Source organism: Narcine bancroftii, chromosome 1 (assembly GCF_036971445.1).
Source record: "Narcine bancroftii isolate sNarBan1 chromosome 1, sNarBan1.hap1, whole genome shotgun sequence".
Classification (NCBI taxonomy): Eukaryota; Metazoa; Chordata; class Chondrichthyes; order Torpediniformes; family Narcinidae; genus Narcine; species Narcine bancroftii.
Genome location: NC_091469.1, coordinates 376,571,513 through 376,693,408, shown reverse-complemented (window position 1 = coordinate 376,693,408; position 121,896 = coordinate 376,571,513). Strand labels below are relative to the sequence as shown.

At 41.9% G+C, this 121,896-nt stretch overlaps 1 protein-coding gene and 2 long non-coding RNA genes across 5 annotated transcripts; 2 read left to right on the top strand and 1 right to left on the bottom strand.

The window, feature by feature from the left end:
* The first annotated feature begins 11,092 nt into the window (after window positions 1-11,092).
* On the top strand, window positions 11,093-53,085 carry LOC138751286 (uncharacterized). The gene is made up of 4 exons (XR_011349801.1): window positions 11,093-11,279; window positions 12,632-12,739; window positions 39,888-40,045; window positions 51,969-53,085. It is a non-coding gene; the product is annotated as an uncharacterized lncRNA (long non-coding RNA).
* On the top strand, window positions 13,255-30,529 carry LOC138751288 (uncharacterized). Its single transcript, XR_011349802.1, has 2 exons — window positions 13,255-13,317; window positions 30,247-30,529. It is a non-coding gene; the product is annotated as an uncharacterized lncRNA (long non-coding RNA).
* nedd9 (neural precursor cell expressed, developmentally down-regulated 9) lies at window positions 19,780-105,341 on the bottom strand. Of its 3 annotated transcripts, XM_069913392.1 has the most exons (8): window positions 105,162-105,341; window positions 78,556-78,659; window positions 62,458-62,916; window positions 35,708-35,806; window positions 30,226-30,342; window positions 24,067-25,317; window positions 23,023-23,112; window positions 19,780-22,003 (listed from the first exon to the last, which is right to left on the bottom strand). In XM_069913392.1, the coding sequence occupies exons 3-8, from the start codon at window positions 62,908-62,910 to the stop codon at window positions 21,497-21,499; spliced, it is 2,517 nt and encodes an 838-aa protein (XP_069769493.1). In that variant the 5' UTR covers window positions 62,911-62,916; window positions 78,556-78,659; window positions 105,162-105,341; the 3' UTR covers window positions 19,780-21,496. The 3 variants fall into 3 exon arrangements, with proteins under 3 accessions (XP_069769493.1, XP_069769492.1, XP_069769494.1); XM_069913391.1 differs by lacking the exon at window positions 78,556-78,659; XM_069913393.1 differs by lacking the exon at window positions 78,556-78,659 and having other exon boundaries at window positions 30,226-30,315.
* Between the last annotated feature and the right edge of the window lie 16,555 nt (window positions 105,342-121,896).

Here is a 121,896-nt window from a genome sequence, read left to right as displayed (position 1 = left end):
CATGTGATCTCTTCATCTAGAACTTGATGGGATTGTGGAGAGTCATATGACCTCTCTTGGAACCTATGGGAATGTGGATTGCGGAGGGTCATGTGGTCTCACTCTCCGGAACCTAGTTAGAAATTCCCTCACCTATTAATCAAAGTCAAGCCCTGCCTATAGGTCAGTGCACACCTGGTCACTGGCTCCTTTAATTGCCTTATCAATACCTGGGGTGGACTCTCCAGCTGATGACACTATAAACATAAAAACATAGAAAAATAGGTGCAGGAGTAGGCCATTTGGCCCTTCAAGCCTACACTGCCATTCAATATGATCATTGCTGATCTGTATCCGGTTCCTGCCTTCTCCCCATATGCCTTGATCCCCTTAGCCATAAAGGCCAAATCTAACCTACTCTTAACTATTGACAAGGAACCGGCCTCAACTACTTCCCGGGGCAAAGAATTCCACAGATCTACCACCCTCTGAGAGAAGAAATTTTTCCTCATCTCAATCCTAAAAATCTTCCCCCTTAGCCTTAAACTGTGACCCCCCTGGTTGTGGTTTTTCCCAGCATTGGAAACAGCCTTCCTGCTTCTAGTCTGTCTAAACCCTTAAGAATTTTATATGTTTCTATAAGATCCCCCCTCAATCTTCTAAATTCCAGAGAATACAAACCTAGTCTATCCAACCTTTATTCATATGCAAGTCCTTCCATCCTTGGTATCAGTCTAGTGAATCTTCTCTGCATCCCCTCCATGACGAAGATGTCCTTCCTCAGATAAGGAGACCAAAACTGCGTGCAGTACTCCAGGTGTGGTCTCACCAAGGCCCTTTACAGCTGTAGCAGGATCTCTGTATTTATGTACTCAAATCCTCTCGCTATGAACGCTAACATACCATTCGCCCTCCTCACCGCCTGCTGCACCTGCACGCCCACTTTCAACGACTAATGCACAGCAACACCCAAGTCTCGCTGCATCTCCCCTTTGCGTAAACAGATACCATTTAGATAATAGTCCTCTTCCCTGTTCTTACCTCCAAAGTGGATAACCTCGCATTTATCCACATTATATTGCATCTGCCACGTCTTGGCCCACTTGCCTAACTTGCCTAAATCACTCCGCACCCTCCTACCATCCTCCACACAGCCAATCCCGTTACCCAACTTTGTGTTTGCAAATTTTGAGATATTGCTATCTATTACCACAACTAAGTCATTGATATATATTGTAAACAACTGTGGCCCCAGCACGGAGCCCTGCGGTACCCCACTAGTCAATGGCTGCCATTCCGAAATGAACCAATTTATATCTACTCTGCTTCCTGTCCATCAACCAATTTTCTATTCACCTTATTATGACTGAAATGTGGTAGCGTTCTCGTGTTGGAGGTAGCGCAGAGGAGGCTTACGAGGTTAATTCCAGAGATGAGGGAGTTAGCTGGAATTCAGAAGAGTAAGAGGGGATTTTGTAGAAACATAAAATGATGAAAGGGATAGATAAGAGAGGGGCAGGAGAATTGTTTCTGCTAGTAGTGAGACTAGAACAAAGAGACATAACCTCAAGATTCAATGGAGTTGCGGCACATTCTGTCATTTAAGAGAAGGTTGGATGTGTACATGGAGGAGAGGGGGTTGGAGGGTTATTGGTGGAGAGCAGGAGGTTTGAGCTAGTGGAGTTGTTCTAGTGAACCGGTGCGGACTCGAAAGGCCAACATGGCCTGTTTCCGCTCCATAAATGGTTATATGCCTCTTATACCATGCTTTTTAAGTTTGCATGCTCGTCTTCTGTGTGGAACCTTATCAAATGCCTTACTAAAGTCCAGATATACCACATCCACTGATTCCCCCCTATGCACTCTACTAATTACATCCTCAAAAAACTCTATTAGATTCATTAGACATGATTTTCCTTTCACAAAACCATGCTGACTCTGTCCGATGATACCACTACTGCGATTGCATCTTTAATAACTGATTCTAGCACTTTCCCTACAACTGATGTCAGGCTAACTGATCTGTATTTTCCTGGTTTCTCTCTCCCTCCCTTCTTAAAGAGTGGAGTTGCGTTGGCCATCCTCCAATCCTCAGGAACTAATCCAGTATCTAAGGAGGTTTGAAAAGCCCACCATGTATGAGCCATATGCCTCTTTTCTTCTGGGATGAACCCTAGCTCCACTCCAGGTTGGGAACCATGGGAATGCTGGAGAATCGTTGGTAAGATGTTCGCAGCCAAAGGGTTGGGAGCTGTGGTATTGAATGTCCATAAATCACTGTCCCTGGCTTAGTATACTTCAGAGCCTTGCCTGCTAGAAATATCAAGGGATGGTAGGTTTCGTACCTTGTATCTTGATTGTGAAGCTTTCTATCTGCGAGTGGTTGTGAGTTTGCTGTTTAACCCTGCGAGTGTGTGCATGCGTGTATCTTTTATCCCTGTTGCGAATCCCCTAAGTGTGCAAATAAAAAAAACACTGTTCATCAAGCCTGTGTTCAGATTTGTTGCCCTTGGGACCTGTCAAATCAGTTTTACACACATAACACATAGACACTACCTTACTTTGTCTTTTTTTCTTGCACTATTTATTTTTTAAGTGGTTTATACAAATGTTTGGACTGTGATGATGCTACAAAACAATGAATTTCATGATGTGTTCATGACAATAACTTCTGATTATGATTCTGCATGGAATGGAAATCAGTTCAACAGCTCTGGGGGAAAAAAACCCCAATACATTTTGAATGAGAATGAGCATTGGTACTTTATTGATGATATCAATGCACTGATGGTGGTTTCAACCCAGGATATATTTTGAAATATTCCTCTCACAAAAGATATCCTCTGAGGGCGTCAGGTTGGGCAGAGGAATGGACTGTTTAACTGTCTCTTAAATGAATAGCAAATATCTGAATCTTTGATGTATATATTTTAGAAGAAAGCAAAAAAAAAGTGTATTTTCTATGTTCTGTATATAAAAACACAAAAGTGACGATGCCAAGGGGGAGCATTTGTGGACATGGCTCCTCCTTGCGAGGTTCTGTGGCCACATTTGCTCATGTGGCGTGGCCCCCCCCCCCCGCGAGGTGTTGTTCACCAAAATACGCGCGGCCATTGCTTGTGATCAGACTGCCCCCATCCGCGTCACTAGTGTGCAGTGTGTCAAGCGTCACTAGCACCCAGCTTGACCCTCCATGCAATAAAAGCAGTGCTTTTGGCTGCTACGTCAGAGGGATGGAGGAGGTTCACGTCTGCTTGGCAGGCACGCCACCACCAGCGCACCCCCCCATTCCAAGCGAGCTTACGACTGCTGAATTGTGCCCCCCTGGCTGGTAGGCCTACAGCAGAACCCCTCATCGCTGAGTGAATTTCCATCTATCGGTCTGTGCCTCACCCTGTTACCCTAATGTCCTCCTCTAACACACATTCTGGCACTGATCCTGCTCCAAAACAGTCTTGAGGCTTTCTTTCCATTAACCATTATTCTATTTCTTATTTTAGTCATTCAGTGAAAATATTAAATTTGCTTTTCAGCCGCCTACTATTGATAGAGATTTAAGACACAGTGAAACCCGACCACCCACAAGCTATTTGATCTGTTGGGTTCTGTGGGCAATTTTTATCAAGTAAATCAGCTTCCAGGACAATTAGTCAGAGTTGTGTGAATAGGATGCCTTCATATCGGGCTGGCTAATTTTATTGGATTTGATGTCTACATCCACAGGAATTCAGGGTCAGTTCAAACAGTGGCTCTGATGTTCAGAGAATGTGATAATACAAACTGAATTCCGCCTGGGTTAGTAAACAGTGAAGTCAGCATTTCAGATGAAAGACCCATGTTGTGAATGGATTATGAAAGTGAATGGTTCACTATTACCAGAAATGGGAGGCGTGAAGGCACAACGCCTAGTGCTGCTGCCTCAGCTCCAGAGAACTGATCTCCCCTTGATGCATGGGTTCCCCCAGGTTGGTAGGTTAATCAGCCACTGCAAATTTTCCTCAATAGGTGAGTGACAACAGAATAAGGATGCCACTTGATGGCCATTTTCCCTTTGCACTAACTGCAACTATGAATATTTATTTTACCATGACGTTGCATTTCAAGTCAAATTTATTGCCATCAGATTGCATAAGTACAACCCAACAAACTAGAGTTCTCTGTCGTCTGTGCAAAACACACATGAAGGGCTCAAACCCGAAACGTCGGTTATGTATTTTTACCTTTGCTACATAAAGGACATTATTTGACTTGCTGAGCTTCTCTGGTTTTCTGTGTTTTTACTTAAACCATGGTGCCTACAGATTTTCGAGATTTACTTGGGCTCCTGTAGAAGGTTGACGTGATGGTGGCCGGTAGCCTTGCTCACTTCTCAGGAAGTGCAATCACTGTGGCGCTTTCCTGACAAGTGAGGAGATGTTGTGTGTGGGCTCTTGTAGAAGGTTGATGTGATGGTGGCCGGTAGCCTTGCTCACTTCTCAGGAAGTGCAATCGCTGTTGCGCCTTCTTGACAAGTGAGGAGATGTTGTGTGTGGGCTCCTGTAGAAGGTTGACATGATGGTGGCCGGTAGCCTTGCTCACTTCTCAGGAAGTGCAATCGCTGTTGCGCCTTCTTGACAAGTGAGGAGATGTTGTGTGTGGGCTCCTGTAGCAGGTTGACATAATGGTGGCCGGTAGCCTTGCTCACTTCTCAGGAAGTGCAATCGTTGTTGCGCCTTCCTGACAAATGAGGAGATGTGTGCCCACAATAGGTCACTGGTTAAGTGAACTCCAAGGAACTTGGTGCTCTCCACCCTCTTCACTACAAAGCTGTTGATGTGTAGTGAAGGGTGGTCGTTCCTGGTCCTCCTGAAAACCACAGTCATCTCCTTCTCTTATCTAAATCGAGACTCAGATTGATACTCTCCTCGCACCACGAGATTTTCCACCTCTTCTCTGAAGTACAACTCATCATTGATGCTGATGAGGGCAATTACTGTTGTGTCATTTGCAAACTTGATGAGACTGTTAGAACTGGATCTGATGATGCAGTCAAGGGTCAGTAGTGTGAACAGGAGCTGGCTGAGCACACAGCCCTGAAGTGTGCCATTGTTCAGTGTGATGGTGTTCAACATTTTGCTACCGACCCGGACAGACTGTGGACTTTCCATTAAGAAATCCAAATTCCAGTTACAGAGAGGGTGTTGAGTCCCAGCAAGGCCAGCTTCTCCACCAACCTTTGTACTAAACACCGAGTTGAAGTTGATGAGCAGCAGCCATGCATATGAGACGTCGTTCTCCGGATCGGAACAGAAGAAGTGACGAAGCTATAGCACTGTCTGTGGAACGGTTTCTTCTGCAGGCAAATTGAAATGGGTCCAGCATCTCTAGGAGGTGTGCTTTAATGCATTCCATCATAGAAGCTCGAAGCATTTCATAATGGTGAAGGTCTGTGCCATAGGGTGGTAGTCATTAAAGCCTGTTATTGTTGCCCTCTTGGGTACAGGCATGATGATGGCTGTCTTAAACCCTGCAGGAATGATGGTCTGTTGCAGTGAGGTGTTGAAGATATCTGTGAAGACCTTGTCAAATGGTCTGTGCAGTCCTTCAGTACCCGATCAGATATGACGTCTGGTCCCGCCATCTTGTGTGGGTTCACCTTGGATAGAGTTTTCCTCACCTCGGCCACGTCTATGCATGGGGTTTGTTCTTCAGGGTCACATGGAGCTTTCTTTGGTGTCATCTGAAGAAAAAAACTTAATATCTTGTTTCTCTTTCATGGAGCATTATAGTAATTTAATTAATAATATTGTAGTTGGTGTACCTTATGCTCCAGCATGCAAGAATTTTGCTTCATCTGCACATTGAAAATGACAATACTCTCTCTTTCTCCTTTTTCTCCTTCTCCTTCTCTGTTCCTTCTCTCTTTTCTCCCTCTTCCATCTCTCTCTCTTACTCACACACTCGGCACGAGGTTAAGGCTGACTATTGAGACAAAGAGACAAATTAGTAACACGTTCATGTTGTCCCTAATAAAGTTTCTACCTGACCCAAAAGAGCCATCCATTGTTTGTAGCCAGAAATAAGATGGGGCCAAACTAGTCAAGTGAAACCAATCGTTCTCCAGGCCCTTATGAGTGCCAGTAATTCAATACTACCAGTTACATGTCAGGCTCCAGTGGAAATTTCTTGGCTCTGATCCCAGGTGGCGTAGTGGTTAGTGGAACGTCTTTACAACACTAGCAATCTGGGGTTGAATCCCATGCAGTCTGGCGGAAGCTTGTACATTCTCCCCATGTTTATGTGGATTTTCCCCAGGAGCTCCGGTTTCCTCCCACCATTGAAAAATATACCGTGGTGTAGGTCAATTAAGTGGCATGGGCTTGTGGGTTGAAATGGCTTATTACTGTGCTGTATGACTAAACTTTTTATAATTTTAAATGTGCCTGCATAACCTGTACAAACTTAGACCCAGGACTGCATTTGCTTGTGAACTCATCATAAGGAATGGTAAGAATAAGACATAACATTTAAATTTATTGCATACTCCTGATGTTTTTAGCACATTCAAAGTGTTTTCAGAGGGCTGGAGCATAGGGATGGAGGGTTGGAGAGTGGGGATGGTTCGGGAGGGGTGGAGTGTAGGAATGGGGAGGGAGAACTGGAACATGAGACCGGTGGGGCTGAGAGTGTAGCAGAAGAGAGGGTTGATGGGTTGATGCAAAGGAAAGTACACTCAGAAGTATTCAATAATATGGGTGGCTTTGATAGTCAACAAAGCTGGAGACGAGGTTCTGCTGGCGCAGAGCTTGTTCTATTCATCCACAGCACTACATTGTAAAAACCCTACAGTTGCAACGACCCTCAGCAGCTGGTATCCAGTCATATGCTGCAGCAAAATTGCGTTGTCTGATCTACGAAGGTTGTGGGAGACTATATGCACCTCACCAGAAAATGAGGGAGGCTTCCCACACTCAGCAAGTTCGAGGCCATTTGTGCAGACCTTCATTTCTGAAAGGATAATCTTTGCATCGTATCTCTATAAGGACACAAGCAACACACAGGTATTTGTCATCTTCCAGCTAATGGAATTAAAAGTGTATTATTATCTTTAAAGTTGTGTCACATCACAGTGAGCCATTGAAAGACAAGTGATTTATTAACTGAGGTCAGTTATTACTGTTAATGTGGCTTAATATTATTCAAATATTCAATTAAGTAAGAGGAAATAAATATTAAAGAATTAAGCACACAATGCCTACGATTTTGCATTATTTTATTTAAAGCAAGGGAAGCAAGAAGGAAGCCTCTTTGGTTGTATTTGCAAATCTCTGTAAATCTTGTCCATTGATTTGCTCACTTTGCTGAAAGATTTTTCAAATACACTATAAAATATGTGTATGAGAGTTTATTGTCCTAGGTACAATGTTCAGGTGAACTGAAATTCTTACTTGCTGCAACCACAGAGGTATGTAAGATACAACAACTATAATAGTTGCCACAACATTCCATAAGATAGAAGAGATAATAAATATAAAAGTTTAATGATAAATAAGGTCAATCAACCTTGGATTAGGTATCTGTACAGTATTGTATTTCTCCCTGACTGATTAAAATTATCCACCATCTGTAAACTGACCTTCAGTCTCCTTTAATGCCATGTTACGTATCATGTGGGCAAGTTACCAGCCTTTGCTTTAAGTCCACTGCAGCCAGTAAATGCAAACATGGCTCATGATCTGGGAATCTTGCACCAGTGGAATTCATGGAATTGTTTCAACAAAGGTCAAAGTGAAGTGATTCAGCATAAAAAAAGTATGTGGTTGGAATGTTGGACTGGGTGAGGTTTGAGTGCGGGGCTGGTTGGAGTGTGGAAATGTGGTGTTGGATGGAGGTAGATGGTTGCATTCCAGGAATGGAGGGGAAGTGGTGGAGGTTGCAGATGGAGAGCGCCAGTTGGCATGTGGGAATGAAAGAGTTGAGACACACGAGACAGTAGATGTGCAATCACAAGACTGCCGGTGCTGAATTGAGCCTCAACTGACTGCACTCGTCACCTTCCCTTTCTTAGCACATTCCATCATCTGTATTCCTCGTTGTCTCCACATCACCTCGTGACCGCCATTATTATCTCCAGCCTTCCTTCCCCTACCTGGTTCCATTGACCTGTCAACCTCTCCTCACCTGGACCCATCCTTGCCAGCTCCTGAGTTATGTTCCTCCAGCAGCTTATCTTTTGAAGGAAAAGTGTTATTGCATTGGGTAGAAAAAGAGGGTTGGTATGATTAAAAGGCACCCACTTAGAAGAGAGATATGGAGGAATTTCTTTCACAAGAGGGTGATAAATCTGTGGAATTTGTTGCCACAGACAGTTGTGAAAACCATGTCATTGGCTGTATTTAAGATAGAGACTGACAAGTTCTTGATTAGCTAGGGCATCAAAGGTTATGAGGAAAAGGCCATGGAGTTTGGCTGAATGGGAGAATGAATCAGCTTATGATTGAATGGCAGGGCAGACTTGATGGGCTAAATAACCTATTTATGGTCCCATGTCTTATGGTCTCGTGGATATGTTGAGATTATTACTGTAATAAAAACAGTTTCAAAAAATATTGTTGAATCTACGTATGTGGAAGAGTTTCTCCATCTATAATTAAGAATAACTAAAGATTTATTTCTTGGTTTGGTTCAATAAGTTGAACGAGGGTGTAGATTCTGATCTTGATGATGCTATTTTAAAAAAAATGTTCAGCTTCATGATTTATCAGTGGAAATGATCTTACTAATGGAGGAAAAAACAATTCTCACAGAACATTACAGAGAGATGAAAATTGAGTGATTTTTTTTTTTCTGCATGTGAAGTTCTTTCTTCAGCCAGGTGGATATAAGGTGATGTTAGTCAACTAGCCTTTGCTGGAGGATATGTGCAGGTTGTCATTTGGTTTTCCATTCTCTCATGAAAAGTATCTCCTGGAACACTGTATACCATAGGTATTCCACACAGTAAATAATCAAAACAAAAAGTATTCATATTCTAAAACTCACTGATTTCAGATATATGTTCTGCTCAAACAGTGAAGCTGAGTTCTAAAATTAGTTGCAGTGAATTTAAAATGAGAAGCTGTGAGTTGAAAACAAGTAAAAACACATAAAACAAAATCCAAGTCTATAAAGTCAATTTTTGGCAGTGAAACATACTCAACTGCACTGAACACATTGAGCAGATTAGAATAGTGGTTATGTTATTGGACGAGTACTGCCACTACCAAGAAGTATAAAATCTGACTGTCACTTGACTTTGAACTATCAACAGCTTCAGTCACGTCAAAGGCACACTCAATCCAGTTGAACTTGCAAAGTCCTTCTCATGGACATCTGGGTGAGAAATCTAAATTGGCAGAACCATCCCATAGGTGAGTTGAACTTTAGCCTGATATCAAGAGAAATGCTAGAATAGTTGGTTGTAATGAGAGTCATTCCACTTGAAGTGTTAACCCTGTTTTTCTCTCTCTGCAAGTGCTGCTTGATCAACTGAGTATTTCCAGCATCATCCATGTTTGTCACGCCTTGATTCAGCAACACTCGTAGAATCTGCCAATATCCAGATTCTCCCAGTGTTCATCATATTCCTGCTGCAAGGCAGATGCACTCAAGGTGCCTACAAAGTGATATATTGATGGGAGAGAGTGCTCCCAGGTTTTGATCATCACCACCTGCTGCCCTACCCCTGTGACCACATGAAGTGCTCCACTTGCGCCCACACCTCCTTCCTCAGGGTCCAAACAGTCCCTCCAAGTGAAGCATCACTTCATCCGTGTACCTGCAGGGGTCATCTACTGCATCCGGTGCTCCCATTGTGGTCTCCTCTACATTAGAGAGAATGGATGAAGGCAGAGAGATTGCTTTGTTGAGATTGCTTCATCGAGCATCTCGGCTCTGTCCACTGCAATAGTGACTTGTCAGGGAGGCGTTTCAGTGACTACACTTCCTGAGAAGACTGAAGTGGGCAAGGCTACTGTCAACCTTCTACAAGAGCTCTATCAAGAGTGTCCTGGCTGGCTTGCATCACAGTGTGGTAATGTTGCTGCAGATAAATGGATCAGAGAACAATCCACAGGACCATAATTGTGGGAGAGAGTATCATTGGAGCCTACCATCAATATGATCTACTGGGATTGTTGTCTAAAGAGGGTACACAGAATCACACAGTATCTTTCCTCTGGTCCTATTGGGAAAGAGATACAGGAGCATCAGGCTGAGGAGCAGCTTCTTCCCATGGGCAGTGAGAATGTTGACCAACCAAAGGAACTGCTCTCTCTATCCATCCGAGACTCTCATATTCATGAACCAATATTTATTTGTATGTGTGAATTCTTGTCCTGCATATGTATTGTTTGTCTGTATGTGTTATATTGGGTTGTGTTTGTGTTTTGGACCAAAGACTGGAGAACGCTGTTTCATCGGGTTGAACTTATGCAATCAGATGACAATAAACTTGACTTGACTTGACAACCCATTTCAAATCCCCACCCCATTCTCATGCTGACATGTCTGTCCATTGTCTCATGCACTGCCACACTGAGACCACCAGGAAACTGGAAGAATAGCACCTCATATTCCATCCAGGCACCCTCCAACCAGATGGCATTAAGATCGAGTTCTCTGGTTTCTGTTAGTCCCTTTCACTTTTATTCCTATTTCTCTTTTCTTCTAGCTCTGTCTCCTCTCTCCTTTTTCCTCTGTCTTCTTTCCTCTAGCTCTGCATTCGCAGATCAATTCTCACCTTGCCTCCTGTCCATAACCAGTTATTACCTTTTGTCTGTGCTCCTCCCCCTGCCCTTTCTTTCCTTCTCTCCAGCCTTTTAATTGAGATGCCTGCTTGGTCTTTACTCATACCTTGATGAAAGGCTCAGGCCTGAAACATGTATATTCACCTCCTATTGATACTGTGAGACCTGCTGAGTTTCTTCAACATTTCTGTGTTTTTACGACAATCACAGCATCTGCAGACTTGCGTATTTCACACCACCTACTGTCCTCCCATGGCTGAAAAATCAGCATTTCGCCATAGTGCCACAGTGAACATTATTCAGAAGGAGCACTGAAGTAAATAACTGTAATGTATTCCAGATGGGCAGCTTCATTGTCCAGCATTGGAATTGGCTTGAAAGCACCAACATGGAGTGTGGAGGAGTAGCTTCACAACATGGACCACAGCTGATCAAGAAGGGTGTTCTTCATTACCACCTTAAAGATAATCGTATCTTCTGAGTCTGATCAGATAGATCCAAGGACACTGTGGGAAGCTAGAGAGGAAATTGCAGGTACCTTGGCTGAAATTTATGAGTTGTCATTAAATAAACGTGATGTGCCAGATGACCAGAGGGTGGTAAATATTGCGCTTCTGCTCAAGAAGGGCTGCAGGGAAAAGCTTGGGAACTACAGGGCACTGAGTCTGACATGTTTTACGAAAGAGTATTTTGAGGGAGAAGATATTCAGGGACCTCCATAATGTTTGGGACAAAGATACTTTTTTTTCCCTTTATTTGTCCCTGTGCTCCACAATTTTAAATTAGTAATCAAACAATTCACGTGTAACTAAAGTGCACATTCCAGATTTTATTCAAGGTTATTTGTATACATTTTGGTTGGATCATGTAGAAATTGCAGCACTTTTTATATATAGTCCCCTTATTTCAGGGCACCATAATGTTTGGGTCATTTGGTTTCACAGGTGTTTGTGAGTACTCAGGTGTGTTTAATTGCTTCATCGGTGCAGATATAACAGCTAAGCTTGCTTCTAAACTTTTGATCCCCCTTGGAGTCTATAGTTGCCATTTTTCAACACGAGGACCTGAGTTGAGCCAATGAAAGTCAAAGAAGCCATTATGAGGCTGAAAAACAAGAATAAAGCATCACCCAAACTTTAGGATTATCAAAATCAACTGTATGGAACATAATTAAGAAGAAAGAGCGTACTAATGAGTTCAGTAATCACAAAGGAACTGGTAGGCCAAGGAAGACTCCACTGGTGGTGACAGAAGAATACTCATCATCCTGAAGAAAAATCCCCAAATGCCTATCCACCAGATCAGAAACATTCTTCAGAAGGCAGGTGTTGATATGTGAATTTCTACTGTCTTCAGAAGACTTCATGAACAGTAATACAGAGGCTACACTACAAGATGCAAACCATGGCAAAAGTGGTATGCGTTTAATCTTGGGCAGTTTCTTTATGCCTCCACACTTTGCTCTCACCATCACTCTGATTCAGGTTAGTCTCCGGTCTCATCTGTCAAAAAGACATTTCCAAGATTCTGCAGGCTCTTTTAAACTTGGAAAACTGTAATCTGGCCGTCTTTTCTGTGGCTGACCAGTGTAAAAGCATCCGTATTTCTTTTCATGAAGTTGTCTGCGGACAGTAGTCATTGACATATCCACATTTGCCTCCTGAAGAGTGTTTCTGATCTGTTGGACATATGTTGGGCATTTTTCTTCATAATAATGAGAATTCATCTGTCATTAGCCTGGAGGTTTTCCTTGGAATACCAGTCCCTTTGCTCACTTTACTGAGCTCACCAGTATACTCTTTCTTCCTAATGATGTTACAAACAGTTGATTTTGGTAATCCTAAGGTTCGGACGATGTCTCTTACTGTTTTATTCTTGTTTTACAGCCTCATGATGGCATCTTTGACTTTCATTGGTATAACTCTGGTCCTCATGTAGAAAAATGGCAACTTACAGACTCCAGGATGTTTCCAGAACCTGAAGATGTGGCAGAGGTAGGCACTACTGTAACATTTAAACAAGATTTGGATGGATACATGGTCAGCATTGACAGGTTGGGCCGAAGGGCCTGTTTTCACACTGCATGACTCCATGACCTCTCAAGAGTGGTTGGGGATGAGCTTTATATTATTATCTTGCCAACAAGAGCCACATTTTTAAAAATTAAATCTGCAAAATAAATTGCAAGTGACTTTGGAATTGCTTTAATGGACTTTGGAATTGCTAAATGTTAACTTCCCAAATCTTGGCTGTTTGATTTAATGGAGTATTAAAGGAAATATGTAACTGTAATGAAGTTTTCTGTACTATAGACGTCAATGTACACGTCGTGGAATTGCTGTATATGTTGTTGAGTTGATGTATACACGGGGAAACCAATGTACATGCTGTGGAGTCTAGTGCAAGACTGACACCTCCAGGCTTGCATGGTGGGCTTATATACATCACTGCTTCTGTCATATGGGCAGGAAGTGATGTCATCAGCCCAGATTAAAAACCTATGTTAGATGCAGGTCAGTTTCCAGCATTTTCCACAGCATGTTTTCCAGTTTGGGAGCCGGTTCGCTAGCTGGTAAGTGAGTCGCCACATGAATGTTTAAAAAAAAAATAGGGCTGGAGCAATTAATTTAGTAATCTACATTCCACAGTACAAAAAGAGATGATCCATTGAAACCGTACAAGTGCTAGTGTCATTGTCTATATTCCATAGCTTGTGAATACAGGTACTCCCCGACTTATGACCATAATTGGGACTGAAGGATTGGCTGTATCTTGAAATGGAAGTCAGTCAGAATTTTGTCTGCACGTGTGGAGTACCAAAGCCTTAAATCAAAATTTTAATCAAATCTTTTTTTCATTGTAGATTTGATGATAACAAACTTAAAGCTTCCTGAATTTGTCAATCAATCTTGGTGAATCTTTCCAGATTTTGGTACCTGCTTACCTTGTTAGTTGGCGTCCTAGGATTCTAGGCTGGGTGCGGCCATCTTGATTCCTGTGCACATGCGTGATGGGTTTGCATATTGGATTTAGGTTGGTGCATGCACAAGAGTTAAGGGCACAAATTCAATATTGTCAGGGCACTTAATTCTCGCGCATGCACCTACTGAATTCCAGTACGTGAACCCACAGTACATGCATCATCCGAAGACTCACGCATGTGCATAGGAATCAAGATGGCTGCGCCCAGCCTAAGGACCATGGGACGCCAACTAACAACATAAGTATGCACATTTTGGCTCTTACATGCCCTGTGTCCCTGTTATAGTTTGTCAAATACAACATAAACTTGATATTTTTTCTTATATATCATAAAAACTTTTGGTCATATATGCAGATGGACGTAAGTCATATAGGTCGCAAGTTGGAGAGTACCTGTAATTCCTGCTGAAAGCTAAAACTGCACACCGGTTAGCCTAATATCAGTATTGGGGATAAAGTTGAATCATTTGATGGCAAGGTACTTGAAAAATATTAACAATTGACAAATTCAACATGAATTTCTCCAAGGGAAATTTTGTTTGACAAACTTACTGGAACTTTTTGAGGATGTAATATGTAGACTGGCATAGGTAATAGGTAGAATGTGGAAAGGCATGGACAGAGTAGATGTAGAAAGTTTGTTTCCCGTGATGTGAGAGTATTGGACAAGAGGGCACAACTTCAGGATTGAAGGGTGTCCACTTAGTACAGAGATGTGGAGGAATTTTTGTTTTAGCCAGAGGGTGGTGAATCTGTGGAACTTGTTGCCACAGGCAGTTGGGGAGTTATTTGGTGCATTTATGACAGATTGATAGGTTCTTGATTAGCCAGAGCATCAAAGGTTATGGGGAGAATGCTGGGGAATGGGACTGAGTAGGAGAATGGATCAGCTCATAATTGAATGGCGGGTCAGACTTGAAAGGCTGAATAACCTATTTCTGTTCCTCTGACTTATTGTCTTATGGCCTAAAAGATGATCATTAGATGTGAGGTATTTGGATTTTCTGAAGGTCTATGATAATGTCCCACATAAAGAGGCTGGTGTGCAAAATGGAAACACCTGGATTGCGATTAACTTGTTGCATAGACTGAATTGGCAGATAGTAAACAGAGAGTCGCTCTTTTTATTCTATTTTCTGGGTAGCAGGCATAGGCTGGTGGGGTGATATGAAGATCAGTGGTTGAATCACTGCTATTCATAATGTGAATCAGTTATCTTGATAAGGAAATCAAATTAACTATTACTACATTTGTATGTGTTATATTGGGTTGTGTTTGTGTTTTGGACCAAAGACTGGAGAACGCTGTTTCATCGGGTTGTACTTATGCAATGTAGGCAAGGTGGTGGTGATATAGTGGGTTCAGGGTGATACAGACACACTGTGTGCATGGGCAGATGCAGAATGATTTTGATAAAGGTGGAGATATCCACTTTTGGTATGTTGGCTTTCATTGCAAGAAATTTTAGTATGGGAGCCAAGACATCTTCTGATTATATACAGCCTTGATGAGATGACCCCTGGAGTACTGCACACAGTTTTGGTCACAGAGGGTGTAGCTTGATCAATGACCACACACAGACACAAAGCACATGGCCAAAGGCTTTAATATCTTGAAACCTCCAGCATACGACTACATGCTTCTGGTCCAGATGCCAGGGCGGAATTGAGGGAGGAGACTAGGGCTCTCGGCCTTCATTGGGAAACTATGGTGAAAAGTTACCAGGACGGAGGCAGGCCACCCTGATCAGTCCACTGAGGTCCCCCACCTGCTCCACCACACTATGAAAGTTCATCACACTGATTCCTGGGATGATGGATAGTTCAGGATTGAGACAAGGAAAAATTCCTACACTTTAACCTGGGAAATTCACTACAAAATGCTGTGGATGTCAAGTCCCTGATTATGATCAGGAAATATATAGGTTTCTAGATACAAATAGCAACAAGTGTAATAGGGAAGAGAAAGGGGATGTGGAATTCTGATTGTGTGGCAGCCAAGATCATACTGAATCTCCACAGGGATTACTCCCGCTCCTGTTCTCTTCTACGTATCCAAGAACATATCCAAGAACATTTGTTAAAAATACAAATTTCCCATGAACAACTTCTCAGCATTTGTCTTTCTGATAAGTGGTTTCATGCACTTACATTGATGCACACTCTATCTGATTTCCCAGCTTCCCTGAACTTTGTTGCTGGGAGTACATACTCTATCTCCTTGTGGTCAAAACAGGATATTCATATACTTTGCATGTGTCCTTACTTCCACTCTTTTTGAAGAAAAACTTCCACTGGCCCTTTCATGCAGTTAAAAAGCCCGAGTGTAAGGGCAGAGATTCTCTGCCCTTGCATCGGGAGACTTACCTCCATGAATGCTCCGTGGCTGGCTCCAAGACACTGACTGCAATCCCTCTCGGGGTAATAATCAGCGGCAGAGCACTGCGCTTTGCCACCTAGCATGAATGTAATGCAGCTGGATAGGGGCGGGGTGATGATGTCACACGACATCATCAGCCTGAGACGCAGGAGCAGGATCTTTAAAACACCGACAGCTTGGTGTTTATGAATGAAGTCGATTCGGCGGGCAGCGCTAAGGCACCAGTCACCCCACTTTCATCGGCTCTGGAAGGTGCTTTGAGGTGCCGTTCAACATGAATGCAACGCAAGAGCAGCCTTTTAGGGCTGCTCCATGAAAGATAAGTTTATATTTTTCCCTCCGCACTTATAGCTGGCCTCCAGGCTGAGTCTTGGCGTGAAAGGCCTATAGACGAGTTATGACCTGACTCAGTAAATCCGTTATACAATTTGGCTACAAAGAGCAACAATAAAAGGAACTGTGTAATTTCCCCAACTTCACACCTGAATCATTGTTAATTTAGTCAAGATATCTTATTTCCCTCATTCTGCTTTTGAGAATTGTGCTGAATACAAAAAAAATCTGCTTTCCACACCTTATTGTTTATAAATTATATACTTGACAAGGTGAATTATTTTACTGATGATAGATTATAATACACAGTTGATTATGTGCACATGTGTGGAACAATACATGTAATAGTATATAACAATTGTATGGATTGAGTACAGGTTATACTGTATATTTAGTGTACTTCCTAATCCACAATCACATTCTACGATTCACCCTGTGCTATAACTTACAAATGTCCAATACGATGAATATTTCAGGTATTGGTCACTATATAATTCATGGATTAGCGACAGTAAAATAACATGATAAAGAACTGAGTGGGATTGGGTGTTGTAGCTTGGATTCATGTAAATTCTGGTACAGAATATGGAGCATTTCATCTCACAATATAGTTTAAGGTAAAATATTTTACAATTGAATAATCCAGTCAGGTTTATACCTGAATGGAATGTATCTGAGATTTTGTGAGGTTTTCATAATACATAATAATGTAAATTAAAACATGTATTATAAAAAATAGTGTGGTTAAAATCCATAAAATGAAATTATCACAGTTAAAAGCATTTAATTTTGCTCAGTTTATTATAGTATTGTAACAAATTATAGTACTATAAATAAAATATTTAATCATGTTTTCCTTAGAAGTTGTAGGAGGTTGTGAATGTGGTCTGTAAAGTCATAAGGGGCTTTGATAGTGTGAATAAGGATAGTCAATTTCCTCAAGTGGGAGAATCGAAGACAAGAGGTAGAACCGTGAGGTGAGAGGGGACAGTTTGTTGCTCAGAGCATGGTGGGCATGTAGAATGAGCTGCCAGTTACAGACTAGTGGAGACAAATTCATTAGGTTTCTTTAAAAAAAAAAAATTGGATAGCTACATGGATAGGAGCTGATTGGAAAGCACGGGACTAATGCAGGCAAATGGGATAAAAGCAAGAAGTCGTTTGGTGAGGATGAGTTGGGCCTGTGAGCCTGTCTCAATGCTGTGGGACTCTGACTATGATGCTATTAACAGATTTAGAGACAGACACAGGTCTATAGACATAGAGGACTTCTTTTTTTCTGTTCTCAGTGACATGGATACATGTTAGCTGCACCACAATTTTTCCCAGCACTCACAGAAAAATAGCTCCCAATAAGCCTTCCCGAATGAAGGAGTTTTGATACTAGGCCCTGCATTCATTCACCTCATGGGCTAAATTGCAAAACAACTGTTGATTATGCATGAAAGGTCAACTGCTTTTAGGAAAAAAAGTAATTTCATCATTAGGCCACAGTAATAACAAAAGTACGACACTTGATCTCAGCCAAAAGGCAGAGAAGCGATAGTAATAACATGTGTGCATTTAGAAATGTGTCCTGAATGTAGTACTATGCACCAAATTATATAAAAATATTTATCATCAATTCTCTGATTGATAATGAGCTGCAAAAATAGGTACTGAGGCGCATTACATGAGCAAAATAATACATTTTGGGGAGCTTTTTAATTGAAGAATAAAGGCTAGAGGGACCAAAGGAGGCAGTTCCAGAGCTTGGGACCAAGACCCTTGAAAAGTACAGCCCTGAAGGTGGAACAATTAGAAAATTGAATGAATGGGATACTGAAACTGAGAGATTGCTTTGGGTTTTAGGAATTGACTCCATCAATAACTCCTGTTGCCTCAGAAAAGCAGCCAACCAATTAAAGAACATCATCCCCGGCAATGCTCTCTTCTCTGAACTGGGTGTGTAAAGATTAAGGGGAAACATCATTTGAAAGCTAGGACAAGATTGTTAAAAATCAGATTTGTGAACCACATCAGGTTGGAAAGCTCAGGGAGTGATGGTGAGCAAGATTTGTTGCGAATTAATGTGCAGGTGACATTTTGGTTGGTCATATCAACATAGGAAGATAGGAGACATCCAGGGGTGTTTTAGAAAAGTTTATGACTTCAAAGTCGTTGTTAGTGCAACACTATTATTAGTGCCAGAGACCCAGGTTCGAATCCAGCACCTTCTGCCAGGGGTTTGTGTGTTCTCCTCATGACTGCATGGGTTTTGTTCAGGTGCTCGGATTTCTTCCCACATTTGAAAGATATACAATGTGAATAGGTTAATAGGTGGTGCGACCTCATGGGCTGTATCACTAAATTAATTAAAATTAATAGTTCCACATCATGGAGGAGTTAATCATTCTCCGAGTGAAACCTATTGTTAATCATCAAGCTCATCATCAGAAGTGCATCGTTCCCTGAAGGTAGAAACTCATGTGAATAGGGTGGTGAAGAAGGCTTTTAGTATGCTGGCCTTTATCAATCATTGCATGGAATATAGGAGTTGGGAAGTGATGTTGAGATTGTATAAGGCGTTGGTGCGGCCTAATTTGGAGTTCTGTGTTCAGTTCTGGTCGCCTAATTATAGGAAGGATATAAACAGAGTGGAGAGAGTGCAGAGAAGATTTACCAGAATGTTACCTGGGTTTAAGCATCTAGAGTACAGGGAGAGATTGGGCAGATTAGGTCTTTATTCTTTGGAGCGTAGAAGGTCGAGAGGGGATTTGATAGAGGTATTTAAGATTATGAAAGGGATAGACAGAGTGGATGTGGATAGACTATTTCCGTTAAGAGTAGGAGAGATTGAAACAAGAGGACGAGTTAAGAGTTAAGGGGCAGAGGTTTAGAGGTAACATGAGGGGGAACTTCTTTACTCAGAGAGTGGTAGCGGTGTGGAATGAGCTTCCGGGAGAAATAGTGGCGTCAGAGTCAATTTTATTATTTAAGAAAAAGCTGGACAGGTATATGGATGAGAAGAAGGTGGAGGGTTATGGTTATGTGCAGGTAGGTGGGACTAGAGAGGAGTGTTTGGTTCGGTGCGGACTAGAAGGGCCTAATGGCCTGATTCCGTGCTGTAATTGTTATGTTATCTTATTTTATGTTATGTTAGAAAAGGGCTCCCTAAAAAGTACTTGCTGCATTTTACATAAGAAATTTGGAATTTAATAATGAAAATGTAACATTTCCAAAAATAGTTTTGGTCTGATGGTACATCATATCTGGATAAAAGCAAACTCAATTTCTTAAAACAGTTCTCAATATATTTAAATCAGGATTACATATAACAGAATCATATGACACAAAGCTCTGCAGATCAGTCAGAACAATTTAATTGAATTTCCAGTTCTGCAATATTAGGCACAGACTACAAAAACTCTGAATTTTACTGATTTTTCCTGCAACCACATAGTATAAGGCATATTTGAAATATAAATCAGGCAACAATGCAATCGGATATGAATTATTCATGGTTCTACAAATCTTTAATGAGGGCTCTAAATATGTAGTTATGGCGTGACAGTTTTTAATATCTAATCTTCTACCCAAATATCCTGCACATTATGCAATACAACATGATTCATTGACAAAACAGATGATAAACATTAGGTTCACTGCCATTCCTGTTATTGGTGGGGTCAAAATCCTGTAATCCATTATCCAATAGCACGATGGAGTGAACAAGGTGAATGCAATATTAGCGTTCATATCTAGACAAATAGGGTATAAGGCTTCATAAGACGCTGGTGAGGCCTTACCTGGAGCACTTGTTGAAGAAAGGATGTGCTGGCATTGGAGAGGGTTCAGAGAAGATTCACAAGAAGGATTCCTGAAATGAAGGGATAAGCATACGAGGAACATTTGAATGCTCTTGGACTATTCTCCTTGGAGTTCAGAAGAATAGGGTGGGGTGGGGGGTGGGGGGAAGGGACGTCATAAAATCATTTTGAATGTTGAAAGGCCTGGAAGAGTACATGTAGTAAAGTTGTTTCCCATGGTGGGAAAGTCGATGACAAGAGAGCATAGAATGGAGAACCTCTGGAATTTGCTACCTCGGGCAGCAGTAGAGGCCAAATCATTGGGTGTATTCAAGGCAGAGCTTGATAGATATCTAAATAGTCAGAGTATCAAGGGTTGTAGAGAGAAGGCAGGAGAATGGATCAGTTCATGATGGAATTGCGGAGCAGACTCAGTGGGTCGAGTGATCTACTTCTGGTCTTTTATTTTATGGTTGGCTGTCATGTGGATGGTGATGGTTTAATGAATTTGGGACAACTATAATTGACAAAATTTTTCAGTCCACAGTGAAGGATTGATAACAATTAATGATCATCTGGGGATAAGTAGAATAGATTGATGTTGTGGACACAATAATTAATTGATATTTAGATAGTGGATTCATCTGCTGTATAATTGTTGCTATTCAATTTAAGATATCTTCTCAGTCTTTTGAGGCTGACTAGCTTTTCACATGCACCATGGATGTTCTTCATTATATAATTATGTTCTTGTTTCATTTACAACACATTAGAAGCCAGTTCCAGCCATTGGACCCGTGCCGCCCAATTGCATCTAATTAACCCTGTACGTTTTAGAGCCTACCAAGTTTAGATGTGACGTTTCAGGATAAACCACCAAGTAATATGGAATGATAAAAATGCAAAGTGGCTGAAAATGGTGACTTATAATGTACCATGCCAAATGTATTGCAGCAGTATCAAATGCAAAATAGAACAACACAAGTTTATGCCTGACAATGTGATTATCCTAGGTGCAGAGTACAATTCAGAGTAATTTAGGTAACATTAAAATCTAGATAATTTAATATCAATATGCATGAAACTAGCATATAAAGAATGAAATATATTTTCAGTGAAACTTTGAGCATGTAAATATAGTAAAAATACACTGGTATAAAAACTGCACAAGAACGAAATGCACTGTGAACACATTCTTATATATATATTCTTTTTTTTAAAGAATAGCTTCTGTTATTCAGAATTTGGCTGCATAAAAACTATGTCCCTTCATAAAGATGACAAATGCAGTAGCAGGACTTTAAACTGGTGAGAGTGAAAGGATAGTTCCGTGACCTTGTCCACCATTTCCTGCACTGCTGCTGTGCTGGGATATTGCAAGGCAGCCGTCTTGGTTGCCATGACAATCCTCTTAAGAAGTTCACAAAGCAGGTTACTATAGTTTAAAACTTTATTCCGAACATCCTGGGCCATTGCCTGTCTTGATAACGTGTCTCCTATAAAGACGAGTTTGTGGGCACTGAGGATGATGAACTTGCTGTGAGCCACGAAGATTCTGGGTGGCTGCCCGCCACTGATAGAGCTGAAGAAGGCATCGATGGCATTCAAAAGTGTTACAAAATGAGTCTCACACTGTTCAGAGTAGAAGAAAAGCAGCTGTTTGTCTTGAGAGCTGAGACTGCTGTTCTGGGGAATGTGATGTGGTGCTTTCCATTTAGAGAGGTCATTCTCTACTGGTTTTGAGACTTCTTTCTCCAGTTCCTGGAACTGGTTTAACTAAAACAGAATAATAAAACAATTATATTAGAATATACATACAAGTGCATATTTGTGTATATATACACATATAAACAGAGAGAGAGATAAATTGGAAGAGGTGCATAGGAGACTCACCAGCTCTTGCCAGGGCCAGAGGGCTTGAGATATTGGGAAAGGTGAGACTGGCTGGGTTTTTGTATCCTAAAACGTAAGAGGCTGGCGTAGGGGGTGACCTTAGAGAAGTTTATAAAGTCTGAGGGGGATGGATAAAATTAACAGTCACAGTCTTTTACCCAAGATTAAGCGGGTACAAATAGAATGTTCAAAAGACATTCAGGCAAATTTATGAATGGTAAAGGCTTGAAGGATATAGATCAAATGAAGACAAATGGATGGCATGGACAAATTGGGCTGGTGTGTGCATGCCTGCCCTGTGCCTCAAGCTCTTACATTAGAATTTAATTGGTAAAATTTATTCAGATTGAGCCTCTCTCAAACCAAAACAACACTGAAATTTAAAGGAAAGCATAGAGATTCAAGATTGAATCAGATTTACAACCCCAATATTTGAGTTAAAAACAATCTGTTGAATGAACTCATTTGGTCGAGCAGCGTCAGTGGGATAAAAGTGGTCGCAGTTTCAGGTTGGAACCCTTCATTCAGAAGGATGCTGTTCAACCCACTGAGTTCCTTCAACAGACTGTTTCAAGCTGCAGATTCTAGCATCTGCAATCTCTTGTGTGTCTCCAACTTTTGAACAATGTTTGGTTGGGGTGGTGCGAGGAGGAGAGTGTATTTTACCTGGGGTAGGAATCCCTTCCTAAATAACTTGTGTATTTAAATTAATGTAGAACAAACAATAGAAAGCTAAAGTTTGGATGCCCAGTATTACTTGACCAGAAGTTTATATATTTGGCATTTTAACCATCCAACATATACATAGTTCAAACTTAAAATGGCAGAGTAATTGTTACAAATGTGATCAACTTCACAACTCTTGTTGAGCCCATCTTCTGGATTACTGACAGAAAACATACCTGATGTTGTTCCAGATGCACTTTATTCTGTTTAATTATATTTTCTTTCTCCAGAAGCTCTCTTTGCTGACGTTCAAATTCATCTTTTCCCTTTAATATTTAAAAATAAAAATACAAACGTATTTGACATGAAAAAATTGCAAGTGTTTTTATGAAACTACTCCTCCCCTCAAAAATATCTTCTTGGAACTTGTGAAACATGTGGTATAGAAGTGGTCCAGAGAAAACTAACAATCAGCAATTTTTCATCTACTGAAGGTGGAAATTCTGCATCAAGTCTCCTGATTCAATAAGATATTCCCATTATACTGCAACTCAAAGGAAAGTGTTCATTGTACTGGCACATCTGTCAGAGCTTCTGCCTCACATCACCAGTGACCCAGGTTCCATCCTGACCACAGATGCTGCCTGAATAGAGTTGACAAGCTTTCCCTCTGGGTCCTCCAGTCTCCTCTCATGTTCCAAAGACATCCAAGTTGGTAGGTTAATTGGCCACTGTTAATTATCTCTTGAGCGAGGGTAAGTGGTAGAATCTGAAAAGAGTTGATGGGAATATGGGGAGGCTGATTGAAATGGAATTAAATGTAGGGTTAGTTTGAGTGTATGCTTGATGGCTGGCATGGACTCTATGAAGGATCGGACCCGTTTGTAGGCTTGAGGATTCAGTCACATTTCTGTTAAAGCCATACCAGCCTCTCAAAGCATTACAATAAATATACACTAACATTCAATTAAAAAAGAACATATGCAGATGCTAGGGTCAAGTGCAATACCCAAATGCGCTGGAGAAACTCAGCAGGCCCGGGGCAGATATGCTGGTTCCCTTTACTTCCTATGTATGCTATGTGATCTACTGAGTTTTTCCTGCACGTTTCTGTATTATATACATTAATAATACACTGCCAGAAAATGCTTGCTTCTAACTTTGCATAGAATTTTGCCATTGATAATTTTCAGCATGCTTATGAGATTCAAATTCCTTAACATATTTCAAACAAAAGGGAAAGGGGAAGTTGAGTTCAAAAGCTAAAATTTATTGCAAACCTGTAAATGGACATAATCATAATCTTCCATCCAACTTTTATCAAATAGCTCTTTATTTTTCAAGTGGTCTTGGGGATCCAACTGCGGAGGGCTGTGCAGTGACCTTATCTGAATCAATGTCTTCTCTGTTTGTGAATGGGGCTGCCCACAATTTGTCGTAGCTTTGTCATCAGTCCCTTGGCTTACTTCGTGAACAGTCTCAAGGTTGGTAATACCAACCCCCGGCTTGAATAAGAATTCTGCATTTGTGCTGATTGAGGATGCTAACTGCTTGACATCATCTGGGACCATCTGTGTCACCATGATGAAACGGTCCAAGTCATCACATTTGTTGTGAGACCTGTTCACCACCAGGATGTTCAAGGACCAGTTGTTATTATCCAACGTCTGGCTGGTCTGGACTAGGATCTGGTAGGAATCATCCAAACGCTGCAGTTGCCTTTTCAACTTGTGGTGAAGACTGGTATCTGATAAACGTGATGCATTTGCAATGGCACTTTGGGCAAATCCAAGAAAGCCAAGAAGTGAGTGTTTGACTTTGTCAACGCTGGCATGGATCTCATTGAGATTTTTTCCCATTAGTTCATAAGATCGCCAGTCAGAGATGACAAAAGCCAGGAGTCCCTTTATTGCCACCTCAACACCATGTTGCAGCTGAGTCAGTCTCTCAAAGGCAGAGTCTGGGTCCATCAGAACTTTCTTCTCTGGAATTGGCGATGCTGAAATGGAAGACTCCTTGGATGTTGTTGAAGATGTAGACATATTACTACGTGTGCTACCTGTGCTGGAGAACGACAAGCGATTCATTCCATCAGTCGCATCCTGCACCCCCTTAACATCCTGTAAAACCTGTGGGGGTATGTCGTAGACAACGCTCTCTGCTGTTGGTGCAGATTGATCAAAGTCTTGCATACCTCGAGGGATATCATAGGTGCCCCTCTGTGAGCTCTGTTGATTGGTTGGTGGAATATCATAAACGCACAATCTTTGTGAAACCAACTCTGAATTAACCACTGTCGGTGGCACATCATAAATAGACTGTTTCAGTGAGCTGATCCCAGTTCCTGGGAGGACTGCTTGCAGTTTTAAAGGTTGCTTTACAGTAGTTGGAGGGATATCATATAATCTCTCGGACTTATGACTAATAAGAGGATCTGTGAAATGCCTCATTGGTGGTGGGAAATCATACGTAGCTTCTCTGTCATGACTGCCACATGCCTCCTTGCAAGAAGTGGGTGGTATATCATATACCTGCAAGGAAATAGCAAGAATAGTTTGATATACTTTTTCTGAAACAAAAGCCTTTGAGAAGAATGGTGAATCATAGGATTGAAACACAAGATAAGCAAAAAACTACAGAAGAAAGGCAGTGCACAGAGGTGCTGGAAGAGGTCAGCAGGTTATGCAGCATCCATGGAAAGTGATAGGCAGTCAACTTCAGGTACCCTTTCCAAGTCAAAGGAGTGCCCATGGGTACCTGCATGGGTCCCAGATATGCCTGCCTCTTTTTTTTTGGTCTTGAGGAACAATCCATGCTGCTAGCCAACACTGACAAGGTCCCTCAACTCTCCACCTCTACATTCGTGACTATACTGGTGCTGCCTCATGCGGCCATGATGAGCTCATCGACTTAATTCACTTTGCTGCTAACTTTCACTGTGACCTCAAATTCACTTGGTCCATCTCCAGCGACCCTTTATTGATCTACCCCAGATGCAATAAAAACAGGATTCCCCTTGTCCGAACCTACCAGCCACTGCAACTAACATATTATCCTCAGCAATTTCCATCACCTACAAATTTATCCCACAGACACATCTTCCTTTCTCCTTCCCTCTCTGCCTTCCATGGGGACCACTCCCTCGTCCACTCATCATTTCCCACCATCACCCCATTAGCCCCTTCCCCTGCGACTGCAGGAAGTGCCACACTATACACCTCCTCTCTCACCATTTGGGGAACCAAGCAGTTCTTCCACGTGAAGTAACACTTGTGAATTTGCAGGAGTAATTTACTGCATCCAATGTTCCTGTGATGGGTTTCTCTACATCAGAGATTCTGGATGCAGACTGGGAGATCATTTTGCTAAGAACCTTCACTCTGTCCACACCAGTGGCCAAACATTTCAATTCTGGGCCCCACTCCCACACTGACATATGGTTTCATGCTTTGCCAAATCAAGGTCATCAGTAAATTGGAAGAGCAATACCTCATATTCTGTCTGGGCACTCTCCAATCAGATGGCATTAACATCAATTTCTCAATCCCTCCATCTCCTTTCCTCCAACTCTTCACTCTCTTCCCTCTACATTCAGAGCCATCGCTTCTCCCCATTTGCTGTTGTGCCCTCCCTCCTTTATTCACCTATTACTTCTTGCCTGTGGGCCTGTGCTCCTCCTCCCCACCCTTTTATTCAGGCACCTGCTCAAACCTTGACGAAGAGGAACAAGCAAAAACACAATGCTGGAGAAACTCAGCAGGTCAAACCATGTACTTTATATAGCAAAGATAAAGGTAGATAACCAACATTTCAGACTTGAGCCCTTCATCAAGTTATGGCAGAATGTAGGCAGGTGCCTGAACAAAATGTGGGTGGAGGGAGGGGCAAGGGAAGCAGCACAGGCCCAAAGGCAGAAGTTAATAGGTGGATGAGGGAGGGAGGGCACACCAGCAAGAAGGATGAGGGGGATGGCTCTGTGAATGGAGAGGGATGGGAGTAGAGAGATGGAGGAAAGAAGACAAAGGGATTGGGAAGGGAGGGAGAACAGAGTAGGCTAGCAGAAACCAGAGAGGTCATTGTTAATGCCATCTGGTTGGAGAGTGCCCAGATGGAAAAGTAAGGGCTGCTCCTCCAATTTAAAGGCGGTCTTGGTAGGACAGTACGAGGCCATGAATAGATATATCAGCATGCGAGTGGGGCACGGAGACCACTGGAAGAGCCCAAAGCATTGGTTATGCATCTTTATCTTTGCTATTTGAATTATGCTGTTTGACCTGCTGAGTTTATCCAGCATTGTGCTTTTACTTCAATCACGGCATCTGCAGACTTTTGTGTTTTACTTCAGGTACCTGATACCTGATGGAGGTCTCAAGCCCAAAATACTGACTGCCTATTGCTTTCCATGGATGCTGCATGACCTGCTGAGTTCCTCCAGCACTTGTGTGTATTGCACTAGACCCCAGGATCTGTAGATTTTCTTGCTTACCTTGCTGCAGAAGTTAGGAGGTCAGGCAGCACTGGCAGAGGGAACTGGACTGTTAATATTTCAGGCCAAAACACTGCTTCAGGACTGGTCCAAAGCACAGCATGGAAACCATCCGTCCGACCCAACTTATCTATGCAAATGAAGTAGTTTACCTCAACCTGTGTTTGATGTCCATTTTATCAAATGCCCTCTGAAATCTAAAAATAGTCCATCCACTGGATCCCCTTAATCCTCATTCAAAGGTTAATACAGAGTAAAATCTCTGTAAGGAGTTATGTATTGCCTGGGTGGAAGATTGGCTGGCTCACAGAAAATAGTAGGTTATTTCTGTTTGGTAGGGTTTATCCTGAGGATGGCTGCTGAAGCCTCAATTTCATTCAATTTATGTAAATGATTTGGATGAAAGCACTGAGGATGTGTTGATTGAATTTTCCAATGACACAAAAATATGTAGGAAAGTAAGCTGTGATTCTGACAGAAGGAAACACCAGAGAGCAAGAAAAATGTTAAATGAATGGCCACTGATCTTGCAAATGAAAAATAATTTTGGTAAAAAATTATTTTGTTCATTTCTGGAAGAGAAATAAAAAAAAGAGGATATTTTCAAAGTGGTAAAATAATGCAGAGCTCTGAGATACAGAAGGACCTGGGTCTCCTAGTTCATGATTTGTAAAGGTCTAGTATGCAGAATACTGCATGCAATTATTCAAGCAGACAGAAGGTCATCATTTATTGTGAACAGAACTGCATGCAAAAGTAGTGAAGTTATTCAACAATTATATAAGGCATTGGTGAAGGCAAATCTCGACTACAGTATTGGGCTTCATTATTTAAAGAAGGGTGTGAATGTGTGGCAAACAGTTCAGAAGAGATTTACTAGATAGACACTTGGAAAGTCTGATGATGAAAGGTTGAACAAATTAGGATGGTGTCTGGAAGAGTGAACAGGTCCTACTGAAATTCATAAAAGCCTGAAATGTCTTGATACAGTGCATGCGGTGAGGATATTTTCTCTCGTGGGAGAACCAATGACAAGAGGATACTGTTTAAACATAAGGATCACCCATTTGAAACAGATAGGAAGTAACCTTTTATTTCCATCATGTCTTTGAAAACCTCTTCCTGAAAGTGCAGTGGAAGCAGAGCTTTTGATTTTTTCCCCCAAGGTAGAAAGAGATTGATTTGCAAGGGGATGAAAGGTTACTGCGAACAGGTGGAAATACTGAGTGATGATCACAGACAGATCAATCATGACTTGTTAAATAGCAAAATCAGGGAAAATGTTCAAAGTAGCCTCCAGCTCATTAATTAGCATGAGATTTAGGGAAGGGCTTTCACTGAAGGCATGGCCATTGATGGAACTAAATTCTGATATGAGCATTAGGGTAGATTTGAAGGAATCCAGGAAAATTTAAACCAAGGATTATTATAGGGATGATGGTACAAGTTAGAAGACTGGGAGCAGTGTTTTGGGCAACTCCAGGGTTTATGAGAGTGAGACAGGAAGCCTAGCCAGGGGATTATTGGGACAACAGTAAAACATGAACATCTGCAGACACTGTGGTTGAAGTAAAAACACACAATGCTGGAGAAACTCAGCAGGTCAAACAGTGTCCTTTATATAGCAAAGGTAAACATACATAACCAATGTTTCAGGCTTGAGGCCTTTATCAAGGGATTAAAAAACGTTAGCAGGTAGCTGACCTAAAGAGTAAAGGGGGGGGGGGGGGGTGGCGGTGTGGTCACAAAGACAGGAGGTGATAGGTGGAGAATGGAGGGAGGGGACAGCAGCAATCAAGGGGAGAAGGGATGGATAGGTGAAGGGAGGGAGGAGAACTGGAAAGGGGGAGGGGAGGAGGAAGGGAGAAGAGAAGAATGGGTTAGCAGAAACTGGAAAAGTTGATGTTAATGCCATCTCGCTGGAGAGTGCCCAAACAGAAAATCATCTGTTGTTCCTCCAATTTGCGGGTGGTCTGGGTGTGATAGTACACATGGCCATGGACAGACATGTGAGTATGGGAGTGTAACACAGAATTGAAATGGTTGGTCACTGGGAGGTCTTTGTCACTTTTGTGGATGGAGTGAAGGTGCTCAGCGAAGCGATCTTCCAGACTGCACCCAGTCTCTCCAATGTAGAGAAGGCCACAAAGGGAACACCGGATGCAACCAAGTCTAGATGGAAGAGGATTACAGCAGAAAATGAGTTGGGACAAGTGAAAAGTTACAGAGATGGAAACAGTGAACCACAGAATTGTAACACCGAAACAGCCTCTTCTCATCTGTGCCAAACTATTTACTATGCCTTAACTTGCACCAGTACCATATCTATCCAAATTTCTCCTAAATATTAAAATCGAAACTATATCCCTCACTCTTCTGCTGGCTGTTCAGTCCACAGTTGAACCACCTTCTGAGTGAAGAGATTTCCCTTGAACAATTTCTACACTAGCCTCCCTCAAGGACCCAGGGAATATCTTGTCAGGCCCTTGCGATTTATCCACCCTCATTTGGGACAAGACAGCATGCATCTCCTCCTCTGTAATTTGTAAAGGGTCTCTGAACTCACTGCTATTTTACCTCACTTCTATAGGCTCTGTGTCTGTCTTTCAAGTAAATACAGATACAAAATATCAATTTAAGATCACCCCCATGTTTTCTGGCTCCATGACCATTCTGATCTTCAAGAGTACAAATTTTGTGATTAAAAAAAAAAAATCCTTTTGGTTTTAAAACAGAACTCAGAATTTTCTTTCACCTTGTCTACCAGAGCAACCTTGTGGTATAAGTGATGGCATGTATGCATGGTCCAACCCATTCTTAAAAAAGGTTATACCTTAAGAGTTTTTAAACAGTGGGATCCTTCTGTAAGCCATCAATGGAATTAAGTTGTGATCACTTAAAAGAGAAACTTGAACTCAAAGTAAAATTATAGAACAATGCAGCAAGTACTCACACTTTTATTTTCCTTCCCAAGACTAGGTGGTATGGCATACAACCCTCTAGCTCTGAAGTCTTCAGACTGTGCCTGATGGATGGGTCCTTTCTGCATTGAAGGAGGAATGTCATACAGCTGCAGACAGAGGGTGAAGCTTTGTCAGAACTAAGACCAAACATGGGCTAATGTCACCATTAGACTTGAAATTGTGCATGTTTTAAAATCATTTTGCTTGGGTGTTATCTTGCTGTTGTTGCAAGATCACAATACTTACCTGGATTAGTTGGCACAATAAAATAGAAAAATTGTCTTTCACACCTTACTGCCTTGTGTCACAGTTATCGGATTGACTACAATTAGATTTTAGTAGACAGGGTGTAATGGGATAAATGTATGGTTTTTTAAAAAAATGATTTTGTTCTTACAGTGGATTAGGGGCTCATAACAAATAGCAGGAATGTGGTTTCAAAAGCTAGATTGAAAAATGCATTCGATGAAAGGACTGGGGTAAAATGTAGTTACTATTTGGATTGGAGTAAGTCATAATAAAAGCTAAAGACCATTGTCATCATATATATCTATTATTTGGATTTAGGAATAAGTCAGCCAATATCTGAATTTGTAGGTGATACTTTACTGGGAGCGAAGGTTAGTGGCACTGGGTTGTGGGGAAGTTAACACTGAGAAAATTGCAACATAATAAAAGGGGATGAAACATAGTACAGGTCCTCCAGCGCTCGATGTTGTGCCAACCCATATATTCCTCAAAAAAAAGTACGAAACCTCCCTATGCGCAACCCTCTATTTTTCTTCCATCCATATGCCTGTCTAAGAGTCTCTTAAATGCCCTAATGTTTCAGCCTCCACCACTATCCCCACCAAGGCATTCCAGGCACCCACAACTCTGTGTTTATAAAAAAAAAACTTACCCTTGATGTCTCCTCTAAACTTTCCTCCCTTCACTTTTTACATGTCCTCTCGTGTTTGCTATTCCTGTCCTGGCTGTCTGCCTTATCTATGCCTCTCATAATCTTGTAAGCCTCTTAAGACTTCTCTCATCTTTCTATGGTCCAAAGAGAAAAGTTCCATGTCTGCTAACCTCACCTCATAAGACTTATTTCCAATGCAGATAACATCCTGTAAATCTCCTCTGCAATCTCTCTATAGCCTCCACATCCTTCCTATAATGAGGCCATCAGAACCGAACACATTACTTGAAGTGTGGTCTCACCAGAGATTTGTAGAGTTGCAACATGACCTCTCTACTCCTGAACTCAATCCCCCTATTAATGAAACCCAACATCTCATAGGCCTTCTTTCCTATCAACCTATGAGGGATTGAGGGATGTATGGATTTGTACCCCAAGGTCCTTCTGTTCATCTACTCTTAAGTAACTGACCATTAACCCTGTATTCAGCCTTTTGATTTGGCCTTCCAAACTGCATCACCTCACATTTATCAGGATTGAACTCCATCTGTCACTTCACCGCCCAACTCTGCATCCCATCTATATTCTCTTGTAATCTTTGACACCCTTCAGCACCATCCATAACTCCTTCAACCTTTGCATCATCCGCAACACTGACCCATCCTTCTGCCTTATCATCTGTCATTTATAAAAATAACAAAGAGCAGGGGGTCCCAGAACAGATCCTTGCAGCACTCCACTAGTCACTGACCTCCAGACAGAATACTTTCCTTCCACTACTACTCTTTGCTTTCTACCTGCAAGCCAATTTTTTATCCACACAGTTAAGGTTCCATGGATCCCATGCCTCATGACTTTCTGAACCAAGTCTCTCATAGGGGACTTTGTCAAATGCCTCACTAAAATTCATGTAAACCACATATACTGCCCTGCCCTCATCAATTTATTTTGTTACTTCCTCAATTGTGTTTGTGAGGCATGACCTTCCCTTTACAAAGCTATGCTGACTATCCTTAAGTAGACTGTACTTCTCCAAATGCTCATAAATCTTATTCTTCAGAATTCTTTCCAATAGCACTGACGTTAGACTCAATGGTCTACATTTCCCAGGATTCTCCCTATCACCTTTTTTTAAAATAAGGGGACAACATTTGGCAATATCCAATCCTCCGGCACCTCCTCTGTGGCCAAAGAGGATGCAAAGATCATAGTTATTGCTCAAGCTATCTCTTCTCTCACTTCCCACAGCAACCTGGAGTATATAGCATTCGGCCCAAGGACATCAATCTTGCTGTTTTTAAGAAGATCCAACATTTCCTCTATCTCCACATTGTCCAGCTCAAAATTCCATTCTATTCTGACCTCACCCTGAATAAGGTCCTTTTCTCTTGTGAATACTGGGCAAAGTATTAATTTAGGGCCTCCCCAACCTCTTTCATCTCCAGGTACATGTTGTCTCCTTTATCAGCCCCACCTTTATTATCATCATCCTTTTGTTCTTCACATACACATAAAACATCTTGGGGGTCTCTTTAATCCTACATGCCAAGGCCTTCTCATGCCCCCTTCAAGTTCTCCTATCCTTTTGTGAGCTCCTTTCTGGTTACTATATACTTCTCATGAGCCCTTCCTGTTTCCTACTTCCTATATATAATGTATGCTTCCTTCTTCATCTTGACCAGTTGCCTCACTTGCTTTGTCAACCATGGTTTCCTTTTCCTTATCCCAGTGGAACAAACCTATTCTGAACCCAACACAAGTGGTCCTGAAATTTCCTCCACACTAGTTCTGTGCTTATACCCTTGAACATCTGTTTCCAATTTACTCTCGATAGTTACTACCTCATCCCATCATAATTAGCTCTTCTCCAATTAAACACGTTTCCATTTTGTCTGCTTTTATCTTTATCCATAATCTGGTTGTGTGGTGCCAGGACAACAATCTTGCTTTCAATTTCAATAAGATTCCACCTGCATTGAAATCGCCCATCGTTATTGAATGAAGATCTACCGGGACCAATGCCTGAAGAGGGCGCACAAAATCAGTGAACCAGTGCGGACTCGAAAGGCCAACATGGCCTGTTTCCGCTCCGTAAATGGTTATATGGTTATGCTAAAGCTCAGTGAGTTGTGGTCACTCTCACCAAAATGCTCCCCCACCGAGAGTTCATTGCCCAGAATTAGATCCAGTATGGCCTCTCCTCTCATTGGTCAGTCCATATACTGTGTCAGGATCCTTCTTGTTTGCACCTGATGTATTCAGCCCCATCTATCTCTCTTGCAGTCAAGAAGTGCCAGTTAATATTGGGGAAGTTGAAATCACCCATAACTACAACCCTGTATTTCCTGCAACATTCCAAAATATGCTTGTCTATCTGCTTCTAGGTGTCCCAAGAGCTATTTGGTGGCCTATAGTTTGCTCCTAGTACTATTTCTATTTCTGATTTCCATCCACACTGTGTAGACACCCACTCTGCAGTGTCCTCTTTCTATAGCCGTGATACTATCCATGACCAGCAATGCTACTCCCCTCATTCCCATCCCATCCCATTCCTCTCAAAACACCTAAACCCTGTGTGGTAAACCTCTGTATGTATATATTTATCTGTTTGGATACACCCATTGGCTGACTGTACCTGTGGCCCCTCCTACATGCTCCTGAATAAAGGTGACAGTTCCACAGTCCCCTCTCTAGTGCAGAACAGTCGAGCATCATGGATGTGCTTTTGTACTATAGCTAATAAAAGCCTATTATTTTGCACAGCTTCAGTCTTTTGGAGGCATTAATGGTGCATCATCCTAGTACTTGCATCAAAATAATACTCCAGCCATGTCTCTGTAACAGCCACAACATCATAGTTCCACATACTGATCCATTCTCTAAGTTATTCCCTTTATTCCTAATACTCCTAGAGTTGAAATAGACACATTTCAATCCTTCTAACTGGCTACATTTATGCTTCCTCCCCTGCCTGATCTTCCTCACAAACTCAGAACACATAGCATCATGCTTGTGGCCTTTTGACCTATTCTCTGCACTCACATTCTGGTTCCCCCCCCCCCCCCCCCCCCCACCAAACTAGTTTAAACCCTCCCCAACAGCTCTAGCAAAATCTGCCTGTAAGGATATTGGTTCTTTTCCAGTTCAGGTTAGACCTTCCCCAGAAGAGATCCCAGTGATTTACAAATCTGAACCCCTGCTCACTCTCTTCAGCCACACATTCATCTGCCACAATTTATTATTCCTACCCTCTCTGGCACCCTTGAGGTCTTGTTTTTTAACTTCTTTCCTAACTCCTTATATTCTCTCTTCAGGATCTCATCACTACTTCTACCTATGTTATTGGTCCCCTCGTGGGTCATAACATCTGGCTGCTCAGCCTCCCCCCTCCAGAGTGCTGTGAACTCAACCAGAGGCACCACTGACCCTGGCACCTGGGAGGCAACATACCATCCTGGAGCCTTGATCTCATTCACAGAATCTCCTATTCACTCACCTAACCAACAAGTTCCCAATCACCATAGCTTTCCTCTGCCCCCCCCCACCCACTTCCCTTCTGAGTCAATGGGTCAGCTTCTGCACTAGAGACTTGACCACCATGACTTGTCCCTGGTAGATCATTCCCACCCAACCCCCTCCCCCCACAAAAGTATCCAAAACAGTATACTTATTGTTGAGGGGAATGACAATAGGGTTGCTCTGCACTGTCTGCCTATTCCCCTTCCTTCTCCTAACAATCACCCAGCTACCTACCTCCTGACATTTGTTGGGGGGGGGGTGGGGTGGAGGGTGACTGTCTCCCTGAAGCTCCACTCTATCACTACCACTGCCTCCCGAATGATCTGGAGTTTATCCACCTCCAGTTCCCTAACTTGGTCTTCCAGGAGCTGCAGCTGGATGTACCACTTGGAGATATTGCAACATTTATCTCTTAATTACCCAGACTGCATTAAACTTTAATTAATTAAATGAACTAAATTTTAGAAAACGAGAGACCAATGAGAATAAATTTGAGAGCATATCAAAAACATGTCTGGAGCTTGGTCAAGCTGTAGTATATAATGTCGGCTTCTGTGCTTTAATGATAGTGAGTTTATTGTCATATACATTGTATAATGTATATATGTACTTACTCAGGGGGTATACAAGAACTGTTGAAAGTACAAAATACCACAGATGGTGGCAAACTGAGAGAAACTGCAGCTCTTGGGAAAGAATAAACAGTTTGGGGCTTTCTTCCTTCATGAATAATAATTGGAGGTGGGTTCTGAAAATGATGAACATGATGGTGTGGTCAATGAAGCAGGATTATTTTCATTTTTGCGATATCTAGCGCAAACCACCATAATAAAAGGTGGTAATAAATCTAGTCAGGAATAGGCTAGAATATGCTTTCCTTTGAGAAAGGTTGCAGAGTGGAGAAAATGGTTGTAGCCAAAGGAAACTGTTTGGGTATGGGGGAGCTCAGGAAGCCCAGGGCACATTGAAATGCTGAGATAAAGCATAGATGATTCAAGAGACTTGGGTGGCAAGGGCCAGTTGGTTTTTCCTATTCAACTCCATTTACCTACCCCTTGCTGACGAGTAGCTGGAATATCATAAACTTTTTGGTGCTGCCTCGCTGGTGAATCATAGATGTAGCCTTGTCCACATCTAACTGGAGTCATAACCTGCATGTAAAAAAAATTCAAAGTATATAATTAGGTCGATACAATACTTCTGCAAGCATTTTCACAGTACATGTACAATTGGGCTGTTAGCGGAATGCTATTACAGCGCCAGTGATCTGGGTTCAAATCTGGCACTGTCTGTAAGGAGTTTGCACCTTCACCTTCTTGCGTGGGTTTTCTCCGGGTGTTCGGGTTTCCTCTCACCCTCCTAAAATGTATGGGGGTTGGAAGGTTCATTGGGTGTAATTTGGTGGCATGGGTTTCATGCACAGGAATCGACTTTTATCTTGTAAACAAAAAGACATCTTCATTAAAGCTGGGCTGGAGAAAATTTCAAATCTTCAGCGATTGAATCCTAATACTACTGGGTAGAAATTGGGTCCATTAATTTAAGTAATCTCTCTCCAATTGGGTTGGAATTTCAGTGAAGAATAGAATTTGTTCTTAAAAGTCAATGAATCTTTGTATTACCAGAAGCAGTGGGTCATCTACAGCACTTACAGATTCAAGCAGCTTTGGCAGAAATTTCAAAACAAAAGGAGTGAGATTTTAGTCTAATGTGTGTTTTGTTAATTATGTTTCCAGTAGTAACTGACCCTAAAATTGCACCTGGATTTAAAACTGAATGCCAACAAGTGATGCTGCAGTGTACAGTGCACGTTTCTGGGCAAGGGAGGGTACAGATTGACTTACTCTACAGTGTGTGAAACCTTTTGGAAAATCTGGGACAAAATGTCAGATAAAAAAGTGTTCTGTCAGCCAATAGAGATACCCACATAGAAAAGCTACAATAACATTTGTTTTCCCCCTGGGAATTTAACAAACCTGAAGCAAAGATTTTTGGAACAATGGATCGGTCTTTTTCAACAGTTCAACAAAAAACTCACTTCCCAGTCAGATCCTCTGCATTTTGTCCATTCCTAAATAACCGACCTGGAATAGGCAGGTGCCTAAAAACATTAATGACATTCCAGCCTGTCGTGGAGGAAGTGAAGAGGCTACACTGAGCATAGAGCAAGTGGAAATGCTGCTTCACAGCTCCAGTGACCTGCATTCACACATTGGATGTCAGGCTCTCTGTGTGGGGGTTGCATCTTCTCCCTGTGACCATGTGAGTTTCCCCTAAACCGTAATAAAGGAAGGAGTAAGCAGTTGGTGTGGTGAGATGTAACTGCATCAGGAATATTGCAGGAGCCAGGCAAGCTATGGGATTGGGTGTTGGGGCATTAAAGTGGTGGTATGTTCCAGTACACCTTCAACAAGGTCATCAGGTTTCAATAGTGTCTGTTGTCTGCTCACAAACCTCTGCTTTACTTTCTTATAATCCTGAGGAGATTTGGCAGCCAACATCATTAAGGATCCCTATTGCCCTGGTCACAACCTCTTCTCGCTGATACCTTTGGGCAGAAGGTACAGAAACCTGATGTCCAGCACCTCTTGGTTCAAGAACAGTATTTTTCCCAACAGTTATCAGGCTCTTGAACTCCTATGTACAATAAAATGCCTGGTATCCAGCACCGATGGGGATTGGTGGATGCCGGATAAGTGAATTGTCGTGTTGCTTGAGATTGTGTGTTTGCGTGATTAGTGAACTAATGGTGAGGCGTGCCAATTTTAAACTTGCTCATTTTTTATTTATTTGTTTTCCACGATTTTATTGCCGATTGCTGAAATTCTAGAATATAGGGGTTTTACTGTATTATCCTAATCAGAAACTACTTTGGAACCATCAAAAGATCTTTCTGCAGTATTGAAATAGCACTTTTTTAAGAAACAAACTATATTGAGTATTTATTTATCTTTTTAATTTATTATTTCTTTTTCTGTCTTACAGCCTATTGAGACCATTGTTTTTATAATATTGTAGTTGGTGCATCTTGTGTACCTGTGTGGCTGCAGGAAGTAACAATTTTGGTGCATCTGTACTAATGTATATGACAATAAACTCTCATACTCGTATTTTATAGTGCATTTGAAAGAATGCTTCAGCAAGTCAACGATGGACAAGATTTATAAAGTGATCTATTAGCTTTATATGCATATACAAGGAGAGGGGCTTCTTACTTCCCCAACTTTAAATATAATTAATGCAAAATAATGGGCAGTATTAATATTCAGGTTATTTCATCTTAGTTAAAACATTCAACCTTTGACAATATTGAGGCAAATTAATTCAGACTATTGTAGTTGGTGTATCTCACTCACCTACGTGGCTGAAGCAAGAATTCTGGTGCACCTGCATGTTCTAATTATGTTAATAAAATAAGCTCTCGTACTCAATCTCAAGTTCTCTCTGTCCCTTGGATTGGTGTCTCAACCCTCGTCCACAACTCAGACTCAGAATCAGCCTGTTTATCATACTCCCAGCATTTCTTCAGTGAACTGTTACTGTGGTGGCATTTCATTTCCAATCAATTGACTGAAAATTCTGATGAACTCTTCCAAGGGTCTAAGGTATAGCCCTGGCCAGGAGAAACTTCTCACTCTGCTCTCAAACGTTTCCCTGTCCATTGGTGTCATGTTCATGGAACAGATGGTTAACCACAAATTCCAGCCTATTTCCAGCAATAAAAATACACAATGTTGGAGAAACTCAGGCAGTCTCCCAGCATCCACAGGACGTTTCAAGCCTGAGCCCTTTTTGAAACCTTGAAGAAGAGCTAAGGGCTGAAACATCGGTAATACAACTTTACCTCCTATAGATGCTGAGACCGACTGAGTTCCTCCAGCATTTCTGTGTTTTTACTACGATCAGTGTCAGCAGACATTTGTGTTTCACCCCTATTTCCAGAAATTCCTGTTTGCCAAATGTAAAAAGACAAAGTAAAACAAACCCCCCCCCCCCAAAAAAAATCTACAAGATAGAAGGGAAAGAGGAACATACCTCACTAAAACCAAACACACATAACAGCAAATTTCTCCCTCCCCCCCACCTAAAATGTTATTTTTAAAACTTGCCTGGAGAGGTTAATAAGAGTGAGGCAATAAAGAATGTAAACTCCCATGAAAGATTAGTGAGAACAAAGTGATGCATAGTCAGAATGAGAAGATGAGACATGCAGGCAGAGATGTCATCTCAACTAAAGCTACCAATCTGCACTGTGAAAATTGGGTGGATCAGCCAGCATCAATCTCCTTCTGACAAAAGTCAACATTGATTTAGCAGATGGGGACTTCCTTTCATCTGGGGCTCAGCTGCGCTTATAACACTTTGCCTACATTTCTGACCTTCAATTCTTCAACAACTGAGTAAATAATCTTCGAAGAAGATGAAAAATATGGTTTCATCCACTCAGCTAGATTATGAATTGATTTTTTAAAAAAAAGTATCTACTTTTATTTCAAAGTAAATAATTAGGACAATTATGCTGTGGTTATAAAGTATTTTTTGGTTTGCTAAGTAGCAGACAGCTGGCAAATTTAATGTAATGGAATGTTTACAAGTTTTTGGTTTTTGCACAAAGCTTTGTAATTAAGGAAGGCAAGTATGGACGTCTTGATTCCCAAATGCTTTTGTTCAACGGGAAGATAAAAAGCACAAAAAAGGAAACTAAACTTCATATAGGAGTTTTGTAATTACCTGGCATTTACAAGTGCAACCTTAAAATGTGAGAAGGTGATGAAGAAAAAAAAACAATAAAATCCAAGTGGGTTGTTGAAACAAATCAGTTTTCTACGCTCTTCATTGCTTTGTACACTTCCAAAGGACAGGGAACATAAACAACAGCGAGATCACTGTAGATCTGCTAACCTTTCACCCCAGCTTACAGCTACACTGGTACAGACTAAAGCAGGTGTTTACGAAAAGAAAGCTAAAATTGGAATCCCAGATGCCAGCACCCATCTATAATTCAGTGGTTCATGTAAGGGTTGGTTGTTTTGGCATACAGTTCAAAAACTGAAGCATTCTTTTCACCTTTCAAAAATGTATGGGGATTGTAGGTCAATTGGGTGGCATGGGCTCGAGCACTGAAAAGGCCTGTTAACATGCTGTAAGTCTACATTTAAATTTTAAATTCTCAGAATAGTAAAGAGAGACCCAAGCTCTGCATTTCCCTCCATCTTGTTCTTCTGTCCCCAGCTACTAACTCGATGACAAATGAGAAAAAAAACCCAGAAAGACTGTTGCTGGAGACTTGAGCAAACATTGGGAAGCTGAAAGGATTCAACAGATCAGGCAGCATCCATGGAGAGAAACAGACAGTCAACATTTCAAGTTGGGACCCTCTTTCAAGATTGGTAAGTTGAAAAGTCACTTGTGAAGCAGAAAGAAAGATTGAGCCACCCATCTCTGAACCATAACGTGTAGACTCAAATCCTATCCTTGGAAAGAAGAGGTCTAAATTTAATAGCAACATGCCCAGTTTATTGGTCAAAAACTAGAAACATTCAGTAGGAAAGATGCAGGACCCTACATTTCACAAGTGTTCTGGCCTCCGGCATATTTTGGAAGAGGATTCACATCAATGATGATGAGGTAGAGATAGTAAACAGCTGTTAGCATTGGAGGATAAACAGCTTCAGTGATCTCTCCTGGTCCACCCAATTCAATGCAATGGCCACAGTGCACCACTGCCTCTATTTCCTCAGAAGAAATTTACTGCATGGGATGGGAACTGTTCAACCCAAGACTCGAGAAACTGCAGAGTTCAAGTCAAGTTTATTATCAGCGTTCTTTGGTCCTCAAGGCAAAACATGCAGTCACATGATCTGACACAACACACATACAGAGAAATATATATGCAGAATTAAAGAAAGTTAACAGGCATAGGGAACTTTGGTTTTCATGAAATATTGTGGATCTGGTTCGGAAGAAGAGAGAGGTGTATAACAGGTATAGAAAAACTTCAAGAAAGAAATCAGGAAAGCTAAAAGACATGAGGTTGCTTTGGCACACAATGGAAGATAAATCCTTAGGGTTTCTATGGGTATATTAAGAGTAAAAGGATAGTAAGGGACAAAATTTGCCCTCTTGAAGATCTGAATGGTCAGCTATATTTGGAGACAGAAGAAATGGGGAAATCTTAAATTTTTTTTCATCAATATTCACTCAGGAAATTGGCAGATTCTAGGGAAGGAGAACAATATTTGAAGACATGGAACTGATACAGATTAAAGAAGAGGAGATGCTTACTATCTTAAAGCAAACAAAGGTGGATAAATCCCCAGGGCCTGACAAGATATTCCTCGGTCCTTGAGGGAGGCTAGTGTGGAACTTGCAGAGGCTCTGGCAGAAATATTTAAAATTTTAGTCATGGGTGATGCTGGAGGATTGGAGGGGAGCTTATGTTGTTTTATTGTTTAAAAAAGGCTCCAAAAGTAACCCTGGAAATTATATACCAGTGAGTCTGATGTCATTAGTAGGTAAATTATTGGAAGGTGTTCCAAGAGATCAGATATACAATTATTTGGATAGTCAGAAACTAATAAGGGATAATCAACATGGCTTTGTGTGTGGTAGGTCGTGTTCAACCAATCTGATAGAGTTTTTGGAGGGGGTTTCCAGGAAAGTCTGTGGATGTTGTCTTCATGGACTTTAATAAAGACCTTTGACAAGTTCTTGCATGGGAGGTTAGTCAGGAAGGTTCAGACGCTTGGTATTCATGGTGAAGTAGTAAACTGGATTCGACATTGGCTACATGGGAGAAGGCAGAAAGTGATTTTAGAAGATTGCTTCTCAAGTGGACATCTGTTTCTAGCGGTGTGCCTCAGGGATTGGTGCTGGGATATTGTTGATTATCATCTATATCAATGATCTGGATGATAAAGCAGTTAATTGAATCAGCAAGTTTACGGATGACACAAAAGTTGGAGGCATTGTGGACAGCGAAGAAGTTTTTCAAAGCTTTCAGAGGGATCTGAACCAGCTTGAAAAATGAGCAGAAAAATGGGAGATCTAATTTAATATGGTATGAGGTGTTGCACTTTGGAAGATAGGACATGCATGGTAAATGGTAGGGCACTGAGGAGTGTCATAGAACAGAGGGATCTGGGCATACAGATGCACAATTCCCTGAAAGTGGTGGTAGATAGGGTTGTAAAGAGAGCTATTGGCATATCAGCCTTCATAAATCAAAGTATTGAATATAGTAGTTGGGATGTTATGGTAAAGGTGTATAAGACACTGGATAGGTCAAATTTGGAATATTGTGTGCAGTTTTGGTCACCTAACTACAGAAACGATATCAATAAGATAGAAAGAGAGCAGAGAAGATTTACTAGGATGTTGCCCAGACTTCAGGAACTGAATTACAGGGAAAGGTTACACAGGTGAGGAATTTATTCCCTGGATCATAGAAGAATGAAGGGAGTTTTGATAGAAGTATTTAAAATTATGAGCAGGATAGACAAAGTAAATATAGGTCAGCTTTTTCCAGTGAGGGTAGGCCACAAACGAGCCTGCAGCTGACGTGGACATTTACCCTCTCCATAAATCTTCGTCCGCGAAGCCAAGCCAAAGAAAAGGTGAGACACTAACCAGAGGACATGGGTTAAGGATGAAAGGGGAAAAGTTTAGGGGAACTTCTGCATACAGAGAGTAGTATGGGGCAAGCTGCCAGCTGCTGTGGTGAATGTGGTCTCAATTTTAACATTTAAGAAGAATTTGTACAGGAACATGGATAGGAGGAATATGGAGGGCTATGGACTGAGTGCAAGTCAGTGGGAATAGGCAGAAAATGGTTTGACACAGACTAGAAGAGCTGAAGGGCCTATTTCTGTGCTGTTATTCTCTATGTTTGTAATGATTATGCAGTTCTTCACCACCCATCCAGTCAGGACAAAGATTGACAAGATAGAGATAATGCATTAGCAGATTCAAGGACAGTTTATTTCCTGCTGTTATCAGACTACTGAATTAACTCTTAAAATCATGAAATTACACTGTCCTTTGCTCTGTATCAACTGATCTCTCTCTCTATAACTTTGCACTCTGTACTGTCTTACTTGCTGTACTATGTATTTCTGCACAGGAAAGAAACACTTTACAAAACATGGATTAGCATCTTGGTTTCCACCAGGAAAACCTTCTGACATGATACAAATGTTCCTGCTGGCCTTTCTAGACACTGCCCACCACTATTAAATTTGCATAAAGAAAGTGTAATGGGATCAAAGTATTTTTAAAATGCCTTTTAGGCACTTTATATATAGTAGGTTCATGTCAACCATTAGAGCACATGGAGTCATCTGTCAAGAGGCTGGGCGGCACGGTTAGTGTAGATGTTTGTGCAATGCTGTTTCAGTGCCAGCGCTCAGTACCGGAGTGCGCTGCCTGTAAGGTGTTCGTGTGTTCTCTCCATGTCTGTGTGGGTTGTCCCTGGAACTCGGTTTCCTCCCACCCTTCGGAAACGTACCAGTAGTGTAGGTCAATCAGGTGTAATTGGGTGGCACAGACACGTGGGCCAGTTGCCATTCTGCAAGTCTTAAAAAAAGCAAATTAGATTAAAAAAAATATAGAAAAGAGGTGGATTGAAGCAATGTAGAAAGTGCTGTTGCATAAAGATATCATTATCCCCAACTTCATGCAGAGATCAGCTCTGGGCACACTGGGATTTCTTGGGGTGACAGAGAACAAGTAACTCCAGCACTAAATCCAAGGAGACTCCAGTTTTCCCTCACTGTACTACTCTCTGCTGCACTCGCATCACAGAGGGGTGGGGGGGGGGGGTGGAGCACAGTGGTACAGCTGCTACACAGCTGGTTCAGACCTTACCTCCTCCACAATCTGTGGAATTTGCACGTTCTGCCAGGGTTCTCCGTTTTCCTCCCACATACAAAGCACATGTGAGTTGGGAAGTTAATTGGCTGCAGTAAATCACCCTTGACGATAAACAAGTGGTAAAATCTGAGAGGGGGAGGGCTCATTGAGAACATGGAGAGAACAGGTCATATGGAAAATTAGCAGGAGAATGAGATTGTATGTGCAATAGCATGGACTCAAAAGGTTTAACGGCTTCAGACTCATGAAGAAATCGAGACATATTGGGAAGCTTTAAGGCGACACTTTCTCCATCCTTATTAATGAAATCAGGAGGATTAAATCCCTACCATATTAGAGTGAGTTCACAGGGTAAACAGAATATTTATTCAGAACTGAGAAAAATGGAGAGTTATGCATAAGGGAAATTCTCGGTATTTGTTAGAATAGGTAGGCACAACACGGTGGGCCAAAGGCCTGTATAGGGCTGTGTTCTATTCATCATGAATCTGTTTGTCACAATGTTTGGGAAAAGCTACTCAGGTGGCAAGAAGGGTTGAGAATGGTTGCAGAAACATTGATGTAGCTCATTTAACAATCTGCTGGAGGAACTTAGCAGGTCGAGCAGCATCAGTGGGAGAAAGAGAATTATAATAACTAGCGTTACAGCACAGTAACAGGTCCTTCAGGTGCCACCCTAATGCACTCATGTGATCAATTAACCTACTAACCCTGTATGCTTCTGCAATGTGGAAGGAAACATTTTGGCCCGAAACATCATCCATTCTTTTGCTCCCACAGACAGTGCTCAACCTTCTGAGTTCCTCCAGAAGGTTGTTTGTTGCTCCAGGTTCCAGCATCTGCCCTCGCTCATGTGTCTTCACTTTGTTTAGTCACAGCATGTGTTGAAAAGCAGCACTGCCTTAATCCATCCACGCTTTGCCACTCCAGTGGTTAAATTATTCATAGCTGAGTGGCAAAGCTTTAAAACAAACACCCGCCATGTTGGGTTGAGACAAGCTTTGTTGAAACTCAAGTCAGAAGCGTGGCAGCTTATAACTAGGAAAATACCCATGGAATCTTCAGTGATTGCTTCACAAGACTTGACTTGTTCACTGGAACTCGATGATTTTAAGGTGGGAGCAGGGGATAGTAATATTTTTTTTTACAAATTCCTCTTTGGTTGCAGTCATGCTTCAGGCTGCAGGGTCAAGACGTACAAGTAAAAACACAATGCTGGAGAAATTCAGGAGGACAAACATGTCCTTTAAAAAAACTAACAGGTTAGCTTTAATATTCATACAAGATGGAAGAGCACAATTTTCAGAGTATCGAATTGTGATGGAAAAAGATCAAATCTCACTAATTAAAGACAGCACTATAACACTCTTGTGGGGTTCATTCAGGAGACTGATGGCTGCAGAATAGAAACTCATTAAGTCTGCAGGCACCTGCTTTCATACTCTTGAGCCTTCACCCAGCTGGGAGGAAGGAGAAAAGAATATGCCTGGGGTGTGAAGGGTCCTTCAGTTCGCTGGCTGCCTTTCCTAGCAGCGGAACTACAATGGAGTCCACGGAGAGGTGGAAAGTTCAAGCAATGTTCTTAGCCACACAAACTGCAATGGGACAAGAGGATCACTCAGCAGCATCTTTCCAAGGGCAGTTGAGGAAAGGTAATAAATGCTGGCTGGCCTCCCAATAATGCACTCGTTTCGTAATTAAAAAAAAAATTCTTTCAAAATGTAGACATACAGAATGGTATCAGGTCCTTTTGGCCTGCGAGCCCATGCCACCCAATTAATTTACAACCCCTGGTACATTTTGAAGGGTGGGAGGAAACTGGAGCCTCCAGGGAAAACCCACGCAGACACGGGGTGAATGTACAAACTCCTTTGAATCCCGATCTGGATCGCTGGCACCATAACAGCCTTGCATTAACCGCTACGTTAACCATGCCATCCCATGTGAAGAAGAAAAAGCTATTGATGACAACAGGTGATTTGTCTGCATATGGAGTGCGAGTTGCACTATAATTGTATTCCTTTGTCTCCAAGAACTAAATACCATAGAGAAAAATGATCCAGTGTGGTGGTACGCCATTAGGCAGGCAAACTGGCCCTGCTTATCACACACGTGGTGGGGCAGCCGGCCAAAATAGCGCCGTCAGGGGTTTCCTCCCGACCTCAGCACCGGGCTCAGAAGCCCACACTTGGTGACCCATGTGATGCCCCAGTGACATCAAGGCACCCAGCGCGGTTCTCAGCCAGGTCCAGGCTGGGAGTATAAGACCAGCCAAGCAGCCTGCAATAAATCAGTTTTGCTCACTGAACTCAACCCGTCTGGTTGTGCGATCCTTCAGTTAGCAGTGTAGCCGCCGCTACAATTGGTGACCCCGACAGGTTCAAAATCTTTGAACCCGACATGAATGACCCTTCGATCAACGCTATAGCCATCAAGCTTCCTGACTTCTGGGTTCAGGAGCCAGAGACCTGGTTCAGCCATGCAAGGCTCAGTTTTACCTCCGCCAGATTGCATCGGATTCGACCAAGTTTTACCATGTGGTCGCTGCCCTGGACCAGGCCACTGCCAAACGAGTGCTGCACCTTGTTCAGCAACCACCTATGGAAGATAAGTACGGGACCATCAAGCGGCTGCTCACCGGCTCCCTCAGCCTCTCCAGGTGCCAGCATGCCGCTCAGGAGCTATGGCTCGAATGATTCCTGGAGGGCTCAGCAGTCCAGCAGGTTATGAGTCACGGGCATGACCACGCCAAGCCTTCCTCTAGCGCTGCAGTGGAACACCCGGCCCCTGCAGGGGCCTCAAAGAGCATAGCCAGAAGCAAGCCATACATTTCAGGCCTCTGCTTCTTCCACCAATGCTGGGGAGCCAAAGTTCGGAAGTGTCGTCAGCCCTGCTTGATCCAGGGAAATGAGCAGGCTGGCCGCTGTTGATGGCTGTGGCGGCTGACCAAGAACACAGCCTTCTCTACCTGCGGGATTCAGTCAGCGGTCGATGCTTCCTCGTCGACACCGGGGCCCAAATCAGCATCATCCCGGCCACAGCCATCGAGTCCCGGAACCAGCCTTGAGGACCTCCCCTCCGTGCAGCCAATTCGACGGAGATCCGAACGTATGGAGACAAGACAGTCTACTTCCAGATCGGCCTGTGGAAGTTCTCGTGGAGGTTCACTGTTTCGTCCCTCCCAACCACCATCCTGGGTGTCGACTTCCTCCTCGCCCATGGACTCCTGGTCAACATTCGAGGTAGGTGACTGGTAGGTGCCCGTACATACCAATCCGTTTGCCTCAATGCCTCCCACACAGAGCAGCCGCAGTTGACCACGGTCAGCACACCCAAGGATGAGTTTCAGCATATCCTGGATGAGTTCCCATCCCTCCTCAAGCCACAGTTCTCCGCCGCCTCACCACGCCATGGGGTGTTTCATTACATCCCCATCCAAGATCCGCCGGTTCATGCCAAAGCTCCCACTGGATTGGCTCCAGATAGTGAAGGAAGAGTTCTTGCATCTGCAGGAGCTGGGGATCATTCACCTCTGCGCTCTTGACGCAGCTCGCCAACAGGCTGGGGATCGAGCTATATCACACTACGGCCTATCACTTACAGGCCAATGGGCTAGACGAGCGTTTGCACCGCCACCTTAAGTCAGTACTGATGGCCTGGCTCTCCGGCCCCGATTGGATGGACAAGCTGCCTTGGGTGCTCTTGGGCATCCACTCAACACCCAAAGAAGACCTACAGGCGTCATCAGCCGAGCTGGTCTACAGTGCACTGCTAGCCCTACCTGGTGAGTTTGTCAACACACCTCACAACCCCTAGCAGTCATCGCACTGTATACTTCCCTGCCTCTGGGCCCAGTTGAACTCCTTCACCCTCACCGCCGCCCAGACACAGCACATGGGCCTCTTACATCCCCAGCAAGCTGTATTCCGCAGAGTATGTTTTTATCAGACAGGGCCCGTCCACAGCACCTCTATAAAGATCATATGAAGGGCCGTACAAAGTCATCCAGCGTTCGGGATCCACTTTCACACTGGACATCGGTGGTAAGAAAGAACTGTTTACGGTGGACAGGTTAAAACCAGCCCACCTCGACCCCACTGAGCCAGTAGTTGTGGCCCAACCCAAGAAGCGAGGCCGCCTGACAAAAAAGGACATTGGCGCCGGTTCTGGGGGAGGGGGGCTGTGTGGCGGTACGCCATTAGGCAGGCGAACCAGCCCCACTTGTCACGTACACGGTGGGGCAGCCGGCCAAAATGGTGCCGTCGGGGGTTTCCTCCTGACCTCGGCACTGGGCTCAGAAGCCCGTGCTTGGTGACCCACATGACGCCCTGGTGACGTCGAGGCTCCCAGCACGGTTCTCAGCCAGGTCTGGGCTGGGAGTATAAGATCATCCAGGCAGCCTGCAATAAATCAGTTTTGCTCACTGAACTCAACCCGTCTGGTTGTGCAATCCTTCAGTTAGCAGTGTAGCCGCCGCTACACCAGCACATTAACCAACTTTTGCTAACTGCTTCTTTCATATTCCTCTGTCAGCTGGACACCTGCCCAGAAAACTTTTGTTTTCAGGATAGCTGAGCAAGTAAAGATTTGCAGCTTTTGAACAAATGTGTTGATGATACTGCAGCAAATTTCAACAATAGGCCTCCTAATAAGGCTGCAGCACAGTTAGTGTGGTGGTTAACGCAATGCTATTGCAGCACCAATAACCTGGGTTCGAAGTCACTGCAGTATGTTAGGAGTTTCTACGTTTTCCCTGTGGACTGAGCATATTTCCTCTAGGTTCTCTGGTTTACTCCCACCTTTCAAAAGCATATGGGGATTGTAGGTTAATTGGTGTATTGGGGGGTGGGGGGGGAGCACGAGTTTAAAGCAGTGGTGGATTAACTACCACACTGAAGATGTAGAAATATATTTCTGTTTGGTTTGAAGACTTGCAAGAACAAGTTTATCGTTATGAAGCCTGTTAACTTGGGCCACTACAGGGATGTGAGAGGCTCTTGGGAAACGGCGTGGTGACTGCAATCCCACCATTCTCTGCATGTTCCCTTTCAAATTTTGCCCTTTCACCCTGCCCAAATCTATGTCCTCTATTTTTAATTACATCTAACCTCAGTTGAAAAGCCTGCTTTCATTTACTCTATCTATAACCTTCATAATTTTGTATACCTCTATTAAATCTTCACTTATATTTCTGCACTCCAGGAAATAAAGTCCTAACCTGTTCAACCTTCCCCTTCAACTTAGTCCCTCAAGTCTTGGCCATATCCTTGTAATTCTCCTCTGCATGTTTTTCAATCTTATTGACATACTCCATAATTGGCCTTACTAATGTCTTATACAACTTTACCATACATTTCAACTCCAACACTCAGTGCTTTGATATTTGAAGGCTAATGTGCAAACAGCTCTTTATGCCTCTATATACCTATGACATCACTTTCAGGACATTATGTATTATTATTGCCAGATTCCTCTGTTCCACCACACTCCTCAGTGCCCAACTGTTTACTATGTATGTCCTGTCTTGGCTTGTCCTTCCAAAATGCCACACACACTTGACTGCATTAAATTCCAACTGCTGTTTTGCAGCCCATTTTCCCAGCTGGTCCAAAAACCTCTGAAAGCTTTGTCCGTCTTCCTCGCCATCCACAGCATCTCCAATCCCATTTTATTTGCAGCAAAATTTAACATAGGCTGAAGGAACAGAACCTCAATGTCTAACTTGTCATATTGTTCCTCTCTGTGCCCAATTTCCTGTTCAATAATTTCAGCTTTCAGCCACCCCAGCCTGCTATTTCACATCTGACCATGGAGGAAGCCTGTAGAGCCCACTTTTTTATCTGCAGTCTCCAAATCAACCCTTGGTCCATGCATCCACAGTTACTGACCATAACACAGTCTTCCATCAACCCCTGTGGTGGCAATGTCCACTAGCCAAACTCCACTCCTCATCATGGTCCTGAAAACCACACTTGTCCATTCAACTGCTCACCTCACCTGGACCCCATTGTCTCTTCCATGAGCTACCTAAACTGGTTCCAGTCCTGCCCAGTGACCAAGAACAAGGAGCCTTATTCAGACAAAGCCACTGAATTTCTTGGCAGGGAACTTGGGAATAAAATGAAGTTAAACTGAAAAGCACTGGAGAAACTTATCAGGTCACACAGCATCAATTAGGCCTGAACATAGGTTACTCTTTACTTCCCATAGATGCTGCAGCACCTGATGAGTTTAATTTAATTTAGACATACAGCAATGGTGACAGGCCCTTCTGGCCTAGAAGCCTGTGCCACCCAAATACACCAATCAACCTACAAACCCCGTACGGTGGGAGGAAACCAAAGCACCTGGAGGACATCTATGCAGACCACATGGAGAATGCACAAACTCCTTCCAGACAGTGCCGGATTCAAATCTGGGTCATTGACTCCATAACAGTGTGCTATGCTAACTGCTACTCTAAGCACACCACCCTTATGCTAAATGTGCCGCCCAAAGTTTCTCCAGCATTTTCATGCATTGCAATGTAGGAAAAAAATGTTTACCCTGACTGCTTAATGCATGGCTGCACGGTCTGTCAAAACTGTAGGGATTAATGATTCTATAGTTGTGCAAGAATGGGCCCACATGCCAAGGCTGAAAAAACGACGTTATTGGGAAGCTTATGTCAAGGCATTAACATGCAATTTATTTCTGAACTTTGTCCACACAAACTGTGATCCCTGGCAACATTTGGCAAATCATTGTTCAAAATGCAAAATGTACCTCATTTTGGCTCCATCCTCAAGTAACATAAACAGGAAGTTTAAACCAAAATCAGATTGAGAATTTTCTGGGATTGAGCAGCCTGACTAGAAATGAAAAAGTTGCTTTTGGAGCATTAAACTGTATTTTAACACCTTTCTAAATTGCAATGAAAGGGCAAATCAACCATTGCAAGTTGCAGCAGTTTGCAGTCATGCTGAAGTCGTGAAAAAAAATGCATTTCAAGTCTCTACTCAGAATAAAACCTCATTTCCTTTTTGATTGCAGGTGATTGTTAATAAGTTTTGCCCACTATTTGACTGCATTTGTAATAATGATTTTTAACAAGAGTCAAAAACAAAAATGATTGGGGTAGTGTAGTTCACTGTACAATTAAATTCACTTTTCTTGAAATGCCCCAACTTGTTGAGATGTACATAGTTTAGTAACAACTCTTTAATTAATGAGTGGATTAATTATACATCCTTTGTATTTTTCCAGGAGCTGGTCCATTGTGCTCTGCCTCTAGATATTATGTGGAGACTGGGGCTTTGTCATTATAAAGCTAAAGCCATTAATTTGTTATGGTAATTGCACTAATCAAAATTCTCCATGTATGTTCTACTTTTGAAATCTTCCAGTGGTTTTTTTTTTACTCAGAGGCTGGCAAAGTGAATGGAGAAATTACGAACAAGACAGAAACTTGAAGGGATTGGCAGTTTCCTTGAAAAATGATTGTATTTACTGATAGACAAATTGGCCTCTGGCCCACACAATTTTTTTAAAATGTATTTCCCTCTGAGAACACGTTAATTGTGTTGCAAACTTATAATCATCTCTGAAGGGGTTTCCTTTCTTAAATATATCTGTCTATAGTGGTCAGTTGTGATACTGCAATACTGAAGAAATGTATCTCAGTCTTTCAAGATCAGCTTATTTCCTAGAGGGGAATTATTACTTGTATTACTCTCACCAGGGAGCCATATATAAAAGTGCATAGGAAGAGAATAATTCTCTGGGGGAGGGCACCAAGGTAAATAAACAAGGTTGTTGACTAAATAACGGGTAATTCTGTCAGAATACAAGATGGAGATCCAGAAATTTGTTGGGTGGTGCTAGAACAACAATCTTTCTTTCAGTGTCAGTGAGACCAAGAAGCTTATTGTGCCTTTAGGAAGGGGAGGCTGAGAGACCACACACGTGACTTCATTGGCAGGTGGCAGTGGAGAAGGTTAGTACCTTTAAGTTCCTGGGAGTTCACATATCAGAGGACCTCTCCTGAAGCCAGCAAATCAAAGCAACCATGTAGGTACACTAATTCTTCTATTTTCTAAGTATTCTGAGGAGAATTGTTACATTGTCAAATACTTTATTAAACTTCTACATATGCACGGTGGAATGTATATAGTCAGGCTGCATCATGGCCTGGTTTGGAAACCTGAAGGCCAGTGAATGCAGAGGGCTGCAGAAAGTGGCAAACCGAGCCAAGTCTATCAAGACCACTGACTTCCCATCCATTGAAGGATATCTACAGTGCCCTCCATAATGTTTAGGACAAAGACTTTTTTTCCTTTATTCACCCTGTGCTCCAGTTTTAAATTTGTAACCAAACAATTCACATGTGATTAAAGTACACATTCCAGGTGCAAATGGGTTGAATGAAATGACTTGACATTTCCATTCTTTGGTTTAATGCAGATGTCCATTTTGTGCGCTCAACAGAGATCCGGACACCAGCACAGAGACAGCTGTTAGAAGCTAGCCTTGGCAAAGAGTTAGCAAGTTAGAGCATCAAGCCTTTGTTGTGACATAATCCTGGCTAATGCAGTGTTTTGGAAATGCTGCATCATCTGAGACCAGATTTTGGATGAGATTTTAAACTGCAGTGTTATATGTCTCCTTTGCTGGGTGTGCAAGATCCTGCAATACTTGAGGAGTAGTCCATTTACTATGAAATAGTGCTATAAAATGTATTTGCCTTAGAATTTGACTTTGGGCTTTATTGGTGTTATGGACAGTGCTTGCATTTCATGCTGTCACCCAAATCAGACTCCTTGCAAATGATTCTGAAATGAGGAGGAGTCACGTGATGGAGTAGTGGCCGGTCAGGGAATTCCAGCCCTCTCCCGAAAAGTTTAAAAAAAACACACAAAGCACTAAGGTACAAGATTAAAATTTATAATAAAGTAAAAATAAAGGTGAGAAGAAAATGGCAGCGAAGAGAGAAAAGTCAAAAACAACGGGAAGAAAAGAGGAAGAAAGAATGTCGGAAGAAGAAGGAGAAGGCCTTACCTGTCCAAAGAGCCCCGCCACGGAGAGAGAAGCCCGCTCCCACAGGTCAGTGGAAGTCCCGGGCTCGGGACTACAAAAATGGCTCGCAGAGCCGAGTAAAAGTGTGCAACCGCGCATGAAAAAAAACACACTGACGGGAGGGGGGAACAGCTGCGGAGTCGATCTCCACGGCGGAGAGAGACACCTGCAGCACAGCAGGTGCCAATGGCCCCTTATATAATGCTTTAATCCAATTAATATACTTCTCTGCTAAACGGAATTTTTGCAATACTTTGAATAAATAATTCCATTCTACTCTGTCAAAGGCCTTTTCTGCGTCTAAAGCAACTGCTACTGTTGGCGCTTTACTTCCTTCTACTGCATGAATTAAGTTAATAAATTTAAAAATATTTTCTGTTGTGCGTCTTTTTTTAATAAATCCAGTTTGGTCTAGATTTACCATTTTCGATACATACTCTGCTAATCTGTTTGCTAATAGTTTAGCTATTATCTTATAATCTGTGTTAAGTAATGATATTGGTCTATATGACGCTGGTGCGAGTGGATCTTTCCCTTGCTTTAGTATTACTGTAATTATTGCTGTTTTACATGAATCTGGTAAGCTTTGTGTTTCATCAATCTGGTTGATTACTTCCAGGAGGGGAGGAATTAATAAATCTTTAAATGTTTTATAGAATTCTATTAGGAATCCATCCTCTCCTGGTGTTTTATTATTTGGTAATTTTTAAATTATCTCTTGTATTTCTACTATTTCAAATGGTTCTGTTAATTTATTTTGTTCCTCTATTTATAATTTTGGTAGTTCAATTTTAGTTAAAAATTCATCTATTTTCCCTTCTTTCCCTTCGTTTTCAGTTTGGTATAATTGTTCATAGAATTCTCTAAAGTTTTCCTTGATCTCCTTTGGATTATATGTGATTTGTTTGTCGTTTTTCCTTGATGCCAATACCATTTTCTTAGCTTGATCTGTCTTAAGCTGCAATGCTAGAATTTTGTGCGTTTTTCCCCTAGTTCATAATATTTCTGTTTTGTCTTCATTATGTTCTTCTCCACCTTATATGTTTGTAGTGTTTCATATTTTATTTTTTTATCTGCCAATTCTCTTCTTTTAGTTGTATCTTCCTTCATTGCTAATTCTTTTTCTATATTTACTATTTCACTTTCCAACTGCTCTGTTTCCTGATTACAGTCCTTCTTCATCTTGGTTACATAACTTATTATTTGCCCTCTAATGAACGCTTTCATTGCATCCCATAGTATAAACTTATCTTTCACTGATTCTGTATTTATTTCAAAATATATTTTAATTTGTCTTTCAATTAATTCTCTAAAATCCTGCCTTTTGAGTAGCATGGAGTTTAATCTCCATCTATACATTCTTGGAGGGATGTCCTCTAACTTTATTGTCATTATTAAGGGTGAATGGTCCGATAATATTCTAGCTTTATATTCTGTTTTTCTTACTCTATCTTGCATACGAGCTGATAACAAAAATAGGTCTATTCTTGAGTATGCTGTGCCCACTATCACCCTTATTGTTCACGTTAGCTATAGAACCACTAGCAGAATTGATAAGAACAGAAAATAATATAAAAGGGATAAAAATAAAAGACAAGGAATATAAAATCAGTTTATTTGCGGATGATGTTATAGTATACTTAACAGAAGCAGAACTATCAATAAAAGAATTATATAAGAAATTGAAGGAATATGGAGAAGTGTCGGGTTACAAGATTAACGTAAATAAAAGTGAAGCAATGCCAATGAATAATGCGGATTTCTCAAAATTTAAGAAAGAATCACCATTCAGATGGCAAATGCAAGCAATAAGATACCTAGGTATACAAATAAATAAAAATCTCGGCCAACTATATAAACTCAATTATTATCCACTAATGAAAAAATTACAGGACGATTTAGAGCATTGGAAAGATTTACCATTAACACTAATAGGAAGGATAAACTGTATTAAAATGAACATTTTCCCAAGGATATTATACCTATTTCAGGCATTGCCAATACACTTGACAGAGAAATTCTTCAAGGAGTTAAAGAAAATAATAAGGAAATTTTTATGGAAAGGGGGGAAACCGAGGATAGCACTAGATAAATTAACAGAATGGTATAAACAAGGAAGTTTACAACTGCCAAACTTAAAAAAATTATTATAGAGCCGCATAATTAAGATACCTATCAGATTTTTATCAAACAAGGGAAAAGCCAGATTGGACTAGATTAGAATTAGATAAAATAGGGGAAAAGATACCTGAACACATATTATATAAATGGGATGAAAAATTGGTACAACATAGAAGTTCTCCAGTATTACATCATCTACTCAATATTTGGAAAAAGATTCATGTAGAAAGGAATAAAACAAATTACCAATTACCAAAACTAATATTGACGCAAAATCAGTTACTCCCTTTTACAATAGATAACCTTTCCTTTAGAGAATGGGAGAAAAAAGGGATCAAAAGAATAGAAAATTGTTTTTCAGGAAATAGATTATTATCCTTTGAACAAATGAAAGATAAATACAATATAACTCAAGATACAGTGCTGGCATATTACCAATTGAGATCCTACTTGAAGGACAAATTAGGAAGCAGTCTGAGGTTACCAGAGGGAAGTAACTTTGAATATGTGATTACAGATACAATGATAATCAAAAGATTTATAACAAATATGTATATTAAACTGCAAGAAAAGGAGAATGAGGAAACAAATGGTAAAACTAAACAAAAATGGGAACAAGATTTAAATATAAAGATAAAAAAGGAAACATGGGAGAAGTTATGTTCTGGAACGAAGAGAAATACAATAAATACGAGGTTACGTATGATACAATATAACTGGATACACAGGCTATACATTACACCTCAAAAGTTAAATAAATGGGACCCAACAGTATCTGATAGATGTTTTCGATGTAAAAAAGAAATGGGAACAACAATTCATGCAATCTGGACATGTGAGAAAGTAGAAAAATTTTGGGAAGATCTAAACCAAATATTAAATAAAATTACAGAAAACAATATACCAAAAAATCCAGAGATCTTCCTCCTAAGTAACATAAAAAACAAAGAATTTGGAATTGATTTGGATGGTGCACAAAAAAGATTTAAGATAGCTCTAGCTGTAGCAAAAAAATGTATTATGTCAACCTGGAAATTGGAAGATAATTTGAAAATACAACAATGGTATATAGAAATGAATAAATGTATTCCATTAGAAAAAATAACATATAGTTTAAGAAATAATATTGAAATATTTGAACAAATATGGGAGCCTTACATGAAACACAATAGAGAAAATCTACCAGGGACATTCACTACCTAAATTAACGAAAGGAGAAGGAAATGAAAAGAATTGACTCAGTGGAATTTCTTGTTTATTTTTATTGAATGACAACATTGTTTGACTGGTTTAATGTATCCTAGATTTTGTACTTTAAATGGATGGTGGGGGGAGGTAGGGAGGGTGGGATGGGAGGAGGGAGGGGGGGGGAGAAAATGGCACTGTATATATTTGAAAAGGAAAAAGTATGTATCATGGTCAATGTGGTTTATGGTGTGAAAAATAAAAAATTTAAAAAAAAGATTCTGAAATTGGCCACAAAGTTGTTTGAAATTTGGGGGACCTGTGGTGTCCAATAGAACTGGGCTCAACAAATTAGGTGGCCAATGTATTGTTGAGGTGGGAGCCTGTCTCTTGACACCTTAAATCACACATGTCAAACTCTGGCCCGCGGGCCAATAATTATATTTGGCCCGCAAGATCATTTCAAAAATGTATTAGAGGTGGCCCTCCCTGCAGCGAGAGCCGATGCTGTTTTTTGGTAATGTCACCCCCACCATCCTCCCCCTTCATTGCACATCCTTCCCTATTGTAACACGAGAAATTGTAACACGAGAAGTCTGTCGATGTCATCAGTCGGCAAGCCAGTTGGAAGGCTCCCCACACAACCATTCACTTCTCCCATCTGTTGAGCAGTGCGGCGGATTGGCGAGCGCCTGTGATTTTCTGTCGGCGCGACGGGCATGGCAGGCTGCGCATGGCCCCCGGGCAGTGCAAGCCCCGCGCGACTGGCACCGGACGGCCCTTCCACAGCGCGAGCGCACTTCTCCCGGTCGCCACGGCCTTCAGCGCTTGCACCTGCGCGGACCCCAGGGACAGCTGGTTCGGCCCTGCATGTGAAGCGAGAGAAGATGGCTGTCCGCAAAGGCTGATTGGCAGCACACTGGGCCTGAGTGGGTGGGTAAGCAGGGGTGGGCAGAGGGTGTAGGTGAGGAGTAATGGGCAGGGGAAGTTATGGTGGTACAAGGGGCAGTTAGAGGGAGGGATGAGTAGAAGGAGGGGTGGATAGGGAAGAGGTAAAAGGGGAGGGGCAGGGCGAGTAGGGGAGGGGTGATTAGAGGGTGAGAGACGGGTAGAGGGAGGAACAGGTTGAGGGGAGAGGCAGTAGAGGGGCGTGTATAGGATGGGGTGGGTAGAGGCAGCGCGAGTGGAGTGAGGGGTGAGTAGAGGTTGGGTAAAGGACTGGTCAGGTAGAGGGATGGTGGGTCGAGGGTGAATAGAGGCCTAGAGCCTGAGAAGTGAGCAGGAAATGCTGAGTCCTGATGCAGGCCAAAATGGACACAGCCTGTGAATGCTGACTACATCTCCACAGGGACCAAATATGTTTCCCTCAGGTCAAGCAAAGGGTGAACTTGAGCTACCTACTCCTGACCTGTAACATTATCCTCCTAAAGTTATATCCTAAAGTTTAACATTACATATGTTGAAAGAAGAGAAAACATGCAGATGTTGTTGAAAATTTTCAATAAATATTTAGTTCGGCCCTCGACTTAGTCCAAGTTTTTAATTTTGGCCCTCCGTGAATTTGAGTTTGACACCCCTGCCTTAAATGATCCTTCATCCACTGAATCCAACAAGGACTAAACCGTGTTCATGATGACATTAGCTGAATGTCCAATGCCAAAAAATTACCAGGTGCACTACTGTGAATAGCACCTTGAAATTCAAATGCCAAAATGCAAGAGTACAAAAGCACATGAAACACAAGGAGCAAGCCAGCTGGCCCTTTAAATCTGTCCATTTGATAAAATCCTGACCATCACTTAATTTCCCTTCTATATCCCTTTCACTCTTCATACCCAGAAATGCACCATCTCTGCTCTGTGAGTGTGTGTCCCCAGTGTTCTAACACCGTCTGAAAAAAAATCTTCCTCACCTCTGTCCTAAATCGCCTAACCTTACTTCGAGAATACAAGCCAGAGAAATAAGATATCCTTCCCAGATCCATTTTGTGAAGATCTCCAGATATTTTGCACATGGTAATGGGATCATCTCTCATTCTTTCAAACTTTAGAGTACAGAAGGTAGCCCACTCAATCTCTCAATTTCCACCACATCTGAAATCAATTTGCATTTCCTCTACAGCAAGTATGTCCCCGATGCTGGGAAACTCCAGTACAAGGAGTCACAGTCTGAGTTTAACGGGGAAGGCATTTACGTCTGAGTTGAGGAGAAACTGCTTCACTCAGAGATATGTGAACTTGTACAACCCACTGCCAAAGAAAGTTGTTGAGGCTTAGTTTGTTAGAGGAAATTAGATGTGGCTCTATTGTCTAAAGGGATCAATGGAGGATGGAGAGAAAGCAGGAATAGGGACCGGATGTCTCAAGAACAGCCACAATTATATTGGATGATGGTGAAGGCTCAAAGGGCTGAATGGCCTTCTCCTGCACCTATTCAATGATTCTGCACCCTCGCTTGGGAAAGGGGTCCATAATTGTAAAAAAAACAGGTGTCTCATTCCCCAGAAAGATTGACTAAGGCAACCTACTTCAGATTAAATCAACTGGTGGATGATTTTCTTATGAATAAAAAATGAGTGCTAATCAGTCTAATTTCAAGGCATCATTCATCATAAATGGTGCTGGAGCAGCCTTGTTGTACAGTTCTGCAACTAAATATGTTCATCCCTTGCATTAGTTAAGCATGCCCGTTTAAATTAATTCAGCAAATGAACAGATTACAAGTAGCAAAGTTCTAACATGAATAGTCTCTCACACAATAAGCAGAAATGGAACATCTAAATAAATGTTCTGGTCAGTATATATAAAACTTGCTTTTCTTCAAGGGCAAGCCAGCAAAAGAGAAAATGAAATGTCTCAAATCACGGAGAAAAATACAAGAAGGATTTCAAGTGATTGACAGCTCAACACCATTTTTCACAGCTGCAAGCCCAAAGCACCAAGGGTGCTGATTTACAAAACAGAACTGAGTAGGTTAAAGAGAGGAGTTGCAAAGATTGTTGAACCAGTGTAGTTGCTGAGGCACAGCAGATTGCAAAACAGAAAAAATTTTCATGTCAGAGTCCACAAGATATAGTGGGACTTTGGATCTGCCTTGCCCTTCATAGTCTCAGAGTGAGTGTAACCACGACCACAACATGGGAAGCAGCTAGAGTACAGTTCAATTTGGTGAAGGTATCAGTAGTGGTTGGGACATGTGGACATCATCAAATTAGTTTACTCCTTTCAATTTCTGGAGCAAGAAGTCCTCTGTTTATTCTCTCAGCAGGAGGTCCTTCGTTTACTCTCTCAACAGAAAGAAACCATCCCACTTCCCCTTAAAACTGCAACGTGTCAACTTGAACACTCGAGTGTTCAACGTTCAGTGCAAGTTTACTGTCATAGGCACAGATGCAAGATTCTTACTTGCTTCAGCCATACAAGTATGTAAGATACACTAACTACAATTGTAAACATTTAAATTACCACAAAAGAGTCATAGATATTAAAGGATAGATTAAAAAAATTCACATTTGCAACATACAAGTAAAGAGACTTTTCTGTAGTGCAGACAGATTTTTTTGGTGGTGCTGGGTTAGTTAATGGTAAGGGGCAGGGTAGTATGGAGAGGTTCATGAGCTTGGTTAAAACTTGTTTCTGAACCTGGAGGTGGTGGGCTTCTGCCTGAAGGTAGCAGTGAGAAGAGATAATGACCAGGGTCATAATCCTTTATAATGTCAGCTGTCTTTTTGAGGCAACATCTCACATCAATGCTTTCATTTGACAGGAAGTTGGTGTCCGTGATGGACTTGGCATGGTTTGAGACTTCCTGTAGCCTTCTGCATTCCTGGCCACATCAGTTTCCAAATCAGCGATGCAGCCAGTTTTCACAGTCCACCTGTAGAAGTTCATTAGCATGTCCAACATGCCAAATCTCCTCAGACTTCTTAGGGAGTCAAGATGTTGGTGTGCCTTCTCACACTTACCTCAACAAAGACAGGTGTGTGGTCACTCGTACTCCTCTTGCTAAAGTCTACAATAGGTTCCTTGGTCTTGGTGATATTGAGTGTAACATTGTTGCTCCAGTATCACACAGTTTCCATCCTACATTCTGATTCATCCATTCCCTGTTATTCCAGCAACAATTGTGGTGTCATTGGCAAATTTATAGATTGCATTGCCGCCAAATTTATTGATTTTTTTTCTTTCTCTATATTGCACAATTTGTTTACATTTCTTTATTTGCTTACATTTATGCATTGAGTCAGTTTTTTGCACTACCGATAAGTGGTAATTCTGCCTCGGCCGCAGTAAAAAGAATGTCAAGGTTGTATATGTTGTCATGTCATGTATGTACTTTGAAAATAAATATGAAGTTCCCTCTGAGGGAATTCAGCAGGATGAATGCTACTCATTAGTCAGGACGAACATTAGGGAAAAAAGAATATTGATTTAATATTTTCCCTCAGTTGATTTTCTTTTTTCTCTACAAACTAATTGCAGGTTCTCACTGACTTGCTACCTATGTGACTTACGTCCATCTGCACATACACCCAAAAATTTGTTAAAAAAATTGATAAACTATAACAAGGATATAGGGCATGTAAGTGTCAAAATGTGCATACTTACTTTGTTAGGTGGTGACCCGGGGTCTGTAGGCATCTTGATTCCTGTGTGCATGCTCAAGTCTTCGGTTGGCGCATGCGTGGTGGGTTAAGGGCGTGAACTCACTATTGTTAGGGTACTCAACTCATGCATGTGCCAATCCATCTCTAACACGTAAACCCACCACGCATGCGTCAAATGGAGATTCGCACATGTGCACAAGAATCAAGATGGCTACGCCCAGCCTACAGAATGCGGGACACCAACTAACAAGGTAAATACTCACAATTAGGCTCTTACATGCCCTGTATCCCTGTTATAGTTTGACTACTGCAACATAAACTGTATAGTTTATATTTTTTCTCTATTTTTTTTAGCAAATATACTCCATTCTGAGATACGACTGATCCTTCAGTCTGAATTACAGTCGTAAGTCAGGGGGTACCTGTACTGTGAAATTGGCAAGGCTCAATGAAGCTTTTCCCTGTGGGAACACAATGAGGAAATCCATGTGTGCATTCCAAAATATTTCACTGATTGCAAGGTCACCGTGTCAATGCTGTGCTCTACACTTGGAGTGTACAACTGGATAATTGAATTGGCTGAAGCTACTTTGCTTAAAAAGTTCTCTCCCAAACGCAGAACCTTTCTATCTGATAACATAAATGGGGAAATAAAATCAAAATCTCCAGACATGAACAATTAGAAATCTGCTTTCTACTTTGCAAGAAATGCTAAGCTTGGAGAAGATAACAATCTCAGGTTAAGGCAGGAAGGTGCTAGTCTCTCTGGTTAAGCTTCAGTAGGAGCGAGTTCTAATTATCAGCACAGGCTCCAGGGAATAAATTCAGAAGGAGCGGTTGGCTCTGCAAGAAAAATGTCTGATCTTTCTGCCAATATAAACTGAATGCAAACAGTAAGTGATACTTTCCAGCCAAGCATTTCCTGATCAGACCGTTTGCTGTCTGCTCAAATTCTGTACAAATCACACCACCATTTTAATTTGGCGTTCCTATGTGGCAAATTGGCTGGTGCTCCTCCTGCTTTGAAACATGGGAGCTGCAACCTGTGCTAAGTACTACCACCTGTAAAATCCGGCCTTGCCATTTCCCACATCCAATCACCATTGCAATCCGTGACCCAACTTTTCCACTCGCCTCAAATGATCCTGTGTGCACAAAGGAAAATAACAGCTGTGAAGCTGCTTACCGTAGTTTGAAGGTGCACACACTTCACTCTATGCAAAAGCTCGGAAAGTGATCCACCAGCCCTTCAGCAAAATATGAAGCTTAGAAGTTACACTCAATGGAATTACCAGGAATAAAATTATCTAAGATTCCATCTGCTCAGCGAGTCTCAACAGTGAAGCCCAGCAGACCTATCAGATGGAGCGTCTTCAACCTAAAATATTTATAGTTTCTCTTCAACACAGATGCTGTCTGACCTGCTGAACGCTTTTCCGCATTTTATGCTTCTATTATGAAGATAGGGTAGCACACTTGCCTCAAAATCCCTTTATTGTCATGTCATAAAACAAGTGTATTATTACACAAAATTTCCTTTATTCCACTGTAAGACAGACAAACATTCACTATCGGCAGAATTTGCCAAGCACCCCTTACAGTCAGAGAAAGCAAAAGAATCACTAAATGACCATTGGCTTCACCTCCAGTGCTCCCACAGCCACACAGCCTTCAGTCCAAACCAAACCCGAGCTCCAGATCCGAACCAACAACGTGATCAAGAAATTTTCAGCCCCTCTCGGTATCCTCTTGCATGTTACATGTCGATAATTTGACAAGTTCCTACAGAGCGTGCTGAAAATGCAACAAACCCACAAACTGCTTACGAGCTGACTCCTCCTTCAATTAGATTGAGCTTAGTGCCAGAGCAGTAACAAAACTGGACTTCACATTTCTTTGTGGCAGCACAAACGAGTTGAGAACCCCATGACGTGAGACAAGTTGTAAGATTAATGCACGACCTACCTTACTTGTGGCTGGGACACCCTCGGCTCCCCAGGCACTCCTCTGTATGGATGGTGGCACATGGTAGGTCTCATGACCTTGTGGCGCAAGGCTTGACATAGTGGAGGGCACTTGGTAAATGCTCTGGCTCGCATACGAAGGAGGCACTTGGTAAATAGGATCTCGGAAAGGACTCCCACAGCTGGTAGAGCTCTGCAGGCTTGTGGGAACCTGATAGGCACCTTGCGAGTGCTGCATTTCCACAGATGGCTCATTCAGAGAGCTGTCATAAATAGGTCCAACCAGAAGTTTGAGCCGGTTGCCAGGCGCAATCCCTTGGCGTCCATGCAATGAGCAAAGCCACCATCCTTCCAACCCACCGGTGTTCTGTTCAATCACCATCAATATATCACCCTTGCGGAAAGATAGCTCCTCTGCCGATTCGGGTACATTGTCGTACAAAGCCTTGGCCATGTGATTCTGGAGATAAGAGAGAAAACAGCAGTGTTTTAATGATGGGAACACAGGTGTCTAATTTATTGCTTGAAGTCTCCATCCCATTCTGCCCCAAATACCTGTGGCCTTCATTGTAACTTGATCAAAGGTTCAAGGTAAACGACAATGAACAAAAAGATAATAAGGTATGGTAAAGTAATACCTTACCTCGACAAAGAGATCAGGCCTGAAGTTTTGGGCACATATCTTTGCTACATTAAAAACACTGTGTGTCCTGCTGAGGCCAAGGAAACCATGCTGAGGGAAAGGAAACCAAGCTACAGTACAGCTGTAAGTGTCCTAATGCACCACCTGCACTGATCCAGAGTAGAGGCTCTCAACTTGCCTCACCCACAGACAGGTAAAAAAACTGCAGATACCAGGGTTCACTGCTAGAAAAACTTAGCAGGTCACGCAGCATCCAGAGGAAGTCAAAGGCAGTCGATATATTGGGCCTCGGTCCTTAATCGAGAATGGACATTCCTGACAAAAGGCTCATCCCTGAAATGTTGATTACCTTTTACTTCAAAGAGATGTTGAGTGACCTGCTGAGTTTCTCCAGAATTTTTGAGTATCACCATCAGACAACCTGAAGTATTTATTCACTTAACCATGGACCATCTCTAACAAACTCACAGCCACCTGTGTGTGTGTGTGTGTGTGTGTGTGTGTGTGTGTGTGTGTGTGGGGGGGGGGGGAGAATGCTGGGGCTGACCAGCTCAAGCCCCTTCTCAGACCATTAATGGGATATTTGGTCAGAAAATGTTTTGAGAATTTGATTTTTAAAAAAATGCGTTTATCTTGCTTGTTACTTGTTTATTACATCATCTGGGACCCCACGCTGGTCTATGGACTACAGGGTGAGAATTGTTTCTTTGGAGGGCACTACTGCTTCCATGTTTGTGTGAGAAAGATGCAAGCGAGGTGCAGGACTGTGATACTGACCCCAAGAGGGGTCTGCAGTCAACGAACCATCATGTTAGAGCATTCACTTAGTCTCATTGCTTAAAGGGTCTACACAGAGGCACCTGGGATCTGTGATCAAGTCCGTGTGCCTTCTGGTGTTGAAGCGCGAACATGGTGATTAGTTCATGTAATCACTGATGATGTAACAAATTCCATTGATCTCATTTGTGTGCATTAAAAAGTTTTGTCATTGGGACCCAAGCTTTCACAGAATGGGTAGGAGGGAGGTGGATGCCCTCAGAAGCATGGGGGTCGACTGGTATTGGTCAATGGACATAATACAGAGATGCTGTATTATGGTGGGTGGCTTATCAGGATGTACATATCAGGATGATGTACTTATCAGGATCAAAGTGCAAATTTATTGTCAGAATACATAATATCATCAGGGAGACATACTTATCAGAATAAAACATTGTCTTAAGTTGGCCAAGCATTGAATAATCAGTTGACACATTTTTGACATGGAGAGTAAACCCATACTCAGCCATGTCCATTATCATCTGACCTTGTAGTACAAGATCAACAGTCTGCTACCCTACGGGTTCAGGTGACTGAGCAAACTAAGAACATTACAAAGAGTGTACAACCTTGAACCTTCAAAAGAAGTTCATTTTGGAAAGGGATAGATAGCTCAGTGTGATTTTCCATGCATCCCTCAGCCTTTGAAAGGCACTGCCATTAGTTAGCAAAGCTGGCTTCTGCAACAACGTTAAGGTTCCTGGACATGAGGCAGTCCCTTGAGTTGCCAAAGACCACAGGTAAACTCCACAGAGGTTGATTGGTTAGCTGAGACTGGACTAAACAATAGGTTCAGTCTGGCAGGAATTGGAGTTGTTTGATTAGACAGTGCTGCATGCTACTGCGCGATTGATGGATGTAACTCTTGGCTTGGAGCAACACTGATACAGTACACGGAGGCAGTATGAAGTTGACACAACAGTTGGGTGTTGTCATGGAACTGAGTTGGTCATTTTCACTTTCAAAGCTTATGGTAAACAGCAGCAGTCTGGGGCTTTACTAACATTGCAGGCTTGCCAACAGGCCCACCCTTTCCACGAAGAACATCCTATCAGGGTGCATCACTGCATGGGATGGAAAATGCTCCACCCAAGACAAGAAGCTGCAGTGGATTGTGAATGTGGGTCAGGTCATCCACCTTTATTGAATCCATCTACAACTCCCACTACCTGAATAAAAAAAACCTCCCTTCACCTCCTTCCTTTATGGAAGAATATCCACGAGTATGAGATCACACATCATCAGATTCAAGGACTCTTTCTTTCCCGTCATTGCCAGACTCCTGAACAGACATCACACTTGTAAAATAATTTGCTTTTGCTTTGTATAAACCAATCTCTCTCTGACTAGCTGTTGACTTGCAAAGCGAACTTTCTCATGGGGCCTCAGTACACATGACAATAAATAAATCTGAGGACTTGCCTGGCCACAACTGCCACAAGTATCCAATGTGGCCTTGTTAGGTCCATAAGGCCCCTTGTACAAAAAAATGCTCCTTCAAGTACTGTTCACCAACTTCCTCCTTCATACCATTGCTGCAGTATCTACTCATTCATTGCCAATACTCCCATTATCCACTTTCTCACTCTTTCCTGCTATTTGGGTATGCTGTCCTGGTCCTTTCTGACACTTGGCAGAGAGTAGGATGTACTACAGAGATCCTCCAATGCAAAAGACTTTCCACTTTACATCAGGGATCTGGAGTGGTGGGCATCACACAGGGTAGTTTTATGGACTCCCAGACTGCTTCACATTTCATTGAATGTGAGAAAAGGCAGCCTCCTTTAGAGTGGGTGAAGCACCTGCTCTTTAATTTCTAATTGCACTCCATTATTCTGATTTTTGACTCCATTGTGGAGAGTTTCAGTTGTTTTTTTTAATATTTTATTTAAAATTTTCCATCCATGTAATTATATACTTTTACATAAGCAAAATTTGATTAGATTTGAAACTGGAGATTACATGGTGATTTTATCCCCCACCTTGCCCTCCCTCCCCTCCTCTTCCTCTTATACCCTCCCCACTAAAAATCATAAAATAGAAATAGTTATAGGGAAAAAATTATAGAAAAAAATAAAATAGAGAATATTATTCTATATTGCACAAAGGATTGGCTCACACATTGAGATCTTACAGTATTTATATAGCAGCTTTAGGGAAGAAGATTATTACAGGCCTTAAAAGGCCAGGAATACATTTTTACATATTTATCCCTAAACTTTGGATACAAGGGCTCCAAATTTGTAAGAAAGTAGAATATTTATTTCTTAAATGATATGTAATTTTCTCCAAAGAGTTTCAGTTGTTTTAGGAGTGGTGGGAACTTGCTTGCTGATGTGCTCCCATGCCTGACCAAGGTGGCTATTCACAGATCCTGGCAGCAGGTAGTTGGTCTGACTTTGATGAAGATGAATGCCTGAGTCACCTATGTGGTGTCTGCAGGTTCACTAATGGCCCTCCAGGACAGATGGCCTGAAGTTCATCCTTGGTAGGGATGATAATTTCAAAAAGGTCTAAATATTGTAAAAAATTTAAAAAGTGTTGCTTATACTGTTCCATCTCATTCTAAATCTTTCATAAGGCTAAATCAATCAACTGCAAACACTGCTCCAACACCATTAACAAATAGCAACATATTTTCTCTCTTTCACTTGTAAAGTTAACTAAAAGATGCTGCCTTTCCTGCATTTTATTTCGTATTGTACAAACACAGGTTTTCCTTTCTCAGTCGAAGTTCATTTTCTGCCTTTGAACATTAAGTAATTACAGCAAGTCTTGACTAAACTCACAAAGAGGGGAGCACATTCATTGGCAGAAATGTTGAAGACAACCATCAAACGTCAATGTGCCTGTGGGTCACACCCTGTACAAATGGCTCTTGATTGCTGTACTTAAAGAAAATGATTCCACTTAAATATTAGCCAACCTTTAGGAGTATTGACGAGGTACTATGGTTTCAGTATCTAGTGTAATTACAGCCTTCTTTTGGAACTTGGACTAGATACAGCGACGGGGTATGTGAGACATTCCAACACGCAAATCTGCAAATCCTTCTAAGCTGCTCTGTATGACAAAATGGCCACAGATTGCACAGGCATTTGGAAATTCTTTTCTTCCACAACCGAGGTCAGTGAGTGGGAGAGTCTGAGCCTCAACTGATCCTGGAGGAACTCAACAGTTTTATTCGTGGCCTTGAGACAAATAAAATTCCTGAAAGTGTCGGCTTATCAGCTGAGTTTCACTTGACTCTATGGGACTGACTGGGTCTGGACCCACTGGAAGTAAACAACACATCAACACCCTCATCTCTAAGCAGAAGGGAGCGATGGTATGCTGGCCTTCATTAGTTGGGGGATTGAGTTCAAGAGCCATGAGGTTATGTTGCAGCTCCATAAAACTCTGGTTAAACCACATTTGGAATATTTTGGTCTCCTTTTTTCCCCTCATGACCCCATAAATATTACTATCAGTGGTGGACTCTTTAATTTGGCCAGTACATCTCATAGGGTGGGGTTTGATTTTTAGATTAGGAGCATGTGTCTTTTTTTCTTCTTTTTCATTTTTTTTCTTTCCATTTAATAGCATGGATTCATGTGAACCTTCTTTACTGTTGTTTGGTATTTGCAATTTGATAGTAATTTATTTTATCATTATTATATGTGCCTATCTTAACATTTTGCACATTTTAAAACCAATAAAAAAATTGAAAAAGAAATGGAATATTGTATTTGTTTTCAGTTCTTGTTGTCTCATTACAGGAAGGATGTGGATGCTATGGAGAAGGTAGAGAGGAGATTTACTAGGATGTTGTCTGGATTGGAGAACATGTCTTATAAGGCAAGGTTAACAAAACAATGGCTTTTCTCCTTGGAATGAAATCTACAAGAAAGAGATCTACAAGATTATAAGAGGACAACCAGCACCTCTTTTTTTGGGGCGAGAGTAGCAAACACCAAAGGACCTCTGTACAAGATGAGGGAGGAAAGTTTAGGGGGGGGTTGTTAGGAGTGAGTTTTGTGTTGCCAGTGGTGGTGGTGGAGGCTGGTACAATAGAGACATTTAAAAGATTCTTAGAAAGGCATATGGAAGAAAGCATAAGTGGGTTATGAGGTAGGGAAGGTTTAGTTACTTTAGAGTAAGTTTAAATAGGTCAGCACAACATCATGGATTGAAGTACCCTTTTTCTTTACATTAATCAATACATATTGGAACGTCAGTTCTCTTGGTTCTTAATATATGCACTCTCAAAATGTATTTAAAAATTCTTGCAGTGCAATAAAGGTTCAATTGTAAGCAAGAAATTTAAGTGCAAATGTCACAAATCACCAGCAATTTAACCAGAGAAAATAACAGACAACCTTCGTTGAATTGAATCTTGCTTAAGAAAATACATGTTTGAATTAGGCAATTAACAAGCAACTGTAGATGGTGGCATTTTTAACACGACTCAATTTAAATCAAGAGAACAAGACCAAATTACCGACTGCAGCAAGTAAGATTATAACCCATCAGATCGAGGGTGGCAATGCAGAGAAGCATGCTTCTAGGAAGCGCGAGCATTGAATTCATTGTGAGGCTTCATAGTCTCAGCAGGTTCCTCATCTTTCAGGAAATGTTCCATATTAATCCCCTATTACGATCATATTTCTCTCTGCCTTTGATCTGACAACTGCTCCACAAGTATCCCACACTGCTGAATAGTTCAAGTGCACTGACAACTTGCTGCGCTCACATTATTCTCATGGACATTATGCTTGGGCATTTCATGGAGAGCTTTCTCCAAAAAGACAAAAGTTAACTCTTGCCAAGTAAGATTTCTAAGTTAACATAATCGTGGAAAATACCACCTCAATAGAAGGGGAGTACACAGGATGGGGTGCTGATCTTTCCACGAGTTACAACCCATCCAATCCAGCCCAAGCCTTTCTCACCACCAAGCCAGTTCTCCAGAACTTTAAATATTGCTCCACATCCTAAAAATAAATTATGCTTCACAGATGCAAAAAAAACCTACTGTCCTCACATTAAGAAAAAGGGATTCTCATTGGTTTCGGAGTTTAGTTAAATCTCAGTGTTTGATCATAAGTTACACATCAGAGGTAGGAGGGGCAGCGGACAGTTTTTAAATACATTGCTGAGGCAAGGACTCAAAAGCCCCTATTCCACTGGCATCCCAGTTAATTAGCTGTGCAGTGTCCCGGAGTAGTAAACTCTTTGTGCCCATTTCCACTGCGCCACCCTTAACTGCGACACGAATTGCTTTTCCACCGAACACACTCATCCCGGGGGATAGGAGTGTCTACCTTCAACTAGAAACTGGTGACTTTCTGCTGTCCCTTTTCCACTAGTTTTATCAGCACGCTGGCATCAGTAAACACCAGGGATATGAATAGGGGTAGAGCTGGTTAATTCCCGATGTAAAATGACATCATTTGACACCAGTGTTCGGATAATGTTCCTTTTCCACTGGACCCTGTCCCAGTAAATTCCCAGTTAATTCCTGGGACAGGGATCCAGTGGAAAAGGGCTATGCTTATTTCATCAAGTTGGTTAAAATTTCCATTCAAACTCCTTCAATTGGCTTCCTTTTTTGTAACTTGAACTAAATCTCTAGCACTGACTGTGCAGAAGGGAATTATCTCTTTAGTTTGTGAATCTCAGTATCCCAAAGTAAAACATAGAACATTACATTACAGCCCTTCAGCCCATGAAGTTGCACCATTAATACATGCACACACTAAACTCACAGACACTCTATCCCATGATATGCCCTGGGTTGGCAAAAAGGACAGATTCAAAGACATGCTTAAAACGTTCTTGAAACAATGCCGCACCCTCACCGACTCCAGGGAACCTCCGACTCTTGACTGGTTACAATGGAGGAGCATTCTGAATGGGATTAAGAACCTCATGCCCATGCACTGGGAGTGCACAGAAGCCTGGCGTAAATGGCAGAAGCAGTCCATCTCACTACTCACCCACTACCTTCATCAGCACCTCCACCTCCCTATATGAAAGACTCTGCAGGCACCATGTATCCAATGCTACAAAACCAGACTATATCACTGTCCACCCTGAGGGAGGGAGGGTGTAAGTGGTGGAGGGAGGGACAGAACAATAAGGGGAAGACGATTTAACTGCTGGAAAAGAACAGATTGCTTAAAAAATGTTTTATACCATGATTGGTTAACCAGAAATGTCTGGTCTGCAAGTGATGACATTCAGCAGAAATGTGTGATTATAAATTTAGCTTGAGATGTTAAAATTCAATAATTAAGGATGTTTAAAGAAGTGTTTATGTTTTTGAAAACTCAGGGACTTTAGGGGAATGGGGAATTGGCAAAGGTGAGGCCTGTGGCTAGATCTGCCAGTCTCTTATTGAAAGGTGGGGCAGCTATGACAGGCCAGGTGGCCTACTCTTGCTCCATGTTATTAAGTTCTTTAATGAACAATGGCTGTAAACAATGATTGGCAAGCAATTGCCTGACCTTTGTAGACAGTGGCTACCAGATTTAAGGGGCATCAGCCAGTGTTCCACTGTTGCCATGTAAGTAACTCCTGGATGCATGTGGACCAGTTACAATCTGGTGTGCACCTCAATTAAATGCTGCAGTTCCAACACCAAGAGTCTGGTATTGTTGGTATTGCATGAATTGCATCCGTGCAGGATAACAGACCCCAGTAAATTCATTGGGGATTTTTCTGTCTAGAGAAGGAACAAGCTGGAACAGACAGAGGCTGTGTGGCTGCAGAGGGTCCGGGAACATTGGAGGTGACGCTCAGTGCGGAAGGGGTCCACAGGCGCTGGGCGCGGGAGGGAGTGTTGCTGCTGTAATTTACCCAGTATACACACAATTTAAAGAATACACTTACTCATTTTTCTGGCTAAAATGGAATCCTTTTTATTCTTCTCAGACACAACACTGAATTTTTCATCTCACAAAACACCACCCAGGCAAGCTCCTCTGACCTTTTCATTGGCTCTTCGTGATCTTGACACTCTCACTCTTCTCCTCCTGCATTCGAGAACTATCACAGCATACGCAGCCTTCTGAGCTAATGTGCACATGTGCACTGGCACTCCTGCGCGATATCCCAAAGACAACATCAGTGGTGGTCAGTGCTGCTCCCAACACGGGTAAGCTCGCGACTGTGACAGCCCACCAACCACCCCCTGCCCCTCCCCCATCACCGCCATCAGCCTCTGGGCCAAGCAAGAAGGCTACATAATGATCTGGAGGGCTGACAGTCTGACCTGACCTCGTACAATACTGCAAGGCAGGCGATGTATGCTTTGACTGGCAGGGGTGCGACTGTTCCTCCGACATTGGCACCCTTGCAGACCATGGACCATCGATATACACCAGTTTCATTCTCTCAATGGAAACCATGTCAGTTTTCCCATTTCTGCATATCAGAAAAGTCTTTAGGCGTCATTGTGAGACTTCAAAGGGCCCATCGTAAATGTGGTGAAGTGGTCTACAACAGTATTATGTTGAAAGAACACATGGGTGCAGCAATGTAATCATTCAACGCATACACCACAGGTGATGCAAGTCAGGTAGATGTAGGTCTGAGCAATCCCATGCTTTCCCGAAGATGGTCACTGTAACTTGCTGAATCATAGCATGCTGTCCCTGGGCTCAGATTCACAAACTCACTGGGCAAAAATCAGCGTGGTGCCATATACCATCTCTGCTGCTTTTCGCCAAGGAGAACCATGGGCAAACGCTCGCTCCACATGGATGCATCACTAACTGCTGTCAACGCTGTTTTCATTTGGCGATGGAAACATTCAACAAGGCCATTGGTCTATGATGGTTACCTGTAGTCCGAATACTGGTAGTGCCCAAAAGATCAGCGACAGCTTAGAATAATGCCAACTCAAACTGAGACCTTAGGAGCTTGTAATGGTGCCCGGAACACTGAAAATTGGAACCCAACGATCTATAAAAGCTCAAGCGATCGTGCCCACAGAGATGTCGCTGACAAAAATGGGCTTCTGCCACCTGGGAGCCCAGTCCTCACACTTGAGCAGTTAAGTATATCCTTTGGATGGTGGAAGCAGGCCTACCAAGACCAGGTGCACATGATGGAAACTGGAATCCAAAATCTCCCAGTCTGGATTTTGTGTGTCTGGAGACTGTATAGAGTGTTGAGACAGCAAGAAGATTCTTGCCCATAATCCAACATCTTGTTTAATGTGAGGTCAGGTAAAACGATTCGTAATTAGTTTGATTGATGCTCTTCTACTAGGATGAGATAGATTATGAAGAACCTCAAAAATGTCCTGCGGCACAAAATGCCTAGTCCTTCCTGTGGGGGGGGGGGGGGGGAATTACCTGATTCATCCTGGCTTACATCTTGTAGGTGGAGACCTGTGTTGATCTGGTGATACGAGATGAGCTCAGGATCAGTGTGCTGTGCACGAGCCATAACAGTGAAATTGATGGCTGTAGCTTTACACAAAGCGTCAATGTCACACCTGGACAGGGTGTCAGCAACAGTATTTGCTCAGATGAGCCATATTTCCGAGGAAAATTGTAAGATGAAGTCCAAATGTCAAATTTCCCATGGTGAATACACATGGTATGTGTAAAAGGCTGGTGGTCTGTATAAATGGTGAAAGAGTGACCTTCCAACAAAAAACCAGAAATGTTTCACTATGAGATAGATGGCTAAGAGTTTGATGGCTAAGAGTTCCCGACCAAATGTACTATACTTTGTGTGAGCCTCTGACAGCTTGGCTGAAAAGAAAGCCAGAGGTCGAACTGCTCATGGACTCTTTGCTCTAACACTGCTCCCACGACACTGACAAAGGCATCTGTGGTGGGAGTGAGCAAGGCATTGGGCTTCTGGTGCATAAACATTGTGGCATTCACAAGTGCAGCTTTCACATATTTGAAAGCATGAATGGCATCATCTCCCAAACCCAATGGTCTTTTAGACACAGACTTATTGGATCCTTTGAGTGGTTCGGTAAGGGGTAATAGAGACACTGCTGCATTCAGCAGGAACTCATTCATCATCCTTAAAAAAATGTCATAACTGGCTAACGCAATGGGTGTAGGAAAATCTTGAATTTCATGCACTTTCATTTAATTGGGCAAGATACCATGCTGCATAACTCTGTCCCAAAAATATAAGTTCAGCAGCACCAAAAATTCATTTACTCAGATTGATCACAATGTCAAATTCATCAAACCTCTGGAACAGTGATGTAAGGTGGTCCTTGTGCTTCTCTTCATCCACACTCACTACAAGAATATCATTGATGTAGACAAATACAAAATCGAGGCTGGAGAGTACGTGGTCCATAAATCACTGGAATGTCTGAGCTGCATCCTGCAGACCGAAAGGCAGTACAGAAACTCAAACGTGTCGAAAGGAGTAATGACTGCTGTCTAGGCAACATCAGAAGGCTCTACTGGAATCTAATAGTGAGCACGCACTAGATCTATATTTGCAAACACACGTTTGCCTTGGAGGTCTGCTGAGTAGTCTTGTAAATTTGGAATGTTGTATCAGTCAGACAAATAATCAAAACAAGTCCACCAATCCCCAAGGGACTTCTTTGGAATCATTTGTAATGGTGATGCCCAGCAGCTGTCAGATCTGCGGACTATGCCCAGCTTTTGCATGTGGTCAAATTCCGTTTTTGTGATTTTAAGACGGTTTGGGGTAATCTAAGAGCCCACGCTACAACTAGAGGAGTCTCTATGTAGTGGGTTACTGCATGTCTAATGTCTCTATGATGATACCATGGGGTCACTAGGCGAGTGAAACACTCGAGCAAGGCTTGGAAAGGGCAGGAGCCAAACTGGAGGCTCATCAGATGGGTGATGACTTTGGAGGGAAGATAAATGCAACTCACTTGCATACAAGTGCTACAACACAGTAATTCTTTAAATCCACCAGCAGTGAAAAATGTGACAGGAAATTTTAACCCAAAAATGGAATTGCCACATTTGCGACCATGAAAACCCAGTTAAAAGGTTTCTTGAGTCCAAAGTCCAGTGTGAGTGACCTCTGGCCATATATTTGAATATGAGAATCATTTGCAGCTGAAAAAACACATGACATATTGGGGTGTCTGCATTCCTCAGGGGTCGGAGGGACCACAGAAATTTCTGCACTGGAATCGACAAGAAATTGAGCAACCGAGAGGTGGTATTTGAGGAAAAGACAGCGGCTGATGAGCCCATGGGCTGTAGTTGACTCTGGTCATTTCCCAGCTGCCATTCATAGAAGTTGCAAGATGGCTGACAGGACCAGGTAGCACTATCAGATTTTCTAGTGCTTCTAACAAATATGCCATTCATTGCCTCCATCACATCCTCACCCAGCACGATTCCAACCGGGCTGATGGGAGGAATTCTGTTGGGTGCTCAAAGCCTGGGCCCGCGTAGTCAATGCTGCCATTTGCTGCTCTGACTCAGTTATCTTCAGTTGATAAGGTGCAGGCAGTTGACAAGGTGCAGTAAGCAGTTGTTCCAGCTCCATCTGCTCCTGCTGACTAGGGGAAGTAGCCAATCCTTCTATCTTTATTGCAGAGGTCGTGGACATAACGAAGTTGGCATGATCCAACTCATTGAGGATGGACGATTGAAAGACACTCACCAAGTGTTCTTGAACTCGACGAGGTAAACATTGGAGGAAGCTCTGCTTCCATACATCCCCTTCAATATGGCCCACCCCAGCTCGCCTGCTCAGCATCTGTGATGGTTTCCTTTGGCCTAGGCTGTCGCCAGCTAGCAACTTGGTAATACGGGCCTCCTAAAATGGCTGAGCACGCCTCAGAATAGCAGCCTTAAGGTTATCACAGGGGGGGGGGGGGGGGATTATCATCCAGATAATCTAAAACATTCTCCACTTCACAGGCAATCTGCTCTGGAGGAAGAGCCACGATTGAATTTTGTCTTTTGTCCTGTCATACTGAGGGCGGAGAAATGTGAGTCGAGGATCGTGAACCACACTGGTGCATTATTAATAAACCTCCAGTTTGACCTCCCCAACTGCTCCTTTTAAGGGGTTTTTCCTTATAGCTTTCCATTTTTTCCTAGAAAGTGCTGTGAACCCATGGGGTCACCACTTGCAGCTGCAGTAATTTACCCAGTTTACATACAATTTAAACAATACACTCACTCATTTTTCAGTACAAAATGGAGTCAATGCTCTTTATTCCTCTCAGAAACAACACAGAATTCTTTATCCCACCAAACACTACCAAGACAAACCCCTTGACTTTTTCATTGGCTCTCCACCACACAGGTGATCTCAATGCTCTCAATCTCCTCCTCCTGCATCCAAGATCCATCATCACATATGCAACCTTCTGAACTAACCCATGCATGTGCGCTATTACTCCTGTGATTCGTCCCGAATAAGTCATCAGCAGCGACCAGCACTGCTCCCGTCACAGTTAAGTATGTGACTGTGACAGGAATCCGCGAGCACTGGGTGCGGGGAGGGAGTCCGTAGGTGCGGAAGGGAGCCTGCGGGCACTGTGTCTCTGACGTGACTCTCTTTGGGTTTTCTTTCTTGCTCGGGGTTCAAGGCTAATGATACCTCTCTGTGTGCCTTTATTGCAAGCAAAAGTTGACAAATATGTCATGACAGCAAAGGATTTTTGATCTTGAAGACTCCCCCACCCCAACCCTGCCCATATTCTCTTCTCACTGCTACCTTGATAAAAGGCTCAAGACTGAAACATTGGTTATACATATTTGATTCCTATGCTTGCTGCAGAATCTGCTGAGTTTCTCCAGCACTTTTGCGTGTTAATGAGAGGTAGAGGACCTGGGTTAAGGGTGAAAGGTGAGATGTTTTGGGGAACATTAGGGAGAACATTCTTCATATTGAGAGTAGTGGGAGTGTGGAATGAGCTTCCAGCTGAAGTGGTGAATGCAGGCTCCATTTTGACATTTAAGAAAATTGTGCATGGGTACATGGATCAGAGGGCTAAGGTCTGGGGGGAGGTCAATGGGACAAGGCAGAATAATAATTTGGCATAGACTATCAGAATCAGAATTTATTGTCATAAACAAGTCATGAAATTTGGTGTTTTATGGCAGCGTCAGAGTGTAAACATTCATATTATGAAGCATATTTCAACATTATTATTAAAATAAAGTGCATGAAAAGTCAGGCAGTGTCTTTGGTTCAGTGATTATTCACAAATCTGATGGCAGCCGGGAGGAAGCTGCCCTTGTGCCATTGAGTGGCCGTCTTTAGGCTCCGGTACCTTATTTATGATGGTAGTAGAGTGAAGAGGGCATGGCCTGGGTGGTAGGGGTCTTTGATAACAGAGGCTGCTTTTTTAAGACACCGCCTCATGTAGATGTCCCTGATGGAGTGAGGTCTGGTGCTTGTGATGTCGTAAGCTGAGTTAACAACCCTTGAGTTTATTCTTGTCTTGAAAATTGGTGCCACCATACCAGGCAGTGATGCAACCAGCCAAATTGCTCTCCACGGTACACCTGTAGAAGTTTATGAGAGTCTTCAGTGACATACTGAATCTCCTCAGACACCTCACAAAGTATAGCCGCTGGTGAGCCTTCATTGTGATTGCATCAATGTGGAGGCTCCAGGACAGATCCTTGGAGATGTTGACACCCAGGAATTTGAAGTTCTTGACCCTCTCCACTACTGAGCCCTCGATGAGGACTGGGTCATGTTCCCCTGACTTCCTCCTGAAGTCCACAATCGTCTTTTTAGTTTTGCTGACGTTGAGCAAAAGGTTGTTGTCATTACACCATTCAATAAGCCGCTCTATCTCCCTCCTGAACGGTTCCTTATTGCTGTTTGAGATTCTCCCGACAACTGTGGTGTCACTGGGGAACTTGTAGATAACATTGGAATTGTGCCTGACCACACAGTCGTGAGTGTATAACAAGTAGAGCAGTGGGCTAAGCACACATACTTGGGATGCACCTGTGTTGATAATCAGTGATGATGAGAAATTTCTAATTTGTATTGACTCTGGTCTTCTGATGAGAAAGTCAAGGATCCAGTTGTTTGGGGGGCGGGGGGCTGTTTACAGATGCCCTCTGCAACTCTATGGGCTCGGTTTCTCTGCTGTAGTTTTCTATGATGTTCTATAGACAGTACAATATCTGCCAGTCCCTTAAAAGATAAGAACTCAAGGATAAAATTGGAGCGATGACAGGGATTCTACAAACTGACTTCGGCTGAACACCTTGATCATGTGAGGACAGTAGCCAAGTAGGTGGATATATTCTGCAGACACCACTGTGCAAAACATGATGCCTGACCAAATCGTTGAAAGAAACCAGCACATCCATTTCGTATTATTATATTGCGATAATACGAACTGATTTTTAAAAATAATCATGAACAAATAAAACACTCCATTCCTTGACCTTCAGATAACCTGTGACCTACAGAAAAAACATTGCCTCTGCTTTTTGTGGTTTACATTAAAAAGGTCAATTGATCAAGGAAAGAGCATTTTTGAAAAATGCCTCTCGAATACTCTGATAAATGGATTTACTGGCATTACCAGCCTCAGGAAAACTCAATGACAACACGGCCAATATATAAAGATTTGTACTAATGACCTTGTAATTATGAGGGTGTTTTTGTAATCTTTTTAGTTGCAATCCATCCATACCATTTAAACACATATTGGAAGGAATGACCACAATGAAGATGACTTACAATGTTTGTACAAAAGCCTCGCATCAGTCAAAGAAATTGGATCTTCTTGCAGGAAATTAATTTGGAACATTTATCACTGAAGGAAGAGATTAATGTCTAAAGATATCAGCTGACAACCCTGTCATCGGAGAATTAGGCTATTGTTAATGTGCTGTTGTGCTGAACTACATTTTGTCTTGGATCTATTGAAAGATCTGGAAAAATTACTCAAGATTCTTTGCCTAAATCAAATGGTGGGAATATTTATGACATCTTATTGTGGTGATGCATTTTAGAAAAAGTGATATGGCATTCAAATCTTCTACCTGACCTTCCTTGGATTCTGCAAGGACATACCCGAGAATTATTAAATGAGGAACATCATATCATCTGGAGATGAAGAGCAAGGATGATTAGCAATAGATTGCAAACAGATTGATTAAATGAGCAGGTGTCAAATGAAGCATTACAATTTGATTGGAAGAATAATAGGCAATATAAACTAGAAGGCATAGTTCTAAAAGGGGTTCACGACCAGAGAATTTTGGGGTATATGTGTGAAGTTTTGTTTTGAAAGTGGTTAAAAGCAGCATACAGGATTTTTGGGGTTTTATAAAATGCAGGTGGAGCATACAAGAGCAAGAAAGCTACCTATCTTGATCAAGCTCCTCCTGAATGTACTACTGTTGGTGGCCAAATGCTCTGTACCCAGCTGTGCAGTAGTCCTGTCATTGACTGTGCCTTAACATTCTGCACAAACTTATTGTAGCAAATATCTAATATTAACCTTACTTGTGACCGATACAAATCTGATATTGCTACTTTGACACACATGTTTTGGTTTTGTTCATCCTTAGAAATCTATTGGAAAGAAGTTTTTAATATCTTTTCAACTGTATTTCAGGCAGAGCTTACAACCCAATCCAATAATTGCTCTTTTTGGGGTTAGTGAACCAGACATAGGGAGTTTTTCTGTACCTGTGTAACAGGTTGTGGCCTTCTCTACATTGTTGGCTAGAAGAGCCATCTTATTCAAATGGAAAGACTCCAGACCTCCAACAGTGGTTCTCTCATATTATGTCCTGTTTAAATTCAGAAAAAAAATAGATATCATGTATTTGATTCATCGGTGAAATTTGAAGATACATGGCGACCTTTTATATCTTATTTTTATTTGATGTAAATGTTTATAATCTGATTAGATGTACACACACCTTCTAGATGAGATATAGTCTTACCTTTGTTTTTTGATTCACGGTATAAATCAAAAGCTACAAAATATATGTAACCTCAGGATAAGCTGCTCTGATTTTTTGGGGGTAGTTTTTGTTTTAAATAGAGTAGGTTAGGTGGGGTCTTTTCTTCATTGTTTTGTATTTATTATAAAAATCAATAAAGATTGAAAAAGAAAATAAACTAAGCCTACCTTTAATGTTTAAATTAAAAGCACCATGCTAATATGAAAAGAAGCACACTAGACACAGAATCCTTAATTTTTAAATGTAATTTTAAAAAAAATCTAAAAATTTAAATTTAAAACAAGTAAAAACTACAGAGTAAGTTCAAATTCAAGACAATGTGCTAGAATTGGGTCAAAATGAGGGGAGGTCCCCACACCTATTGATAATGTGGGAAAACTATAAAAGGCTCCATAAAACAAGCAGGAGAATGATTATAAATTTTATGCTCTTGCCTGAACACACTATACAATGGGTAGTCCAGAAATTTTACTTTCAGAGTGGAAAGGACACTATTGCATATTAAGGAAATTTCAATTTGTGCATTTAGCATAATCATGATTTTGTGTAGCTTAATGAGTTTCTGCTATTTACTTATATGGCATTCAATGGATAGTTAAATCCCTTCCAACTTAAGAGTCAACATGTAGCTGCCCCACTCTGCTGGATAGGAATAAGAGTGAAGATGTGAGGAGAGCAGAGGGATCTCTCACAGTGCTTCGCTAATTGAAAGCCACAACCTTAGCCGAAACACAAACAATACATCTGAAGTCAGGTCAGGCAGGCAGGCAGTCAGCAAAAGCCAAGCAGATTGCTTCAGATTGGTGAATCTGCATGGCTGCTGGAAGTTGCAGATGGGTGATGAGGGAGAAGGTAAACGTCACAAATTTAGAAAGAATAAATAGATGAGGTGGACTGAGGAGGGGATGCTGGGGAATGGTGGAATGGAATGTGTCCAATTAGCATCCAGGACTGCCCAGTTACCCCTCCTTATGGATACTTGGCAGCCACACTTTCTGCTTAATTTACATCCAACTATTTTGGGCCTCCACAATTGTTGTCACAAGCTCCAATATGTGATAAAAAGCTGCATTTATTGTGCAATTCAGCCAATGAAACTGATGCGGCAACCGGTTCAATAATAACTTAAACCAATAAACAAGATTTAGGATGTAATGTAGAGTATGGAGGAAAGTACAAAAGCAGGTGCCTGCCTGTTTTTCCTTACATCTGATAAAGGGCCCAGGACTAAAATGATTGGGTATCCTTTACTCCCTATGGATGCTGGGTGACTTGCAAAGTTTCTCCAGCACCTTTGTGTACTGCACTCAACCTCAGCATCTGCAGACTTTCTTATTTAGGTTATTTAACTGTAGGATACACTGACTGGAACCAGTGCAATGAATGATCAGAAATACTGCAAATATTTACATTGTAAAATCCATGGCCAAAGTCACGTAACCAATATATGATCTCAATGTTTATAGAGTGTGTAACTTACAGAATGCCCATTTTATCAGTTAGTTTCACGCCATTCCCAAATACAATGTGATAGCTCTGTTACTTCTTTCACTTATACTCTGGTAAAGATACGATGACCTGTACAGGTTATCTTTAAGAATATTTGCTTTGCGTTTCACCAATCTACTTATAAAATTCAAATCTTTGCACTGGTTAATTCAGCTTATCATTCAATGGCAACTGAAATTAAATTGAAATGCTTGGAGAAATAGTAGCCCCTTAAATGTGTTTCTTTGTTCAATATCACACCTGCTCCTCTGTTTCAGATTCACTATGCCTTATGCAACCCATATCCCTAGCTTTCAAAAATTGTATGAATTTGCTCAACAAGTGACCATCTTTTAGAGTAAAAGGTTCCAAATACACACAACTCTTCGCTTCATGGTCCATTGTCTCTTCATGGTCCTAAACAAGTGAGGCCTTCCCCTTGGATTATACCCTGTAATGCTAAACTTTTCAGATCCCTTGGGATCTATTCTGTCAGCCCCCCTCAGAATCCTGCCTGTCTCAATAGGATCGCCCATCATTCCTCTAACCTCTTGTGAACTTGGACATCCTTCTCTTCCCAGGATTCTATCTATTGAGTGAAACAGGAACATCTGCAAATGCTGGAATTGTAGTGAAATACACAGAAGTGCTGAAGAAACTCAGCAGGTCATCCAGCATCTATGGGAAGTAACGGGTTACCAAAGTATCATGACTGAGCCCTTCATCAAGGTGTGATACACTCTGTTCTTTGACTAGGTAACAATATCTAATTGTTTTAGTGTGTGTTCAGTTGGCACTGTATCATGCCATTCCTAATTATGGATAGAAATTCCAACACTCCCTCCTACACAGAGACAGGAAAACACTCCACTGAATTCCTCTGCCTCACAACAATATGCTTCACATCGACAATTAAAATTTAAAAAAGTCAGAGAAGCTGGAAAACTTAAATTATTACAGCTGGAAACACTAGTCCCATCTGTGGAAAGAGAAACAGGGTTTCTGATCATCAAAAATGGGAAAGAGCACAAAAACAAGTAGTTTTCATGCAGAGAAGGAGGGAGAGGGAATAACTCTAGTAGGACGAGACAAGATGACACAATGTCGCGGCTAAAATCAGCTTACATTTCCTGAGTGTGCATGGTCCTGAGCTTCTTGTTTTCAGTCCACAGCAGTAACCTGGAGGCGCTGGCTGCCTGCCAATTCAATTCATTATCCCCCTCATTCTCTTATCTCCAGCACTGTTAGAATGAGGCCCAGTGCAAACAAGGACCTGCACCTCCTCTTCCATCTGGGCTCGTTGCACTCTTCCACAGTCACTTTTGAATAGACCAAATTTCTTAATAATAATTAATAATCAGAACTTGCCATTAATGTATCTCATAATTTTATCTGTTTTTCTTGCTCGTCTAGCCCCCTGCTTTGCATGTTGCACAGATTAAGAAGGTTAAGCTGATCTTAAGTGCACTTTATTGCCAAATCACATCTCTTAGTCTCCTCGATGAGGGTATATGCTTCATTCTAAGCATCCCCTCCACCACCTTCTCTTGCCATCTCAGATGGTTTCTCTCTTTCCCAGGTTTGATGAAGGGCTCCCAGATCCGAAATGTTAACTGTTTCTCTCTCCACAGATGCCAGAGACCTGCTGAGTCTTTCCAGAATTTTTGGCTTTGAATTAATACATCACCTGCCTCTATCTGAATGGCATTTAAATTGATCCCCCATCCAACCTTGGCTACAAATCCACACCCACTCAAGACTGAATTGTCCAGTTTGCCCTAGTTACATCAGAGAACACAGCTATTTGTTCTTTCAGTCTGTGTCGCAATCACTTCTGGCTTTTAGAATTTAAGATGACCTGTGAATCAAATTGGTTTAGCATAGACAATATTGATTCAGACCAGCCATTCTCAAAAGGCACCACATACACTCCCCACATGCTGGGGCTTCAGCACTTTTAAGGGGGGGGGCCCATAGACTGAAATCATAAAATATTTTAAATGTTTTTTATGTAGTTGGTAGGAGAGAAGTATGATGATGACCAACTAAACGTGACTGCTTCATAAGGAAGAAAGCCCATAAACTTTTAAAAAGAGTCCTAAGGTGGGGGGGGGGGGGGCACAGCCAAAAAAGGTTGAGAATAGCAGATCTAGAGAACTGGATGTGACTGAGAACCATTTTAAGGCTCTTGGACTGTACTTGCTGGAGTTCAGAAGAATGAGGATCTCATTGAAATCTATCAAATACTGAAAGGCCTGGATAGAATGGATGTGGAGAGGATGTTTCCTATTGTGGGGGAGTCTAGGACAAGAGGGCACAATCTTAGAATACAAAAATGCCCCTTTAGGACAGTGATGTGGAGGAATTTCTTTACCCAAAGATGGTGAATTTGTGGAATTTGGTACTGGTGAATTTGTGGAATTTGGTGCTGCAGATGGCTGTGGAGGTCAAGTCATAGGGAATATTTAAGGTGGAGGCAGACCAGGAAGGGAATCTGGGGTTACAGGGAAAAGGCAAGAGAATGGGGTTGAAAAGGAGAGTAAAATCAGCCATGATGGATCAGCAAGGTGGACTAGATGGGCTGAATAGCCTTATTCTGCTCTTATGCCTTATGGTAACTTAGCTCTTCTGCATGAACGTGTTTATTTGAGCAGAGTTTGCACAAGTGTAAGGGTATACCATGTTGGTTCTACCACAAAAGAAAGCATCATGCTCAAGGAGAAATATAGCAGAATACCTCCTGATGAATCATAAACGACAAAAGTATAGGAGGAACTTTGATGGTCAGATAGCATCCATGGAAAGCAATAGGCAGTCAATGTTTTGGGTCAAAACCCTTCATCAACCTGAAACACTGACTGCCTACTCCTGTCCATGGACAATGATCATGAGTTTACAGTCATACATTGTACAATGCACTGAAATTTTTACTTGCTGCAGCTGAACAGGTATTTATAAAGAAAACCTATGATAGTAAAATCATGAAATTACATTTAAAAATAAATACAATATAGTCAATAGCTATTCATAGTAATCCTCTCAAAATATCTGACTTGCAATAGTGAACTCAGTCCTTTGGTTCTGTCAGAGCAGTCCCTGATTTAGTGTAACAAAGGGATGCTGCCTGATCCACTCAATTCCTTCAGCATTTTCTATGTGTGTTGCTCCAGTTTCCCATTAGCAACAGTCTTTTTGTTTACCATCTAATAGTGAATGCTTTGACTAAGTATAGATTGGGACAAAGAATGATATGACAGCAAAGATTACCAACGCCCTTTCCATCTTCTGGAATATCATGCGTTTCCATCCTTGCATCTGATGCTAAATCCAGTATCCTCATCCCTTTCGTCCAGGGTCATACAGCACAGAAACAGGCCACGTGTCCGCATTAACTATCAACCACTCACACCGATAGTTTGGAAGAAGTGAGGTGTATAATAGATATAGGCAATGTGGGGCAAATGAGGTACTTGAGGGGTATTCAAAATGCAAGAAAACCCTCAAGAAATAAATCAGGAGGCTAAAAGAAGACGGGAGGTGGCTTTGGCAGAAAATGTGAAGGAAAATTCTAATGGTTTCTACAGATATACTGTATTAAGAGCAAAAGGATAGTAAGGAACACAATTTGTCCCAGTGATGATCAGAGTGGTTGGCTTTATATGAGCTAAAAGAGATGGGAAGAGTCATAAATGTTTTTTTTTCTGTATCAGTAGTCACTCAGGAAACAGGCACAGAGTTGTGGGAAGTAAGTAAAACAAGGAGAAAGGTAATTAAACCTAAAGAGGAGAAGTACTTTTTGTCTGAAAACAAATTAGGGTGGATAAATCCCTGGGGCCTGACAAGATATTCCCTTGGACCTTGAGGGAGGCAAATGTAGAAATTTCAGGAACTTTGGCAGAAATATTTAAAATGTCCTTAACCATGAATGTGGTGCTATTAGGGTAATTCATGTTATTCTGTTGTTTGAGAAAGACTCCAAAAGTAATCCTGGAAATTGTAGGCCGGTGAACCTGATGTCAGTATTAGGTAAATTTAAGAAAGTGTTCTAAAAGATCATATATACAATTATTTAGATAGCCAGGGACTGATTAGGAATAGTCAACATGGCTTTGAGTGTGGTAGATTGCATTTAACCAAACTTATAGACTTTTGGAGGAGGTTACCAGGAAAGTTGATGAAGGCTGTGAATGAGAGAGCACGCGGGGGCAGATGCAGAGATGGAGAGGGTGTGGGGTGATGGAAGGAGAGAGGGAGGGGGCAGAAGAGGATGAAAGTGGAGGAGGGAGGGTGAGTTACAAGCTGATGTTAATGTACGTGTTTGGCACGTACCTGATCATCATCTATTAATCAGTGAAGCAAAAAATGTCAGTAGTAAATTTAAATGATGCAGTAATGATCATCAAGGTTGGTTAATTAATGTTTGGCTATAAATGTCTTCTGCCCATTATAGCTACGCTCTGTGACTGTTCCAATGAAGGAATGGATCAGAGTCATTTCTGGTGATATCTCATCTTGAATGACTAAATTTCCAGTGAATACAGTTGATTCAATGCTTTTCATGTTTCACACAAAACTTGTAGATTTTCAGCGTGGGATGATTGAGTAATGTGTTTGAAAATTCCCTTTCCCCCCTCCACCCTCACACACAGTGACGTGAAAGGCATTATTTTGTCTAACTTCAGAAAAGGAGCTTTGCATATTGTTGTCTTGTAATGTAGGTTCAGACCAAATTGTTCCCCTGGGAAGTACAGTGAGGGAGCTTCTGAAGCCACACAGCAAGTAGTAAAAGCTTGTTGCTTGAATTAAATGCTACTTAGACCTGTCTATTGATATGAAGGCTTATGTTTTAGTCTAGTGTTGCTGGTAGATCCCACATCTCAGGTGGGGCACACTTACGCCTCTCTATCAGCAGTCTATGGATATCCAGAGGTTTTACTTATGTAGAATTGGTGAGATACCTAGACTATGAATTTCACCTTGAATTTTCAGGACACTCCCACTGCCTTGGAAAGTCCTAAGAATTATGAATGTACAAAACCCAGCCGGGGACGGTGGGGGGGTCTTACAAATCTGGGACACTCATTTCCCTTCAAATGCAAATGGAGCAATAAACATGACAACTGCACACAACTTGTGCATAATCTTACATACCATGAGCTAGCAGTGTTGCATAATAAGCAGGTGTGAGTTGGTGTCAGTCTGTACTCAAAGCAAGCAACTTGCATGATCTACTCTACATTTTGGTTCCTTTAAACAATGGCATTCAGTCAGTGAAAATAGTGGATTTCTCCCTCAGCCAAAGAGTAAAATTTCAATCTCTACCTACTTGCATTCAATGTACATTTATGTTTTCCACAAACTAGAGACATAACCAAGATGGGAATCCATTGCATGGTCTGTCGTGGCTGAAATCACCACCAATGTTCCTGACTTGCTACATTGTCAGTAAAGATGTGGAAGTAGCCTGATCCAGATACAACACAGTAATTGGTATTTCTGGCACATGGGCCCATAGTATCCAAATATGACCATGTAACTAACTCTGTATAATTTTTGAATGTAAGCACCCACAGGAAACTCAGGTCACAAGGAGCATATACAGACTCCTCAAGGCAGTGGCAGATTTGTGGCACTGTAATCTTCTTTCTTTGGCTTGGCTTCGCGGACGAAGATTTATGGAGGGGGTAAAAGTCCACGTCAGCTGCAGGCTCGTTATATTGTGCTAACTGCTAACTTTGACTGTACTGCCCGATATCCTGGACTACTGAAGAAATCCTTCAGTGAAAATGGATCTCCAGTGACCCAGGTTTGATTCCAATCTCAGGTTCTGCATAGTGAGTTTATGGTCTCTCTACATGACCAGATTGGTTTTGTCACCACCTTCCCCTCCCCCCCCTTCTCTTCACTCCAGGGATGCTTCAGAGTCCTCTCATATCCCAAAGATATGTTAGTTGCTGTCAGTAGATCTGTGGCAAGTCAATGGACAGTTAACAAGTTGTAAGGGTCCAGGGAATTTTGAAGATGGTGAAATGGGACAAATGATGTCACTCCCTGGTGGCCTGCTTTGACTGAACTTAAACAATAGTTCCTTAAAAGTTAAAGGTGACTAAATCTATAATTGAACTGATATTTTGATAATGAGATCATTTTTATTTGCTTCAGCGAACCAGGTGTATAAGATACATAAACTACAATAGATTACTCCATTTGCCTGCGTTTATTTCTCAAACACCCCTTAAAGCCTTCCCAATCCATATAACTGTCTTTTTATAATTGTTCCCACTTCTACTATTTCATCCGGCAGCTTTTTCCACATCCTCACCACCCTGTGTGGAACACTTGCCCCTCAGATTTCTTTTAAACCTTTCCTCCCTCCCCTTAAATGTTAACACCCTCTAATTGTGTAGACTCCTTAACTTTGGAGAAGAAAGATTTATCCATTACCTTATTCTCATCCCTCATGACTTTCTATACCTCCATGTTATTGCTCTTCATCTTATTATGCTCCAGGGGGAAAATGTCCCAGCCTATCCACCCTCTCCTTATAACTCGATCCGTCCAGTCCCAGAAATATCCTTGTGAGGAAGGAAAGAAGATCAGGAATTGGAGGGAGGGAGGGAGAACAGAGTGGGTAATATAATTGGAAGAAATAATGCAGGAGTAAATTTCTTAAGCCTGTAGTGCCATCTAATAAGAGCATGGTTGATCTTCTATCTCAGTACTTGCTAACCTGTGGTCTGTAGACCACTGATGTTCCATGCCAAGGATAAATAATTTCTTATATTATTGAATGGAAGTCACTACAGATGATCATCAAAATGTTCGAGAAGATCACTGGGGTCTTCCTTTCCTCTATTGACGATATTCACCGGGACCATTGCTTAAATAGAGCTCAAAGAATTATTGAGGATCCTTTCCATCCAGCACACAGTATCTTTGAACCACTACCATCAAGAAGGAGATGTATATATGTAATTATTATGTGCTGTGTATTGTGTATATGTGTGCACATAGGCTACTTTATCTGTTTTGGTCTGTACAGTTCAATAATAATACAGTAAATGAGATGTATATATTCCTCAAAAACGTTCCCATCAAAATGAAACAAAAAATTTAATTTGGGGTTTGGGAATTGGTATGATCTCAACAGCCTCTCCGCTCACCACATTAGTGGTCTGTGTGTTTGTTTTAAGTGGTCTGCAATAAGTAAAGCAACACTTGAGGGGGTCTGTAAATGAAAAAGGTTGAGAATCACTGAATTAGTTCATTTTCCCCAAGTATTTTTTTTCAGCCTAGAAACTGTTTAGTTCTGTGACTAAATGAAGAAATAATCTCAAATCAAAATATTGGGCTCTCATAACAGATAACTTTTTGGCACATGGAATTAAACTTCAGAGATGTAATCCAGTGGATTACTGTCTGGCCAGTGTAGGGGATATTTATTTTGATGACGACATTATACAACACTCCCAGTACTATCCACTAAAGCCAAAAACTCACCCAATGTTTCCTACTAAAGTAAAAGACTAAGCTCTCCTAGTATCCAAGAAATTATGGGGCCACAAGACAATTCCAATCAGCAGTGATGTTTTTCTCCATCCTGATCAGCAATGTTAACTGTTTTTCTCTCTCCACAGATGCTGCCTAACCTGCTGAGTATTTCCAGCATTATCTATTGTTATTTCAGATTTTCTGCATTTGCGGGGTTTTGATTTTCCATCCTTTATTTGTACCTAAACATTGACCATTGCCCATCTGCTAGCTTTTGTGACAGGCCAGCATACTGAATCTAATGGGAAACAAGTGTGTAGATTTGATTCCTGTCCAAAAACATCATCCCTTGTCCTGTCGTGACGGTATTTTGCTATAGCACACGCAACAGCTTGTGTTTGACTACTCATATCGCCAAACGTTCCAATGCGTCACTGGGTTATCAGGCAATATGTGACATTGGTTAAAGGGGCTGGGGTTCAGAAGTGACAAAGGCAGAGATCTATGGATTGGGAATTTAAGTTTATGTCCTTGGAGGCATAGCTAACAATAACCTCTATTAACCCACTCTCAAAGGAGAAAAATATTATGGAACCACGAGAAACACCAGTTAAACAATCCACCAAGAATCAAAAGGATTTAAACTTGTGCATTATTAATTCTTCAGTAATCAGCCGATTTGGGCTTTTCACGAGAAGGCTTTGAAGCTCCCACACTTTATTTATACCTCAGTAATCAGTTGATTTAAACTAACCATCTATTGGAAATGACTTTATGCACAAGTTGGGAGAGGCTGGTTTAAACATTTGTACTTCCTGGATATAGCTTGTTTGACATTTGTAGTTGCTGCACCCACTTCCTGTGCTATTACCCAAGACTTCCATTTTATCAATTTGTTTTGAACTAAAGAGCTTGCAACTGAAATTTGCAGTTACATATCTAGTTCCATAATATAGTTGGAGCTTTAATCCAAAAAGCCCGTTGGTTAAGCAAAATTAAATGAAGGTCGCTAGTGAATTTTAGTATTGAATTCTTCTTTGAAGAAATAAAACTTAAAGCAAGTAAATGTTTTATGATTTTGCTGATAAGTAACCTCTTTCCTATGAAGATGCCACTGAGAACACAGATCGGTTGTTGGTCACAGATTAGTTGCTGGACACATCTGATTTTGACCTATATGAGAGTGAGACGCTAAGATGATCAGGACAGTGCAATGTAAGGGGATCCAGAGATGAGATCAGTGGACTTTATACCTCTGCTGTAACAAGCTTATAATAACCTCACCTTCCTTCTTCCCTGACTGACAAAGCACAAGAGCATTCATTCAAAACCTCTTCGTCACATGAAAAGCCTCTCTGTGATTCAGCTCACCATTCACCAATGGTGAGGGCTCGGTGGTACTGGAAATTTCGCAATTTACAATGAATGGCTTTGTGAAAAGGCCTATGTCATTTATCAAGTGGCTACTGAACAATGCTCATAATTTTCACTAACACAATTGCACCAACAAAATGTCTTCTTTAGTATGAAAGTACATCGTGCAATAGCACAGAAATAGCAATATATGTATTAAAAAAGGTGCTGATCATTTAAAAGGATTGCAGATTTACAGTTATACTGCATTGAAACAGAGCCTTTGGCCCAACTCAATTATACCAACCAAGATGTCTACCTATTCTACACATACTCTTTCCTGACAAAGGGCTCAGGTTACCCCTTATTTCCTGTGGATGCTCCATGACCTGCTGGGTTTCTCCAGAACTTTTGTGTATTGGGCTTGACCCCAACATCTTGTTTAAGACTGACTCATGCTCAACCTCTTTGTGCACATTTGATCCATATTTCTCCAAACCTTTTCTGTCTTTGTATCTGTCCAAAGGACTTTTAAAAGGAGTAGCTGCACCTGCATCTACCACATCCTCTGGCAGCTCGTTTCATGTATACACCATCATGTGGGCCTCAGATTCCCTTTAAATCTTTCCCTTCTCATGTTAAACCAATTTCCTTTAGCTTTAGATTCCCCCTCACTCGGAATAGCACTATCTACCCTACCTACATCCTTCACATTTTTATAAACCTCAACATGGTTACCCATCAACCTCATTCACTCCAGGGAAACCTTGCTAGCCTATCCAATCTCACCTTATCCCTTAAGCCCTCCTATGCCAGCAACATCCTTATGAATTTTACCTGCACTCTTTGCAGCTTAAGCATCATTCCTATAATGCAGTGACCAAAACAGCATACAATACTAGAAGTGCAATCAAACTGATTAATAATATCCAAATTTCTATAGCCAAGGAGTTCAGCTGATAGAGGCATGTGTCTCTATCATCTTCCACTTCACTACCTGTCATCACTTTCAGAAAACTATACACTTGTACGCCAAGGTCTTGCTGTTCAATCACACTCCCCAAAGCCCAGCCTTTCAGTGCTCTTTTTTTTCCCCCAGAGGGCAGTGATTCTTTTAATATTTTTAAAACAATTTTTAAATTTAGAGATACAGGAAGGTAACAGGCCCTTCCAGTTCAAAAGCCCGTGCTGCCCCAATACACCAATTAACCTACAAACCCCATATGTCTTTGAAGGATGTGAGGAAACCAGAGCACCCACAAACCCATGTAGTCAAGGGAGAACACAAAAACTCCTTACGGAGAGCGTCAGATGTGAAGCTGGGTCGTTAGCACCGTAAAAGCATTGTGTCCTAGTTTTCTGCCTCCTGCGGATCAGGGGAGGCCAAATCATTAGATTTTTAGGAGATAATGCTTGATAAATTTTAGAAAGATCAGGGAATTGAGGGTTACAGAGAAATGACACAGGAGTGGAGTTGAGACCAGCATGGACTGCAAGGGACAGTTGTATAAACCTGGTCATGTTTTCTTATGTAATACTTTTAACAAGATATCTCCACCACTACCTCCCATCTCTTCTCACTGAAAGGGTGATCTCCATTCAGTGAATTGTAGTTAATTTTCTTGTGGCATTAAATATCACATTAGATTCCCTTGCACTTTCAACTTGATACAGACAAAGTCAAATCAATTTTCAAAAAGCTGCAACCAATGAGAAAGGAAAGACAAACAAACATAGCACAGAAATTTTGGTTAATGTTGATGTAATCTCAGATGTTGAAACAAACAGCTGTGACCTAGGTGCCATGTCAAGTAAATCCTTTTCATGCTACAAACGTTATTCTGCATTTTTTACTTATATATTCGCTTGGCATCAAGGATTGTCCACTCTGGGACAAGTAGTTCAATTGAGTTGAACTGAATTGTTTATTTTCCTGTGTATCAAGATACAGTGAGAAACTTTGATTTGGGTTCTCTCCAGGCAAGTCAACCTAGCCTTGAGTGCAATAGATGGGGGTAAAAAAAAAGGTGCAGAGTGTCACGTTACAGAGAATAAAAGTGCAGTTAAAGTGGTGCAAAGGCAGCATCATTTCATAAATGAGAAGTCTATTCAATTGTCTGATTACAGCATGGAAGGAACAGTCCTTATATCAGGTGGGTCGCATTTTCAAATTCGTGCATTTTCTTCCCAATGGGTGGAGGGGAGAAGAGAGCGTGGCTGGGGAGGGACGAGTCCTTTAATGTGTCAGCTGCTTTCCCGAGGCAGTCGATGGAGGGGAAGTTGGTCTGCATGATAGCATTCACAACTCTCTGGATGGGTAGCTTGTGGGATGGTGAGCTCACTCCCACCTGGTGTCCCACCACTACTTCCAGGCTTCAGTGCATTCTTGACTCCAGGTTGTCAATAATCATCTTCTCCACTTTGACCAGATGTCAGCCAGGATTTCCTGAGGCACTGGGGATGTCACAATTTTTCCAAGGAGGTTTTGAGAACATACTTGAATCTTTCTCTCTATTGATCCAGTAATCAATTCCTGTGGCAAAGACTGAAAAGGAGCATCTGTTTTAAGAGTCAAATGTTGGTCATGTGAACAGTCTGTCTGGAGTAGCAAATAGCAGTAGCATCAAAGCAACTGTGAAGGTCTCAAGCCCAAACATTGTTTATATATCTTTACTTTAGCTACTTAAGGGACACTGTTTGACCTGCTGAGCTTCTACAGCATTTTGTGTTTTTATTTCATTCATAGTGTCTACAGAATTTTGGATTTACTTAATCTTGAATCCAGGTGAGTGCATGGTTGGCTGGAATGACTTCAGTCCCATTTACATCACCTGAGCCCATCTCCAAAGGAGGGACAACACCCATAATCAGCACAATGGACTGATTTATAATCCACAGGTCTTAGTGGAGCAGATAAAGAATTGATGGGGGAAGTCCACAGGTCAGACAGCAACCACAGATAGACTTGGTCAGTCATCGTTTCATATTGGAAATTTATCAAGAGCAAGATAAAAAAAGTGAAATTACATTGCAAAGGAGGAAAGCAGCTGTTGGAGGGGCCCCAGAGGTGATGGGACAGAAAATGTGAGATGCAGAGGTGAAGAAAAGTTAGACCGAGAAAGAAGAACGTACATAAGTAGGTAAAGAAGAGATGAAAGCAGGAAGCGTTACTTAAAATTCAAAAAATCAGTTTTCATGCCATTAGGTTTGAGGCTATCCAGAAGTAATATGCTTGGCCTGATAAAGAATGAGACTGAAGACAAACATGGTTAGGGGAGTTAAAATGGTTGGCAACAGGAAGCTCAAGTTAAAACCCACAAACAGAGTGTAGGTGTTCAGTGAACATTTGGTGAATGCTTAGATTAGAACACTGCTTAGCTTCAGTGTTCACTCAAGAACTATTCTCTGAAAACAGTCCATTCTTGCAAAAAAAACACCAATTTAATAAAAAAAAATTAAGGTCCAATTAAAGTGTACTCCCTGGTGTTAATGGTGTGTGGCGGGGAGAACAGAGAGAAAGTGAGGAAATGTAAATGAGTAATAACTTCTACTTCAAAAAAAATCTTCAGTCAGTTAAAGGTCATGGCCTTGAAGTTCAGTTGCTTAATTTCCCTCCCCCCCAAAACAGGATTACACAAATGCGCTCAGATTTAAAGAGGATAATTGTGTTCTGATACTTCACTCTGAAAGTATAATTGGGGCTGGAGTTCCTGGCATAAGCCACAGGTGACTCAGAAGGAATGTTACCCCAGCATGCAGGGGAACCACATGATTCTCAAGCAGCACTCCTTTTGGAGCATTGACCAGGATGCCCCAATATCTCTGGATTTTACTAACACTGTAGGCACTGGAAACGCTTGCTTTTGTCGGTTAGGGCACTGAGCACATGGGTTGAAGCATCAAGTAACAGCTCTACAAGACATAGGGTGAGAACACATTTGGGGCCATTGTATACAGTTCTAGTCTCCCAACTATAGGAGAGATCTCATTTAAAAAAAGTGAAGAAAATATTTATGTCACTGGGATTAGAAGGCTTGAGTTACAAGGAAAGATTATATAGTCTGGGTTTTTCTCCCCCTGAAGGATAGGAGGCTGCGGAGTGATCTTAAAGAGGAATGTAAAATTGCAAGAGTCAATGGTCCAGTTTTCTCCCTAGGGTAGGGCAACCTAAAACTATGGGTGATATAGTTTGCCTAGTGGTTAGTGCAATGCTGTTACAATGCCAGCAGCCAGAGTCCGAACCCAGCACCATCAGTAAGGAGCTTGAACGTTTTCCCCATGTCCGTGTGTGTTTTCTCTGGATGCTCCAGTTTCCCCCACCCTTCAAAATGTACTAGAGTTATAGATCAATTGGGGGGGGGGGGGCAGGATCGTGGGCTGAAAGGGCAAGTTACTATGCTGTATGTAGGTCTAAAAGGCCTTAGGTTTGTGAAAGGAAAAACATTTAAAAAGGGACCCAAGAGAAACAAGCTGCCAGGGGAAGTGGTAGAAATGGGTACAACTATGTTTAGACGTCATTTAGACACATACATGAGTACGAAAAGTTTAGAGCAGTGGTTTTTAAACTTTTTCTTTCCATCTACATACCACCTTAAGTAATCCCTATGTCATCATCTGGCTATCCATCACATAGATGATGATGCTTCCTTTCAGTCATTTTATGGGCTTGATATGTGCATCCTGAACTGGCTGTACAGGCCGATCCTTTACAGGCAGGTGAGGCCTGGAGGGGCAACAGGGGCAGAAGCTCTGTTGTGCTTCCTGTGCCTTTCCTCTGTTGCCTCTTTGACCTTTTTCACAGCAGTGTCCACACCTTTTCTGATAGCGTCTCTCCACTGCGAGTGATCTTGAGCCAAATCCTCCCATGTTGATGGGGCAATGTCAGCTTTCTTGAACCTCTTGCGCAGAACATCCTTGTACCGTAGTCGCTGGCCTCATTTTCAGGTAACACTGGACAGTTGGCCGTACAAGATGTCCTTGGGCAGTCATCTGTCAGGCATTCTGACCACATACATCTTGAAACTTCTGGCATGCCGGCTTGAAAAAGGACCTCGATATTGGAGACATTGTTTCACCAGGTGGTCTTCATTAGAGAACGTATATGATACTGCTGTAGTTGGCAAGTGACTCTGATATGGGTACCATGTCTCACATTAGAGGTGTTCTGTGATTAGTAAGGGATTATTTAAGGTAGTATGTGAGTGGAAAGAAAAAGTTTGAATATCACTGGTTTAGAGGATTATGGGCCAAATACAGGCAACTGGAAAGTTTGAATAGACAACTTGGTTATCATGAACAGGTTGGGCAGAAGGCCTGTTTCCACGCTGTACAAGTCTATGAGTTGTATAACTACCAGTTGTACCTCTCCTTGCCCTCACTCACCCATTGTTGAAATCTTAAGCCTTGATCTACCATGTCCTAATTCAATTTTGTGCAATGTTCCCTCATTTACATCCCACAAATGAAATGCTGTTCTGTCATGATGTCTGGGTTCCCCAAATATCACAACTGCTGGTCTTGAACTTCCTCCTCATCCTAATCCAACGCAGCAGGCTGATACTTATCCCCCTCCCACCCAGCTGTAGCTCAGAGAGAAGAATACCTGATAACATATTTTTGGTGCAATGCCAGGGCCTTGACTGCAACTGGGAGTTCATTCGTGAACTATCACTAGGCTATTTCATGTCAGATCTCCGCCTTGAGACCGCCTTTGGAGCGGATAGAAAAATGGGAACTTACCTTTTAGACAGCAGCCCTAAAAGGCTGCTCCAGTGTCCCATCCATATCCACAGGTGCCTCGTAGTGCCCAACGGATTGGACGGAGGTGGGACGACTGGTGCCAATCGCCACCCATCATAAATATGCGGCATACCCTACCCATAATTCTCCACACAGCTGAAACCGCACTATGATTGCCAGAACAGTTCCGCCTGTATGAGGGATTATGGGTAGGGAAGACTGCTATTGCTCTGCCACATTTTGAGCTGTAGAGAGCGGCCCCGAAGGTCGAAGCAGCTCGGTGTGGCTGTCCCAGCCTGCACCAGCTGCCCCCTGATGGCTTCCACTGCCATGCCAGTCCCCGCTGTCCCGATGGTCCCCCCTGCCCGCCGACCCCCCTTGACAGCTCCCACTGCCCTGCCACCCCTGACTTGGAGGGAGAGGGGTGAGTGGGGATATGGGTCACGGGTTGACAGCATCATCATCCCGCCCCTAAACAGCCGCTTAGCAAGGCTGTACATTCAGATTGACCAGCAGAGGGCTGCACTGCAGAAATTATCCCTCTCGGAAAGGAGTTGGAATATGTAACTCAGAGACCGTCTCCACACATTCAGAAAGGTAGGTGATTATGTGTTTTGATGGAGTTTCTCTGCCTTTAGATCTCAATTTTTGGGCTATCTGAAATGGCCTACTCTCCCTGTCCTGCTCATCAAGCAACTAACTCACACAGGACTAATAGAAGTTCTGGGCACATGCTTCAACAACTTCACTTCCTGATCCTACTCTGTACACGTTCCTATTCAATATTTTAAAAACTGATCAAGATTCCTGTATCGTCATGTAATAAATACACAACATTTTCCTTGGTTGAATAGCATTAGTAATCAGAATTTATGGAAATAGGGAAAATACATGTCATGTAAGTTCTCTTATCACCCAACTGGGCAGTTTGATGTGTACATTCCTCATTCCGAGTTAAACTGATAAACTCAAAACTCTCTCTCCACCTCCAGCTTTTAAAATCTGGCACTTATTGTAGACATCACACTCAAAATGCCACTGGAGAACCATACATCTTAGCTGCTTGAAGAGAATGAACCTTTTCTTCTCCATCATAAAAATAATCAGGTTGGCAAACAATTCTCATGGTTCAGATGCCACAGTCATGTAATAAGTATGAAAGTCGTTGCTGCTCTCAGTACTCCATATGTGACTGTATTTGTCATAGACACAATGAATCCCAGGAATTTAATCCTTCTGGGTAACTTTCATCGCGTCTCGCTGCCAGAAATTCAGATTTTTTAAGTCAAGGAAGACAAGCTGTTAAGCGGTCCTGACATTGTCTTTTTGCATACAGCCATATGCAGTCAACTGCAAGTTCAATAGAGGTTAAACAGAGGTTAGAGGTTACAATCAGTTCTATAAACAGGTTAGAGGTTACATTAAAGACAAATTTCTCAGAATTGGTGTTAAACAGGAAACTGCAGATACCGTGAATGAAGTGCAATACATGGAAGAGCAAAAGAAATTCAGCAGTTATGCAGCATCCGTAGGAAGTGTAACCAATGTTTTGGGGCCAAGCCCTTCATCGGGGTATAAGCAAAAGGCAGGCAGGTGTCTGAATAAAGAGATGAGGGGAGGGGGACAAAGGGGCAGGGGGAGGAGCACAGGCCAACAGGCAAGAGATCATAGGTGGATATGGTTGGAGGGGCAGAAGAGAAAAAAAGATGAGAATTGTATGTTAAACCCAAATTTAACTACCACACTAAAATATCTTACCCCTGGCCAAAGTGTAACTACATCCCAGTAACACTTTCAGTTTCTATTTTCCTGATGGCCTGTGCAGAAGTGATATGTGGAGAATGCACCTCTCCTACATTCCTTTGCTAGTTAGCATTGGAAGTCATAAACAACTTTAAACTCTGCTCATGTTATGTCAACACAGGATGTGGATGAGCAAATTGATTTCTTTGACACTTTATTCTCATTCAAATATAAATGCATTTGGAAAGTGCAACTGGTGTTTTAAAAAGGCAGCAGAAATTGTTTGACTATAATTCAAAGAGCCCAAGATTGGAGGCGAGCAAATGTTCCAAGGCGCAGCAGAAGAAACACTTAGAGGGACATTGATCAAGGCCAGTCAGCATGCATTTGTTAAAGAGAGTTAAAAAAGAAAGTCTGCAGATGGTGGGATCAAGCGCAATATGCAGACATGCTGGAGAAGCTCAGGTCACGACCTGCTGAGACTCTCCAACACGCTTGTGAAATGTCTTTGTTAAAAAGATGTGTAAAGGAGGGAACAGGGAGAGTCAGGGTTGGCAAAGTTACTGATGTGGTACCATTGAATTTTTAGCAGGCATTTGCCATAGTCTCAGATCGATCAGGAAAGGGCAGTAGTAAATTTGGATTCAGTGGTGGAGGGGGGCAGAAAGCAGGAAATGATTGCCAATGGAACAACAGGGAAGGCAGCAGGAAATGGGGGCTCCACTGTGCTAAGTCCTTTGATTTTCACAATACATGCAATCAATTTTGACTGAATTGCCAAGGTTATCATTAGAAATTCAGCAAATCGTCCAAAATTGACAATGTAGATTGGTGGGGAGGAATACGTCTGCACAGAAGAGACAAATAGAATCTGTCAGAGTAGTGCAAATTAATGTACCTTGGGAGGATAACCAAGGCATGGGAGCATGGAGTAAACGATGCAACACCCAGACGTGCACAGGGACAGGGTTTCTGGTGCTCAAGTCCCAAACTCCTGAAGGTAATAGGACTGAGAGATGATCCTTGATGGTTCCAACCAAAGCTTGGAACACAAGAGCAGGGAGGTCACGCTAGAACTAATAACAGGTTCATTGGGTCTCAGTGTGGAGTTTTATGTGGAATGCAACAGAAAGGATAAATTAGAAGGGTCCTGAAAGACCTTTAGTTACAACAGGCTGACCAGGGTGGTTTTCTCAGGAAATATTGTGCCTTTCTACTTGATGTACCACTGGTTGAGCATCGTGTTTAAATGGGTTTATTAGACCTCATAAAGATTGAGTTCTGCTGATGTAAAGTTCCCAAAAGATTTCAATGTGAAAGTCAGCATGATTTTACATCCCAACTGCACATTCAACACTCAGTGCCAGTCTTTCCAGGTACAATGGACACTGAGGAGTAGCAGCTTCAGTGGTAAAACCATCCCTCAACTGAGGTCAAAGTCAGGTGCAGGACCCCACCCCTTTCCCCCAGGGTTTACAAATACCCTAATTATAGACACCTCACACATAAAAGCGAGTGTTTGGGAGACTAGTAGAATGGATGGGAATGGAATTGCTGGATGCTGTGAGCATCTACAGGGTTGAAAGAGGGCATTCCTATGTGCCTCCTCTCCCCACCCTCAATGAGCTGTGTCATTAGGAGCTAGGTGGAGCCGAGCTGGGATCGCTGAGCAGCCTCACTCACTGAGGCTGTACTCGCCTGCTCGCTCTCCTATTACAGTTGGTCCTGGGATCTTCTCCTACACATGGTTTGTATTAATTTGCCACTAACAAACAGTTCTCAGCAGCAGAAGCTGTCATAACCTGGGGCCTGTCCATACTATGTAATCTCCTGTTCCCTTAACATTTGTCCAAATGTGCCACATTATACTTTCCTGCTGCCTTCTACACAAGTCTCCACTTGAAATTACCTGCCTGTAAGAAATTTAATGAAACTGCATGCTGACAAGTCACTTTCCATCCACTTGTAATTACAAAAGAGTGAATTTTTATTTGCAGGGTACTTGCACACATTTTACTGAACACTAGAGGGTTTGTTCACAGAAATGGCTGGTGCTTCCATTTAATACAGCAATACAACTTGAGGCACTTTCTAGGAATACTTTCAAGCAGTTAGCTGATAATAGGTCACAAAGATGATATATCGTTGTCAAAAGCTTGGACAAATTAGAAGAGTTGAAAGGAGAGTCTTCAAAAGGAGAAAGGCGAGAAAACCAAGGATTGGGAAAGAAATTCCAAAGTTATGGGGCATTGGCCAGGAAAGAGTTAAATCTGCAAGCAAGTTAACTGGACAAAGTCAAAGGCAATGAGCATGTTAAACTCACCATTTAAGACCGTTTAACTGGATGAAATTTTGTTTGCATTATGGCCAGCTTTATTTGAGGGAACTCAGAAGGTGGGGGGGAAGAGGTGGAGGGATGAAGTGGTGGATGGACGTTAATTTAAATCTACAAAGCAGATCTTTGTATTCTGGTTTAGGATCAATCTGAAAATGAGGCAAGAGCATCATAAAATTCAGACAGGGCAGCCTAACAGATATGGGACATTCAAGCCCCAACAAATGACCCAAACATTAAGAACATTATCAAGGTTCCCAACACCTGCTAAATACAAAGGCCTTGTAGTAGCTGACCTTTTATTGACTTGCACGTCACCTAAAAGAGAGTGCAAAACATTTTCAAACATGTCATTTGTGCTGTGATAACTGAAGGAGTTATATTATCAAAGGGCGTGCCTTTAGAGTGTCAGACTAAATGAGTAATAGACTACAGAAAATAGTCAATTTACATGGCACAACACAGCAACCATCAGGTTGCAGCTTGGCACAAGTTGCAGCTATGATTGAGACCATGGAGGTCTGTTAACATTGACAATTAATGCAAAACTCCACATTGGCCTTTGTTGTTGTTGGGTTTACCAAATCAGTCCGTTCACAGGCAGAGATAGTACTGTTCATCACCTGTGCTCAAAGGTCAGGATTCATTCTTGGTACCTGGGAGACCACCTCCTGGGGCAGTCATACATCTTTTTTTTCTCCAAATGTACTGAGAAAGTACATTGACTCCCTACCTTGTGTAAATTTTGGAAACAGTGACAAAAATCGGTGGGATCATGCTGTTTCACATGCACTCAAACATTGAGTAGAGTTCATGTTGCCAAGGCCTTTCTGAGACCAGGGATTTCAGGGTGCAAGGTGGCTGGAATTCCAGATCAAATCTTTCAGTTAGTTTAAAAGGTTTTTAGGAATTTCAGATCCCATCTCTTCTATGTGCAGATCTGGGAAAACTTCACAGCTTCCACGGTCACTTTCATTTTTCATAGAAAGCTCAGTTTTTGGGTAAAAGGATCTCACATAACATGGGAGACTACCATCATGTTGTAACCTATTCCTCTCCATAAGTCCATTAACATCTCGATGGTTCTCTTACCACCTGTAAACACAAAAGGCAATTTGCAGAAGTGATTATCCTACCAATCCACGTGTGACCAAAGTCGGGGGAACCCGGAGAAACCCAAACATTCACAGGGAGAAGTGGCAAAAGGTCAGGAGTAAATATGGCTGGCCGGAGCTGCAGGATGTGCTGAGGAGGTAGTGAAATCAGATACAATGATAATGTTTAAGAGGCATTTAGATAGACACATTTATGGAATAGAAGGGTATAGACATATAGTGCAACAAATGGAAAAATATAGATGGGCAAAAAAGGTTGGCACAGATGTAGTGGACTGAAGGGTTTGTTTCTGTGCTGTATGATTCCATGACAGCATCTCTACGGCCTAACTCTCAAGGAGAATTTGAAATGGAGTTAAGGTAGAAGAAGCACTTGGAGGTGGGAAGACAAGTAAAAGCAGAGAGTTCAAGGGAGGTAATTGCTAAGTAGTCACTGAAGGCAGATGAATATAGAGCACAGAACAGGTCTTGATTTACCATATGGATACTCTCCAATTAAATGGCATTAACATTGACCTCCAGTTTCTGCTAGCCTACTCTTCGATCTCCCTCCCTCCCCTTTGCCCTTGTCTTCTTTTCCTTTGCTCTATTCACAGAGCCATTCCTTCTCCCCTTGCATGCTGGTGTGCCCTCCCTCCCTTCTCCACCTATTAACCTCCTGCCTTTGGGACTGTGCTCCTCCCCAACCCCTACCACTTGGTTTGGATGTCTGTCAACAATTTACATACCTTGATGAAGGGCTCAAGCCTGAATTGTTGGTAATGTATCTCTATCTTTGCTATATAAAGTACACTGTTTGACCTGCTGAGTTTCTCCAGCATTGTGTTTTTACACAGAACAGGCCCTTCAGCCCATCTCATCTATCCCAACTAATGTTGGCATTCTAAGTTAGTCCTATTTATCTGCATTTTTAGTTCATATCCTTCTAACCCCTACCTGATCATAAGTCTGTCCACGTCTTTTGAACATTGTAATTGTAACCGCAATTATAGTTTCCTTTGGCAGCTTGTTCCAGATATAGATCATCCTCTTCAGGCCCCTCTTAAATTTTTAGATTTTCACATTTCAGATTTATTGTCAGGGTACATAAATTACATCACATACAACCCTGAGGTTCTTTTATCTGCAGGCAAGGCAGAATTACCACTAATTGTTACTACATCAGACACAAATGTAAACAAACTGACTGCAATACAGAGAGAATAAAAGAAGAAAATCAATAAAGTGCACAAGTAAAAGTCCTTAAATGAGTCTAATTGAGTTTGTCATTGAGGAGTCTGATGGTGGAGGGGTAGCAGCTGTTCCTGAACCTGGTGGTGCAAGTCTTGTGGCACCTATACCTCTTTCCTGATGGCAGCAGCAAGAACAGAGAGCATGCTGGGTGGTGTGGGTCTTTAATGATTGCTGTTCCTCTTCGACAGCAGTGTTCCCTGTAGTTGGTCTCAGTAGTAGGGAGGGTTTTAGCCTATAATGCCCTGGGCTGTGTCCACTACCTTTTAGAGGGTTTTATGTTTGGGGGGTGTTATTGGTGTTCCCATACCAAACCATGATGCAGCTGGTCAGCAAACCTTCCACCACAACACTGTAGAAATTTCCCAGGATTTCTGGTGTCACATGAAACCTCTGGAAACTCCTGAGGAAGTAGAGATGCTGATGTGCTTTCTTCACAGTGCCATCGGTGTGTGGGGTCCAGGAAAGATCCTCTGAGATAATGACTCCCGAACTTAAATGTGCTCACCCACTCTACCTCTGATCCCCCAATGATCACTAGATTTTACACTCTCTGGCTTTCCTTTCCTGAAGTCAAAAACCAGCTCCTTGGTTTTGGTGACATTGAGTGCACCTTTCAGCCAATTTTTCAATCTCCAACCTGTATGGTGGCTCATCTCCTTCTTTTATACAACCCACTATCTTGGTATTCTTGGCAAATTTATAGATAGTGTTATTGTCATACCAAGCCACACAGTCATAGGTGTAAAGTGAGAAAAGCTGGGAGGAGGGGGGGCTGAGAACACAGCCCTGTGGTACTCCAGTACTGATGGAGATATTCTTACCAATCATCACTGATTGGGGTCTGGAAGTGAGGAAATCCATGACCCAATTACACAGTGGGGTGTTAACTCCAAGGTCTTTAAGTTTGCTGATCAGTTTTAAGGAGATGATGGTGTTAAATGCTGAATTGTAGACAATAAGGAAAATCCTGATGTATCCATCTTTGCTATCCAGGTGTTCCAGAGCTTTGTGTAAAGCTGGTATGATGGTATCCACCATGGTCCTGTTACTAGATAGGCAAATTAGAATGTATCCATGTCTCCGCTCAGACAGGAGCTGATATACTTCATCATCAGCCTTTCAAAACACTTCATCACGGTTGATGCAGGTGCTACTGGTCGATAGTCATTAAGGCAGGATACTAGACTCTTCTTAGACACCAATAGGACTGATGCATCTCACCTTCAACCTGCACCCTTCAGTTCTAAAAGGAACTACCCTAATAAATATGAGTGAGAATTTGGGAGGTGGGATAGCTGCAGCGGAGAAAAGCCCAGCTTGTACAAGTGGCCTGCCCCAAACACACAGGCAAGGAGTGTGGCCAGTGGCATCACGGAGAGAGTCGAAGCACATCTGGGATTGCTCAAGGACAGGTGAGATAGAATGGGGAGAGCACCTAAGGTCACCCCGTTTGTGGATGACAGCAGAAGGGATGAGCAGGATCCAAGAAACAGAGAAGTCAAAGAATAAATTTCCATCCGCAAGTGGTGCTGACCATCAAATGATTGTATGCCATAACAGGTCGCATATGCCACCCTGGAATTCAACAACAATTCTGATTTGGACTGGATGAGCTCAGATAGGAGACTGACCTGCTTTAAGTGAGAAGTGTTCCATTTATTTCAAACCATTCTGGCATAATGGAGCATGTGTCATTTTTACTTTATTTTAAAATCATAAATATAGTCATATGTTAAATGTAACTGTATTCTAGTCTTAATAAATACAGTCAGGATAAAGTTGTAATTGTTTACTGCTGCCTTTGCATTATTCAATGACCACTGCATGCCAGCTAAAAAGCTGTTCACATAAATTAAGAGCCATGGCCTGTGTACTGGCCATGGCCCAAGTGGATAGTTAAATAGCTGTCATTTACTGTGCCCAAACACTTAATGCAAGACACACTCACAGAATATTTTTACTTTTTGCTACATGTGCAGTTTCAAGCAGAGCTGGCAATGATTGGGATAAAATGCTGAATTCACAAGATTTTTTTTCAGTGCACGGTCACTGGCAGGAAATCATCCATCTCAACTTATTGGTTCCAGCTACTAGCTCCTCCTTCAGCCCTGATAAATTTAAATATTCGTTGTAACTGCAAAATCCTCTCCTCTTCTCCCTGGATCCTGCTCTTGCTAGGATACAGTTTAACAGGTGACAACAGCACTTTGCACTTTATTTAAGTAGTCAAGCCTCATCTGCAAGATTTGGCCTTTTCAACAGTTGAAGACATCAAATTTTGTGTTCCCACATGCAGGTCTGGGCAGAGGACTGGGCAAAGAAAACTAACATCAGCTCTTCACAGACCTTGGGAACTCTGTGGGTTGTGTAACACACCATTAGAGAAGTCTTCAAACCTTTTATTTAAAATCTGCTCTTGAACTTGAGGATCCTGCAGCCAAAACACAGGGAGGGGGAGTGTGGGAATGGAGATGGGTACTGGGAAGCTGCCTAATTCCTAAATAACAGAACAAGTGTCACCTATTGTTAACTGCCATCAGCTCCTCCAGGTTTCTTCACTGTTGCAAGCCAGCTTAGAGTTTCCCTCGTTAAGTATTTCCCTTATGAATGCATGTTCCTCAGTGAATTATAGAAGCCTTCTATCCCCAGGAACTCGCATCTATTTTCTGCATAATTTTAAGAACATTTTTAGCACACAAATTAACTTCACACGTCAAAGCCATTTCAAATGGACTTTGGCCCAACTGCCTCCCAGGAGTTATTACAAAAAAAGTATTTGATGGCAACGAAACCAACAATGAAGAATTGCACTTGAAGGAGACACTGGATTTTTGGCAGGATTGCAGCCGACTGGCTGGATTCCCACACTAGGGTGAACGACAAAAAAATTACGTGTCTACTCAGGGACTTCTCCATGATGAAAAGCGTTTCAGATTATAATTGGGCTTTGCACTGTGTGCAACATCTGAAAGTCGAGGCACAAGAAACAGCGTGGAAGGAGTGGGTAACACAAGCAGTCAGAGGACAAAGTGTGTACAAGGGCAGGCAGCGAGGAAGAAACGGGGATAAAGTTTAGCACAAAACTAGAGAGCTTCTACCTTTAAAAGTGCAAAAGAATAGGTGGCTGTTGGCCCAATTCCGAAGTCCCACAAGCATCAGTCACCTCGAGTGTGAGGTGCTATCAGAGCTTGAGCAGAGAGCTCGCTCAGTCTGCAGAGAAAGGCAAATGAGGATTTAAGTCAACCCAGTATTGAACGTGTAAGAGCTGTGGGGAAACCACCTCAAACAACAAAAGGGGGTGTAACCCCCAGAGGTGGGGGTCACATTAGTGGTAATAGTGCCATAATGGTTAACACAATGCCCAATTACAGAATGTACAAAGGAATGTGACACTACCAACGTGAAAAGTCCTTGCATGGTGTGTATTTTGTTTTACTGCGAATAAAATTTATTTTGAATAAGATACGGAGAAGAAATAGGCCAAACTTTTCCTTGTCCCACAAATTACATGCATAATTAGGCCAGGTTTCTGTACAAGACTTCCCTTTAATAAAGATGCGATGAGGAAATCACATGCAGGCTACATTATGCATTCGGACTGAAAGCAAACCAAAGAAGGACCCCGAGCCCAGCGACCCCCACGAGAAGGGAAAATGACAGGCGCATCTCAAAGTGTGCAGAAGCGGCTTGAAGGGAGCCTTGGGGGGGAAATGGGCAAGCTGTCATCCACAGTGCCCAGTTGGAACTTTCAATCAACCTACCCTCTGCTCGTTTGCAAGCTTTGCTGCTTTCGACCAAACCAACAACTCTGCAAATAGTCTGTCTTACCTTCCGCTTCATTTTTGGGGGGGGGGGTTTCTCTCTCTCCCCCCCCTCCCCCGCTGTTAAACTAACACTTGGGCTGCAATCAGGCGTTGTGGCTCATTGGTAAACCGGAGAGGCGTGCGCTCAGCGCAGGGCGAGCGCTGGAGACGCGCTGCTTTCACATCGCCGTTCTTCCCCTGTCTCAACTCCTGTTCCACTGACACGGCACCGCCGCTCGGCTCATTTGCACATCGCCTTCTCATTGGCTCAGGGTGAAGCCTCAGAATGGCATGGGCAAAAGGTAGTTCAAACTAAACTTGGGGGCGGGGGCATATCGCTGTGAAAGAAATATCCTATTCCAAACTTGGGGAGAAGGAATTCTTTGTCAGATTACACAGACCTCAATAGTAATATAAAATACAAGATCACAAAAGCAAGTCCTGGAAATCCTGTTCCTGTGACCCAGCAACCATCAAAACTCTCTCTTAAAATGGATTCATTTCAAAGCCGGTCACCTCATGAAATAGCCCCAGAAACAAAACCTTTTCTGTTTACAGTCTCTTTTATTGACATCTCCTGCTGACATCTTCTTTCATTCAGTTTCTCTTTTGTTCAATGTGAATTCAGAGCAATATTACAGCCATGGGTGGGTGGGGGGGATTGCACTGGTTGCTGACAAGTCAGGCTATTCATGGGCATCAGTTTAAATTGTCCCCAACACACACACCAGGCTCCACAATACTAAATCATCATTTTGCACTTCATCTCAAGCGGATCCTTTTAATTATTCTTTGCTTCTTTGCCACTTTCCCACCACCCCTCTAAAAAATTCCCTGAGCTTTTGATCTTGTCTACCCAAAGATATTGACACTCTATGTTATGGATGCGTGCCATGCATTCCTTCTCCATTCCTCTCAAATGACAAATAAGGGGGATTACATTGAGTTCCGTTCAAGCCAAGTCTGTTGTTAAATGATTTAATTTGAATTTTAATTTAATTTGAATTCTATCAGCATGGAGATGGGAGTGACTGTATTTGGATTAGGAACATCTGGATATTGTACGCCTTAACCTAGCCCTGATGAAGCCACTTGTACCCACCTGAGATCAATGCAACTATAACTCAGAACCACAGGGGTCTTCACTGGAGCTACTTCTCACAGATCCAGGTTTCATCTATAAGGGGTAACAGCACCAGAGACCCAGGGTCAATCCCGATCTCCACCGCTGTCTGTGTGGGATTTGCAATGTTCTCCCTGTGATTGACTGGGGATTTCTCCTACATCCCAAAGACATGCAGTGTGGGAAGGTTAATTAGCCACTGTAAGTTGCCCCTTCCCTTCCTCCCTGTATCAAGATTAATGATGGAATCTGGGGTAAGTGATGAGAATGTGGGAGAATAGAATGGATTAGTGTTGAAGAAAATATGGTTACCATTTCCCGGCAAGTGGATGAAATGGGATCTTATGCCGTACCCAGTTGTAGGGTCAAAGAGAATAGATACAGACCCGTCTTCAATCCACCACATCTGGATTGAATCATCAAATACCAAATGGTCTGTATCTATGTTGTATGACTCCAGGAACCCAAACCACTGGGATAGGTACAAGATCCCATTTCACCCTTTTGCTGGGAGAGGATGGTCACATTTTCTTGATTGTCAGAATTGATCTGTAAAAGAGAAGATGTGGAAATACCAATTATTTACACCATATTGTTTGGATCAAATAAATCATTTTCTGTGACTTGAGCTTAGCATTTTCTTCAGGCACAAAAAGAGTTAATTCTGCAAATACTTACTTCCATGCAGCAAAATACAATAAGTATTTGTCACAAACATCCACAAGACTCTATTCTCAATGCTGTGCAAAAAAAAGTCAAAAATTACACATTGTCAATTCCTTTTGTGCTATGCCCCAGTCCAAAAAAAAGGTATGGGGGAGCCCCTAGTGGAGAAAAACAGTGCATTTTTAAATCAGCATTGGTAGTTGTTTAACATTATTGACCTAAAAAAAATGCATGCATTTATATACCAATGAGTATGGACAAATATTTGTGCAGTATCTGCATATTTATCATCTGATCATAAAACCTAAAACCTGCACCAATAATCACATAACATTTCAACAAAAGAGCAACCTGTCTGCCCATCATTCTTTAAGTTAGAACCATACCTTACCTTTCCTGTTCCAAGTTAATTGTCACATGTTTTGAGGTACAGTGAGAAAGTTTGCTTTGTGAGCAGTCCAATCATATATGGTACAGAAAGTTAAATACAGTACAGAATTACAGAAAGATCAGTTAGAATGGAGCAAAGGGAACATTACTTTACTGGCCTGGGGATTCATTCAGGAGTCTGATAATAGCAGGAAAGAAACTGTCCTTAAACTTGGTGGTGTGTGAAATCAGACTCTTGAGTCTTCTTCCTAACAGATAGAGGGAAAGTGATTGTGGCCAGGGTAGGGTTAAGTCTTTTAAGATATCAGATGCTTTTTTGAGACTGTGAGAAGTTGAGGTGGAGTCGATGGATAGGAGGGTAGTCTGTGCGGTCACCTGAGCGGTGTTCACAACACTCTGCAGTTTTTTACAGTCTTGGGCAGAACAGTTCCCATCCCACACAGTGATGCACCCTGACCTTGGTGTTCTGAGAAATCGGATATACAGGTAATTGGACAGCAAAGGGCTGATTAAGGATAGCATGGCTTTGTGCATGGCAGGTCGTGTTTAATGAATCTTATAGAGTTTTTCAAGGAGGTTACCAGAAAGTAAATGAAGGAAAGGCTGTAGATGTTGTCTACATGGACTTTAATAAGGCTTTTGATAAGGTCCCACATGGGCAGTTAGTTCAGAAGGTTCAGACACTATGTATCCATGGAGAGGTTGTAAACTGGATTTGAAATTGGCTGTATGGGAGAAGTTAGAGAATGGTAGTGGATGATGGCATCTCAGACTGGAGGCCTGTGATTATTGGTGTGCCTCAGGGATCCATGTTGAGACCATTGTTGTTTGTGTCTATATTAATGATCTGGATGATAATGTGGTAAATTGGATCAGCAGGTTTGCTGATGACACTAAGATTGGAGGCGTTGTGGACAATGAGGAAAGCTTTTGCTTGCAGAGGAATCTGGACCAACTGGAAAAATGGGTCGGAAAATGACAGATGGAATTAATGCAATTAAGTGTGAAGTATGCATTTTTGGAAGGACAAACCAAAGTAGGTCATACACAGTAAATGGTAGGGCACTGAGGAGAGCAGAAAAACAATGCGATCTGGGAATACAGAGACACAATTCCCTGAAAGTTGTGTCACAGATAGACAGGGTTGTAAAGAAAGCTTTTGGCATCTTGGTCTTCATAAATTAAAGTTTTGAGTATAGGATTTGGGATGCTATGGGGAGGTTGTATAAGGCATTGGTGAGGCCAAATTTGGAGTATTATGCGCAGTTCCAGTTGCCAAACTACAGAAAGGATATCAGCAAGAATATCAGCAAGATTGAAAGAGTGCAGAGAAGATTTAATAGGATGTTACTGGGTATTCAGGATTTGAGTTACAGGGAAAGATTAAACTGTTTAGGACTTTATTCCTTGGAGTGTAGAAGAATGAAGGGAGATTTGATAGAGGTTTACAAATTATGAAGGGTATAGACAATGTAAATGAAAGTTGGCTCATTCCACTTAGATTAATGAGAGGCAAATACGAAAGGACATGGTTTTAGGATGAAAGGGGAAAGGTTTAGGGGAAACATTAGGAGGACTTCTTCACTCAGAGAGTGGTGGGAGTGTGGAACGAGCTGCCATCTGATATGTTAAGTGTGGGTTCACTCTTAAGTTTTAAGAATAAATTGGATAGATATGTGGATGGGAAAGGTCTGGAGGGTTATGGACTGGGTGTTGGTCAATGGAACTAGCAGAATAATACTTTGGCATTGACGAGAAGGGCTGTTTTCTGTGCTGTAGTGTTTTATGGTTCTATGGACAGGATACCTTTGATGAGGCATCTATAAATTTGGTTGAGAGACATGTGACGTGCTGAATTTCCCCATGTGATGTCATGTATGTACTCTGATAAACTGAACTTTGAACTTTGAAACTTCAATGCTGCACAATGGAGAAAGCCTTAAATATTTGGTTGGAAGAGGATGACTGAGCTAGGGCTTTTCCCTTTGAAGTGATGAAGTTGATAGAGATTATGAATGGTTTAGATAGGGTAGACAGTCAGCACCTTTTTCCAGGGGCAACAATAGCAAACACTAGAGGTTTAAAGTGAATGGAGGAAATTTAAGGGAGAAGTCAGGGTTAGATTTTTACATATAGTGAGTGCCTAGAATGCATTGCCTGGGGTGGTGGTGGAGGCTGGTACAATAGGAACATTGAAAAAACTCTTAGACAAAAACATGGATGTAAGAACAATATATTGCTGTTAAGTAGGTCTCCATAGGTTGGCACAACATTGTGAGCTGAAGGGCCTGTTCTGTGCTGTAAAGTTCTATGTTCTATAATTGTAATAGAACTTTTCCATTTTTGAATCCCAGCATCTTCAAAATAAAAACCTGCAATCCTCTTCTTCTGGATTTATATTATTCCTGTCTAGTTTGTATCTGTATCCTGATAAAATAAAGGGAAAATAAAAGATTTTAAAATGTTGCTTTACAAATCACCCTACAGGGTGGCACAGTTGGCATAGTGGTTAGAGTGATGCTGTTACAACACCAGTGATCAGGTCGTGGGTTCAAATCCCATGCTGTCGTTAAGGAGTTTGTATGTTCTCCTCGTGTCTGCTTGGCCTTTTCCTGGGGGCTCCAGTTTCCTCCCATTGTTCAAACGTACCGGGGGTGCAGGAAAATTGGGTGTAATTTGGCGGCATGGACTTGTGGGCCCGAATGGCCTTTTTCCATTCTGTATGTCTAAATTTAAAATTTAAGGATTGTGTGGATTAATTTTCATAAGATTGAGGAATTTTTTTTGCATTTAGTTGCTGAGATTTATGAAGTTTGAGCAAAATGAGAACATTGACCCAAACTGTTTAAAGTAGTGAATTCCATAGGTTCATCACCATCCAGATTGAAGAATTTTTTCCTCATGTCATTGCTATACCTGTCATACCTTATCTCATTCCTGGGTAAAAGGACATAATTTCTATTCTGTCATCTGGTGACACAATCATTAAATGGTTTGCAACATAGAAGGAAGGAAACATTGAGCCACAAGTGGATGCCAACTGGATTAAATCAGAAATAATCTTATTCTCAATGGTCAGCACAATTTACAGTAGAGAGTGCATTCAAATATTTACTTTATATGCACCTATTGAAACCTCTGGAAATTCTTCATGTTTCTTAACTACTTTATTTAGAAAAGAGTCCATATGTGGTGAACTAAAAGGGGGTAATAATGCTGTTAGATTAAAAGAAGCAACTTACTTTTTTCACCGAGTAATGAGCCTGAGAGTTGGGAGAGTTTGAGGAAACACCAATGCACTGATCACAAAAAATTGATATAAAGAGGGGGAAGATAGTATGCAGAAGTAAACATGTAAGAAATATTGAAAGGATACAAAAAGGAAGGGAATTGCAAAATGCCATAAAGATCCTTAAGAAGCAGAGGTAGAACATATTGAAGAAACACATTTTTGATTCTGTTTTCACCACAGAAAGAACAATGAAGAAGATGGAAATTGTGCAGAACCAAGGGTTCAGAAGGAGGAACTTAACATAATGAACAAGAATATGCTGGAGGAATTGATAAGTAAAAGCTGATAAAAGTAACTTGTTGATGACCTACATCTTAGAGTACGAAGTCAGCTGCATGCAAGGAATGTAGAGGCTTCACCTGTAATGTTTCAAAATTCCCTTGAGCTTGGAACAGTCCTGGCTGATTAGAAGGTAGCAAATGAGGCATCCTTGTTAAAGAAAGGAAAGAGAATGAAACAAGGGAATTACAAACCTGGAGAACAGGAGAGTAGCCAATGTAATTTTGTTCAAGAAAGGAAAACGAATAATCCAGGAAATTATAAGACAGTGAGCTCACATCAATGGTAGGCAAACTATTGGAAAGGATACTGCGGGTTAGGATTTAAGCACATTTGTAAATGCACAGTCAGATTAGGGATGGCTTTGTCAGCATAGCTTTGTGCATGTCTCACAAATTTGATCAAATTTCTTGAAGAGGAGACAAGGTACTTATGAGGGTAGGGCTGTGGATGTTGTCCACATGGATGTTAAGGCATAGTAAGGCAGTTGACAAGGATTATCATGGCAAGGAAGGTACAGATGCATGGGATCCATGGTAAGTTGGAATCAGTTAGCTGGACTATTGAAGAAAGAGAGGGTATGGTGGAGGGTGTTATTCTGGCTGGAGGCTGTTCTGCAGGGATTGGTGCTGGGCCACTCTTTGTGATTTATATAATTAACTGGGCAATAATGTCAACAGGTGGGTTCGGATGTTTGCAGATGATATTAAAATTGGTGGAGATGTGGACAGTTGTAGGAGACTATCAAAGAATACAAAAAGGACATAAATCAATTACAGACATGGGTAAGAAATGCCAGATGGAGTTTAATCTGGATAAGTGTGAGGTGTTGCTACTTGGGAGGTGAAATGTAAGGGGACAGAATATAGTCAATGGCAGAATTCTTAAAACCATGGATGTGCAGTAGGGGGTTGGGATCAATGGTACCTTAAAAGTGGCCACGGAAGTTGTTAGGCTGGTAAAGAAGGTGTGTGGTGTGCTTGCTTTTATTGGGCATTAAGTATAAAAGCAGAGAAATAATGTTGCAGCTATGTAAAACTTTGGTTAGACCACACTTGGAATATTGTGTGCAGTTCCAGTCACCCCTCATCCCATTATAGAAAGGATGCAGAGGCTTTGGAAAGAGTACAGAAGAGATTTACCAGGATTTTGCCAAGATTAGATGGAATGAGTAATAAGGAGAGTGAAAAAACACACAAATGCTGGAGAAATTCAACAGGTCAAACAGTGCCTTTTTGTAGCAAAGGTAAAGATACATTACCAACGTTTTGGGTTTGAGCCCTTCATCAAGGTGTGAGGGAACATGAGAGATGTCTGAGCTTGAAACACTGGTGATGTATCTTCACCTTTGCCTCATAAAGGCACTGTTTGACCTGCTGAATTTCTCCAGCATTTGTGTGTTTTTTCACTTAACCACAGTGTCAACAGAATCCTGTGTTTTACCAATAAGGAGAGACTGGTGAGACTTATTTTCTCTGGAACTTCAGAGGCTGAGGGGAGACATGATAAAAGTTTATGAGATAATAATGATAGGATGGACAGTCAGAATCTTTCTTCCAGGGAAAAAATGTTACCTTCAAGAGGACATGCATTTCAGGTGGTGGAGGGCTTTTGAGTAGGAATAAACAGGTTTGGCAGTATGTTGCTTGTGGAGAACTTCTGGACCAGTACTGACGCTTACATGTAAAGGCAGTTTGTGTCAAATCCAGCGAGTAACAATATAAAGTCAGGTGGAACATGAGCAAACAATCTTCAGAGAGACATCAACAAGTTAACCAAGTTGACAAGACGGTAGCTGATGTGGGAACGTGTGAGGGCATTTGCTTTGCTAGGAAGAGCAGATAAATGATTTTTAAAATTGCATTAAACTAATACCTGTTGATGTGCAGAGAAATGATGGTTCAAGAAACCCTGAGAATTGAAGTGCATGAAGTAGTTTGGAAGACAAATGGTATATTGGCCTTTGCTGCCAAGGATATAAAATCCATAATCCCATTGAATATCTTGTACGAATGCACAACCAAGGCCAAAGTAAATGTATGGATCTAACAGAAGGGAAGGGATTTTTGCTACTTCTTACTGCCAGCCAAGGAGACTTCTACACGACAGCATATTAAGACAGCAATAAGTATAGTAGCATCAAAAGGAAATCCTCTTTATACCTGGGAGTCACATTACTTCAAATATGTGCAATTAATAGGGGTCAGAGAGAGGAAGAAGATGATGACAACCAAGGCCAATGGCGTCCATTTCAAATATTCCCTAATTCTCTGTGGCATCACCCCTCATTATTTCTGACTCTCTCAGACTATCTCGGTTTAATTGTCTATCGATTTACAACTTGTACACATCTTTCACTCGATGTACATGATGTGCACCTATTGAATTTTAATTACCACCTGACATTCAGCAAGATTTCTCCCAGTTCAAAAAACAAAATTCCAACAAAGACAAAAACTGTTTTGCAAACATGATTAAAGGAGCTTAAAGAAGTTAGATAAAAGACTGCATTTTTGGCAACAGATGAGTGTGAAGAGGCAAAGAAAATGTATCCCTATTTGATAACTCTGCTGGGACTACCGCTGATTATTCAGAACAGAATGAAGTTCACTTAACTCTCGTGCATTCATCTGCCAAGATACAGCTTGGCTTAAAGCAGCAGTCTGGTTCATTGCAGATGGCAGCAGGAATCTGTGGCATGCTGAAGCAAGTGCTGAGGAATGCACACAACAGCCTGACGGCTGACAACTTTTCACCAACGGTAGTAACTCTTCAGGGTTTAGAAGCTCAGTGTTTTGAATATTGAATCCATGCACATTCTTCACACCGCTATACCAGAGCTGTTGTTTTCATAACTTTGCAAACTCCCTTTAGAGAATACTGGGAAGCATTGGAAGAATTCAGTGCTGCCAGGTGTGAAGGCCCCCTCCATTGCCAGGAGCCCTTCAGTACTGGGTTGATTCTTACTATATGGTGGGACTGTTTTACAGACAATAAAGCTAAGAATGTTATCTGTAATCACACCCATCAGGTATAAATATCCCACCAGTCCAGATCGGTAACAGCACCTCCAAGACAATCACACTGGGCACGGGACTTGCGTGCTTAGTCCACTGTTCACTCTGCTGATCCTCGACTGTGCAGCTAAATACACCTCGAATCGCATCATCAAGTTCGCTGACGACACTGATCAGTAAGAATGATGAGTCAGGTTACAGAGATGAGGTGCTAACAGACTGGTGCAGAGCCAACAACCTGTATATGAACGTTAAAAAAACAAAAGAGATGGTTGTCGACTTCAGGAGGCCCTGAGGGACCGCACTTCGCTGACCATTGATGGCTCCACTGTTGAGGTCATCAAGAGTATCAAGTTCCTTGGACTACACTTGGTGGAAAATCGCACCTGGTCCCTTAACACCAGCTCCATAGCCAAGAAAGCCCAGCAGTGCCTCTACTTTCTGCAAAGGATAAGGAAAGTTCATCTCCCATTGTCACTACATTCTACAGAGGATGTATTGAGAGCATCCTGTGCAACTGCGTCACTGCCTGGTTTGGAAGCTGTACCTTCTTGGACCACAAGACCCTACAGAGGGTCATTAGGGGCTCTCTTCTCTACTACGAAGGACATATACAACACTCGATGCAGGTGAAAGGTAATAAACATTGTGAAGGACTCCACACACCCTTCAAGTAAATGGTTCTCCCTTCTGCACTTGGACCCTTATGTACAAATTAGGCAACAGTATTTTCCCCCAAGCCATCAGGCTCCTGAACTCCCAGAACATTTGTTGACTGTTACTGTATACATCTTAATATTTTAATATTTCAATGTGTTTAACTTCTATTCTAACTTATATTTATGTAAAAATGCTCTGTGGTCCTGGAGAAACGCTATCTCATCTTTACCATGTGAGCATGGTTTGAACAATAAATAAAGGTGACTTGATGACTTGAGTTGCAGATCTACAATTCATGGAACTATAGAGTCATGGAACATTACAGCACAGAAACAGGCCCTTCAGCATATTTAGTCTGTGCCGAACTGTTATTCTGCTTTCAGAACTAGGACCATAGCCCTCCATAACTCCACCCTCCCACCCATGTTTTTAGTATCCAATTTTTAGTATATGTCAAAATTGACCCCAGGTTCATCACTTCGGGTATGCTTGTTCCATACCCTCACAACTATCTGTTTTCCCCTTAATGTTCCCCTAAACATCTCTCCTGTCACTCTTAACCCATAATCTCTTGTTCTCATCTCACCCAACCTCAGTGGAAAAAGCCTGCTTGCATTTCATCTATTGATACCCCTCAATGCTGGGATTGCCTGGAGAATTCAACCCCTGTCTCTTTTGGCTTTGATCTGGAAATACTTCCACTGGCTGGAGTCTCCCTTAAGTTTGCCCTGATACCAATGTGGTTTTAAAACAGGAGTTTGGCCTAGAAATTGAATGATAATTGTGATAAAGGCATGATTTAGTTGATCCAGGAAGTTAAAACATATGGTATTCAAGGCGAGCCTGACGAATTGGACCCAAAATTATGTAAGTGACAGGAGACAGAGGATGGTTTTGGTTCTGTGACTGGTGGCGTAACAAGTACTTTTTCAGGTGCATACATACAATGTATACTGTGCAGACAACCTATGACTTTTGAAATAATATTATATGCATTTAGATGTACTGAATATAGAATGCATCATGTGGAGATTGGCTGTGTATAGAATGAATACATCTGAAGGTGAATGTGCATGGCTGTAGTATATATGGAGCTGACAAAGTGATTGACTATGAGGGAGAAACTATGAGGAAGCAGAGAGTTGGATTACAGGGATCAAATTCTGGTTGACTGCCAGTTGCTGGTGGTGTTGCACAGGGGTCGGTGTTGGGGCCACTTCCTTTTATGTTATTGTATCAATAATTTATATTATGGAATGAATGGCTTCGTGGCCAAGTTTGCAGATGATATGAAGGTAGGTGGAAGGCTGCAGAGAGTGGGAGTTTTGGCAAGAGAGGGAATTCCAGCGAGAGCAGAAGCAGGTGTTCCGGTAGTGAGGCTCAGCAAGGCGTGATGGGAGCAGCGGCAAGGAGACTGGACATGGCGAGGCCCAGCAGAGGCAGCAGTGAAGGGCCCGGGCCAGACACAGCGAGGCCTGGCGAGGCCCGGCGGAAGCTGTGGCAAGGGGAAGCTCAATTTTTGATCTTTTAGCTATTAGAATATGATTTGCTGGTAATATATCACAAATTTCAGTGATCTCCTGGAGCTTTGCTTGACTGCCATTAGGGAGGAATTTCCCAAAGTTTTCCCTGAAATTGGACACAGATTTTTTTCTTTGTTTTTTTTGCCTCCCTAAGGAGCTACATTACCAGCATATTAGGGCAGAGAGTGGTGGTAAATCCAAAAAGAGCAGTGGCGATAGACAGAGAGATAGAGATAGCTAGATAGAGATAGAGTGAGAAAGATAGAGAGGGATAGAAAGGGACAGAGAGAGAAAGAGATAGAGAGAGATAGAGGGGAGAGAGATAGAGGAGGAGAGAGAGTGAGAGAGAGAGAGAGAGAGAGAGAGAGAGAGAGAGAGAGAGAGAGAGAGTAAGTGGATATTGCAGCCAAGGCAGGGAAATGCTCCTCTTGCAGGATGTGGGTTGTCAGGGAGTAGTATCCCTGATGACTTCATCTGTAAAAAAGTGCATCCAACTGCAGCTCCTGACAAACTGAGTTAAGGAATTGGAGCTGGAGTTGGAGGCAGAGGGTGATAGACAGGAGTTACAGGGATACTATCACACCTAGGATGCAAGAGGAGGTTAGATGGGTGACAGTAAGGAGAGGGAAAGGGAACAGGGAGCAATGCAGGACACCCCTGTGGGTGTTCCCCTCAATAGCAAGTGTACCATTTTGGATACTGTTGAAGGAGACGACCTACCAGGCACAAGCCATGGAGTCTGGTCCTGTGGCTATACAGGGAAGGAGAGGAGAAGAGATGAGCTGTAGTGATAGGGGATTCAATAGTTATGGAGACAGATAGGAGGTTCTGTGGAAGAGATTGAGTATCCCGGATGATATGTTGCCTCCCTGGTGCCAGGGTCCGAGATATCTCAGAATGAGCTCACGGCATTCTCAGGAGGGAGGGTGATCAGCCAGATGTTGTGGTCCATATAGGGACCAATTATATTGATAGATAGGGTGAGGAATTCCTGCAAGGAGAGTTCAGGTTGTAGGACAGGACCTCCAGGGTAGTAATCTCAGGATTCCTACCTGTGACACATGCGTGAGGTTAGAAATAGGAGGATAATGCAGCTTAACACATGGCTGAAGACAGGACAGGCAGGTTTCTTAATCATTGGGCTCTCTTCTGGTGAAGTGGGACATGTTCCGAAAGGACAGTTTGCATCTGAACTGAAGTGGGAGGGGAACCAGAGTGCCAGAGCAGATAGAGGAGTGGATGATGTTAAAATTGCATGCACCATTAGAAGTGAATGGGTTGGAACTAGTGTAGAGTAGCTTAGTGTAGATTTACAGAACAGACTCGATGGGCCTAGTGGCCTGCTTCCATTCCTTGGTCTTGTGAAATGTTCTCAGGTGCATCTATTTCAATGCAAGGAGTATTGTAGGAAAAGTAGATGAGCTTAGAGCATGGATTGGCACGTGGAATTATGTTATTGTGGCCATTAATGAAATTTAGTTGCTGGAGGGGCAGGACTGGCAGCCCAATGTTCTGGGCTTCTGTTGCTTTCAATGCAATAGAATGGGGGTGGTGGGGAGATGAAAAGGGGAGGAGTGGCATTGCTCATCAGGGAAAATATTACAGCTGTGCTCAGGCAGGATAGACCAGAGGGCCTGTCTATTGTGGTTATATGGGTGGACCTGAGGAAAGGGAAAGATACGACCACACTCATGGGGTTGTTTTATAGACCATCCAATAGTCAACGAGAATTGGAGGAGCAAATATGCAGACATCTGCAGGAACTATAAAGTTGTGATAGTAGAAGATTTTAACTTTCTACATATTGACTGGACTTTGAGTTTGTCAAATGTGTTCAGGAAAGCTTTCTAAATAAATATATTGAGGTACCAACTGGAGAGAGTGCAATACTGGATCTCCTATTAGGGAATGAGACAGGGCAGGTGACAGAAGTCTGTGTTGGGGAACATTTTGAGCCTAGTGATCATAATGCCATTAGTTTCAAGTTAATTATGGAGAAGGACAGGTCTCGGCCTTGAGTTGAAATTCTAAATTGGAGAAAGACCAATTTTGAGGAAATGAGAAACTATCTAGAATGCTTGGATTGGATTAGATTGTTTTCCAGCAAGGATGTGCAAGGCAAGTGGAGGATTTTCAAAGCTGAAATTTTGAGAGTACAGAGTTTGTACATTCCTCTCAGGATTAAAGGCAAGGTTGGAAGGTATAGGGAAGATTTTGGTTTTTGAAGGGTATTGGGGCTCTGGTCTGGAAGAAGAGAGAGGCGTATAACAGGTATAGGCAACACAGAGCAAATGAGGTAATTGAGGTATATAAAAAATGTAAGAAAAATCTCAAGAAATAACTCAGAAAGGCTAAAAGAAGACATCAGGTTGCTTTGGCAGAAAATGTAAAGGAAAATTGTAAGGGTTTCTACAGTTATATTAAGATCAAAAGGATAGTAAGGGACAAAATTGGTCCCCTTGTAGATCAGAGTAGCCATTTATGTGTGGATCCTCACAAGATAGAGAAGATCTTAAAGTTTTTTCCCATCAGTATTTACTCATGAAACTGGCATAGTGTACAAGGAAGGAAGGGAAAGAAGCAGTAGTCTCATGTAAAATATAGAGATTAAAGAGGAGGAGGTGCTTGCTGCCTTACAGCAAACAAAGGTAGATAAATCCCCTGGGCCTGACATGATATTCCCTCAAGCTTTGAGGGAGGCTAGTGTAGAAATTTTAGGGCCTCTGGCAGAAATATTTAAAATATCCTTAGCCATGGTGTGTTGCTGGAGGATTGGAGGGTAGCTCATGTTGCCCCGTTATTTAATAAGACTCCAAAAGTAACCCTGGAAATTAGAGGTTGGTGAGCATGATGTCAACAGTAGGTAAATTATTGGAGGTGTTCTAAGAGATTGGATATACAACCATTTGGATAGCCATGGACTAATTAGGGATAGTCAACATGGCTTTGTGCATGGTAGGTCATGTTTAACTAAAGTTATTGAGTTTTTCGAGGAAGTTACCAGGAAAATTGACAAATGAAAATCTGGGAATGTTGTCTACATCGATTTTAGTAAGGGCTTGGACAAAGTCTTGCATAGGAGGTTAATCAGGAAGGTTCATATGCTAGGTATTCATGATGAAGTAGTAAATTGGATTCGAAAATGGCTGGATGGGAGAAGCCAGAGAGTTGATGTGGATGATTACTTCTCATATTGGAGGCTGTGACTAATGGTATGTCTCAGGGAAATGTAATGGAACCATAGTTGATTGTCATCTACATCAATGATCTGGGTGATAATGTGGTAAATTAGATTAGCATATTTGCAGATGACTCTAAGGTTGGAGGTGTTGTGGACCATGAAGAAGGTTTTCAAAGCTTTTCCAGCTGGAAAAATGGGCTGAAAAATGGAAGATGGAGTTTAATGCAGACAAGTGTGAGCTGCTATATTTTGGAAGGACAAGCCAAGAAAGGATATACATGGTAAATAGTAGGGCACTGAGGATTGCTGTAGAACAGCAGGATCTGGGAATACAGATACATAATTCCCTGAAAGTGGCATCACAGGTGGATAGGGTGGTGAAGCGAGGTTTTGGCACATTGGCCTTCATAAATCAAAGTATTGAGTACAAGAGTTGAAAAGTTATGTTAAAGTTGTATAAGACATTGGTCAGGCCAAATTTGGAGTATTGTGTGCAGCTTTGGTCACCTGACTACAGGAAAGATATCAATCGGATGGAAAGAGTGTCGAGAAGATTTACTAGGATGTTGCCCAGACTTCAGAAACTGAATTGCCGGGAAAGGTAGAACAAGTTAGGACTTTATTCCCTAGAGCATAGAAGAATAAGGGGAGATTTGATAGAGGTATCTAAAATTATGAGGGGGATAGACAGAGTAAATATAGATAGGTTTTTTCCACTGAGGGTAGGTGAGATACAAACCAGAGAACATGGGTTACAGGTGAAAGAGGAAAAGTTTAGGAGGAGCGTGAGGGGGAAATGAGCTTCCACTGGAATGTGATAAATGTGGATTCAATTTTAACATTTGTTATGAACCCAAAGGACCTCAAAACCCAGCAGCAATAGGCATTAACCAAGACAAGTAGTTACTTAAACAAAAATTGTTTTTATTATCTTTAAATATGAAAACAGAATCAAACTTTAACTTATTTCTATTAACTTAACTATACCCAACTTGACCCCCTTTTAATTCTAAGCGTACGTGTATGTGATGTTTGTGTAAATATAAGAGAAGTTCTTTTGTTCACAGTTCAATCTCACTTCTCATTCTTCCAAGTTCTCTGGTTGCAGGCTATTCTTATACTGTGCACAGAATTTAACATGTATAAAGTTCACCAGGCTTTGGTGCTCAAAAAGTAAATGTTTACTGCTCAGGAAGATTCTCATAGGGTTTTCAGAAAGAGATTTGTTGTTCCAGGATTTCCACAGCTGAGGTACCACCATTAGTCACCTCAATGTCTTACTGATGAAACTTGCCCCATCAGGGTTCTCCAGATGATAACCTCTTTCTTTCAGGCTACTACAGAGTTCCTTTCTGTTCCCCTTATTCCAGGAGAAATATCAGAGAGTTAGCACTTATAGCCATCCACTGCTCTGGAGTTTGTTTCAGTTCCAACCAGCTTCTCCTGCTTGTTTCAGCTGTCTGCCTACCTGTCTGTCTGTCTGTCTCTCTCTCCCACTGCCAAAAAACCCATGTGACTCTATCACTTGCAAAACCCCTGACCTTCTCCAGCGAACAATAGGAGTTAGTCTTCTTGGTCAAGCTGTTGTCTTTAGGTAAACAAAAACCCAGGGGTGACCTTTCTCTGCACTCTGTCAAAACCCTTGCAAAGAGCTTTTAACAGCCAGAGTGTCTCCTGCTTGTTGCTTTAATGACATCATTTCAATTAGCACCTACTTGTGAAATGTGCACAGCATTCTCCATAGTTTCTGTAAATTCAATGAATATGCATTCTTCAATATTTCAAATTAAATCTGTTTTAAAGTATGTGTATGTAAGTAATCTACTCAAATTTTACCAATTTATCTCCCAAAAAATCCATTACACATTGAAGAAGAACTTGGACAGGTACGTGGATGGGAGAGGTATGGAGGGCTATGGGCTGGGTTCAGGTCAGTGGGACTAGGCAAAAAATAGTTTGGCATAGAGTGGCTGAGATGGCCTGTTTTCTGTGCTGTAATTGGTTTACAGTTCTAAGGACTTAGATTGATAAGAGAAGGGTCAGAGAAGTGGCAAATTAAATACAATGTTGGAAAGTGTACAGTCATGCACTTTGGTAGAAGAAATAAACGGGCAGACTATTTTGTAAATAGGGAGAAAATTGAAATTTCCCTAATGCAAAGGGATCTGGGAATCTTCGTTCAGGATAACCTGAAGTAAAACTTGCAGTTTGAGTTGGTGGTGAAGAAGACAAATGCAATGCTAACATTTATTTCAAGGGGAATAGATTTTAAGGGAAGGGATGTGATGTTGAAGCTTTATGGAGCACAAGTAACACCTCACTTGGAGTATTGTGAGCAGTTTAGGCTCCTCATTTAAAAAAGAATGTACTGACATTAGAGAGAGTTATGGGGAGGTTCAGAAGGATGATTTGGGAATGAAAGGATTATCATATGAGGAAGAGTTGATGGCTCTTGGCTTGTACTTGTTGAAATTTAGGAGAATGAGGGAGGAATCTCATTGAAACATTTTGAATGTTGAAAGGCACAAACAGATTAGATATAGCAAGGTTGTTTCCAATGGTGGGCGAGTCCAGGACAAAAGGGCACAATTTCAGGATTGATAGACTGAATGGCTTGTTTCTGCTCCTA

Coding starts and splice junctions, on each gene's coding strand:
- nedd9 (XM_069913391.1), bottom strand. Junction 35,807..62,457: donor GTGTCCCAGCCACAAGTAAG/GTAGGTCGTGCA, acceptor TTTTACATGCAG/GTTATGACTCCAGTTAGATG. Junction 23,113..24,066: donor ATGATTATGTCCATTTACAG/GTTTGCAATAAA, acceptor TAAATATTAAAG/GGAAAAGATGAATTTGAACG.